Source organism: Podarcis bocagei (genome assembly GCF_964188305.1).
Source record: "Podarcis bocagei genome assembly, chromosome: 1".
Classification (NCBI taxonomy): domain Eukaryota; kingdom Metazoa; phylum Chordata; class Lepidosauria; order Squamata; family Lacertidae; genus Podarcis; species Podarcis bocagei.
Genome location: NC_138125.1, coordinates 22,385,611 through 22,528,991, shown reverse-complemented (window position 1 = coordinate 22,528,991; position 143,381 = coordinate 22,385,611). Strand labels below are relative to the sequence as shown.

At 43.4% G+C, this 143,381-nt stretch overlaps 4 protein-coding genes and 4 long non-coding RNA genes across 8 annotated transcripts; 4 read left to right on the top strand and 4 right to left on the bottom strand.

Annotated features, from left to right (window-relative positions):
* Positions 1-7,330: 7,330 nt before the first annotated feature.
* On the top strand, positions 7,331-15,934 carry LOC308575169 (cytochrome P450 2C19-like). The gene is made up of 9 exons (XM_081173740.1): positions 7,331-7,546; positions 8,932-9,094; positions 9,785-9,934; positions 10,704-10,864; positions 11,934-12,110; positions 12,468-12,609; positions 13,434-13,621; positions 15,164-15,305; positions 15,643-15,934. The coding sequence occupies exons 1-9, from the start codon at positions 7,364-7,366 to the stop codon at positions 15,822-15,824; spliced, it is 1,488 nt and encodes a 495-aa protein (XP_081029866.1). The 5' UTR covers positions 7,331-7,363; the 3' UTR covers positions 15,825-15,934.
* Positions 15,935-41,983: 26,049 nt separating this feature from the next.
* Positions 41,984-50,027, top strand: LOC308575164 (cytochrome P450 2C19-like). Its single transcript, XM_081173730.1, has 9 exons — positions 41,984-42,204; positions 43,824-43,986; positions 45,147-45,296; positions 46,287-46,447; positions 47,147-47,323; positions 47,682-47,823; positions 48,636-48,823; positions 49,283-49,424; positions 49,766-50,027. Exons 1-9 carry the CDS (start codon positions 42,022-42,024, stop codon positions 49,945-49,947), a joined length of 1,488 nt encoding a protein of 495 aa, XP_081029856.1. The 5' UTR covers positions 41,984-42,021; the 3' UTR covers positions 49,948-50,027.
* Positions 50,028-50,164: 137 nt separating this feature from the next.
* On the bottom strand, positions 50,165-138,269 carry LOC308575835. Its single transcript, XR_014002943.1, has 3 exons — positions 138,151-138,269; positions 90,152-91,946; positions 50,165-50,503 (listed from the first exon to the last, which is right to left on the bottom strand). It is a non-coding gene; the product is annotated as an uncharacterized lncRNA (long non-coding RNA).
* Positions 69,867-71,274, bottom strand: LOC308575964. The gene is made up of 2 exons (XR_014002987.1): positions 71,018-71,274; positions 69,867-70,328 (listed from the first exon to the last, which is right to left on the bottom strand). It is a non-coding gene; the product is annotated as an uncharacterized lncRNA (long non-coding RNA).
* Positions 72,009-72,818, bottom strand: LOC308576041. The gene is made up of 2 exons (XR_014003006.1): positions 72,431-72,818; positions 72,009-72,198 (listed from the first exon to the last, which is right to left on the bottom strand). It is a non-coding gene; the product is annotated as an uncharacterized lncRNA (long non-coding RNA).
* On the top strand, positions 76,798-88,549 carry LOC308575183 (cytochrome P450 2C19-like). Its single transcript, XM_081173765.1, has 9 exons — positions 76,798-77,026; positions 78,597-78,759; positions 80,074-80,223; positions 81,214-81,374; positions 82,698-82,874; positions 83,233-83,374; positions 86,239-86,426; positions 87,809-87,950; positions 88,288-88,549. The coding sequence occupies exons 1-9, from the start codon at positions 76,844-76,846 to the stop codon at positions 88,467-88,469; spliced, it is 1,488 nt and encodes a 495-aa protein (XP_081029891.1). The 5' UTR covers positions 76,798-76,843; the 3' UTR covers positions 88,470-88,549.
* Positions 120,677-131,427, bottom strand: LOC308575862. The gene is made up of 2 exons (XR_014002953.1): positions 130,711-131,427; positions 120,677-120,884 (listed from the first exon to the last, which is right to left on the bottom strand). It is a non-coding gene; the product is annotated as an uncharacterized lncRNA (long non-coding RNA).
* Positions 124,085-135,449, top strand: LOC308575176 (cytochrome P450 2C19-like). Its single transcript, XM_081173752.1, has 9 exons — positions 124,085-124,297; positions 126,516-126,678; positions 127,769-127,918; positions 128,566-128,726; positions 129,813-129,989; positions 130,348-130,489; positions 133,569-133,756; positions 134,216-134,357; positions 134,699-135,449. Exons 1-9 carry the CDS (start codon positions 124,115-124,117, stop codon positions 134,878-134,880), a joined length of 1,488 nt encoding a protein of 495 aa, XP_081029878.1. The 5' UTR covers positions 124,085-124,114; the 3' UTR covers positions 134,881-135,449.
* Positions 138,270-143,381: the final 5,112 nt, after the last annotated feature.

The following is a 143,381-nucleotide window of genomic DNA, read 5'->3' as shown; positions in this document are numbered from 1 at the left end:
GTTTCCCTTATAGACCCCCAAATCCTCCTTGGCCTCAGAATCACTACTGCCCTTTCCTGTCAGAGTATTCCCTCAGAGGACACCATGCAGGACTGTGTCTTTTCTATTTTACCCGTGTTCTGCAATTCAGAACCTTTGTCACAGTCTGGTTTACGGGCGGTTGAAGTCCTAGCAGAGGACATTGGGACCGGGGGCAAGATGGCGGTGTGGGAGCAGGAACGAGAGTCAGGAAGCCAAGGGTCCGAGGATCAGGAAGCAAGGAGTCAAGAAGCCAAACACAGCAAGGCAGGAAGCGTGTTGCTGTGGCAAAGAGCCAAAGAGAAATGCTGACCTTATATCCCTTCCCGGCTCGCCTCTTGAGAACAAACTTAGGAAAGCCCCAGTCCTGCGAAGCTCTACCGGTCACAGGGCCTGGCTCCTGCACGTACTCCTGACAGACAACCTTAGAGCATATACTGAGAGTTCTCGGCTCTCCTCAGCTCTACCACTGTCAGAACGAACTCTCCTGACAGAATCCGACTCCCAGACCCCATGAATCTGTCATGAGACAAAGGTTCTTGAGAGCAGAAGCAGTAAGGCCTACAAGGCCTACACAATCATTCAAGCCTGCTAACTGCTAACTATTAACAGCAAACTTCTAAGTCACTGTGATTCGTGACTCATCTTGAGTGATGACTCATTCTCCCTATAAAAGTAGCCAGTCTCTGTGCGTGTCTATGTGAGTGTGTATCTCAGCCAGTGTGTGTGTGTTGTGTTGTGCCAACAAAAATTGTGCCAGGACTCTAGTACAGTGGTACCTCAGGATGCGAACGGGATCCGTTCCGGAGCCCCGTTTGCATCCTGAATGGAACGTAAGACGTGACGGCACATCTGCGCATGCACGGGTCGCATTTTGCCGCTTCCATGCACGTGCGTGACGTCATTTTGAGCGTCTGCACATGTGTGAGCGGCGAAACCTGGAAGTAACACACTCTGTTACTTCCGTGTTGCCGCGGAGCGCACACGATTTCTGTTCTTATCCTGGGGCAAAGATCTTAACCTGGAGTGACCACTTCCTGTTTAGCGGAGTTTGTAACCTGTAACCCGAAGCATCTGTAACCCAAGGTACCACTGTAAATCAGTAACTAAGACTGTGCCTCTGGTCAAGAGTCAGATAGCTGCTATGAGCACTCTGTGTGTGCTCTTTAACTATGCGTTTCCGAGCACAATTCAAAGTGTTGGTGCTGACCTTTAAAGCCCTAAACTCGGTCCAGTATATCTGAAGGAGCATCTCCACCCCCATCATTTTGCCCAGACACTGAGGTCCAGTGCCGAGGGCCTTCTGGCGGTTCCCTCGCTGCAAAAAGCCAAGTTACAGGGAACCAGTACCTTCTCGGTAGTGGCACCCGCCCTGTGGAACACCCTCCCACCAGATGTCAAAGAGAACAACAATTACCAGACCTTTAGAAGATATCTGAAGGCAGCCCTGTTTAGGGAAGCTTTTAATGTTTAATAGACTATTGTATTTTAATATTTTGTTGGAAGCCACCCAGAGTGGCTGGGGAAGCCCAGCCAGATGGGCGGGGTATAAATAATTTGTTGTTGTTGTGCTGTTTATGAACAACTTTATTTTCTCAAGTAAGTTTTATTCTGTTTATGAAGAAGATTCTGCGTTGATTAATTTACTGCTGCACAACAGAATCTTGCGCACCTTCTCTCACTCCACTCCAACTGCCTCCCTTAGAACCGTGGCCTATCAGGAGCTGTTGCTAGTTTACTGTTTGCTGGCAGGGAGAAAAACACTTGGTGACTCAGCCTGCTCAGTAAACAAACTTTTCTGTCACACCCCTCTGGTCAAGGTGACAGCTGCAGTGGTGAGCCCCTAAAAAATTGTGCCTTGGGCAATTGCTCCGGTAGCCCCCGCTCTGAGGCTTCGCCTCTGGTGAGAGCTCGGAAGGTCCACCCATTTATGTGTGAGACAAGAGTTAAGAGTTACCAGTGAGAGAGGACTTTGCATTTTTCTTTTTTCTTTTTCTTTTGGTTTACATTAGTTTGTCTTTTATTGGAATGTATTATGAAAAGCCTTAATAAAATCTAATTTAAAAAAGAAAAAGAAAGTTTCTCAAGCATCTCTACCTAGAACTATCTGGAACAAGACAATGTGAGACGGTAAATAACGTTACTGGGTTCTTGTTACAGAGAAAGGGCAACTACCTTGAAAATGTAACATAAATGTCAGCCTGTACATGAAATTAAATAATGATCCAATACCATTTAGAATGCTAATAACTCTTATGCTTGGCCCTAATGCATCAGATTAAAAATAATGTCTGCTTTTAATCAATACCGCCTGAAAACTAACAGAACAGCTTTGCTAATGGAAGCATCAATACTATTTCGCAGCACTGGAAATGAAAGCAGGCTCCTGCAAGATTCTCAGGGTCAACGGCCCAAATGTCACAGAGAAAAATCACAGCCAGGGAGCTGATTACTCTGTTCTTATATAAAATGGCCTCTGACATGCCCCAAGGTGGCACACTTAATAAATTCACTCATTTATATCGCAGGAAGTGGTGGATAAATGACAAACCTAATGAACAGCAGTAGTAATATAAAGTAATCAATTTTGGAATTACTTTAAAAAAAAGAAATTGCAACATTTATTGTTTTAAGCCTTGGAGCAAGCTCATGAGATTGATCTTTTATAGTTTATACTTGGTGTGCAGTGTAGTGAGGTCATTTGTCCACCCAGATATAATCCCAAGGCAGCCATACAGATACATGCAGCACTTCCAATTTGTAAGAAGAATGGGATTATGAAGGGGTGCTGAATGTGGCAAAGTGGATGAAGGTAAGCTCCATGAACAATTGTCCCATAGACCCATTTCACTTGGGGAAAACTAAGACACACAGTATTGTAGAGTTTTTTAAAACCCATCTTGTTTTTATTCTATCATAAGGAGCATAAGTAATGTAAATTAAATGCACTTTTTTCCCATTTCCCAAATATTGCAGGGAAATATTGCTTGTCTGCAAACCTCCTGGATTGTAAATGCTTTATGTGTTTTAGCATTATATATTTGATTGTTGTAACCTGACCCGGGAGCTTGTGGTAATGGGTGAATAAGGAATCTAATAAATACTGGTACATACATGCATGCATGTATGCAAGGTAAGTAGGATAATGTTCATTTTATGCCACATTTTGAATCATAGCTGTCAAGTCGCTGACAAAGAACTGAAATATGGAAAAGCTAACCAAGATAAGTACAATTTTGATACAAAATGCTATCATTTATTTACAGTACTGCTATTTATTTATTTACATTGATGTAATTAAGAAAGTATTAGGTAAAGATTTACTTGATTTTTTTAGAGTAAAATGATATTTTAGGATGTACTTTTGGTGATAGAGTACATATGGAACAATAAGATTAGTATTTAGAAAGTTTATTTCTGTTTTTGTTGGTGCTGGACTTCACTCAACCTCAATATTTATTAACCATTTACTGTACAGGAATGCATTTAATACATATACCAGACTGGTGTGGTGGATGTAGGACCTGGGGGAGCAGTGCTCAGATCCCCACTCAACCACATAATTCACAAGTTGACCTTGCACCTAGTCACAGTATCTCAGCCTTGTGAGGATATAATGGGGAGACCATATGCCTCACCTTCAGCTCACTGTAAGAAGGTGGGATTTAAAAAGAGATGGGGGGAGGGAACTATATAATATGAAGGGAACAGTCCCAGACTGCAAAGAACAGGAGCTGGGAGGCCATTGGGTACTGCAGACCACTCCCTAGTTGGTTTTGGGGGCATTGTTCTCCTTTACTGTGAATAAGCCCTTTTTTGCTGGGCTTCTCTGCTCTGCCTTGGTTTCTGTTCTCCCCACCCCCCTCCCCAGTACAGCTTCTCCACAGTTAGGTTTCAATCACTGATAGCTGAAGTTGAAATGTCAGCATGCCGGATGAGGAGTTGTCTGGTGGAAGGGATGGGATGGTGTGCAACAATAGGATGGAATCTGTGGTACAAGAAACCCAGTCACTTCCTGGAGCAAAATCATTCTGTAACAGATTTGAGGTTTGGGGCCCTGGAAAAGTTGCAAACAGATCTTGTTAAGGAAATAAATGGAATACTTATGGAGGCTGAAGCCTATACCCTCCTGTTCTTCTTGGGTTTGTTTAGAGTTGAAGAATTTCTTCCTCTCTTGTAGGGTTTAAGATTTGGAGACATTCCCTTGGGCTTTTTTGCATTGTCGTGTTTTATAAGTTAAAAACCTTAATTTCTTATCACATATTAACAACACCCAGCCAGTGTAATGTGTTTTAATCAGTATTGCGTTTTGACCTTTGTACCATAATGGAACAGGAAAGTTTTCCATCTGGTCTGGTGAAAATTAGATTAACTGTATAAAAAAGCCAATGCAATTCTGGGCTGCATCAATAGGAGTATAGCAACTAGATCAAGGGAAGTAAGAGTGCCACTATATTAAGCTCTGGTCAGACCTCACCTGGAGTACTGTGTCCAGTTCTGGGCACCACAGTTCAAGAAGGACACTGACAAACTGGAACGTGTCCAGAGGAGGGCAACCAAAATGGTCAAAGGCCTGGAAACGATGCCTTATGAGGAACGGCTAAGGGAGCTGGGCATGGTTAGCCTGGAGAAGAGGAGGTTAAGGGGTGATATGATAGCCATGTTCAAATATATAAAAGGATGTCATATAGAGAAGGGAGAAAGGTTGTTTTCTGCTGCTCCAGAGAAGCGGACACGGAGCAATGGATCCAAACTACAAGAAAGAAGATTCCACCTAAACATTAGGAAGAACTTCCTGACAGTAAGAGCTGTTCGACAGTGGAATTTGCTGCCAAGGAGTGTGGTGGAGTCTCCTACTTTGGAGGTCTTTAAGCAGAGGCTTGACAACCTTATGTCAGGAGTGCTCTGATGGTGTTTCCTGCTTGGCAGGGGGTTGGACTCGATGGCCCTTGTGGTCTATTCCAACTCTATGATTCTATGATTCTATGTATTGTGGAACTTTGACAGCTATGAGTTACAATTCTCAGTATGCAAAGTAAGGATAATAGGCACATATTCAATTGGTGGGTGCAGGTTTAGAATAATTTGGATAATGTGGTTGGATGGAGTTAAGACTACTGGGTGGTGGGGAGCAGAAGTGAATTTATGGCTGGGTGCCAGTCAATCTGCTTCAGTCCATGTTGATTAGTGATTGGTGTCTGTGGTAGACAACCAGAAGAAGTGAAGACAACAGAAGAAGAGGATCTAGGAAGACAAAACAAAAACAAAACTGAAAGGCAGAGTGGTACAATCCTCCTTCAATCATCAGAGCACTATATCTGGAGCCTCAACCATCAGCTCTCCAAAGGCAAAGACATCCTCTTTTTTAAAGTTTAAGAATAACAGAGGAAGGCCAGGAGCCTACTTAATATGAATTGTTTTCCCATATAAAATATATGCATATATATATATATATTCTTGTTGATTGTTTGTTGTTGCTAAATTGCTTTGAGGTGTTTTAGGAAGTAGTTCATTAATGGAATTGATTGAATAAAAATAATTGGAGCCTCATGCTGGCTGACGCTAGATAGGTGCAGATGAATGGGTGCTAGAGAATAGGCCAATCTATGGGCTTCTCCTTCTGCAACAGGACAAGCCACGACCACACAGAGGCTGCTTGATGCCTAGCTATCCCGTGGTGTGGCTCCTGCACATGTGAGGACAACAAATAGAATCAAGCGGTGTAAATGGGGTACAACATTATACTGCTTAATATTGAAATTTTTGATTGCGTAACCTGCCATGGGACCTTATGGTGCTAACCCAGAAATATTACCTCGGGTTAAGAACTTTGCTTCAGGATGAGAACAGAAATCGTGCTCCGGCAGCAACAGGAGGCCCCATTAGCTAAAGTGGTGCTTCAGGTTAAGAACGGTTTCAGGTTAAGAACGGACCTCCGGAACAAATTACGGTAAGTACTTAACCCGGAGTACCACTGTACTGCCTTTATAATAATCAGATCATGGTGCCTTGCACTGACACAGGAATGTATGAAGCTGGCTTATCCTGAGTCACAGGGCTCTTCAGGACCCTACGGAGAGATAACGGGTCTTGAACCTGGGACCATGTGCTTGTAAGGCAGAGGCTTTACCACCTCACCAGTTGCTCTGGCAAAGAAACTGTTTATGCAATCTGAACTCTGGTGAACTGAGTAGGCCTCTCTATGCAGAGCAGCCATAAAGTGTCCCAGCTGTGGCTAGAATGGGCTGAACTTCTGTGATCTGCACTGACAGGAGATTGACTCAAAACACACAGAGCAGCAACAGTTGTTGGCAAGAACATCTGGTGCACTTTGGTTTATGAACTGAACCACGAGTTCAAATGAAAACAAGAAGTTAATGTTCTGTTTCAGCATGTGCACTAGTGACCATGGTTTTGTCCTCACTAGGGCACATTGTTTCGATGATGGTGTGTCTTGTCAATACACAAGCACTTCCAGGTTTATGTCTCCAAAATCTATCTTGGTGTGTCCTGTCCACATTAGTGGGTAGTGCTAGATGGGATTGTTGGGGGAAAACAAATAAACTTCCTTCTCCTGAACCTCTAGCTAATGCATGTATTACTTTAAACCACACAAGAGCAATGTTTGTGTAGCAAGCAAGCCAGCATTACTGCACCTGTAAAAGCTGAACCATTTTGTTGTTCTCTCCTGATAAGATGCCTGCTATTGGTCTCTCTTTTTATCTCTACTCATCCTGTAAATAGTTCTTGCCAAGATAATTTTGTTCCTGCATGAATAAAGCAGTAGAAATCCAGAAACTGTGTGTAAACTTCTCAGTCTAATTCACCCAAACTGCAAGGTCTCCTAACAGGGATGTATTTGTGCTACGGCTGAGCTCCATTATGGACCTGCCTTCAAGTTTATTTCAATTTTATTTAACATTTGTGTGCATCAGAGGTGCAAGAAACCTCCAGCCAAGCACTCAGAGTATACAAGAAGCTCTCCTGCAGGAACCTGGTCCTGAAAGCACCTTAGAAGCAGAACCATTTGCCTCAAGGCTACATTACAATGTTTGGCAGAAAAAAACCTGAACCCCTGGTTGTCTTACATCACAAACCTTGTGTGCAGTAATGCCATTATCATTGCCTTACTAATCAATGAAGAAAAAGGATACAGACTTAAGTTCAGAGAAGTTCATTTCTTCATTATACAACCTGATCTACTTAATGGCTAATCTCATTTACTCCGAGAAACCTAGAATTCCTATTGGTGAAAGTCCGTGTATATGTGACCTCCTCAGAGTATATAAAATTGGAAAGCAAATTAATTCATCTAGAGTCATTTCAGTCATTGTTAGCTGGTGCCATGGAGCCTCTAGGGACAGTGACCATTTTGATGATCATATGTATCTCTTGCCTTGTTTTCCTTGCAGTCAGGAGCAGGACGCCAGAGAATGCAAAGCAGCTGCCACCTGGCCCACCTCCACTGCCCATCGTAGGGAACGCATTGCAGCTGAAGACCAACAACCTGGCCCAGGTTCTCCAGGAGGTAAGCCAAAGATGAGCACCTTCCTCAACAGCTGTCTGTTGATGACCGTTACCTGTTTGCAAGCCTCTTTCCATGTGACTCTTTTGGAAGGGGACAATCCATTGTCAGTTTGTTTATTTAGAGATGGTACCATCTGTGTGCAGGGCACATTTGCAGAGTATAAGGCAACAGACTCTGCACTTTGACAGAGGAGAGGCAAAAGAGGGAGGGGAGGCATCCAGACCATAAGAAAAGAATAGCAGAATCGCTGTGATTTCAGTGGCATGGACTTGCGCTTGGCTACATCGGCAGGGATGGGGAGCAGGGACTTATCCCAAAGGCTCCACAGAAAAGAGGTGGACTTTGAGCAGGTCCCACAACTCCACAAAGGGGGTGATTTTATTGTCATTTTATTGTTTTATCCTTAAAATAAAAGCCATAAAGCCCCCTTCTGAATAAAGAACTTTAAAAAGCAATAGTGCAATTTTCATACTATATTAGAGACAGGGGGCGGGGAAGGGTCCAATTCTCCCTCCACACATGGATGGTTTGGGCATTTTTGCCCTCTGGACATTTTTAGCCTCTGCTGGACAGTGTGGAGTTCATAGTCTTCTTGTATTTTGAAAAGCTGCTCCTTTATTTTCCCCAGAATGTGCTTGGTTGGAAGGTACTTTAAGAATTCCCTTAGAAAAATAAGTGTGAGGGGGACATAACAGAGCAGTATAATCATATTCACGGTATAGAGAAAGTGGACGGGAAAACACTTTTACCCCCCTCTCATAATGCCATACCCTCCAACATTTCTCCAATGAAAATAGGGACAGCCTAAGGACATTCTGTGATCAAACTGGGATGGCTTCTCTAAATCAGGGATGACCCTGGAAAATAGGGACACATGAAGGGTCTGTAAAGCTAAAACTTGGAGCCTTCAGTTAGAGCTGAATGTTGGAAGATTTACAACACATGCAAGATAGTAGTTGTTCATACAGTGCATATTGAAACTGTGGAATTTACTCCCAAAGAAGTAGCGATGATAACCTCCAACTTGGATGATTTAAAAGAAATGTTAAGACAAAGTTCATTGAAGATAAAGCTACCCATAGCTGCTAGCGATGATGCTGAACCTCCACCAGTTCCAGGGACCTGCAGGAGGGGAGCGTGCTATTGCACTCAGGTCCTGTTTTTGAGCTTCCCAGAAGAACTGTGCTGGCCACTGTGATAACAGTCATGGACTAGTTGGCCTTTGGCCTGATCTAGCTGCAGAACTCTTCTGTATGTTATTAAGAGTCATGTGGTTCAGATGCCCATAGTGAGTCTGGGGGCAGCGGGGCTCTCCATCAGCTATATGACTCTCTTCTAATCCACAAACCCACCTAGATGTGTGTCCTTCTCTATCTTTTTTCCAGTTTGGTGAGAAGTATGGCTCTGTGTTCACAATGTATTTTGGAACAGAACGGGTTGTGGTGCTGCATGGCTATGATGCAGTGAAAGAAGCGCTGATCGACCGTGGAGATGAATTTGCTGCCAGGGGACACCTGCCATTAGCTGATGATGTCAACAAGGGATTAGGTATTTTATGCTGGTTGACCAGTGGAGGGGGGGACACAGGAAAATCCCTCTATTCATTAAAATAAAGCAACAGGTGGCGCCCCCCTGGGATGTGTGTTGCCGCGCGCACCCCCGGGACGCTCCCCGCTGCCGCACGCCGCCTTACACCCACGGGTGCTTACCCCTGCCCACGCAGGCCGCTCCAGGTGCCGGAGGAGCTAGCTCCGCCTCTGGACTAGAGCAAGCACCAAAAATTAAAGCAGGATTGAATGAGTCTCTAGCCTTTAAAAATAATGGTCTGGGGTAATTCTGGTGTGGGCAGTAAGTGTGAGAGTTATGTGAGCAGAATTCCCTGGCCTGGATCTTGTGAATCAATAAGCTCTCCACACCAAGAAAGAGTTTCAAAGTTACTCTAAGCTATCTTAAAAATTGTTACCAAGAAAATAAATAAATACAAATCAACACATTGCACTTAAACAACTAGCAATGTAGTCCAGTTTTCTTTAAGTTCTTTTTGGTTAATATAGTCCATGAACTATTGCTTCTTCATTATACTGGCAGCTTCAGAGAGAGACCCAGGCTCCAAGAGATGAATTACCAGTTAACATAAATATCAAAACATTGAGGCTCCTGCTCTTCCAACCTACTTCTTCTGCTCTCTCTTTCAGTCCATCCATCTCCTTCATGCCCATTTCCTCTTCTGCTTTCCAGGAATTATATTCAGCAATGGGGAGGCGTGGAAGCAGCTCCGACGTTTTGCCATTACCACCCTGCGCAACTTTGGCATGGGAAAGAAAAGTATTGAGGAGAGAATCCAGGAGGAAGCACAGTTCCTGCTAGAAAAGTTCCGGGACACTCAGGGTGGGTAGCCACTGCCCCTCATCCACATAGGCTTATCAAGCAGACCCCTTTGAACATCACAACAGATGCTGGGGTACATTACAACAGATTATTAACCACCAACTCATAAAGAAATAGCATGGTAGGTACAAGGAAACCATTAAAAAATTAAAATCGTAAAACACAGAACTAGTGACCAACACTGAATCAAATAAATTGCCTAAAAACACTTGTGAAATACAGTGGTACCTCAGGTTAAGTACTTAATTCATTCCGGAGGTCCGTACTTAACCTGAAACTTTTCTTAAGCACCACTTTAGCTAATGGGGCCCCCGCTGCCGCCGCACTGCCAGAGCACAATTTCTGTTCTTATCCTGAAGCGAAGTTCTTAACCTGAAGCAGAGTGCTCTGCAGATATTGTTGATTTCCAGCTGCTTTCAGCCCCAACAGTCATCAGTGGTCCAGAAGTTAGAGTCTAGCAGCATCTGAAGTGCTTTAGATTCCCTAGTTTCAGTCTAGAGTTCACCCAGGCCTGCACCACTGTGGTCACCCTTTCCTATCTAACGATATATTAGCTGAAGCTGGAAGAAAGCACTTTGGAAAGTCCTTGGAAGAAACCACTCGTAGCCATTGAAGATGCCCATGCCTTCAGAATTGTTGTGAGAAAGGCAGCTCCCTGTCTGACCACTGAGGCCAGGAGCCAGGAAATGGCAGCTCAGAAATTCCAGACTAGATTACTGCCTAAAACCTGTAGTGGGGTTGTATAATTATTTTTTTGTTGTCCTTCCAGAGAAGCCCTTGGATCCAACCTACTCGCTCAGTTGTGCTCTCTCCAATGTCATTTGTGCAATTGTCTTTGGGAAACGATACGATTATAATGACAAGAAGTTCCTATCCATGATGAGCTTAATGAATGAAAACTTTCAGGTTTTAAGCTCTTCTTGGGGACAGGTAGGTGCCATCTTTTTAAAGGCCCTTTCCCACAAAGTCTAAATTTTCCTGCTGTTTAAATGTCTTTCTTCCAGGCTTCTCATGGCCCATACTGCCTCTGCCTCTTAATATTTCTGTTAATGTCCTAGTTGCAGGCTTGCCATGAGTAACTGGTTAGCCACTGTGACAGCACGATGGGCCACTGGCCTGATTCAATAGGCTCTTCTTATGTTTTTAATTTGGGGAGCCAATACGAATACCTGGGTCTAATAACCAAGGCTTGACTTAACTCAACAGCAACCCAGTGGAATAGGAAGTAAAGCTTAACGAGTAAGACCCACAGGCTCAATACTGTAACAGGAACTAATCACTTGGGATGTATATACACTGCCATTGCCTCTGCATCCAATGTGCTTCCACTAATGGTTTGAGAAGGTGTGAATACATGATGTTAGTCACAATCGATATCTAACCTGCCATTTCTTATGAAATGTTGCACCTTGCTGAATTTTAAGCCAGGGATGTGTACACGGACTGGTTTCAGTAGGAGAAAAAGATGGGACTACATTTAGAGATATGTATGTAATCCCATAGCTCAGTTTTAGAGCATTTGGCTTGTTAATATAGGGTCCCAGAGTCAATCCCGAGTAGCATCCCTGGTTAGGGATGGGACTTCTGAATGAAACCCAGCAGAGCTGCTGCATAGGCACTACTGACCTTGAGAGACCAATGGTCTCATTCAGTATATACCTTTTAACATGTGGATTTTTTTTGGGGGGGGGGGTTAATTGGTTTGTTGTTTTTATTTTGATTATGCATTTTGTGGTTCTATATTTTGATTTTAGTCTGCGAACCACCCTGGGACCTGTGGGTATAAATTCAATAAACAATAATAAAAAAATAATGATACAAGACTGATGTGGAACATCTACATAGATTTGGGAAGCATTGGCAGTGAAAATGCTGGTGTGTGGACCACAGAGTTGACATGAACACAAGGCAACAGTGGCCAACATTATACTGAAGCCCGAGTGTGGACAAACCCTGACTGAGGTTGGTGCCAATGGGTCTCTTGTGGTGTTTCTTCTAGCTCTACAACCTCTTTCCCTCTTTGATGAAATGTATCCCTGGGCCCCACCACAAAGTGCTGAAAAACAACTTTGCAGCCAGAGCGTTTGTTTTGGAGGAGGTTGAAGAGCACAAGCCCACTCTGGACCCCAGCTCACCTCGGGATTTTATCGACTGCTTCCTTATGAAAATGGATCAGGTAATCATGAAAACTCACAGAACTCTCCACGTGGGTTCTCCTGCCACTCCTGAAGCTTCCCAACTAGCAGACATCCATCCAGCTTCTTGTGGGGAATGCCAAGGAAAGAGATTCCTGCCCACACCCCATTGGAGTAGATTCATTTCCCATTGCTGACTTGTTCCTACAGTAAGTGGGAAGTTCTTTCTAATGATTAGCCCTCTGGGCAAGGAACGTCCAGAGGAATGCGCTATAAAAAGACTTGAGATAAGATGTGTCTTGGGAAGGGAGCTAATCCCAGTGGGGCTGTTAAATTTTTTTATGTTGTACTCAGAACAATTGAGTTGACTCCACTGACTGTGTTGTGTGTTTCTGCAGGAAAAAGGTAATAGTGCATCCCATTTCACCATTGAACGCCTGGCCATAAGCACAGTTGACTTGTTTGTGGCTGGAACAGAGACCACCAGCACCACACTGCGATACGGTTTCATGATCCTCCTCAAATACCCAGAGATACAAGGTAAAACAGATGCGTTATTAGTACTTATTCTAGTTCTCTCCTAGATTTATGTGGCACAGGTCCAAGAGGTTGTTGTTCTGCCACTTTCCCCAGGAAAACCCACTGTTCATCGCTGAATGTTAATCATCGCTGACTGACATCAGGAGTAAACAGAAGGCTTTCCTGGAGACAACGGGGGGGGGGACCAAATGCTCAGACCCAAGCCTAGTAATCACAGACCTGTGCCTAGAAATCCCAGCAAAAACAGAAGTGTGTATGAGCTCTTATAGCTGACCATATTGCAAACCCTAGGATTTATATACAAACAGTAACAACTTGAACTTGGCCCAGTAGTATAGTGGCAGCCAGTGCAGATCCTTTAGACTAAGGCATCACATCCTGCACCAGCTGCACTTTCTGTGCCAGCCTGAAGGGTAGCCCACAAAGGCACAACCACAAGGGCCAGGGGTCAAAAGGCCCTCAGGTAGGATCAGAATCACTGCAGGACAGTGCCTCCAATAGGAATCCCTCTAAGCTGGACCATCACTTGCTCCTAAAACTTCCCTAAAGCGGAGGCTTTTGTCCCTCTGGGCTCCTTTTGGATAGAAATTGAATTAATATATAAATAATTGCAGTTATACTATGTTTCCCTGTTTACAGATGGATTACTGAAGGTGAGCTACAATAATTTGTCTGAGTTAATGTCATGAGTCAACAGAAAGTTGGCATCAGAAAACAATTGAAAGCTCCAAAATGTGCAGGGGCTGGCAGGCACTCCCATGGAATTTCAATTGCTTCTATGATGTTTCCTGCACTGGTGTTAAACCTCATTCTTCCCATTACAGACAAAGTGCATGAAGAAATTGACCGAGTTATTGGCCGATCACGAAGTCCTTGCATGGCAGATCGTGGGGAAATGCCTTACACAGATGCTGTCATCCATGAGATCCAGAGGTTCATCTCTCTCCTCCCACTGAGCGTCCCTCATGCAGTACTCAAAGATACACCGTTCAGACAATATGTCATTCCAAAGGTCAGCTCTTTTCAAGGCTCTAAGTAGTAATAGTAGGCTGCTAGCCATGATGGCTATATTCTACCTCCATGGTGAGAGGCAGCATGCTTCTGAATACCAGTGGGTGGAAACCACAGGAATTGAGAGTGCTGTCTTGTTTAGATTATGTTGATGGGCTTCCCATGGGCATTTGGTTGGACACCATGAAAACAGGATGCTGGACCAGATGGGGCCACTGGACTGATCCAGCAGAGCTTTTCTTCTCTTCTTATCTACAAGCAAGGGAAGTGTTGTTTTTTAGTCGTTTAGTTGTGTGTCCGACTCTTTGTGACCCCATGGACCACATCACGCCAGGCACTCCTGTCTTCCACTGCCTCCCGCAGTTTAGTCAGACTCATGTTTGTGGCTTCGAGAACACCATCCAACCATCTCGTCCTCTGTCATCCCCTTCTCTCTGTGCCCTCCATCTTTCCCAACATCAGGGTCTTTTTCAGGGAGTCTTCTCTTCTCATGAGGTGGCCAAAGTATTGGAGCCTTAGCTTCACAATCTGTCCTTCCAGTGACCACTCAGGGCTGATTTCCTTAAGAATGGATGCATTTGATCTTCTTGCAGTCCATGGGACTCTCAAGAGTCTCCTCCAGCACCATAATTCAAAAGCATCAATTCTTCGGCGATCAGCCTTCTTTATGGTCCAGCTCTCACTTCCATACATCAAGGCAAGGGAAGTAGTTTAGCCCAACTCCTAAAGTGTAGCTGGGCATCTTCAGGCCTGGACTTCAGCTAAAAAAGCCAATGCAATTCTGGGCTGCATCAATAGGAGTATAGCATCTAGATCAAGGGAAGTAATAGTGCCACTGTATTCTGCTCTGGTCAGACCTCACCTGGAGTACTGTGTCCAGTTCTGGGCACCACAGTTCAAGGAGGACACTGACAAAGTGGAACGTGTCCAGAGGAGGGCAACCAAAATGGTCAAAGGCCTGGAAACGATGCCTTATGAGGAACGGCTAAGGGAGCTGGGCATGTTTAGCCTGGAGAAGAGGAGGTTAAGGGGTGATATGATAGCCATGTTCAAATATATAAAAGGATGTCATAAAGAGGAGGGAGAAAGGTTGTTTTCTGCTGCTCCAGAGAAGCGGACACGGAGCAATGGATCCAAACTACAAGAAAGAAGATTCCACCTAAACATTAGGAAGAACTTCCTGACAGTAAGAGCTGTTCGACAGTGGAATTTGCTGCCAAGGAGTGTGGTGGAGTCTCCTACTTTGGAGGTCTTTAAGCAGAGGCTTGACAACCATATGTCAGGAGTGCTCTGATGGTGTTTCCTGCTTGGCAGGGGGTTGGACTCAATGGCCCTTGTGGTCTCTTCCAACTCTATGATTCTATAATTCTATGATTCATTTTAAACACCCTATTGTCTTCTAAAGCTGCCCCATTCTTCTCTGTATCAACAAAGTACCTTCCTTCCTGTTAGTGCCTTCCCACACCATTCCTTTGTGAGAGTCAATTTTATGCTTTTGTTGGGTGTCATGGCCATCCAGCCCATTTCTTTGCACTCTCTGCAGGGTACTACCATATATCCTAGTCTGATGTCTGTGCTACATGACAGCAAAGAATTTCCAAACCCCAAAGAATTTGACCCAGGACATTTCTTGCACAAAGATGGTACCTTCAGGAAGAGCGACTATTTCATGCCTTTCTCAGCAGGTAAGATCTCTACTTCCCCAGTAGGCTGAGGTCTTGGCCAGCTCAGGTCTTTCCCATCTCCCGAATCGGCTGGTGTCGGGGCATTGAGGGGGAACCTCCTTCCTCCTGCAGCCTAAACTGGAAGGGCTCCCAGTTTGTGAGGGAGGGGCAGAGGCTTCTGGGTCCATCAGAACTCCCTGTACCTTTCCTGTGGCCAGCTGAAGCAAAAGAAATGGTGGAGTGACTCTCCCAGGAGCTGTTCTGGAGCAGCACCTTTGCTCCTTTGGCATGATTGTTATTTTCTCCGTAACAGCCAAAGTGGTTGTTGTGCATCTTACACTTTGGGTTTCCTTTGCAGGGAAGCGGATATGTGTGGGGGAAGGTCTGGCCCGTATGGAGATCTTCTTGTTCTTGACCACCATATTACAGAACCTCACTCTGAAGTCCATCATTGACCCCAAGGACATCGATCTCACACCGGTGTTGAGCGGCATAAGCAACTGCCCTCGGCCCTATCAGCTCTGCATTGTCCCTCGCTGAAAAGCCTGCCTCAGGAGGACTGCACATGTGGAAAAGTTGCAGCCTGGCAAATCTTTGTTCAAAAAACCCATAACACAATATCTCCTCACGTGTGGAGCCCTATCTTCTTACCTGATTATTTGTTGAAATGTTACTTTGGGGATCCTGCTAAAGACTATTTCACGTTGAAGACATTATTGCAATGGACAAATAGGATTTAGAAATTAGTCACACACAAAAATCCCATTCTTATCTTTCTTGCCCCTTCATATGCATATGTGTGCAGCGGCGTAGCTAGCCGCTGGAGTGACTGGTGCGGGGGCATGTCCTGCAGCCAGGGGTGTGTTGAGCGACCCATGGGGATGGGGCAAGCCTCTCCAATGCTTGGAGCCTCTCTGCCGCCTCCTCCTCAGCTGTAGGGCGTCTGAGGGAGAGGCAGTAGGCAGGCACAAATCCCACGCTGCAGCGCGAAACTTGCAGGTGCCTAAGCCACCATGTCACTCCAAAAAATTTCATGAGCCCAATTTTTTAAAAACTCATTTTGTCACACACCCCTCAATGATGACATCCGGGGCAGACTGTACCCCCCACCCCCTTCCTCCGCCACTGTATATGTGTGATGGGCAAAATCTGCCAAGATGTAAGCTTTTTAGCCACTGAGTCTTGTTACTCTTGGGTTAAATGAAGCCAATCAGAGCGGAAGGAACTGAGTCAACCACTGAGGAACTGGTGACCCTCAATGGTGGTTGGAGTCTTGCGCCCATCACCCCAGATGTTGGCTGGGGCAGATGGGGGCTGGAGTCCAGGAATATCTGAAGGGCAGCAGGTTCCCCATTCTTGCCATGAGGGCTCAGTTGGGACAACTCCCATAATCCGAATTTCATTGGCTAGGTGGCTGGAGATAATGGGAGCTGCAGTCCAGCAGCAAAATCTCCAACCTTGACTTGGTGGGTTGAAGTGCTGCAGGCTGTAGAAGCTGGGTGGGTCAAGGCCCCTGTCTGAGATGACCTTTTGATTCCCTTGCATGTCCTACCCAAGATACAGCAAAGTTGTTTAACTGAGTGACAACATAAGCTTTTTTGGTAACCCTTCTATAGATCTGTACACTGAGATTGGCAGGTATGTCAATGCTAATAATAAAGCACAGGCAGACAATTTTATTTGGAAAGATATTCCAATAAACTCAGTTTGGAGTTTCCCGGTGCTAGAACAAAATGTCTTTCACTTTCAGCCTGAGCTAAGAAGGAAAGTCTTTGGAAGGTGCTGCAGAAATCAATAGCTTTTAAAATCTTTACCCCTTTCAACTAGTAGAACATCCTTGAGACTTGACATTTACAAATGTTTGCCAATAATTCCTTTAAGGGTAACCATGTTCTAAAGAACAGATAGCAATACTGGATGCAACTGAACTTCTGAGTAATTATGGGAAATGAACTAAGTTGGATCCAGAAATCTACTAGTCCTAGGAAGCATATCTTCAAGATAGGCACAGAGCATAGATGGGCAAGATCTCCCAAGCCTACCTTGGATGAACTTGGAAATCATCCAAGATCTTCCAGGATAAGAAAACTATTTTTTTTTTCTCCCGAGCCCAACTGAGGCTATCACTGTATTTAAAAATCTAGAACTGAGAAAATAGCCCTCCCTCAAATTCTCCACTGACTTTGTGGGTGGCAAAATAAGGAAGGTCATTGTGGCGTTTGCCCTCCTAGGTGTGTGACATCATACTGGGTTCATAAGGAAAGGGTTAACTAATTGTAAAATGACTAACCTATAGGAACACAAGGGGAGAAGTTAGAGTTAGTGTTAGAGTTGTTAAGAAGTCAGTTGAGAGTTAGAGAAGGGAGAGGGAGGATAAGTCTGTGGGTTGGGCTAGTTTGATGTGAGAACGTGAGAGAATCAGTTAAGAGGAGTCAGTTAAACAGTTGGGATAATCAGTTAGAAGGTACCGTATTTTTCGGACTATTGGACGCACCGGTCCATAGGACGCACCTAGATTTGGGGGGGGGGAATAAAGGCAAAAAAATTTTATCCCCCCCCCCGCCAGGCGCGGGGCTGGGGCGGGGAAGCCCGAGCTTCCCCCTCCCCCAGAACGGGACCCAGAGCCATGCCGAAGCTGCGCGCAGCTTTGGCATCGCTCTGGGAGCTCGCGGGGCTGGGGGAGGAGGAAGCCTTCCGCCAGCCTCCAAACCATGTCGGGAGACAGCGGGATGGCGCGCTGCGCCTCTCCTGCTGTCCCCCGAGTTTGCGGGGCTGGGCCAGCCTTCTAACCAAGTCGGGGGACAGCGGGAAGGGCGTGCTGCGCCCCTGCCGCTGTCTCCCGAGTTTGCGGGGTTGGCGACGGGGAGGAGCAGGCTTCTCCCCCCGCCAGCCTTCTAACCAAGTCGGGGGACAGCGGGAATGGCGCGCTGCGCCCCTGCCGCTGTCTCCCGAGTTTGCGGGGCTGGCGACGGGGAGGAGCAGGCTTCTCCCCCCGCCAGCCTTCTAGACAAGTCGGGGGACAGCGGCAAAGGCTCGCTGCGCCTCTCCCGCTGTCCCCCGAGTTTGCGGGGCTGGCAACGGGGAGGAGCAGGCTTCTCCCCCCGCCAGCCTTCTAGACAAGTCGGGGGACAGCGGCAAAGGCGCGGTGCGCCTCTCCCGCTGTCCCCCGAGTTTGCGGGGCTGGCGACGGGGAGGAGCAGGCTTCTCCCCCCCCCAGCCTTCTAGCCAAGTCGGGGGACAGCGGGAAAGGCGCGCTGCGCCTCTCCCGCTGTCCCCCGAGTTTGCGGGGCTGGCGACGGGGAGGAGCAGGCTTCTCCCCCCGCCAGCCTTCTAGCCAAGTCGGGGGACAGCGGGAAAGGCGCGCTGCGCCTCTCCCGCTGTCTCCCGAGTTTGCGGGGCTGGCGACGGGGAGGAGCAGGCTCCGCCCCCCGCCAGCCTTCTAACCAAGTCGGGGGACAGCGGGAAGGGCGCGCTGCGCCTCTCCCGCTGTTCCCCGAGCTTGTGGGGCTGACGGTGGGGCTCTCCTGAAGCCTGGAGGCTGTGGGGCTGGTGGGGGGGAGAAGCAGGCTTGCTTCTCCCACCCCCAGCCTCCAGATCAGGTCGGGGAATAGCGGGATGGCGGAGCGCCGCCATCCCGCTATTCCCTGACCTGATCTGGAGGCTGTGGGGCTGGTGGGGGGGAGAAGCAGGCTTGCTTCTCCCACCCCCAGCCTCCAGATCAGGTCGGGGAATAGCGGGATGGCGGAGCGCCGCCATCCCGCTATTCCCTGACCTGATCTGGAGGCTGTGGGGCTGGTGGGGGGGGAGAAGCAGGCTTGCTTCTCCCACCCCCAGCCTCCAGATCAGGTCGGGGAATAGCGGGATGGCGGAGCGCCGCCATCCCGCTATTCCCCGACCTGATCTGGAGGTTGTGGGGATGGTGGGGGGGGGGAGAAGCAGGCTTGCTTCTCCCACCCCCAGCCTCCAGATCAGGTCGGGGAATAGCGGGATGGCGGAGCGCCGCCATCCCGCTATTCCCCGACCTGATCTGGAGGTTGTGGGGATGGTGGGGGGGAGAAGCAGGCTTGCTTCTCCCACCCCCAGCCTCCAGATCAGGTCGGGGAATAGCGGGATGGCGGAGCGCTGCCATCCCGCTATTCCCCGACCTGATCTGGAGGTTGTGGGGATGGGGGGGAGAAGCAGGCTTGCTTCTCCCACCCCCAGCCTCCAGATCAGGTCGGGGAATAGCGGGATGGTGGCGCTTCGCCATCCCCCTATCCCTCGAGCTTGTGGGGCTGGGGGGGGAGAAGCAGGCTTGCTTCTCCCCCCGCCAGCCTCCAGATCAGGTCGGGGAATAGCGGGATGGTGGCGCTTCGCCATCCCCCTATCCCCCGAGCTTGTGGGGCTGGGGGGGGAGAAGCAGGCTTGCTTCTCACACCCCCAGCCTCCAGATCAGGTCGGGGAATAGCGGGATGGTGGAGCGCTGCCATCCCGCTATTCCCCGACCTGATCTGGAGGTTGTGGGGATGTGGGGGGGGGGAGAAGCAAGCTTGCTTCTCCCAGCCTCCAGATCAGGTCGGGGAATAGCGGGATGGCGGCGCTTCGCCATCCCCCTATCCCCCGAGCTTGTGGGGCTGGGGGGGGGAGAAGCAGGCTTGCTTCTCCCCCCGCCAGCCTCCAGATCAGGTCGGGGAATAGCGGGGTGGCGGCTCTGCGCCTCCCCGCTGTCCCCAGCTTTTGGGTGCAGGCTGCTGCCCGCAAGCCTTGCGAGCCCGCGGGACATCCCGCCGGGCTTGCAAGACTTGGGATAGCTTCCTGAAGCCTGGAGAGCGAGAGGGGTCGGTGCGCACGGACCCCTCTCGCTCTCCAGGCTTCAGCAAAAGCCTGCATTCGCACCATAGGACGCACACACATTTTCCCTTCATTTTTGGAGGGGAAAAAGTGCGTCCTATAGTGCGAAAAATACGGTATTAGAAAGGTATAGGCCGGTAAAGAAACTAAGATTAAGAAACTGACAAGAAAATTAACTGAGAAAACATATTTGTTAATGCTTACAAAATAAACTTGTTTATTTGATTTAATTTTAACAACTGTCTGGACTCAGTGTGTACCCGAGAGCAACGGGTTGGTGGGCGGGGAAGTGAGCACAGTGGTGGCGCAGGGATCAATAGATCGTCAAACGTCCGGGAACCCTGTGTGATTGCCACAGTCATTTCACTGAATATTCTCCAAGGGAGGACTGAAAATCTCCAGGAGGAATTGGAGAGGGAAAACTTTCAAAGAATTGTCAAAATTTCTTCCCTCTCAGCCTTCCTTCAACCCTGCTCCCATTCAGTGTAACAGAAAAATGTTTCCCTAGTACAAATTCAGAGGCAGCATGGGCAAAATTGGTGAGGGGAAGTCCACCTATGAAGTTAACCAAGGAAGAATGGTCTTCCTCTTCTGTCTTCAGAATTTTTGTTTTTGGTTCCTGCACCCTCTCAATTATGCTCCTATTCAAAGTAGTGAAGTAATGTTTCTCCATTGCACTGAATGAAGGGGCAAGAGGAATGAACTTGTCTCTGATTTGCATTTTAATTCAAGCTGGAGAAGAATTCGGGGCTTGAAATGCTTGTCCTCTGTCAGCTTTGAAACTCCTGAAGGTCTTCTCCAAACCACAGTTTGGAGAATTGTGATGGTTTCACTAGCATAGAAAACCACTGCTCCACTTCTTCTGGAGAATAAGAGCACATCCAGATGTATGTATATTTTTACCTGTTTGTGAAATGGAATCGCTTTATAGATGTCCTTCACCCTCCCAGAGCTAAATAAAGAATACTATGACAAAATGAATGCTGTCACTTGTAATGATTATGCAAGTATAGCAATTTTATTTTATTTGCAGATTTATAAACTGCTTCACAACCAAACATTCCTGCAGCTGTGTACAGTAAAATTCAAAGGATTCCTAATGCAGTAAACTACATTTGCTTTGCATAATTTATTCTGATTCTGCAAGGCTTCAGGAGGAAAGAGTTGCTTTGCAGACCACGGATACCTTCACCCCCTGAAATCCTAAGGTCCTTCTAGTTTCTACCAGGCATTGCTTATGCACTTCGGAGCTTAGCCTTTGTTTCTAATGTAACCCAAGCTACTGCCAGTCATTGTATTAGTAGCAATCCAGCACACCTTCATTTACTAGAGGAAGGTGTGGCAATTATTGTTCCCCCTTCTCTTCCAAGAGACAGCTGCAGGAGCATGCACAGTAGGTTGCTTTTTAGGGAGGTTTGAATGGCTGCTCTCAGAAGATTCTGGCAGTCTCACCTGGCCCTGGGAGAGAGAACTTAAGAGAACTCTGCTGGAGCAGGTCAGAGGCCTATCTAGTCCAGCATCCTGCTCTCCCTGTGGCCAACCAGATGCCTATGAGAAGCCCTCAAGGAGCAACTGAGCGCTACAGTGCTTGAAAGGGACTGCAGAAATACAGACCAGGAATGTAAAAACCAGGCAGCAAAGTTTCTTAAAGAAAAAGTTTTTTATTTGGTTTTGTCAGACAAAAGCAAATGTGGGTGCATTTAGGAAAATGAGAAAATGCCCACCTCTCCTTGGGGCAGTTAACTTATATACCTTTTTTGCAAAGCACAGTTCAGCCCCTTGGCATCCCTTTAGCCAATGATTGACAATTTCCTATGGTCATTGATGCATATTCATTAAAGCTCAACCAATGAATACATTTGGTGGTGGCCTTTCGGTTCCAAGTTGCCCATTCCACTAGGTGGCGCTACTGGCTTATAATCTACTTAACCTCTTTACTAGTTCCAGGAAGTGCCCCTGAACCCCCTGCTTCCAAGAAATGTACTTGTGGTTTAGCCACTTCACACCTAAGAGTTATATCTGGACCCTGGCGGTCAGCAAACATCCTGCTACTTGCCTTTGTCAGGGGTTGTTTCTCAGAAATGGCTTAACCTCAACTGGCAAACTTCCTGCAGGGGCAAGCTAGCTGCACCTCTACTTGCTGTTTGCAAAGCTTGCTGTTTGCAAGGCAAGAGAGAGAAAAATAGTTTTAGCAGCTTGCGTTTATGAAATGGCTTTTAGAGGTTAAACCTGGCTCTGGCCTGGCTCTCAACTGGTCATCCTGACCTTCACCCCTCCATTCCCCCCTTTCCATCACGAAAATGCTGACCGGTCACGGTTCTCCATTTTCGCTTGATGGACCTATAGGTACAATATCATAGAGAGCCAGGAAATGTACACTCCTGTGGATACACGGGCCTCCCTCTATGACCCTGTCAAGTCTTCAAATATGGTGCTGGGGAACCACGTAGGTGGTGTTCAGAATCTTGACCTCGCACGCATACCCAGCACTCAGACCTGTTCAGGCTCTTGGCCACAGCCGTGGTCATGTTCAGGAAGGTGTTCTCCCTCCACCCGGTGGCCATCTGAGAGGTGAGAACCATCAGGAGGCAGGTGTCAGGGGTTCAGGAGCAGAGGCAAGGGCAAGGGAGGAAACAGAGAGCGAGGGGGAGGAGGCAGAAGAAAAGATGAGTGATGACGACGACCCGAGATCTCCGAGTCTTTCCAGTGAATCAGAAGATTCACAGAAAGGAGCACCAGTGGTCAGGGCAAGGGGGGAGCCTAGGGGGACACCCCAGGAAGATAGAGCCAGAGGGGACTCAGAGGAGAGCAGTTGGAAATCGGGACCAGCGTCACAGCCAGAGAGCAGGGAAGAGGAGGAGCGCCAGAGATCAAGCGCTGGCAGCTCGCAACAGGGGGGAGGGCACGAGTCAGGAGTGGCCACACCTCCATCGGGGAGCGAAGAAACGGTCAGACGGAAAGTGGAAGGTTGGGCGCGCGCGCCAAGTTCAAATGCACAGGAAAGTGACGCAGTAGGCAGCCAGGAAAGGGAGCCAGGTCCTAAAGCCCGGCGCAAGGAGACAGGGAGTTCCGGGGGGTCGGCGTCAGAAGAATCCCGGAAGGAAGAGACCCCGGGGGGCAGAGGGACCCAGAGGAGAGCAGTCAGGCGGAAAAGGTGGAGCAGGGCTAGGATATTAAGTTGGTGCACAAGGGGCGGAGACTCAGACGGAGCTTCGCCGATCTAGCCATTAGACGTAGAGTTGCACGCAGCAGCTTGGGAATGGAAACTGTAACTCAATAAAGACTTTTACTTAATGACCGCTGGCTAGCGTGATCCTCTGTGAGCTAGGATCTTGAAGCAGCTCTGACAGTAAGCTCCGTCTCAGAAATTGTGGGCATCTACAACCTCGAGGAGAGGAGAGAAGCAGGTGCCTACTAGCTAGCTCATGAACGGCAGACAACATGACGGCTGAGCAGCAGATAGAGGAACTCCGAAAAGCAGTGTCACAACTGAATGCCGAGGCTCTCGCATCCAGGAAGAGAGAGGAGGAGGCAGCTGCCGCCTGCAGGGATCTCCAGGTCAGGTTGGACATGCTTACGAAGCACGGGCAACTGACACCCAGACAGGAGGGAATTGGGTTGGCGAGACGAACAGGCGGTCTGGTCTCTCACTTCGATGGGAACCTGCAGCAGTACCCCAACTTTAGAGCAGATGTAATGTGCGCACTGGAACTGCTGAAAAGAGACTTTAGAGATGAGCAAGAGAAAGTGGGGTTCATCATGTCCCATTTGCATGGGGAAGCTAAAGCATGGCTGCGCAATTTGTGGAGGGATAAGGATCCGGCGCTCCAAAATGCAGATGCCTTTATTAAAGCGATGGATGGGTGTTTCTTATCAAGCATTGACGTGGATCTTGCTCGGCAGCAGATACATGGACTGAAACAAGGGAGGGCCAGCGTAAGGCAGTATCATGCCCGCTTTTTCGCTTTGGTCAGTGCTCTGGAATGGGACAGGGATTCGGCTCCTGTAAGAAACCTGTTTTGGGAGGGATTGCACGGCTCTGTTAAAGATGAAATTGCGAGGGGGGAGAGACCCCGGACCACGCAGGAGATCGTTCAGAGGGCGCTAGCCGTGGGGGTGCGGCTGGAAGAACGTCCGTGGAGCAGGGACGAGGGGCGTGGAGGGCGCAAACCAGCCAGGGGCTCCTCCTTCCTTCCCAGAGAAGCAGCACGTGCGCAATCCACGCCTCCGCCAGGAGGAGGAGTGGAACCTATGGAGGTTGGAAGTGCAAGGGCTCAATCAGCAGCCAGAGCCCTAGCACCGACAACAGTGAAAGCGAAGCCTCCTAGAGGGAACAGGAAGTGTTACATCTGCGAGGATCCAGGGCATATGGCGAAAGAGTGTCCCCGGAGGCTCCACAAGCACACTGCAGCCTCAGCAATGGTAACTGCAGCAACGCAACAAGGAGGACCACAGCAGGGAAACGACGATGTCTGGCTGGAGGAAGAGGCAATGGGGCCCAGCCAGACGTGTCAGTGAAGAAGTCCCCGGAGATTTCACAGCCCATGGACCCCCTCCCGCCCAAACCAGTAGTGAGGCTCACCGCATCGCTCCAGCTGCCCAATGGAATCACCATGGACGTGCCGCTCACCATTGACTCGGGAAGCAATGCGGACTTTATAGGGCAAGACTTTGTAGACCGGCACGCTATACAGTTGCTGCCGGCCACGCTGCCCCTGCAGGTGGTCACGGTGGATGGCAGGGAGCTGCTAGGGGGGCAAGTGGTGAAGCAGACGCCACCAATGGTGATGCGCCTTGGGAATCACAAGGAAATCATCAGCTTCAACGTCACTCAACTATCGGACACGCCCATTGTATTGGGCATGAGTTGGCTGGACAAGCACAGCCCAACGCTGGCTTGGTACCAGAGGCAGATGACCTTCGGCTCTTCCTTTTGTGCTGAACACTGCATCGTCCCCCGGCAGGAAGGAGAGGAAGAGGAGACACAGCTGCTGCTAGGCACGCTGCAAGCGATTCCCCACAAGTACGCAGAATTTTTGGAGGTTTTCTGCGAGAAGGAGGCAGACAGGCTACCCCCCACAGACCATATGACTGCAAAATTGACCTGCTGCCGGGGGCGGCGCTGCCTAAAGGGAAGCTGTATTCCATGTCTGAGGACGAACTGCAGGAACTCAAAGAGTTCATAGATCATAATTTGGAGCGCGGTTTCATCCGGGAGTCCAAGGCAGCGGGGGGCAGTCCTGTATTCTTTGTTAAGAAGCGGGACACGCCCCAAAAAAGACTTGTGGTGGACTATCGCATCTTAAACAGTGTGACCAAGCCATCGGACTTCCCCATGCCCCGAATCGACGACCTCCTCGCAAAGGTACGGAAGGGCAGCGTGTTCACCAAGTTAGACCTGCGAGGGGCGTACAACCTCATTCGCATGCGGGAAGGGGATGAGTGGAAGACAGCCATGTTCACGCCGCTGGGCACCTACGAATATAGAGTTATGCCTTTTGGATTGCAAAATGGCTCCCACGTTTTTCAAGCGTTCATGCATCACGTGTTGGCGGGGCTCCTCTACAAGACGTGCGTCTGTTTCTTAGATGACATCCTGATCTTTTCGGAATCGCAGCAGGAGGATGACAGACACGTCAAAGAAGTGCTAAGCAGGCTACAGCAGCATAGGCTCTACGCCAAGCTGGAGAAGTGCCAATTCGACGTGACGGAGGTGGATTTTCTGGGCTACAAGTTGTCTGACAAGGGGCTCGCCATGGACAGCGCCAAGGTTCGAGCGGTGTTGGACTGGAAGAGCCCACGCAACCGGAAGGAGGTCCAACGGTTTGTCGGCTTCGCGAACTTCTATCGCAAGTTTATCAAAGGCTTCGCTATGCAGACAGCGGCCATCACGGACACGCTTAGCTCCAAAAAAAAGAAGTTCATCTGGACAGAGCAGGCGGAGCAGTCCTTTCAGGCACTCAAGCGTCTCTTCGCGTCGGAAGAGCAGCTGCTGCATGTCGACCCCAGCAGGCCGATGAGGGTGGAGACAGACGCCTCGGACAGAGCCGTGGGAGCAGTCCTGCTGCAGAAAGACCCGCAGGGGGTTTGGCGGCCGGGAGCGTTTTACTCCAGGAAGCTCAGCAAGTCCGAACAGAACTACACCATCTGGGACAGGGAGTTGCTGGCCATTCATGCAGCATTCAAAGCATGGAGGCACTTCCTGATCGGCGCCAAGCACACGGTGCAGGTCTGCACGGACCACAAGAATCTGGAGCACTGGCGCACGGCACAGTTCCTGAACCAAAGGCAGATACGTTGGGCTGAGTTCTTTGCGGACTTTAACTTCCGAATAGAGTATGTCCCGGGGGACACCAACATCATGGCGGACGCTCTCTCTCGTAAGCCACAATATCTGGAGGACGCCAAGCCAGCGGCCGCCATGCACATCTTCGCACCAACAGTGTGGGCGTGCGCTGCGGCAACAGTGGACCTGGAGGCGGTGCGGCGAGCGTTGCAGGATGACTCCTTCGCGCAAGCGAAGATGGCAGAGGTGCACAGGGGCACGGCAGCGACCGACGAGTTCCAGCTGCAAGATGGATTGCTCATCCGTAAAGGAGCCATCTACGTGCCGGGAGACGAACTTCGCGCCAAGGTACTGCAGCAGCTGCACGACGCGCCCACTGCCGGGCACTTTGGCAAGGAGAAGACGGTGGAATTAGTCGCCAGGGACTTCTGGTGGCCCGGAATGAGAGGGGAGGTCGCGGACTACGTGGCGAGGTGTGACACCTGCCAGAGGGCCAAACCGGTGCACAAACCACTGGCCGGACTGTTGGAACCGCTGCAAACTCCGGTCGAACCATGGGAGAGGGTGGCCCTGGACTTTGTCACGGATCTGCCCAGCTCGAGGGGCAAGACGGCCGTGCTGGTGGTGGTGGACTTGTTCTCCAAGATGGCACATTTCATTCCGTGTGCCAAGGTGGCCACGGCGGAGCAAACCGCCAAACTGTTCATAGACCACGTGTTCAAGGTTCACGGTCTGCCACGGTCTATTCTGTCCGACCGGGGGCGGCAGTTCATCTCGAATTTCTGGCAGAAGCTGATGGGCTTCCTGAACGTCAAGATCAACCTGGCGTCGGCGAGACACCCGCAGACCAACGGGCAGGCGGAGCGGGTCAATGCCATCATGCAGCAGTACCTGAGATGTTATGCGAATCAACAGCCTGCGACGTGGGTGGATTACCTGCCGCTCGCCGAGTTCGCCTACAACAACACGAAGCACGTGTCCACGGGGGTCACGCCGTTCTTCGCTAACAACGGGAGGCACCCCAGAACCTTCCCGGGACTGGAAAGGATGGGGGAGGGGGAGCCGCAGACAGCAGATGCGTTCGCGTCGGAGTTGCAGGAGGTCCACGATCAGCTGCGGCGACACCTGGAGCTGGCCAAACATGCATACAAGGTGCAAGCGGACAAACACAGAAGGGTTGGCGAAGAGATCCATGTGGGAGACTGGGTCTGGTTAGCAGCCCACGCAGTGCCAGCCAGGTCGTTGGCCAAGAAGAAGCTGGGGCATAAGCAACTGGGGCCCTACCAAGTCGAAGAGCAGGTCAACCCGGTGGCTTTCAGGCTGGCGCTTCCGGAGGGTTCCAGAATGCATCCGGTGTTCCACAGATCGGTGCTCACCCCCTACAAGGCACCGCACAGGTTTCAGGAACCCGGAACGGCACCGAGTCCGCTCAGAGAAGGAACCGGGCACGCGGGAGTGGCACAGAAGGAACGCATCAACGAAGTCACGGAGATTTTGGACTCCAGATGGGGGGAAGAAGGGGTAGAATACCTTCTCGCCAAGGAGGGCACCCCGGCCAGTGCGAACAGCTGGGTGCCGGGCTACGCCTTGGACGAACCTCTGCTCAAAGACGAGTTTCATGCCCTCTTCCCACATAGACCAATGCCAGCAGAATTTTTCGACGACTGGCTTTTCACGCCAACGCTTTCTGCCAGCACGTTCCGGGGGTTCGACTCGGACGAGGACCCGATACGAGACGCCCGTTCCCCAGAGGGGTCACCCTCGGGATCTGCCTCAGAACCCTCGTATTGGTGGGACGATAGACCAGAGGAGCAGTGGCGCAGGAAGTGGCAGGAAGGTCCAGGACGAGCAACGCCGCCAGGAGGAAGTGAGGGAGAGACGGACATGGACGTTTTCGGGGACGACCCTGGTTTCGAGCACGGCGGCACAGAGATGGAAGCGGAGGTGACCGTCGTCGACGAGAGCAGGGAGGCAGAACCGGGAGACTTCAGATGGAGGCCCGCCACGGGAAGCGAACTGTATCCGACGTTCGTCCCTCTGACACAGCAGCACCCAGTTCCCGCACCGGAAGGAGGGGAGGGGGGAACGGGGGGCTTCGAGGGGGGGATGGATGTCAGGGGTTCAGGAGCAGAGGCAAGGGCAAGGGAGGAAACAGAGAGCGAGGGGGAGGAGGCAGAAGAAAAGATGAGTGATGACGACGACCCGAGATCTCCGAGTCTTTCCAGTGAATCAGAAGATTCACAGAAAGGAGCACCAGTGGTCAGGGCAAGGGGGGAGCCTAGGGGGACACCCCAGGAAGATAGAGCCAGAGGGGACTCAGAGGAGAGCAGTTGGAAATCGGGACCAGCGTCACAGCCAGAGAGCAGGGAAGAGGAGGAGCGCCAGAGATCAAGCGCTGGCAGCTCGCAACAGGGGGGAGGGCATGAGTCAGGAGTGGCCACACCTCCATCAGGGAGCGAAGAAACGGTCAGACGGAAAGTGGAAGGTTGGGCGCGCGCGCCAAGTTCAAATGCACAGGAAAGTGACGCAGTAGGCAGCCAGGAAAGGGAGCCAGGTCCTAAAGCCCGGCGCAAGGAGACAGGGAGTTCCGGGGGGTCGGCGTCAGAAGAATCCCGGAAGGAAGAGACCCCAGGGGGCAGAGGGACCCAGAGGAGAGCAGTCAGGCGGAAAAGGTGGAGCAGAGCTAGGATATTAAGTTGGTGCACAAGGGGCGGAGACTCAGACGGAGCTTCGCCGATCTAGCCATTAGACGTAGAGTTGCACGCAGCAGCTTGGGAATGGAAACTGTAACTCAATAAAGACTTTTACTTAATGACCGCTGGCTAGCGTGATCCTCTGTGAGCTAGGATCTTGAAGCAGCTCTGACAGCAGGGTATGATCCACATCCTGATTCGAGGGATGTTCGGTGCCCCAGAACAAAGAACTGTACCACCAACACAGAAATACCACAAAAAGGGTAATACCGCAGGCCAAAGGGATGGGGGCCCACGAAGGCCAGGTCATGTGGGCCTCTAACTCCTGGCCCTACTGAGGCGTGAACAGCGTCTACACACAAAACGTTCCCACTCTACACAGGGAAAAGTGGCCGCCTGGCACTGATACACTGCTAGGCCTCGGGAGCTGTAGGGATGGCAATAGACTCTATAAACTTCAAAGGCGGGACCTACTCCCCGGAGTAGGACAAAGGGTCTATGAACCCACTCCTGAGCGTCCGAAGCTCTGTAGATCAGCCACAAGGGAAGGCGGGGTGTTGAAGTAGGGTAAATGTATAGTGGCCACACCTTAATGTCCCTGCTTGTAAAAAGAAGCCTCTGCGGGCAACTGGTCGGGCAAACCACTTGTAACACTGCTGCTCCGACCAGTCCTCTTGATATGGGTCTAGGGGGGAGGGGCGCCTTTGCATACGAGGAGGTCCCTGCCTCTAATTGCCTAGATACCACCGGCGGAGTCCTGCCTGGGCCTGAAGGTATGCAATGTCCAGGATCTCCGCTATCTCACGGCCGTCAGCATTCCAGGGTCTGTACCAAGGTCTGGATTCTTCTGGACTAGGTGCCCTGTCTGCCTACCTGTCGGTCCCACTGGGTGGCGGTCACCTACGTGGTCTCTGACCAGGGCAAATGGAGGCTGGAACCCTGGGGTGGCAACCCTTATGCAGCCACAAGAATACCCTACCACATTCAAGGGTATTAGGTGTGGAGTTACCAGGCCCAGTAGTTCAGGCAGTATTCTGGGATTTTGGGAGGCTCGAGCCACCACGACAACCACAGGTGGGGCTGCAGGATTTACTGGCACTTGTTCAGCAATTTCAATGTGCACCTGGTTCAGGCTCCCTCCCCTGCAATATTTGCATTAAGATAGGCTCCGTCCCATGCAACACCTGGATTAAGATTAGGACCTGGTCTACCAGATGGGGTTGGTACAGTGCTCTACCCCCCGAGTGACAGTTGGTTACCCCCCCCCCACAACAGCAAGAGCGGTCCAGAACTCGATAGATTTCGACTGTCTCTGCAACTTCCCGTAGGAGCAGTACCCATGTGCGCTGGACAGTGGTGTGGAAGAGAAGCCACAGTGGGGTAGTGGGATGTTTCAATACGGCAACCTCATCAAAGACCTGTTCCCAATAGCCAATGAGAACGCCGTTTCTTACCACTGGCAAGACGAACCAGTCGTAGCAGAGGTCCGCAGGCCAATAGGGTCGGTATGGCTCGGTGGGGTCAGGGCAATAGGACATAGAGCAAAAAGGGCAGTAGGACATAGAGCAAATCAATACAGAACATAATAGAGAAAAGGGGAAAGTCCTTGTGAAAGTCCTTGTGATGATCAGTCGCAGGATCTCGTTGCCCGTGGCCCAACGCGTTTCCGGTAGCGTCAGACACAAGGTGATGATCAGACGCGCGTGATGCGCCCAGGGAATCACGTCGGCTACTCTCACCGCAGTTGGGATGGAGAGGAGGACGGTATATGGGCCTCGCCACTTAGGGATGAGGGGGTTGCGCTTCCACGCTGTCACCTGGCTGGAACTGGTGGACCGGCTCAGCGAGACTGCATGGTGTAGGCTCGAGGTAGTACCTGGAAAGGGAAGCAAACACACACGGGGACAGGAATTGCACTTGTTCCTGAGTGATGTGATCTCCCACCCGCCCCAAACTGGCGGGGATGTCTCGGACGAAAGGGGGTGGCCTGCCATACAAAAGTTCAAAGGGTGATAGTCTTAGTCTCTTGGTTGGAGCGCTCCGAATCCGAAACAAGGCAATGGGCAGGACATCTATCCAGTGTAGTCCCGACTCCTGGGTCAGCTTGGCCAAGTGGGTCTTCAAGGTGCAATTCATACGCTCAGGTTTTCCCGAACTCTGGGGTCTGTAGGCTGCGTGTAGCCTCCAGTTGGGTATGACTTCATTCAGCAGTTTCTTGGCCACCTCACAAGCCTTCTCTATCCTAGTGGGGTACGCCTCTGTCCAGCCCGTCAGCGTGAAGACAAACACAAGCAGGTATTTGATACCCCTAGCTGGAGGCAATTCAGTGAAGTCCACAATCAGGCTTTCCATAGGGGTAAAGCCCACGTGTTGTACACCTGGTGGAGGGAGGTGGCCTTGTCTGGGGGTGTTCTTGGCACACAGGACACACCTCTGGGATATAGCAGCAACTAGTTGAGAAAGGTTAGTGATATAGAAAAGTCTCCCAAGGTGTGCTCTGGCAGCTGGACCCCCTAGATGAGTGGACTCGTGGTAATTCTTCACAATCACGGTAGCCAGATGTTGGGGCACAAAAACACGGTTTTCTGGTAGACGGAACCATCCCTCCTGGAGTGTTGCTCCTTCCTGGCGTGCCCACTGTTGCTCCTCCGGTGTGTAGCGTGGTTCCACATCGTCTGGAGTGAGTTGTGGGATGAGGGCTGCGTTGAGTGCTGGTGGAGGTTTCAAAGCTGCTTCACGAGCTGCGTTGTCTGCCTTCCGGTTGCCCCTAGTGACCATGTCCCGGCCTCTCCCATGGCCTTTGCAGTGCATCACAGCAATCTCTTCAGGACCCCATACTGCTTCCAGTAATGTCTCAACTTCTGGACATTAGCCTTGCATCCAGCTGCCAATTGCAGGGCAATGCCTTTTGCTGTTGGACTTTGCCTCAGAGCACAAACAACTCTTGGAGACTTTGGCTTTCTTAGAGCTCTTGGAACGGCTTGCCTGGCTTGCACCCCCACTTCTGGGTGCTCTGCTGCCTGAGGAACAACTTGTAACTGCCTTCCTCTTCCCAGGTCTCAGCCTCTCTCCAGCCCACAGTCCATCACACAGATTTATTGAAGCGTAGAAACAGCTTCCCAAAACAGCCTCAGCCCCCTCTGGACTTGGTACTTTTTCTGGGCATCCTCTAGCCCCCTCTGGGCTTTCTGGGCGTCCCACAGCCCCTTCTGGGCTTCCAGCCCCCTCTGGTCTGGCTGCCACTGTGGCCTGACATGCTGTCTTCAGCCACGTTACCCAGGGCTTCCTCCCTTGGAGTATTGGCAACAGCCAAGAATCAAGGCTGGCCCTTAAAATGGCTAGGACCCTTTGGTCTCTCTAGAGCATCAGGCACGTCTGCTTCACAAGCTTCCACTGCGCCTGCAGACTTCTCAATGGGTTGGGCAAAGCCTGTTTCAGCCTGTGTACCCCTTATATTCCATAAGGGTGAGAACCGAATGGGGCACATTCACATGCATCTCCTGGCCAAACATGAACTTGCCTGCTTCTTCCACTAGTGTGGCGGTGGCAGTGACAGCCCACAGACAGGGTGGCCAGTCTTTCACTGTGGAATCTAATTGCTTGATAGTCTCAAAGGCTTCTTGTTGGGCCGGTCCCCACTCAAAGGGGTCTCTTTCCCTTCCTCTGGTAACTTCATTTAGAGGTTTTGCTAAAATACTGAAGCCTGGGATCAGGATTCTGCAAAAGCCTGCTGCTCCACAACTTTAAGTTTGTCTTTTAGGGATATCACAATCTCTGCCTTTTCTTGCAGTGACCTTTTGACAATTTCTAGATGGTCAGTATGTTCAGCAAGTTGTCTGGATAAATTAGCTAAATCTTCATCTTTTTTTGCATTTTGTAAAGTGAGCTGGTTGTGTGAATCTTTCACTGATTTCAGTTCATACACAAAACTTTGTTCTTTGTTTTTCTTTTAATTTTAGTAACTTGTTCAATTTCTCCTTTACAGAGATATGTTCATCGACCTGGGATTTAAGATGGTCTGTTCCTCCTTACATTCTATTTCTGTTTCTTGCAATTTTTAGCTGATTTACTTATTTGTTCTTTAAGCAATTTAATTTGTGAGTCACACTCCATGAGTTTGTTGTTGTAAGTAACATCACAAGTCTTAATTGCAGAATGAAGATCTTTAACTGTTTGGCTAGTCTCTTTGTTTTGCCTAACAAATTCTTCATTCTCTTTTGTTTTACTAACGTTTTCAATTTCTCCCTCAGCCAGTTCTGATTTTTATTGCACTTAACTGGTCAGAAAGTTCTGAAAGCTTTCTGCCTCCACTGTTCACATCTTCGGTCTGTACATCTTTCAGCAACTGGACTTCCCTTTCAGCCTTAGACAACACTTCTTCCCTGTCTTGCATTTCATCCTCTTTGCACTTGATCTGACATTTCAGAATATTAATCTGCTCAGAATACACATTTATATTTGAAATAATAGCAGAAATTTCTTTGTCTTTCTCAACTAAAACCTCTCTGAGGTTGTCAAATTCTCTTCCATACCTCTGGAGGTCTTGAATTAGTTGAGACCTCTCTTCTAAATGACTTGTGTTTAATCTATTAAGTCCTTCATTTGTCTGTTCAAGATCCTGTTACATTAATTCTATAGCAGTATCCTGTTTCATGCTCTTTTCTTTTATTTTCCTCTGTTAATGCAGTAATAACTGCTTACTGTTCTGTACACTCTTCTCCATAAACACTGTACTTCTTCTGGACGTCTTCCCTCTCCAAAAGCTGACATGAGGGAGCTGTCCCTGTCCTCCCAAGGGGGGGCCACCACGGCCTGTGGAACATATGGGGCTGGGGCCAGGACTTCTGCCTCGGGTCCCTGATAAATGGGCTTCTTGAGACATCTTCCTGCCTGCCCTATTTCTTCAGCCAGGGGGGGGTGTCATCTACCACCTTCAGTCAGCTGTCTATATAGGGGATCTGGTCAGAATGTCCCCCCTGGTCTATGCCATAGTCTCCGCTGAATCCTTTCTTGAAGTTGTTTAACATGCATTGAAGGGGAATTACTGGACCTTTCAAGGCTTTCGAGCCCCCCTCTCCCATTTTCAGTATGGCCCTGTACAGCGTCCCCACACCAAACACTCACACATTCACTTCGCAAGGAGTACTTATTACTACGACCCCAGGGGAATGCCCCGGGGTAACACACATACATGCACAAAATGCCTCTCTCGCCAGACGTTGTACCATACGCTAACCACCCTGTGCCCCCCCTTTCTCTCCTTCCTAATACTAAAGTGTGGGTGGTTGTCAGGGGTCAACCCTTCTACTTAATGCCACTATCCACGCTGGAGATGTGATCAGTATCTCCCTTCTCCTTAATTAAAAGGAGGATTTCCTATCCCCTCAGGGCTTGTTGCCATGTACTCACCCCAGCCGGCTGTTCTCTGCCCTGTCCTCCCAACCTCGGCTCTTCAAATCCGTTGTCCTCTGTCCCAGGATACAGCAAGAGGGTCAAGTTGCCTTCTGTCCCCCTCCGAAGAAAAGGTTCGGTGTGCACTTGGAAGCCAGGAGGTCCGTTGGCCCTCCGCCGTCTCTGCCCAGAGGGCAAGGGAGCTGCCTCCTGGTCTCTGAGGACACTTAAAGTCCTTCTGATCCGAGTCACTTTGGCACCAAATGAAAGGGACTTCGGTATGCAGACCAGGAATGTAAAAACCAGGCAGCAAAGTTTCTTAAAGAAAAAGTTTTTTATTTGGTTTTGTCAGACAAAAGCAAATGTGGGTGCATTTAGGAAAATGAGAAAATGCCCACCTCTCCTTGGGGCAGTTAACTTATATACCTTTTTTGCAAAGCACAGTTCAGCCCCTTGGCATCCCTTTAGCCAATGATTGACAATTTCCTATGGTCATTGATGCATATTCATTAAAGCTCAACCAATGAATACATTTGGTGGTGGCCTTTCGGTTCCAAGTTGCCCATTCCACTAGGTGGCGCTACTGGCTTATAATCTACTTAACCTCTTTACTAGTTCCAGGAAGTGCCCCTGAACCCCCTGCTTCCAAGAAATGTACTTGTGGTTTAGCCACTTCACACCTAAGAGTTATATCTGGACCCTGGCGGTCAGCAAACATCCTGCTACTTGCCTTTGTCAGGGGTTGTTTCTCAGAAATGGCTTAACCTCAACTGGCAAACTTCCTGCAGGGGCAAGCTAGCTGCACCTCTACTTGCTGTTTGCAAAGCTTGCTGTTTGCAAGGCAAGAGAGAGAAAAATAGTTTTAGCAGCTTGCGTTTATGAAATGGCTTTTAGAGGTTAAACCTGGCTCTGGCCTGGCTCTCAACTGGTCATCCTGACCTTCACCCCTCCATGCTCTCCTCCTCATTTGCAGTTCCCAGCAACATTTGAGGCAATTCCTAACTGTGTAGTGCATCAATGACAGCTCCATAATGAAATCCAGAGTCAGGCCACCGGGATTTAAATATCTTGCTTTTCTAACACATTGCTTTAAAAAAATCCCTCCACCTTAAAAACACAGACATTCACAACAAATTACTAATAAAATCTCATGATTAAATTTATGGCACATGACTGCAGTTCTGTGCATGGTTGGGAGTAAGCACCATTGAACACAGTGGTGCGTATTTCTGCTGTATAGGTTCAATTTTTAAAACACATTTGGTTTTAGCAAATGACATCCAGACAGCAGAAACACAACCTTTTAATTAGCAATGCAAACAACTTTTTGTTATTTATTTTTGGGATTTTACAACAAAATCCAACAGCCCCCTGTCTCCCCACCTCCCCTATGCACCCTCCCCCTTCCTCACATGCCCCCAAACCTCTGTATTCCTCCTAGCCCCAATTGCCCTTAATCCCCCCCATCCCACAGCATTTGTATTTGTTTGTATGATCAGTGGCAAACCTGTACTTTCACTACTGATTCCCCTGACACATCTAATCTAAGGATGACCTGCTGCTTATGATGTAACAATGCAAGCAATCCAGAATTTACAGACATTTATAGACCACATCCACACAGGATTAAAGTGTAGTATTTTGTCTCAAACTGCCCCACTGAACAAGCTTATATTAGCTGGCGAAAACCCTCTCCCATGCCCACACTTTTAAGCAGTCTGCCATTGCTTCTTTTTATCTAAGTTGTATATAAAAATAGGAGGAGGTCTGTGGCAATTTAAAGACTTAACTGTATTTGTAAAGGGAGTAAGATTTGCTAGGGCATACTTCCTCAGATGCAGAATGGGTGGCAACAACAACAACATAGAATTAATATTATTAATAATGTACAGTGGTACCTCAGGTTAAGTACTTAATTCGTTCTGGAGGTCCGTTCTTAACCTGAAACTTCCTAACCTGAAGCATCACTTTAGCTAATGGGACCTCCTACTGTTGCCGGGTCGTCGGAGCACAATTTCTGTTCTCATCCTGAAGCAAAGTTCTTAACCCGAGGTAATATTTCTGGGTTAGCGGAGTCTGTAACCTGAAGCGTCTGTAACCCAAGGTACCACTGTACTGTGCTTTTTTCTGGAGGGACGCAGGGGTAGGCATACCCCTAAACATTTTGTGAATCTAACAGGAGAAGAAACTAAAAAAATTAAAATATTTAATTTCTTCTCAGCGTAGTGAAGTGGCAGTTCCGTTGCTACCCCTGATGGCAGCCTTTGGTCCATTTACTGCATTTATTTTTCCCGATTTGAACTATAAAATGGTATTTTCTTGAGTAAAAATGAGAGTACACCTACACTATACTGCTTAATATTGATATTTTAGATTGCTGTAACTTGCCATGGGAACTTATGGTGCAAAGCAGGGAAGAATTCAATATACAGTGGTACCTCGGGTTAAGTACTTAATTCGTTCTGGAGGTCCGTTCTTTTTTTTTTTAAAAAATATAATTTTTATTCATTTTCCAAACCAATTTTATACAGTCAACAAATTATTTTGCACTCATTCTTCAATTTATGACTTCCCTCAGTTTCTCTGTCAATCTTTCGTAAAATTTCTATTTGTTAACGCATTTCTAAACATAATATTGCCTTTCCCAACCCCTTTTCCTCTTACTCTCTTTTTTGCAGTATTTCTTACTATCTCACAGAGTCTCTTCAAAACCAACAAGCGTTGTCTGTACATCACATATATTTTTCAGATATTCTGTAAATTTCCCCCAGTCCTTGATAAACTTTTGGTCTTTCTGATATCGAATCTTCCCAGTCAATTTGTCCAATTCTGCATATTCAGTCAATTTCCTTCTCCATTCTTCCACTGTTGGAATTTCTTCCTGTTTCCATCTTTGGGCCAGAAGTATCCTTGCAGCAGTCACTGCATATTGAAACAGTTTACAGTCTCTCTTATTAATTTCGTTTCCTACCATTCCTAATAGAAAGGCCTCTGGTTTTTTAACAAACGTATACTTCAACATCTTTTTCAATTCATTGTATATCATTTCCCAGAAGTCTTTCACCCTTTTACACTCCCGCCACATATGATAGAAAGTACCTTCTTTTTCTTTACATTTCCAACACTTATTGCATGTTTTATACATTTTAGCCAGTTTAACTGGCGTTATATACCATCTGTAAACCATTTTCATTACATTTTCTTTCAACGCAGTACATGCCGTGAATTTTAACCTTTCATTCCATAATTTCATCCAATCATCATACTGTATATTATAACCAAAGTCTCTTGCCCAATGTATCATTACTGCTTTTACTTCTTCATCTTTTGTATGCCACTCCAGCAACATTTTATACATTTTAGACAGATTTTTATACTCATTATTCAATACCTCCACTTGGAATTTTGATTCTTTACCTTCATACCCACACATTTTACAATGACCGCTCCCCGCTTAAAACGGGGGGCGCCCTTTGCGTGGACGCGCGCAGCCCTGGATCTGGAGCGGCCCCATCAGCATAGGCTTGGCTGGAGGTCCCCGCCTACCTCAGCCAGTTGTCCAATCCCACCTGGGGGAAGCGTTGCCAAGGAGACCAGGCCAGGTAGGGGAGGGATTACCTGCCCACACAATAGAGGGAGGATCTTACCTGGGAATCCTCACTTGGCTCCAGAGCTTCTCCCACCCTACCCACCCTCAGTTAATGTCTTCCTTTGCAGGTTAACTTTTCTTCATAGGTTTTGCAGGTTAACTTTTCTTCACAGGTATGCGGGCGCTGCTACGATAAGGTCGCTGTTAAAGGGCCGGAAAGGAATTTCCCTGCATTGGCAGGTTTCGCCTTTCCCATAGCAAAACGTCACAACTTTGGCGGTATCAGGCCTTGGGCGGAATCCATTAGTCCATCTTCCTTTTTCGGCGGCGATACCAGGGTTCCCCGTTAAAGGGGTTTCTGAAGGGAGGCTTTGACCGTACGCCGAAAGGTCGTCATTGCTCTCCCCTGCGGCGGCGTAACGGGGGCGGCTATCTCTGCTTGAACATATGTTCTCCAAAGCCGGCCCATCCCCCCCCCCACACTGGATAACCCTGAAGCTCCCTAGGTCCCCAGCTGGGGACTGGGGAGGGAGAACGCCCAATGCCTGAGCCAAGGTCTACCCACATTTGAAATTTAATAAAGTTGTGGCCAATTTAATCCCATAGCACGTTGTCTTGAGTCGTTATTACACATGACGGGAGGGGGGACCGCTCGGGATCTGGGGACTCCGCCTGTCCACACAATCTTTTTTAAACATTTCATTGATCTGAAAGTAATGTAACCAGTCGTAAACAGATTCTTTCACCTCTTCATACGTCGTTCTGGAGGTCCGTTCTTAACCTGAAACTGTTCTTAACCTGAGGTACCACTTTACCTAATGGGGCCTCTCGCCACCGCCGTGCGATTTCTGTTCAGTATAGTGTAGGTGTACTCTCATTTTGACTCAAGAAAATCACCATTTTATGGTTCAAATTGGGAAAAATAAATGCAGTAAATGGACCAAAGGCTGCCATCAGGGGTAGCAACAGAACTGCCGATTCACCATGCTGAGAAGAAATTAAATATTATTTTTTTTTAGTTTCTTCTCCCGTTAGATTCACAAAATGTTTAGGGGTATGTGTACCCCTGCGTCCCTACAGGTTAAGAACGGACCTCCAGAACGAATTACGTACTTAACCCGAGGTACCCCTGTACTGCCTTTATAATAATCAGATCATGGTGCGTTGCCCTGACACAGGAATGTAAGAAGCTGGCTTATCCCGAGTCACAGGGCTCTTCAGGCTCCTACCGAGAGATAACGGGTCTTGAACCTGGGACCATGTGCTTGTAAGGCAGAAGCTTTACTGCCTCACCAGTTGCTCTGGCAAAGAAACTGTTTATGCAATCTGAACTCTGGTGAACTGAGTAGGCCTCTCTATGCAGAGCAGCCATAAAGTGTCCTAGCCGTGGCTAGAATGGGCTGAACTTCTGTGATCTGCACTGACAGGAGATTGACTCAAAACACACAGAGCAGCAACAGTTGTTGGCAAGAACACCTGGTGCACTTTGGTTTGTGAACTGAACCATGAGTTCAAATAAGTTTATGCAAACTGAACTGACAAGTCAGTTTGAAAGAGAATTTAACATTGGTATAACGGAGATATTATCCCAGCTAATTACAGTAATTTTATGGATGTCTATAACTTGTTCCAGGAGTATGTTTAAGCTGTGAATCAGTGTAAAAAGGCCAGCTACTATACACAACGGGATATTTACTCTCTTCTTTTTGACATCGTTTTTTTGAAATGCTTGAGGATATGATCACTCTTGTTTTAGGAACTGCCCCTTAAAAGGGGACTGCTCAATACAGTGGTACCCCGCAAGACGAACGCCTCGCAATACGGAAAACCCGCTAGACGAAAGGGTTTTCTGTTTTGGAGGCGCTTCGCAAAACGAATTTCCCTATGGGCTTGCCTCGCAAGACGACAGCCCATAGGGAAATCTCCGGGACAGCGGGGAAGCGCAGCGCATCTTCCCCACTGTCCTCGGACCTCCTCCCGCCGCGCGGCATCGGAACGAAGCTCCGATGCCGGGCGGGGGGGGACCGCCTCCTCCCGCCGCGCGGCATCGGAACGAAGCTCCGATGCCGGGCGGGGGGGAACGCCTCCTCCCGCCGCGCAGCATCGGAACGAAGCTCCGATGCCGGGCGGGGGGGAACGCCTCCTCCCGCCGCGCGGCATCGGAACGAAGCTCCGATGCCGGGCGGGGGGGGGAACGCCTCCTCCCGCCGCGCGGCATCGGATGGCTTTCCTGAAGACTTGGGGTGGGAGGAGGGTTTTCCTTCCCACCGCCAACATTCAGAATGCTGTTCTGAATGTTGGCGGCGGGGAGGAAAAACCCTCCTCCCACGCAAGCCCCGGGAACAGAGGGAAAGCGCTGCGCACCTTCCCCTCTGTTCCCGTACCTGTCCTGAAGGCTTGCAGTGCGGAGAAAAGCCCTTCTCCGCACCGCCAGCCTGGCAAGCGGTTTCCCTAGGAACGCATTAATTGATTTTCAATGCATTCCTATGGGAAACCGTGCTTCGCAAGACGAAAAACTCGCAAGAAGAAAAAACTTGCGGAACCAATTAATTTCGTCTTGCGAGGCACCACTGTACTTTAAATAAATAACTTTGCAGGCTTCCATCATCTGCATGCTCCCCTCTTGTACTAAATACTTGTACATCGTTCTACCCGGACACTGAGGTCCAGCACCGAGGGCCTTCTGGCGGTTCCATCACTGCGAGAAGCCAAGTTACAGGGAACCAGGCAGAGGGCCTTCTCGGTAGTGGCGCCTTCCCTGTGGAACACCCTCCCACCAGATGTCAAAGAGAGCAACAACTACCAGGCTTTTAGAAGACATCTGAAGGCAGCCCTGTTTAGGGAAGCTTTTAATGTTTGATGTATCACAGTATTTTAATATGCTTTTGGAAGCTGCCCAGAGGTGGATGGAAGAACTGGACTAAATGAAAACAAGAAGTTAATGTTCTGTGTCACCATGTACACTAGTGACCATGGTTTTGTCCGCACTAGGGCACATGTGAGTCACTGTATTGATGAGCACATTAGTTTGTCTCATCAATACAAAACCACTTCCAGATTTATGTCTCCAAAATCTATCTTGGTGTGTCCTGTCCACATTAGTGGGTAGTGCTAGATGGGATTGTTGGGGGAAAACAAATAAACTTCCTTCTCCTGAACCTCTAGCTAATGCATGTATTACTTCAAACCACACAAGAGCACTGTTTGTGTAGCAAGCAAGCCAGCATTTGCTCGTAGTCTTTTTCTAAGTTAGCTCCACCTGTAAAAGCTGAACCATTTTGTTGTTCTCTCCTGATAAGATGCCTGCTATTGCTCTCTCTTTTTATCTCTACTCATCCTGTAAATAGTTCTTGCCAAGATAATTTTGTTCCTGCATGAATAAAGCAGTAGAATTCCAGAAACTGTGTGTAAACTTCTCAGTCTAATTCACCCAAACTGCAAGGTCTCCTAACAGGGATGTATTTGTGCTACGGCTGAGCTCCATTATGGACCTGCATTCAAGTTTATTTCAATTTTATTTAACATTTGTGGACATCAGAGGTGCAAGAAACCTCCAGCCAAGCACTCAAAGTATACAAGAAGCTCTCCTGCAGGAACCTGGTCCTGAAAGCACCTTAGAAGCAGAACCATTTGCCTCAAGGCTACATTACAATGTATGGCAGAAAAAACCCTGAACCCCTGGTTGTCTTACATCACAGACCTTGTGCGCAGTAATGCCATTATCATTGCCTTACTAATCAATGAAGAAAAAGGATACAGACTTAAGTTCAGAAAAGTTCATTTCTTGATTATACAACCTGATCTACTTAATGGCTAATCTCATTTACTCAGAGAAACCTAGAATTCCTATTGGTGAAAATCCATGTATATGTGACCTCCTCAGAGTATATAAAATTGGAAAGCAAATTAATTCGTCTAGAGTCATTTCAGTCACTGTTAACTGGTGCCATGGAGCCTCTAGGGACAGTGACCATTTTGATGATCATATGTATCTCTTGCCTTGTTTTCCTTGCAGTCAGGAGCAGGACGCCAGAGAATGCAAAGCAGCTGCCACCTGGCCCACCTCCACTGCCCATCGTAGGGAACGCATTGCAGCTGAAGACCAACAACCTGTCCCAGGTTCTCCAGGAGGTAAGCCAAAGATGAGCACCTTCCTCAACAGCTGTCTGTTGATGACCGTTACCTGTTTGCAAGCCTCTTTCCATCTGACTCTTTTGGAAGGGGACAATCCATTGTCAGTTTGTTTATTTATAGATGGTACCATCTGTGTGCAGGGCACATTTGCAGAGTATAAGGCAACAGACTCTGCACATTGACAGAGGAGAGGCAAGAGAGGGAGGGGAGGCATCCAGACCAGAGGAAAAGAATAGCAGAATCGCTGTGATTTCAGTGGCATGGACTTGCGCTTGGCTACATCGGCAGGGATGGGGAGCAGGGACTTGTCCCAAAGGCTCCACAGAAAAGAGGTGGACATTGAGCAGGTCCCACAACTCCACAAAGGGGATGATTTTATTGTCATTTTATTGTTTTATCCTTAAAATAAAAGCCATAAAGCCCCTTTCTGAGTAACGAACTTTAAAAAGCAATAGTGCAATTTTCATACTATTTTAGAGACAGGGGGCGGGGGCGAGGGCGGGGACGGGTCCAATTCTCCCTCCACACATGGATGGTTTGGGCATTTTTGCCCTCTGAACATTTTTAGCCTCTGCTGGACAGTGGGGGGTTCATAGTCTTCTTGTATTTTGAAAAGCTGCTCCTTTATTTTCCCCAGAATTTGCTCGGTGGGAAGATACTGTAAGAATTCCCTTAGAAAAATGAGTGTGAGGGGACATAACAGAGCAGTATAATCATATTCATGGTATAGAGAAAGCAGACGGGAAAACACTTTTACCCCCCTCTCATAATGCCATACCCTCCAACATTTCTCCAATGAAAATAGGGACATCCCATTCCATAATGATAATTTTACTATAGCCCACACACCTTACTGGGTTGCCCCAGCCACTCTGAACAGCTTCCAACATATATAAAAACATAATAAAACATTGAAAATTAAACAAAAAAACACTTCCCTATTCAGGATTGCCTTCAGAGTGGGGTCAGATAACTCTATACCCTCCAACATTTCTCCAGTAAAAATAAGGACATCCTAAGGAAAAGGGGGGGCATTCTGTGATCAGACTGGGATGGCTTCTCTAAATCAGGGATGTCCCTGTAAAATAGGGACACATGAAGGGTCTGTAAAGCTAAAACTTGGAGCCTTCAGTTAGAGCTGAATGTTGGAAGATTTACAACACACGCAAGATAGTAGTTCTTCATACAGTGCATATTGAAACTGTGGAATTCACTCCCAAAGAAGTAGCCATGATAGCCTCCAACTTGGATGATTTAAAAGAAATGTTAAGACAAAGTTCATTGAAGATAAAGCTACCCATAGCTGCTAGTGATGATGCTGAACCTCCACCAGTTACAGGGACCTGCAGGAGGGGAGCGTGCTATTGCACTCAGGTCTTTTTTTTTTTTTTTTTTTTTTGAGCTTCCCAGAAGAACTGTGTTGGCCACTGTGATAACAGTCATGGACTAGTTGGCCTTTGGCCTGATCTAGCTGCAGAACTCTTCTGTATGTTATTAAGAGTCATGTGGTTCAGATGCCCATAGTGAGTCTGGGGGCAGCGGGGCTCTCCATCAGCTATATGACTCTCTCCTAATTCACAAACCCACCTAGATGTGTGTCTTTATCTTTTTTCCAGTTTAGTGAGAAGTATGGCTCTGTGTTCACAATGTATTTTGGAGCAGAACGTATTGTGGTGCTGCATGGCTATGATGCAGTGAAAGAAGCGCTGATTGACCGTGGAGATGAATTTGCTGCCAGGGGACACCTGCCATTAGCTGATGATGTCAACAAGGGATTAGGTATTTTATGCTGGTTGACCAGTGGAGGGGGGGGGACACAGGAAAATCCCTCTATTCATTAAAATAAAGCAAAAAAGGTTGCAAAAACAAATCATTGCATCTTGAGATAAACTTTGCTAATTAATGTTCCCACTGGATTGTAGCAATAGATAATTATCAGCCTTTTAATGGCAGAGCTATATATTGGCCATTGCCATTTAAGAGAGAAATGAGCCATCTCATAAAAGTACTTAAGCAATATCTAGGGCTGTAGCGGACAAAGGTGGGTGTGCTGGGTGCTGGCCGCCCTGGGTGCAATCCCTGAGGGGTGTGATATCGCCACAGGTGGCGCCCCCCTGGGATGTGCATTGCCGCTGGCACCCGCCGGAAGCTCCCCTCCGCCGCGCGCCGCCTTACACCCAAGGGTGCTTACCCCTGCCCACGCAGGCCGCTCCAGGTGCCGAAGCAGCTAGCTCCACCTCTGGTTTAGAACAAGCACCAAAAATTAAAGCAGGATTGAATGAGTCTCTAGCCTTTAAATATAATGGTCTGGGGTAATTCTGGTGTGGGCAGTAAGTGTGAGAGTTATGTGAGCAGAATTCCCTGGCCTGGATCTTGTGAATCAATAAGCTCTCCACACCAAGAAAGAGTTTCAAAGTTACTGCAAGCTATCTTTAAATTTGTTACCAAATAAATAAATAAATACAAATCAACACATTGCACTTAAACAACTAGCAATGTAGTGCAGTTTTCTTTAAGTTCTTTCTGGTTAATATAGTCCAAGAACTATTGCTTCTTCATTATACTGGCAGCTTCAGAGAGAGACCCAGGCTCCAAGAGATGAATTATCAGTTAACATAAATATCGAAACATTGAAACCTCTTTTTAAGTTTTAGCTTCAAAAAATGGACATTCTGCAAATGCAAACCTCCACTAAGTTTCACACACAACACACACAAACATAGCATTTTATGCACATTAAACACATATATTTTACAGTAAGGGCATGTATCAGAAGACTGGCCAGCTACTGATTATGGACTAAGGAGGCACCAAAGTACCAAGTCTCCAGGTGGTCTGGAGTCAAGAATAAGAGCCTCCTGCTCTTCCAACCTGCTTCTTCTGCTCTCTCTTTCAGTCCATCCATCTCCTTTATGCCCATTTCCTCTTCTGCCTTCCAGGAATTGTATTCAGCAATGGGGAGGTGTGGAAGCAGCTCCGACGCTTTGCCCTTACCACCCTGCGCAACTTTGGCATGGGAAAGAAAAGTATTGAGGAGAGGATCCAGGAGGAAGCACAGTTCCTGATAGAAAAGTTCCAGGACACTCAGGGTGGGTAGCCACTGCCCCTCATCCACATAGGCTTATCAAGCAGACCCCCTTGAACATCACAACAGATGCTGGGGTACATTACAACAGATTATTAACCACCGACTCATAAAGAAATATCATGGTGGATACAAGGAAATTATTAAAAAAATTAAAATCGTAAAACACAGAACTAGTGACCATTACTGAATCAAATAAATTGCCTAAAAACGTGAAATACAAACATTTTCATCAGGTGATGAAATGCCAAAATTCTAGCTGGTTTCAATAGGAACCACATTCCAAAGCACAGGTGCCATTGTGCTCAAAGTTTTAATAGATATAATAGATATCTGCATTGATATGAAACAAACATGTGATGAGTGTGTGGCAATTTGGAAGGCTTCTCCTGATGGTCATACTGATCTGAGCAGTGTGTATGGGACAAGGTGGTCCTTAAGTCACCTGGTCCTAGGTCACTGAGAGCTTCATACACACCAGTAATGCACTGAACTTACCTTGTCAATGTACTGGCAAACAATGCATAGCTTTCAGCAGGGGTGTAATATGCTGACACAGACCAGTTCCAACTAAAGCCCGGCTGCTGCTTCTCTATCAACTGCAAGAGTGCTCCGCAGATATTGTTGAATTCCAGCAGCTTGCAGCCCCAACAGTCATCAGTGGTTCAGAAGTTAGAGTCTAGCAGCATCTGAAGTGCTTTAGATTCCCTAGTTTTAGTCTACACTTCACCAAGGCCTGCACCACTGTGGTCACTCTTTCCTATCTAAGGATATATTGCCTGAAGCTGGAAGAAAGCACCTTGGAAAGTCCTTGGAAGAAACCACTCATAGCCACTGAAGATGCCCATGCCTCCAGAATTGTTGTGAGAAAGGCAGCTCCCTGTTTGACCACTGAGGCCAGGAGCCAGGAAATGGCAGCTCAGAAATTCCAGACTAGATTATTGCCTAAAACCTGTAGTGGGGTTGTATAATTATTTTTTTGTTATCCTTTCAGAGAAGCCCTTGGATCCAACCTACTCGCTCAGTTGTGCTCTCTCCAATGTCATTTGTGCAATTGTCTTTGGGAAACGATACGATTATAATGACAAGAAGTTCCTATCCATGATGAGCTTAATGAATGAAAACTTTCAGGTTTTTAGCTCTTCTTGGGGACAGGTAGGTGCCATCTTTTTAAAGGCCCTTTCCCACAAAGTCTAAATTTTCCTGCTGTTTAAATGTCTTGCTTCCAGGCTTCTCATGACCCATACCTCCTCTGCCTCTTAATATTTCTGTTAATGTCCTAGTTGCAGGCTTGCCATGGGTAACTGGTTAGCCACTGTGACAGCAGGATGGGCCACTGGCCTGATTCAATAGTCTCTTCATACGTTCTTATGTTTTTAATTTGGAGTTCCAGTCAAGGTCGGTGCATACAATGCCAATACCTGGGTCTAGTAACCAAGGTTTGACTTAACAGCAGCCCAGTGGAGCAGGAAGTAAAGCTTAAGCAGTTTTGGCAGCGCAGGTGGGGGATTGTTGCATGATTTCTCAGATATTTGTAAAGGTACACATAGGTGAAATTAAAAAATTAAAATCTGCATATGACCTCTACAACCATTAGGCAGAGGGTGGGAAAGCACTAATTGAGGGGAACGGAAGATAATACAATGCAGTACAATCAATGAAGCACCACCCAGTAATGTAGATGGGGAACATCTACATAGATTTGGGAGGCATTGGTAGTGAAAATGCTGTTGTGTGGACCACAGAGTTGAAATGCACACAAGGCAACAGTGGCCAACATTATACTGAAGCCCGAGTGTGGACAAACCCTGACTGAGGTTGGTGCCAATGGGTGTCTTGTGGTGTTTCTTCTAGCTCTACAACATCTTTCCTTCTTTGATGAAATGCATCCCTGGGCCCCACCGCAAAGTGCTGAAAAACAACTTGGCACTCAGAGAGTTTGTTTTGGAGGAGGTTGAAGAGCACAAGCCTGCTCTGGACCCCAGCTCACCTCGGGACTTTATCGACTGCTTCCTTATGAAAATGGATCAGGTAATCATGAAAACTCACAGACCTCTCCACGTGGGTTCTTCTGCCACTCCTGAAGCTTCCCAACCAGCAGACTTCCATCCAGCTTCTTGTGGGGAATGCCAAGGAAAGAGATTCCTGCCCACACCCCATTGAAGTAGATTCATTTCCCATTGCTGACCTGTTCTTGCAGTAAGTGGGAAGTTCTTTCTAATGATTAGCCCTCTGGGCAAGGAATGTCCAGAGGAATTCACTATAAAAAGACTTGAGATAAGATGTGTCTTGGGAAGGGAGCTGGTCCCAGTGGTGCTGCTAAATTCTTGTTATGCTGTACTCAGAACAATTGAATTGACTCCACTGACTGTGTTGTGTGTTTCTGCAGGAAAAAGGTAATAGTGCATCCCATTTCACCATTGAAAACCTGGCCATAAGCACTGTTGACTTGTTTGCGGCTGGAACAGAGACCACCAGCACCACACTGCGATACGGGTTCATGATCCTCCTCAAATACCCAGAGATACAAGGTAAAACAGATGCGTTATTAGTACTTATTATTCTAGTTCTTTCCCAGATTTATGTGTCACAGGTCCAAGAGGTGGTTTTTCTGCCACTTTCCCCAGGAAAACCCACTGTTCATCACTGAATGTTAATCATCGCTGACTGACATCAGGAGTAAACAGAAAGCTTTCCTGGAGACAACAGTGGGGGGGGGGGGTGGACAAAATGTTCAGACTCATGCCTAGAAATGCCAGCAAAAACAGAAGTGTGGATGAGCTCTTATAGCTGACCATATTGCATACCCCAGGATTTTATATACAAACAGTAACAACTTGAATTTGGCTCAGTAGTATAGTGGCAGCCAGTGCAGATCCTTTAGACAAAGGCATCACATCCTGCACCAGCTGCATTTTCTGTGCCAGCCTGAAGGGTAGCCCACAAAGGCACAACCACAAGGGCCAGGGGTCAAAAGGCCCTCAGGTAGGATCAGAATCACTGCAGGACAGTGCCTCCAATAGGAATCTCTCTAAGCTGGACCATCACTTGCTCCTAAAACTTCCCTAAAGAGGAGGCTTTTGTCCCTCTGGGCTCCTTTTGGATAGAAATTGAATTAATATATAAATAATTGCAGTTATACTATGTTTCCCTGTTTACGAATGGATTACTGAAGGTGAGCTACGATAATTTGTCTGAGTTAATGTGATGAGTCAAGAGAAAGTTGGCATCAGAAAACATTGAAAGCTCCCAAAATGTGCAGGGGCTGGCAGGCACTCCCATGGAATTTCAATTGCTTCTATGTTTCCTGCACTGGTGTTAAACCTCATTCTTCCCATTACAGACAAAGTGCATGAAGAAATTGACCGAGTTATTGGCCGATCACGAAGTCCTTGCATGGCAGATCGTGGGGAAATGCCTTACACAGATGCTGTCATCCATGAGATCCAGAGGTTCATCTCTCTCCTCCCACTGAGCGTCCCTCATGCAGTACTCAAAGATACACCGTTCAGACAATATGTCATTCCAAAGGTCAGCTCTTTTCAAGGCTCTAAGTAGTAATAGTAGGCTGCTAGCCATGATGGCTATATTCTACCTCCATGGCGAGAGGCAGCATGCTTCTGAATACCAGTGGGTGGAAACCACAGGATTTGAGAGTGCTGTCTTGTTTAGATTATGTTGATGGGCTTCCCATGGGCATTTGGTTGGACACCATGAAAACAGGATGCTGGACCAGATGGGGCCACTGGACTGATCCAGCAGAGCTTTTCTTCTCTTCTTATCTACAAGCAAGAGAAATAATTTTGCCCAACTCCTAAAGCGTAGCTGGGCATCTTGAATCCTGGACTTCATTTTAAACACCCTATTGCCTTCTGAAGCTGCTCCATTCTTCTTCTGTATCAACAACGTACCTTCCTTCTTGTTAGTGTCTTCCCACACCATTAGTTGGGTATCATGGCCATCCAGCCCATTTCTTTGCACTCTCTGCAGGGCACTACCATATATCCTATTCTGACGTCTGTGCTACATGACAGCAAAGAATTTCCAAACCCCAAAGAATTTGACCCAGGACATTTCTTGCACAAAGATGGCACCTTCAGGAAGAGCGACTATTTCATGCCTTTCTCAGCAGGTAAGATCTCTGCTTCCCCGGTAGGCTGCAGTCTTGGCCAGTTCAGGTCTTTCCCATCTCACGAATCGGCTGGTGTCGGGGCAATGAGGGGGAACCTCCTTCCTCCTGCAGCCTAAACTGGAAGGGCTCCCAGTTTGTGAGAGAGGGGCAGAGGCTTCTGGGTCCATCAGAACTCCTTGCTCCTTTCCTGTGGCCAGCTGAAACAAAAGAAATGGTGGAAAGAGTGACTCTCCCAGGAGCTGTTCTGGAGCAGCACCTTTGCTCCTTTGGCATGATTGTTATTTTCTCCGTAACAGCCAAAGTGGTTGTTCTGTATCTTACACTTTGGGTTTCCTTTGCAGGGAAGCGGATATGTGTGGGGGAAGGTCTGGCCCGTATGGAGATCTTCTTGTTCTTGACCACCATATTACAGAACTTCACTCTGAAGTCCATCATTGACCCCAAGGACATCGATCTCACACCGGTGTTGAGCAGCATAGGCAACTTCCCTCGGCCCTATCAGCTCTGCATTGTCCCTCGCTGAAAAGCCTGCCTCAGGAGGACTGCACATGTGGAAAAGTTGCAGCCTGGCAAATCTTTGTTCCAAAAACCCATAACACAATATCTCCTCACGTGTGGAGCCCTATCTTCTTACCTGACTGTTGAACTGTTACTTTGAGGATCGTGCTAGAGACTATTTCACGTTGAAGACATTATTGCAAATGACAAATAGCAGGATTTAGAAATTAGTCACAGACAAAAATCCCATTCTTATCTTTCTTGCCCCTTCATATGCATATGTGTGCAGCGGCGTAGCTAGCCGCTGGAGTGACTGGTGCGGGGGCATGTCCTGCAGCCAGGGGTGTGTTGAGCGACCCATGGGGGTGGGGCAAGCCTCTCCAATGCTTGGAGCCTCTCTGCCGCCTCCTCCTCAGCTGTAGGGCGTCTGAGGGAGAGGCAGTAGGCAGACACAAATACCACACTGCAGCGCGAAACTTGCAGGTGCCTAAGCCGCCATGTCACTTCAAAAAATTTTGTGAGCCCAATTTTTAAAAAACTCATTTTGTCACACACCCCTCAGTGATGACATCCAGGGCAGACTGCCCCCCCCCCCACGCCCTTCTTCCACCACTGTATGAGTGTGATGGGAAGCCACTGAGAAGAAGTCCTGTTACTCTTTGTGTCTTTGGAGGGTGCTGCAGAAATCAATAGCTTTTGAAATCTTTGCCCCTTTCACCTAGTAGAACATCCTTGAGACTTGACATTTACAAATGTTTGCCAAAAATCCCTTTAAGGGTAACCATATTCTAAAGAACAGATAGCAATACTGGATGCAACTGAACTTCTCAGTAAGTATGGGAAATGAACTAAGTTGGATCCAGTAATCTGCTAGTCCTAGGAAGCATATCTTCAAGAAAGGCACAGAGCATAGATGGGCAAGATCTCTCAAGCCCACCTTGGATGAACTTGGATGAGAAAACTATCTTTTTCTCTCCTGAGTCCAACTGAGGCTCTCACTGTCCTTAAAAATCTAGAACAGAGTGAAAATGGCCCTCCCTCAAATTCTCCACTTACTTTGTGGGTGGCAAAATAAGGAAGGTCGTTTCACTGAATATTCCCCAAGGGAGGACTGAAAATCTCCAAGAGGAGTTGGAGAGGGAAAACTTTCAAAAAATTGTCAAGATTTCTTTCCTCTCAGCCTTCCTTCAACCCTTCTCCCATTCAGTGTAAAAGAAAAATGTTTCCCTAGTACAAATTCAGAGGCAGCATGGGCAAAATTGGTGAGGGGAAGTCCACCTATGAAGTTAACCAAGGAAGAATGGTCTTCCTCTTCTGTCTTCAGAATTTTTGTTTTTGGTTCCTGCACCCTCTCAATTATGCTCCTATTCAAAGTAGTGAAGTAATGTTTCTCCATTGCACTGAATGGAAGGGGCAAGAGGAAGGAACTTGTCTCTGATTTGCATTTTAATTCAAGCTGGAGAAGAATTCGGGGCTTGAAATGCTTGTCCTCTGTCAGCTTTGAAACTCCTGAAGGTCTTCTCCAAACCACAGTTTGGAGAATTGTGATGGTTTCACTAGCATAGAAAACCACTGCTCCACTTCTTCTGGAGAATAAGAGCACTTAAGGAACTTTAATATGGAGGATATTTGGATAATCTGATACCTATATAAAACGAATTACGACTCTATATTTTGAAGAAACAATTACCGTGGAAGAATCTAGTGGGATTGAGCTGGCAAGTGGCGGAAGACATCAGAACTATCTAGAACTATTTTGGACCGGCCAGGACTATTTAATAACTATTCTTTTTTCATAGGAACACTTGATAACTATTTCTTCTCTATAAGAACATTACCTTCCCCTACTTTTTTGTTCTCTTTTTTCATATATATTCGAAAAAATCACGCAAATAGGGCTCTACTCTCAAGAATCAAAACTTTTGGGTTTTCTTTAGGGGAAAAATTAAGTCCTATTAGAGGACTTAGTTTGGGGTTCTTTCTTTCTTTTTTCTTTCTTTTGTTTTGTTGTTCTTTTTGGGAAAGATCTTTAACGTATATCTTAAAGTTTCTAATGTTGTGTGGCGGGTCTAAAATATAATTTATATAAGGTGATCTAAGGTAATAGATATTTCAGCGTTAGCAAATATTTTGTGGACTCAGAGAAGAAATTTCGGCACATTCTATGGTTATATAATGTTTATTATTTAGATTTGATGAGGTTGGGTCCAATTCTTGGGGATAAAGACTCCACTCAGGTTTGAATACTGGGGGGATTATATTGGAAGGTGTAGGAGCTAAAAGGAATAAGAGAGAGAGATTGTGTGCCCTCTAAGGGAGAGAATAGGAAATAAAATTGATAATCTGGGAAAATAACGTAAAATGTTGGGGGGAAACGGGAAAAAGGTAGCAGGGACCCCTGGGGAAAGGAAAGCATCCAGACAAGAGGAAATCAAAGATTTAGATATCTTGTGGTTAAAGATCAAAGAGGAATTTAAACAAAGTGAGGTGCATATGGAAAATAAATTAGGAGAGGTGCAGGAGATGATAGACAAGAAAATAGAAGGGGCCGTAGGAGAGCTTTCTAGCAAAATTCAAGATCTGACAGTCAGGTCAAAATCAATGGAAGAAACAAATAGGAAAATTTAAAAGGAGATGAAGGAACAAAAGAAAGAGACAGAAAAAATAAAGGAGGAAATAAGAGAATGGAACAACAGACAAGACCAACTGTCAGACAGCTTAGCCATGGTAGAAATGCGGCAGAAACAGTTTAACTTAAAATTTAGAGGAGTTGGTGAAGAAGCAAATGAGAATGTGAAAGGAAAATGATTAGAGAGCTCTCTAAATGGTTAGAAGTAGAAGAGGAAGAAGTGGCCGACACGATAGATAAGGCATTCAGAATTAGAGGGAAAACGCAGCAAGCAAAAGAAAAAAAAACTTGCCGGCGATTGCTTAGTGGTCTTCAATTCAATTGAGATGAAAAATACAATTTTAAGATTGAGCTATAAAAAAAACCTAATAATTGAAGGAAGACCTATTGTTATATATAAAGAAATTCCAATCAGGCTCTTACGCAAAAGGGACGGATACAGACAAATAGCAAGTGTCCTGAAAAGGAATGCCATACCTTATAGATGGTAATTTCCAGAAGGGGTCACCTTCTATTATAAGGATAAGAGATTTAGATTGATGAATACCCAAGAAGCTGATAAATTCCTGAGAAGATATGAGAAGGAACTTGGGAAGATGGAAGAAAGGTTGGAAGAGGGAGAGAGATTCACAGAGGAGAGAGAGAAGCAGAAAAGGAAGGAGAAGGGGAAAGAGAAAGGAGAGAAAGGGAAAGAAGAGGAGGAAGAAGTGGAAGAAAAAGAGGAGGAGGGGCTGTGGGAGGAGAAGAAGAGGAAGAAAACGAGGAAGAAATTACAAAGAACAGGAAAATTAGATTATAAGCTTGTGCACACGTGCAATACGAATTAAAAAATAAACGCATACGATCATGACTCTTAAAGTCCTATCTTGGAATGTGAACGGATTAAATGACAAATCTAAAAGGAATAAAATTCTGAAGGTTTTGATGAAAAAGAATGTTGATGTGATATGCTGTCAGGAAACACACGTGGCCAAAAAACACAAACATATTTTGATAAACAAAAGGTTGGGGGTTGAATTTATTAATTCAGCTATAAAGAAAAAAAGAGGAGTGGTGATATATGCAAAAGAAAAAGGAGACCCCAAATTAATATGTAAAGATGAGGAAGGGAGAATCGTGGGGATACAGATTAACCATCAGGGAGAAAAATTAAATGTGGTAAATGTTTATGCCCCAAACACGAATAAAGCAGAATTTTTCAAAAAAACTGGAACAAATGTTACTGGATTTAGAGCCTCATAAATTGATCCTACTAGGTGACTTAAATGGAGTTCCAATACCAGAGTTAGATAGAAGTGCAAAAAAGAAAAAAAATGAGTCAAGGGAAACTACCAAGATCATTTAAAACCCTGGAAGAAAACTTAGACTTGACGGATATTTGGAGACATAAAAACCCACTGACAAAACAATTTACATACTTTTCAGAGCCGCACCAGAGCTGGGGTAGAATAGACCAGATTTAGGTATCAAGAGAATTAGTAACAAGAGTCGAAAAATGTGAGATACAACCCAGAACTCTTTCTGATCATAACTCAATATTCTTGGAAATTAAGTGTGGAGTTCAGGGTGTGTACAGATGGAGAATGAACGAATATTTATTTGGAAATGAGGAGGTAATTGAGAAAGCAAAAATAAACCTAAAAGACTTCTTTGACTTAAACCTTAATAAAGAGACAAATATCGACATAGTTTGGGACGCCAGTAAGGCGGTGCTAAGAGGCTTTTTAATCCAACAAAATAGTCATAGGAAAAAAATAAGAGAACAAAAGAAAGATGAAATCCTGACCCAATTAAGAGAATGTGAGAAAAAATTAATAATAAACCCTAATGATGATCAGATCAAACAAACATCCAAATTGTTACAATTACAATATTCAGTGCTAATTAACCAAGAAGTTGAATGGAGAATCAAATCAATGAGGCAAAAATTCTTCGAATCAGCAAACAAAACAGAGAAATTCTTGGCCTGGCAACTACGAAAAAGGAAAAAGCAAAATGTGATTAATAAGATTAAAATAGAAGAAAGGCTTGTGGAAGATCCAAATGAAATAAAGAAAAATTTCCTAATTTTTTTTGGAAAACTTTACCAGAAAGAAGAAGACATAACAGAAGTAGGAAAATATCTAGAAAATAACAGAATAACATCTATAACGGAGGAAGAGAAAACCCAACTGAATAAGTGCATAACAGCAGATGAAGTTCAGGAAGCAATAAAGAAAATGAAATTAGGGAAAGCACCAGGCCCAGATGGATTATCGACCAAATATTATAAAGGTCTCAAAGAATATTTAGCCCCGGTGTTATGTGAGGTAATGAATAATATTCTACAAGGAGGGAAGATACCGGACTCCTGGAAAGATGCTCACATAACGCTGATACCTAAAGCGGACTCAGACAAATTAAATATAAAAAATTACAGACCGATATCACTTCTTAACAACGATTATAAAATTTTTGCTGAGATAATGGCAAACAGATTTAAGAGTTATCTAAAAAATGTAATAAATACGGACCAAGCTGGATTCCTTCCTAATAGACAACTAAAAGACAATGTTAGGCATATAATAAACATCATCGAATACTTGGAAAAGAAGAATGAAATTCCTGCAGCATTAATTTTTATCGATGCAGAAAACGCATTCGATAATGTATCTTGGCGATTCCTATTAAATGGAGACTGCAGGAATAAAAGGTGCTTTCATGGAGGGAATCAAAGCAATTTATTCAAATCAAAGAGCTAAATTGATTATTAACAACAATTTATCTGACACATTCGAAATTTCAAAGGGTACGAGACAAGGCTGCCCCCTGTCACCGCTTCTTTTCATAATGGTGTTGGAAGTAATTGCAAACAAGATAAGGAATTCATCGGAGATACAAGGAATTAGAATCGGGGTGAAAGAATTCAAATTGAAAGCATATGCAGATGACCTGGTAATATCAGTTGAGGACCCTATACAGAGCATGGACAAAGTTCTGGTACTTCTAGAGGAATTTGGGAAAGTGGTGGGCTTCAAGTTAAATAAAAATAAAACTAAAATGATGGTTAAGAATATGGGAGAAGATCTAAGGAGGCAGCTAGAACTCCCATCGGGAATCAAAGAAGCAAAAAAGATAAAATACCTAGGAGTGTGGCTGACGGTGAAAAATATAAACTTAATGGCTGATAACTATACGAATACCTGGAAGGAAATCCAAAAGGAACTAGACATTTGGAATAGGATTAAACTCTCCTGGTCAGGCAGAATGGCTGCAATCAAGATGTGTATACTACCGAAACTTTTATTTTTATTCCAAAATGTCCCAGTGATTAGAGGAAGTGCAATATTTAAAAATTGGCAAAAAAATCTCTCTAAATTTATATGGCAAGGTAAAAGACCGAGAATTAGATTTAAATTGTTAACGGACAGAAAGATAGAGGAGGATTCTTGGTCCCAAATCTGAGACTGTATTATGAAGCCTCGTGCCTTTGTTGGCTTAGAGAATGGGTCACTTTAAAAAACAGAGATCTGCTAGACTTAGAAGGCTTCGATCTAAGATTTGGTTGGCATGCTTATCTCTGGCAGAATAAAGAAAAGGTGCATAAAGGCTTCTCAAACCACATCATCAGAGGAACACTGCTAGAAGTGTGGGGAAAGAATAAAAAACTATTGGGGGAAAAATACCCCCTGGTGTCTATCGCCTATTGACATATTAACTACTAAAAAAACAAACATGGAAGGGGAGAGATTCACCTATGAAGATCTCCTGGAAAGATCGGAAAGAGGATGGAAAATTAGACCTTATGAAGAGTTAAAAAGTAAATTAGCAGGTTGGCTGTAGTATCATCAAATTAATGCTTTATGGAAGGAAGATAAAAAGATTGGAATGAATGAGAAAAAATCTAAGTTCCAGGTAGCGATAATAGAAAGCAAAACTAAACTGTTATTCTTTGGGGAAGGGAGTCCTTTAAGAGGATCTGACCAGTTGACTTCCGGCAAACCGCAGCCACAGGAAGGAGCGCGAGGCTGCCCTCCGGTGGGGTCTCGAACAACGCGGGGGTCTAGAGTTGTCACGAAGGCTCCGTGGACCTCAAAATTCCAAGAGGATTATCTTGGGGGACAGGTACCTGGCGGTGCTGCCGGTGCTCTCCTGTTTCGGACATTTTAAATCGAGTTTGAGAACAGGATTGGAGCTGCAGCATGAAAGGGAAGCAACAGACCCCGTGTTGTGAAGCCTCAGGCTCCGAGTGAAAGCGGCAAGCCTCCAACAACAATTAAGAAGCTGGGCCATAAATAAAACAATAACGGATTGAATTTAGTTAAAGAAACCAGCGTAACAAAGATATTATGATATGAAAGAAGAAGGAATTTGCTTTAGCGGTAAGAGTAATGGGCGTGTAATGGAAGACTGGGAGAGGAGAGGGAGTAAGACTGTAACTGCGAGTGGGCGTTGCGGAGAGACCTCAGATACAAAGTGCAAAACTCTGAGGCAAGGGACTGATTGAAAATAGCTGTATATTAGAAAAGCGGACAGAAACATTTCTGTTCTACCCTGGTCGGAGTGCGCTACGCCAGCGACTGAAAGGGATGGAATTTTTTCACCCAGTCTAGGATATTTAAATGAGACTTTATATCGAGTTACGGTATTTTGTATATACCCCCCACCGTATAATGTGCTCAAGCTGAAACTGTTTCCCTTTGTTACTTGGTGCTTAATTGACTGAAAGCTGAGTTTGCTATTGAGAGGGGCGGACACAGCGTGAGGTTTGGGAGTAGAAAGTGAATTGCAAGAGCAGAAATTTGGAAAAGAGTGGTACCTCCCCATGCCATTGTGTGATCCACTTCCCGTTTCCCTCTTAAAGTGGTACACAGCTGAAATCATCCAGGAGAAGATAACCTGGGCGCCTTAAATATTTAACCTATTGCTACAGAAAACGGGGAGTAAACAGTTAAGTGGAAAGAAAAGGAAAGAAAGAAGACTTAAACACAGTATGGTGGCAAGACTTGACGCTCCTGCTGGATCCTGCTGCTTCTCCGTGATAATCTTTTGGTTTGCCTTTGACTCCCACCTGTTCTGCCCGGTTTTGAACCCGCCTCGCATATTATCCCCATTTCCGGATCTAAACCTTGAGAATTTTCTACTTCCCTTATTTGTTTTTTGTTCCCTTATTTGTTTTTTTGTGTGACTGTAAATGACTTACCAAATTGACCCCCTAGTGGTGAGCGGAAAGAGACTGCATATTGAAGAACTAAAAGAGTGAATGCAAGTAAAGCGCCACTGTGTGGGGCCAGAAAGGTATTATATTGGTAAAACAAAGAAATTTCCTAAATTACAGTTGAGTGACTCCTAGGGGTGGGAAAGAACTTTTTCTTTCTTTGCTTCTTTTTCCCCCTTTCTTTTATTTTTCTCCTTTTTCCTCCCCCCCCCCTCTTCTTTCTCTTTCTCTTAGTTAATTAAGACCAACAAAAATACAAAATGAAGAAGGGGGTGGGAACGCCTGTTGAAAGGAGACCATCCAGACAAGAAAATGGGAAAGAGGGGAAGGAAATTAAGGACTATGATAATTTGATGGCTGAAATAAGGAAAGAGTTTAAACATAATGAACAATATATTGAGAAAAAACTACTGGAAGTACAAGACTCATTGAATAAGAGATTAGAGGGGGTGGTGGGAGAGTTAACAGGAAAAGTAAAAGATTTATCTCTAAGATCTAAAGTACTTGAAGACTCAATGAAAAGGGTTCAAAAAGATACTAAAGAAAATAAGAAAGATATGGACAGGATTAAGACAGAGGTGAAGGAGATAAACAAAATACAGGAAGAGTTACTGGATAGTGTTGCGATGACTCAAATGAGACAGAAACAATCAAACCTGGAATTTAGGGGGATCCCTGAGGAACCTAATGAAAACATACGATCTAAACTGGTTAGAGAATTGGCAGTATGGTTAGATATGAAGGAAGAAGACATTGGATATTCAGTTGCAAATATTTTTCGGATAAAAACAAAATCAGCCAAAGCCAGAGGGAAGAAACTGCCAGGAGATGTCCTGGTTATGTTTAACTCTATGGATATGAGAAATGAAATACTAAAGTTAAACTATAATCAAAAATTATGTATTGAGGGAAGGCCAATTATTATATTTAAAGAGATTCCTTCGAGATTTCTTCGTAAGAGAGATGTTTATAAAAAACTAACTAACCAATTGAAGAAGAACGGGATCCAATATAGATGGGAGTTCCCGGAAGGGATTTCATTCTATTTCAAGGAAAAAAGATTCAAACTATCCAGCTCACTAGAACTGGACAAATTCGCAAGAAGATATGAGAAGGAACTGGGAAGGTTGGGAGGGGGGGATCCAGAAGGGCTGTAAATGGGGGAAGAAAGGGGTGGAGGTGAAGAAAGTGGAGAGGGAGAAGAGGAGGAAAACCTAGACCAAGAAAAAGAAGAGGAAGAGACAGATAACAAGGAACAGTAGACCTAACTTAGGTTTGACCACTTACTGATTGTACATTAAAAATGACTTTAAAAATAACCCCGTGGAATGTGAACGGGCTCAATAATAAAAATAAAAGAAACCAAATTGCTCATGTATTGCTTAAAAAGAACCTAGACATAATCTGTCTACAAGAAACTCACGTAACAAAAAAACATAAAAGAATTTTAAGTAATAAGAGATTGGGGTTGGACTTTGTAGCATCGGATAATGTCAAAAAAAGAGGAGTGGTGATATATATAAAAGAAAAATTGGATCCCAACTAATACATAAAGATGAAGAGGGGAGAACGATAGTAGTACAGATTACCCACCAAGGAGAAAAGATAACCGTGGTTGGGATATATGCTCCCAATGACAAAAAATCAGCATTTTATTCTGAATTAGGTAATAAATTGCTAGAATGGATGGACCAACAAATTATATTGATGGGGGACTTTAATGGAGTGGTTCTCCCAAATCTGGATAGATCAGTAAGAAAACAGGAAATGAAGGAGGGCAAATTACCGAAAACCTTCTTCGAATTAGTGGGAAATTTGGGATTAATTGACGCATGGAGATTTAAAAATCCCACGATAAAACAATTCACTTTCTTTTCAAACCCAAATCAAAGCTGGGGGAGAATAGACTATATGTGGGTCTCAAAGGAATTGACGCAGAGTAATTAAGACCGAAATCCTCCCACAAACTTTATCTGATCACAATCCAGTATATATGGAGGTAAAAGGAAAAGATTTCAGAACATTAAGATGGAGAATGAATGAAAATCTATTCAATGACCAAAAGATAGTAAATAAAGCAAAAGAGACAATTGAGGAATATTTTAAGTGGAATTTGAATAAAGAAACATCTCTAGAAACGGTGTGGGACGCTGGGAAGGCTGTTATGAGGGGTTCCTTATTGAGAAAAATAGCATCTCAAAAAAGATAAAAGAGAAAAGGAAAGAAGAAATCTTACTATATCTCATGGAGAATGAAAGACAATTAACTATTAAACCAGGAGATGAAACACTGAAACAAAACATAAAGATGTTACAAGCCCAATTCTCTATGATAGTGAACCAGGAGATTGAATGGAGGATTAAAATGATGAAACAAAAGAACTTTGAATCAGCAAATAAGATAGGAAAATATCTGGCGTGGCAACTAAGAGAGGAAAAAACAAAACACGATATGTAAGATAAGGGATGGAGAAAGGATAGTGGAGGACCCAAAAGAGATAAAGAAGATATTTCAGAAATACTATAAGGAATTATATAAAAGAGAAAAAGAGACAGATAATGAGATAGAAGATTACTTGAAAAAATACCAATTGCAACAGATCACGACTGAGGAAAGGGAATATCTAAACCAGACAATTACAGAGGAAGAAATTAGGAAAGCAATAAAAAAAATGAGAATAGGGAAAGCGCCGGGGCCAGATGGTATCTCAGCTAAATATTATAAAATATTAAGTGATCAAATTTCCCCAATGCTATGTGAAGCCATGACTAATGTACTAAAAGAAGGGAGAATTCCAAACACCTGGAAAGAAGCGTATATCACCTTAATCCCTAAAAAAGATACAGATGGTTTAGAGGTAAAAAATTATAGACCTATTTCGTTATTAAATAACGACTATAAATTATTCGCAGATGTACTGGCGGAAAGGTTAAAAAAAGTCTTAAATAAAAGAATCCATAAAGACCAAACGGGTTTCCTCCCGGGGAGACACTTGAAAGACAACGTAAGAAACGTGATAGACATTATTGAATATTTGGATAGTAGAATAGATAAACAGGCGGCACTGATTTTCATTGACGCCAAGAAGGCATTTGACAACGTCTCCTGGCGTTTCATGAAGGAAAATTTAAAAATGATGGGAATTGGTGAAGGATTTAGAAAAGGTATTGACGCTATTTACCAAGAGCAGAATGCCAAACTTATAATAAACAACAATATATCGGAGGCCTTTGATATTGCCAAAGGGACTAGGCAGGGCTGTCCCTTATCTCCTCTGTTATTTATAACAGTGTTGGAAGTGTTTAATAAAAGGTTAAGGGAAACACCGGAAATTAAAGGAATTAAGGTAGGAAATAAGGAATTCAAAATAAAAGCATTTGCAGATGACTTGATATTAACATTGGAGGATCCTAAGAACAGTCTACAAGAAGCCTTACAGAAATTAGAGGAATTTGGAAAAGTAGCAGGTTTTAAGCTTAACAGGAATAAGACCAAAATGAAAACAAAAAATATAACCAAGGAAGATATAGCAGAGTTAGAACAAAGGACAGGAATTACGGTTATTAAGAAGGTAAAATATTTAGGAGTGTGGATCACAGCAAAAAATATAAACTTATATAAAGATAATTACGAGGCTACTTGGAAGGGTGTCAAGAAAGACTTAGAAATCTGGGAGAGACTGAAACTTTCCTTCTTAGGGAGGATCTCAGTTATTAAAATGAATGTCCTGCCCAGAATGTTATTTCTGTTCCAAACTATACCAGTAATGAAAGGACTAAAGCAGTGTAAAGATTGGCAAAGGATCCTAGCGAGATTTGTTTGGCAGGGGAAAAGATCAAGAATAAAAATGAAAATACTGGTAGATAAAAAAGAAAGAGGGGGTTTTTCTTTACCAGATTTGAGTCTATATTATGAAGCGGCCTGTTTAACGTGGGTGAAAGACTGGATAAAGCTAGAGAATACTGATATCCTGGATTTAGAGGGCTTTGATAACAGGTACGGGTGGCACTCGTACCTGTGGTATGAAAAGGTGAAAATTCATAGAGGCTTTCTAAATCATATAATTAGAGGATCATTATTTCAAGTATGGGAAAGAAATAAGAACCTGCTGGAAAGGAAGACTCCATGGTGGATCTCACCAATAGATGTCCTAACTGTGAAAAAAACTAATATGGAGGGGGGGAAAGCCACCTATGAAGAACTTATCAATAAAACTGATAAGGGCATAAAACTTAAGCCCTATGAGGAGGTAAAGAACGTACTCACGGGATGGCTGCAATACCATCAAGTGAATGATCTGTTAAAAGATGATAAAAAGAAACTGGGATTTGAAGATAAAAAATCTAAATTTAATGTGGAAATCATTGAAGGCAAAAACAAAACATTATCTAGGATGTATGACCTCTTACTGGAGTGGTATACAAAAGACGAAGAGGTGAAGGAGGCTATGATAAAATGGGCCATAGACATTGGTTATAATATTGACTTTGTAAAGTGGCAAGAATTGTGGAATGTAAATGTGATGGGATGATGAGCTGCTTGTACGTAAAATCGTAGTCCCTCAGAGTTTGTGCAAACCCACAAACCTCTGTCTGTGACAGAGCTCCTCAGACATGTCTGCTCTAGTCACTTGCAGTTTCCGACAGTGGTTGCTTTCGGAATCGTTTCCAGCATAAAAGCTCCTTAACGGAAACACGTCTTCTGGACTCACGGCGTGACAGCTTCCGGCGAGGAATGGGTCTCCCTATGGGAGCTTCAGACACCCCCCCACTGTTCTCGCTGGACGTGTCCCTGAGCCCTCCCTCTTGCTCGCTTTCCCTCAGAGTTCCACCTCTTTCCCTGCTGGTTCCTGCTTTAGCTGCTGAGTCTCTCTCAGCCTCCATGAGACTTTCCACCAGAGACTCACCTCTCCCCCTGCTGGTCCCTGCTTCAGCTGCTGAGTCCCTCCCAGCCTCCGTGAGCCCTTTCCCCACCTGTTCCTCCGATGGCAGTTCCCTGACATCCACCTCCCCTCCAGGGCCCCCTTCACCCCCTCCCGTTCCCTCTCCTCTGGGTGGTGAGGAGGTAAAACCCTGAAAAGAATCCTCTTCATCTTCACATGTCTCGAACATTTCCCTCCATCGGTCGCCGTTCCGGCTCGCTGAATCCTCCTCCTCCTCGGAATCTGTGAACCCCTCCAACTCCTCTTCTTCGTCGGTGGTGGCAAAGTATTCCCTCCGGAACCTCGCCACAGGCTGAGGTTTACGTGGGAACCTCTGATGAAAAGCTTCTATTAAAACCTCGGCATTGACATCCTCTGCCATGACCCAGGTGTTTTCCGACTCCGGTTCCCCTTCCCACATTACCAAATACTCTACTTGATCTCCCTTCCACCTGGAATCGAGGATCTCCGCTACATGGTAGCTGTGTTCCCTTTCCTCCATTGCTGGTCCCCGAGTGACCCTCCCTTCTCTGTCCCCTTTATACGGTGACAGCAACGACCTGTGGAAAACTGGGTGCAGCTTCATGTGGTTCGGTAACCGGAGTCTGAAAGCCACTGGGTTGACCTGTTGCGTGACTTCAAAGGGACCCAATCTTTTGGGTCTTAACTTCTTACAACCCCCTTTGAATGGTAACCCTTGGGTTGACAGCCACACCTGGTCCCCCACCCTAATGGTTTCACCTTCTCTTCTGTTTTTGTCTGCCTGCCTCTTATATTCCTCCTTGGCCCTGTCTAAGTTAAGTTGGAGCTGGCGATGGATCGCTTCCATTTCTTCTACGAACTGTTCGGCAGCTGGAACGCTCCAGTTCTCCCCTTCCCCCCCTGGGAAAGCCCGGGGATGGCACCCGTAATTAGCCAAAAAGGGGCTCATCCCCGTGGACACGTTCTCCGCATTGTTGTAGGCAAATTCTGCCAACGCCAGCTTCTCCACCCAATCATTCTCTCTGTCATTCACATAACACCTCAAATATTGCTGGAGGATGCCATTGGCTCTTTCCGCCTGCCCGTTGGTTTCAGGATGCCGGGCAGTCGAAAAATTGACCTCTACATGCAGTAAGCTCATGAGCTTCCTCCAGAACCGGGAAGTAAATTGTTTCCCTCGGTCTGAAACCACCCTCAAGGGGGCGCCATGCAACCTAAACACATTTTCTACAAACAATTTAGCTGTTTCTTCTGCCGTGACAGCGTGTGAGCAGGCTATAAAGTGGGCCATTTTGGTCAACAGGTCTACCACAACCATGATGGCTGTTTTCCCTCTGGATTTTGGCAAATCAGTCATGAAATCTATTGCCACTGCTTCCCATGGTCTTTCAGGTGTGGGTAGCGGTTCTAATAACCCTGCCGGTGCCCGCCTCTCCCCCTTGGCTCGCTGGCATTGGTCACACCCTCTCACATACTCCCGCACATCTTCCCTGACCTTGGGCCACCAAAATTCCCTGGTAACCAGCCACATGGTTTTGTGTTGCCCAAAATGCCCTGCTGTGGGGCTATCGTGCAGCTGCTTGAGTACCTTCTCCCTCAAATCACCTTCAGGTATATATAATGCTCCCTTGTAATACAACGCCCCGTTTCTCTCCTCAAAACCTCCGGGTTTATCTCCCTCCCTCCTGAGATCCCTGAGTTTGTCCTGGGCGTATTCATCATTCTCCGTTCCCTGTACCAGTTCCCTTTGCCCCACCAATGCCGCCCCACACACCCAGCGGTCCTCTGGAATGACATGTCTTTCTTCGGGTGCTCCCTCCCCCTCCAAATATTCAGGTTTGCGTGAGAGAGCGTCCTCCCTAACGTTCTCTGGGCCTGGCACATAACAAATCTCAAAGTTAAATTTGGAGAACTCCTGGGCCCATCTCAACTGCCGTTGGTTGAGCACTCGTGCCGTTCTCCAGTACTCTAGGTTCTTGTGGTCAGTGCACACTTGCACCTTATGTTGTGCGCCAATTAGCAGGTGCCTCCATCTCCGGAAAGCCTCATGAATAGCCAGAAGTTCTCGGTCGTACACCGTGTAGTTCCTCTCGGATTTGTTCAGCTTTCGCGAAAAAAAGGCACACGGTCTCCACCCTGACTCCTCCTTCCCTGGCTGCAGAAGAAGCACCGCCCCTATGGCTCTGTCTGATGCGTCTGTTTCGACTCTCATCTTTTTTTGTAAATCCACATGCAGAAGTTGTTCTTCAGAGGCGAAGGCCCTTTTCAGTTCCTCAAAAGCTCGCTCCGCCTCCTCAGTCCAAACGAATTTCTTCTTACTGCTGAGACAGTCCGTTATGGGCGCCGTCAAGTGGGCAAAGTTTCGGATGAACTTACGATAAAAGTTCCCAAACCCTAGGAACCTCTGCACATCCTTCTTGGTTTTGGGTGTTTTCCATTCCAGCACTGCCTGGACCTTGCCGGGATCCATGGCCAATCCCTTGTCTGACAGGCGGTACCCCAGGAACTCCACCTCCTTGGTATGAAACTGACACTTCTCCAGTTTCACCCACAGCCGGTTGGCTTGCAGCCTGCTCAACACTTCTCTGACGTCTCTCACATGCTGCTCCTCATTCTCAGAATACACCAACACGTCATCTAGGAAGGCCACACAATTCTTGTAAAGCAAAGGCCCCAGTACGTGGTTCATAAACGATTGGAAGCACGCCGAGCCTGCTTGTAAGCCAAATGGCATAACGAGATATTCAAATGCCCCCAAAGGGGTGAACATGGTGGTTTTCCATTCATCCCCTTTCCTTATACGTATCAGGTTGTACGCCCCCCTTAGGTCCAGCTTTGTAAAAATCTTTCCCTTCCGCACCCTGGTCAAAATGTCGTCAATCCTGGGCATAGGGAAGGCCAATGGTTCTGACACTGCGTTTAACCCCCTAAAGTCACACACAAGTCTCGGCTTGTCCGTGTGTTTTTTATCCACAAAAAACACTGGGCTACCTCCCACCGCTCTGGACTCTCTGATGAAACCTCTCTTCAGGTTCTTGTCAATGAACTCTCTTAGCTCCTGCATTTCTCTGTCTGACATGGCATACAACTTGCCTACCGGAAGCTGTGCCCCAGGGAGTAAATTGATTTGACAGTCAAAGGGTCTATGCGGGGGTAGTTGGTCAGCTTCCTTCTCGCTGAACACGTCGCTGAGATCTGCGTATTGTGGTGGTACCTTCACTTTCTCCATTACTTCCGTCCCTGCTAGGGTGGCTTGGGCCCCTGCTGAACCCTTTCCCCCTTTGCAGTGTTCTAAGCAATGTGCTGAACCAAAGGAAACCACTCTCTGATGCCAGCCCACCAGCGGATCATGTAACGCTAGCCAGCTCATCCCCAAAATAATAGGAGCTCCTCCCAAGGTGGCCACATTAAACGCTATCAGTTCTGTGTGCCTTGCCACCTTCATTATCATTGGGACGGTCTGCAAGCTGACTTCTCCTCCCAACAACTCCCTGCCATCGATCGTGGTCACCTGCAGGGGGTTGCTTAAAGGGATAGTCTGTATCTGGTGTTCAGCTGCAAACTCTTTGCTCATGAAATTGCAGGAGCTGCCTGAGTCCAACAGCACCTTTATCTTTAGGGGGTGTCCATTTTGCAGCTCTAGCGACACTTCTATCACTAGGGCAGGTTTAGGAGGTTCTGGCGTGGGCACTTTCACTGCTCTTTGGCCTGGCTGCTGTGCCCCGACGGTGGCAACCAGGCGTTGGCTTTTACTTGCTCCGGTTTTTACTCCTCTCTTCCCTCAACAGCTCCCACCATCCCTTGCCATTCCTTCCTCTGGGGGCAGACTCTGGCAAAGTGACCTGGCTGTTGGCAGAGATAGCATTTCCGGGCGCCTTTTCCCTCCTTCTTTCCCCCCTCACTGGGCTTTGAAACTGCGCGCGCGCGCGCTGTTCCGATTTCCATCGGCTCTGCCGGCGGGAAAGTTGTCTCTGGAATGTCTGGAATGCGGAACTCCTTCCACCGTTCCCCTTTCCCTTCCCGCCTCTCCAAGGCTCTCGCCTCCTGGCACGCACCTATGGTCAGCGCAGATTTGGTCAGCTGATCCATAGAAACCGCCCTGGGACTCCGGGAAAGTTCATCTTTCACAGCCGAAGCAAGACCTTCTTCAAATAGCATTTGAATGGGTTCCGCCGATAAGTCCCACCCCAATCTATGAACCAGCATGGTGAACTCAGTCCAATACTCACGGACAGATCGGCTTCCCTGTTTGCAAGCCATTAGCTGTCTGTGGACCACTCCCTGCTCAATATCGCTGGAAAACATCAAATCCATCGCACGAAAGAACTTCATTGTGTCCTTTAGGACGTCATTATTCGTTGCCATCAGGGGTCTAACCCAGTCCCTCGCCCCCCCTTTCAAGATGCCCAATCACGAAAGCCACTCGTGATTCCTCATCAGGGAATTCATCAAACTGCACATTGAGGGCATATTGCATCTCTGTCCTAAAGGCATGGTAGTCCTTGGGGTCCCCCCCAAACTTCTGCACTAATCCTGGTACCTTTCTGGTGAACTGGGTGGCTTTCCCCTTCTTGTCTGCATCCTGAGCCCTTCTCTCCTCAAGCCTCGCCGTCTGCAGTGCCAGTTGGATTTCCAACGCTCGGTACCTTTCTTCCAAGCTTGGACCCGCTCCAACTCCTGCTTCTCCGGTTCCAGCTGGGTCGCTCATGATACCTTCTCCTGCACAGGCAGCTTACAAAGACTGTCGGAATGCTGTGATGGGATGATGAGCTGCTTGTGCGTAAAATCGTAGTTCCTCAGAGTTTGTGCAAACCCACAAACCTCTGTCTGTGACAGAGCTCCTCAGACATGTCTGCTCTAGTCACTTGCAGTTTCCGACAGTGGTTGCTTTCGGAATCGTTTCCAGCATAAAAGCTCCTTAACGGAAACACGTCTTCTGGACTCACGGCGTGACAGCTTCCGGCGAGGAATGGGTCTCCCTATGGGAGCTTCAGACCCCCCCCCACTGTTCTCGCTGGACGTGTCCCTGAGCCCTCCCTCTTGCTCGCTTTCCCTCAGAGTTCCACCTCTTTCCCTGCTGGTTCCTGCTTTAGCTGCTGAGTCTCTCTCAGCCTCCGTGAGACTTTCCACCAGAGACTCACCTCTCCCCCTGCTGGTCCCTGCTTCAGCTGCTGAGTCCCTCCCAGCCTCCGTGAGCCCTTTCCCCACCTGTTCCTCCGATGGCAGTTCCCTGACAGTAAATATGAAATTCACGGCGAGTACGGCATTAAGGGAGAATCTCTGGAAGATGATTTATAGGTGGTATCTCACACCAGTTAAATTGGCCAAAATTTACAAGCTGAAGAATAAGAAATGCTGGAAATGTGGAGAGGGGGATGGGATGGTGAGTTCTATCATATGTGGTGGACATGCAGGAAAGTAAAAGGCTTTTAGGAACTGATCTACAATGAGCTTAAAAGGATTTTTAAATATACTTTTCCCAAAAAGCCTGAAGCTTTCCTGCTAGGAATAGTTGGCAAGGAAATTAAAAAAGAGGACAAAAAATCTGTTTCTATATGCCACAAAGGCAGCTAGAACTATGTTGGCCCAAAGCTGGAAATCAGAATTAGTACCTACTATGGACGACTAGCAGAACAAGATGATAAATTATGCTGAACTAGCTAGAATAACAGTAAGACTAAGAGACCAGGATGACCGGAAGTTTCATGAAAATTGGAATAAATATCTGACGTATATAAGAGATAAGTATAGAACTTTGATGACTCTGGCAGGGATAGAATAACTCTAACAGTGTTTGGCAAATATGTAAAGGAGATAAAACACGTAACTTTAGAAATTATCTGATACTTACCAATAAAGTCTGAGGCTCGGTGGAGCCTAAAATAACTGTGTACCATATATATGACTCTTGTAACAGCTATGTTATATGCAATTTATGTAATCTAGATTGTATTTATGTATAATCAATGAAAATTAATAAAAATGTATAAGCAAAAAAAAAAAAAAACAACAACAACAACCAAAAACTAAACTGTTATCTAAAATGTATAATCAACTATTAGATTGGGACACCAAGGATGAAGAGGTTATGGTAAAATGGGCCATAGATATTGGGTATAATTTGGATTTTGAAAAATGGACGAAGTTGTGGACTAAAGGAATGAAATTTACAGCCTGTACTGCCCTCAGAGAAAATATGGAAAAGATGATGTATCGTTGGTACATCACCCCTGTGAAATTGCAAAAAAATGTATAAGACCGGCGACAAAAGGTGTTGGAAGTGTAAATCTAAAGAGGGAAGCTTCTACCACATGTGGTGGAAATGTGAAGTTAAAAATTTTTGGGATTCTATCTATAATGAACTAAAAAAAAAAAACTTAAATACACCTTTGTCAAAAAGCCCAAGGCCTTCCTTCTGGGAATGATCGGAGAGCAGTTTAAGAAAGAAGATTATGTAATGTTTCAGTATTCAGCTGTAGCTGCCAGGATTCTATTAGCACAAAATTGGAAAACCCCAAATATCCCGACCATTAAAGATTGGCAAATTAAATTATTTGAGTATATGGATTTGGCAAAAATGACGCAGAACATTAGACAGCAAAAAGGTAGAAAGTTTACTGACGATTGGTCTAAATTTATAACATATATGGAAACAAATTCTAGAGATATAAAAATCACAGTAGGTTCAATATAACTCTTGCGATGTGTAGACGCTATAAAATGAAAAACTGCAGAATGGATTTAATATTCACATAACCCAAAACCGAGATGGAGGGAAGTCAATCGTTATTTGTTGTAAATTAATGTTTGTTTTTTGGTTAGTTTAGGTGTTGTGTTCTGGTTGATGTTTTCTTTTTTCTTTGGTATGTGTTCGCTAGTCTTCTTTTTCACTTTTTGTTGTTGTTTGGTAATAGAAAATGAATAAAAAGAAGTTGAAAAAAAATAAACAGCATAAGCTACTATCTGAACGCCAAAAAAAAAAAAAGAAAAAAAGAAAGAAACTCCTGAAGGTCTTCTCCAAACCAAAGTTTGGAGAATTGTGCTGGTTTCACTTGCATAGAAAACCACTGCTCCACTTCTTCTGGAGAATAAGAGCACATCCAGATGTATGTATTTTTTTACCTGTTTGTGAAATGCAATAGCTTTATAGATGTACTTCACCCTCCCAGAGCTAAATAAAGAATACTATGACAAAGTGAATGCTGTCACTTGTAATGATTATGCAAGTATAGCAATTTTATTTTATTTGCAGATTTATAAACTGCTTCACAACCAAACATTCCTGCAGCTGTGTACAGTAAAATTCAAAGGATTCCTAATGCAGTAAACTACATTTGCTTTGCACAATTTATTCTGACTCTGCAAGGCTTCAGGAGGAAAGAGTTGCTTTGCAGACCACGGATACCTTCACCCCCTGAAATCCTAAGCTCCTTCTAGTTTCTACCAGGCATTGCTTATGCACTTCGGAGCTTAGCCTTTGTTTCTAATGTAACCCAAGCTACTGCCAGTCATTGTATTAGTAGCAATCCAGCACACCTTCATTTACTAGAGGAAGGTGTGGCAATTATTGTTCCCCCTTCTCTTCCAAGAGACAGCTGCAGGAGCATGCACAGTAGGTTGCTCTTTAGGGAGGTTTGAATGGCTGCTCTCAGAAGATTCTGGCAGTCTCACCTGGCCCTGGGAGAGAGAACATAAGAGAACTCTGCTGGAGCAGGTCAGAGGCCTATCTAGTCCAGCATCCTGCTCTCCCTGTGGCCAACCAGATGCCTATGAGAAGCCCTCAAGGAGCAACTGAGCGCTACAGTGCTCTCCTCCTCATTTGCAGTTCCCAGCAACATTTGAAGGCTATTCCTAACTGTGTAGTGCATCAATGACAGCTCCATAATGAAATCCAGAGTCAGGCCACCGGGATTTAAATATCTTGCTTTTCTAACACATTGCTTTAAAAAATCCCTCTACCTTAAAAACACAGACATTCACAACAAATTACTAATAAAATCTCATGATTAAATTTATGGCACATGACTGCAGTTCTGTGCATGGTTGGGAGTAAGCACCATTGAACACAGTGGTGCGTATTTCTGCTGTATAGGTTCAATTTTTAAAACACATTTGGTTTTAGCAAATTACATCCAGACAGCAGAAACGCAACCTTTTAATTAGCAATGCAAACAACTTTTTGTTATTTATTTTTGGAATTTTACAACAAAATCCAACAGCCCCGTCTCCCCACCTCCCCTATGCACCCTCCCCCTTCCTCACATGCCCCCAAACCTCTGTATTCCTCCCTAGCCCCAATTGCCCTTAATCCTCTTCCCCTCCCCATCCCATAGCATTTGTATTTGTTTGTATGATCAGTGGCAAACCTGTACTTTCACTACTGATTCCCCTGACACATCTAATCTAAGGATGACCTGCTGCTTATGATGTAACAATGCAAGCAATCCAGAATTTACAGACATTTATAGACCACGTCCACACAGGATTAAAGTGTAGTATTTTGTCTCAAACTGCCCCACTGAACAAGCTTATATTACGTAGCTGGCGAAAACCCTCTCCCATGCCCACACTTTTAAGCAGTCTGCCATTGCTTCTTTTTATCTAAGTTGTATATAAAAATAGGAGGAGGTCTGTGGCAATTTAAAGACTTAACTGTATTTGTAAAGGGAGTAAGATTTGCTAGGGCATACTTCCTCAGATGCAGAATGGGTGGCAACAACAACAACATAGAATTAATATTATTAATAATGTACAGTGGTACCTCAGGTTAAGTACTTAATTCGTTCTGGAGGTCCGTTCTTAACCTGAAACTTCCTAACCTGAAGCATCACTTTAGCTAATGGGACCTCCTACTGTTGCCGGGTCGTCGGAGCACAATTTCTGTTCTCATCCTGAAGCAAAGTTGTTAACCCGAGGTAATATTTCTGGGTTAGCGGAGTCTGTAACCTGAAGCGTCTGTAACCCAAGGTACCACTGTACAGTGCTTTTTTTCTGGAGGGACGCAGGGCTACACATACCCCTAAACATTTTGTGAATCTAACGGGAGAAGGAACTAAAAAAATTAAAATATGTAATTTCTTCTCAGCGTAGTGAAGTGGGTTCCGTTGCTACCCCTGATGGCAGCCTTTGGTCCATTTACTGCATTTATTTTCCCCGATTTGAACTATAAAATGGTGATTTTCTTGAGTAAAAATGAGAGTACACCTACACTATACTGCTTAATATTGATATTTTAGATTGCTGTAACCTGCCATGGGACCTTATGGTGCAAAGCAGGGAAGAATTCAATATACAGTGGTACCTCGGGTTAAGTACTTAATTCGTTCTGGAGGTCCGTTCTTTTTTTTTTTTAAAAAAAATAATTTTTATTCATTTTCCAAACAAATTTTATACAGTCAACAAATTATTTTGCACTCCTTCTTCAATTTTTGACTTCCCTCAGTTTCTCTGTCAATCTTTCGTAAAATTTCTATTTGTTAACGCATTTCTAAACATAATATTGCCTTTCCCAACTCCTTTTCCTCTTACTCTCTTTTTTGCAGTATTTCTTACTACAGTGGTGCCCCGCAAGACGAAATTAATTCGTTCCGCAATTTTTGCCGTCTAGTGAATTTTCTGTCTTGCGAAGCACGGTTTAAACGGCTTAACAAAGTCGCAAGACGTTTTCATCTTGCGAAGCAAGCCCATAGGGAAATTCGTCTTGCGAGGCAAATCGCGGACGAAAAAACCTTTCGTCTAGCGAGTTTTTTGTCTTGCGAGGCATTCGTCTTGCGAGGTACCACTGTATCTCACAGAGTCTCTTCAAAACCAACAAGCGTCGTCTGTACATCACATATATTTTTCAGATATTCTGTAAATTTCCCCCAGTCCTCGATAAACTTTTGGTCTTTCTGATATCGAATCTTCCCAGTCAATTTGTCCAATTCTGCATATTCAGTCAATTTCCTTCTCCATTCTTCCACTGTTGGAATTTCTTCCTGTTTCCATCTTTGGGCCAGAAGTATCCTTGCGGCAGTCACTGCATATTGAAACAGTTTACAGTCTCTCTTATTAATTTCGTTTCCTACCATTCCTAATAGAAAGGCCTCTGGTTTTTTAACAAACGTATATTTCAACATCTTTTTCAATTCATTGTATATCATTTCCCAGAAGTCTTTCACCCTTTTACACTCCTGCCACATATGATAGAATGTACCTTCTTTTTCTTTACATTTCCAACACTTACTGCATGTTTTATACATTTTAGCCAGTTTAACTGGCATTATATACCATTTGTAAACCATTTTCATTACATTTTCTTTCAACGCAGTACATGCCGTGAATTTTAACCTTTCATTCCATAATTTCATCCAATCATCATACTGTATATTATAACCAAAGTCTCTTGCCCAATGTATCATTACTGCTTTTACTTCTTCATCTTTTGTATGCCACTCCAGCAACATTTTATACATTTTAGACAGATTTTTATACTCATTATTCAATACCTCCACTTGGAATTTTGATTCTTTACCTTCATACCCACACATTTTACAATGACCGCTCCCCGCTTAAAACAGGGGGCGCCCTTTGCGTGGACGCGCGCAGCCCTGGATCTGGAGCGGCCCCATCAGCATAGGCTTGGCTTTGCCTTCCCTCAGGTGGGATACCTGGAGGTCCCCGCCTACCTCAGTCAGTTGTCCAATCCCACCTGGGGGAAGCGTTGCCAAGGAGACCAGGCCAGGTAGGGGAGGGATTACCTGCCCACACAATAGAGGGAGGATCTTACCTGGGAATCCTCACTTGGCTCCAGAGCTTCTCCCACCCTACCCACCCTCAGTTAATGTCTTCCTTTGCAGGTTAACTTTTCTTCATAGGTTTTGCAGGTTAACTTTTCTTCACAGGTATGCGGGCGCTGCTACGATAAGGTCGCTGTTAAAGGGCCGGAAAGGAATTTCCCTGCATTGGCAGGTTTCGCCTTTCCCGTAGCAAAACGTCACAACTTTGGCGGTATTAGGCCTTGGGCGGAATCCTTTAGTCCATCTTCCTCTTTGCGGCGGCGATACCAGGGTTCCCCGTTAAAGGGGTTTCTGAAGGGAGGCTTTGACCGTACGCCGAAAGGTCGTCATTGCTCTCCCCTGCGGCGGCGTAATGGGGGCGGCTATCTCTGCTTGAACATATGTTCTCCAAAGCCGGCCCATCCCCCCCACACACACACTGGATAACCCTGAAGCTCCCTAGGTCCCCAGCTGGGGACTGGAGAGGGAGAACGCCCAATGCCTGAGCCAAGGTCTACCCACATTTGAAATTTAATAAAGTTGTGGCCAATTTAATCCCATAGCACGTTGTCTTGAGTCGTTATTACACATGACGGGGGGGGCCGCTCGGGATCTGGGGACTCCGCCTGTCCACGCAATCTTTTTTAAACATTTCATTGATCTGAAAGTAATGTAACCAGTCGTAAACAGATTCTTTCACCTCTTCATACGTCGTTCTGGAGGTCCGTTCTTAACCTGAAACTGTTCTTAACCTGAGGTACCACTTTACCTAATGGGGCCTCTCGCCACCGCCGTGCGATTTCTGTTCAGTATAGTGTAGGTGTACTCTCATTTTGACTCAAGAAAATCACATTTTATGGTTCAAATTGGGAAAAATAAATGCAGTAAATGGACCAAAGGCTGCCATCAGGGGTAGCAACAGAACTGCCGATTCACCATGCTGGGAAGAAATTAAATATTTATTTATTTTAGTTTCTTCTCCCGTTAGATTCACAAAATGTTTAGGGGTATGTGTACCCCTGCGTCCCTACAGGTTAAGAACGGACCTCCAGAACGAATTACGTACTTAACCCGAGGTACCCCTGTACTGCCTTTATAATAATCAGATCATGGTGCCTTGCCCTGACACAGGAATGTAAGAAGCTGGCTTATCCCGAGTCACAGGGCTCTTCAGGCTCCTACCGAGAGATAACGGGTCTTGAACCTGGGACCATGTGCTTGTAAGGCAGAAGCTTTACTGCCTCACCAGTTGCTCTGGCAAAGAAGCTGTTTATGCAATCTGAACTCTGGTGAACTGAGTAGGCCTCTCTATGCAGAGCAGCCATAAAGTGTCCTAGCCGTGGCTAGAATGGGCTGAACTTCTGTGATCTGCACTGACAGGAGAATGACTCAAAACACACAGAGCAGCAACAGTTGTTGGCAAGAACACCTGGTGCACTTTGGTTTGTGAACTGAACCATGAGTTCAAATAAGTTTATGCAAACTGAACTGACAAGTCAGTTTGAAAGAGAATTTAATATTGGTATAACGGAGATGTTATCCCAGCTAATTACAGTAATTTTATGGATGTCTATAACTTGTTCCAGGAGTATGTTTAAGCTGTGAATCAGTGTAAAAAGGCCAGCTACTATACACAACGGGATATTTACTCTCTTCTTTTTGACATCGTTTTTTTGAAATGCTTGAGGATATGATCACTCCTGTTTTAGGAACTGCCCCTTAAAAGGGGACCGCTCAATACTTTAAATAAATAACTTTGCAGGCTTCCATCATCTGCATGCTTCCCTCTTGTACTAAATACTTGTACATCGTTCTACCCGGACACTGAGGTCCAGCACCGAGGGCCTTCTGGCGGTTCCATCACTGCGAGAAGCCAAGTTACAGGGAACCAGGCAGAGGGCCTTCTCGGTAGTGGCGCCTTCCCTGTGGAACACCCTCCCACCAGATGTCAAAGAGAACAACAACTACCAGGCTTTTAGAAGACATCTGAAGGCAGCCCTGTTTAGGGAAACTTTTAATGTTTGATGTATTTTAATATTCTTTTGTAAGCCACCCAGAGTGGCTTTGGAAGCCCAGCCAGATGGGCGGGGTATAAATAATATATTATTATTATTATTATTACAGTGGTACCTCGCAAGACGAATGCCTCGCAAGACAAAAAACTCGCTAGACGAAAGCTTTTTTTGTTTTCGATTTGCCTCGCAAGACGAATTTCCCTATGGGCTTGCTTCGCAAGACGAAAACGTCTCGCGACTTTGTTAAACCGTTAAAACCGTGCTTCGCAAGACGAAAAATTCGCTAGACGGCAAAACTTGCGGAACGAATTAATTTCGTCTTGCGAGGCACCACTGTATTATTATTATTATTATTATTATTATTATTATTATTATTATTATTATTATTATTATTTCCAGAGGTGGATGGAAGAACTGGACTAAATGAAAACAAGAAGTTAATGTTCTGTGTCACCATGGACACTAGTGACCATGGTTTTGTCCCCACTAGGGCACATGTGAGTCACAGTTTTGATGAGCACATTAGTGTGTCTCATCAATACAAAAGCACTTCCAGGTTTATGTCTCCAAAATCTATCTTGGTGTGTCCTGTCCACATTAGTGGGTAGTGCTAGATGGGATTGTTGGGGGAAAGCAAATAAAGTTCCTTCTCCTGAACCTCTAGCTAATGCATGTATTACTTTAAACCACACAAGAGCAATGTTTGTGTAGCAAGCAAGCCAGCATTTGCTCGTAGTCTTTTTCTAAGTTAACTCCACCTGTAAAAGCTGAACCTTTTGTTGTTCTCTCCTAATAAGATGCCTACTATTGCTCTCTCTTTTTGTCTCTACTCATCCTGTAAATCGTTCTTGCCAAGATAATTCTGTTCCTGCATGAATAAAGCTGTAGAAATCCAGAAACTGTGTGTAAACGTCTCAGTCTAATTCACCCAAACTGCAAGGTCTCCTAACAGGGATGTATTTGTGCTACGGCTGAGCTCCATTATGGACCTGCCTTCAAGTTTATTTCAATTTTATTTAACATTTGTGGGCATCAGAGGTGCAAGAAACCTCCAACCAAGCACTCGGAGTATACAAGAAGCTTTCCTGCAGGAACCTGGTCCTGAAAGCACCTTAGAAGCAGAACCATTTGCCTCAAGGCTACATTACAGTGTTTGGCAGGAAAAAACCTGAAACCCTGGTTGTCTTACATTGCAGGCTTCTGCTTAATGATTGAAAAGAATACAGACTGAAGTTCAGAGAAGCTCATTTCTTGATTCTGCAATCTTATCTACTTAATGGCTAATCTCATTTACCGTACTCAGAGAAACCTAGAATTCCTATTGGTGAAAGTCCGTGTATATGTGACCTCCTCAGATTATATAAAATTGGAAAGCAAATTAATTCGTCTAGAGTCATTTCAGTCACTGTTAGCTGGTGCCATGGAGCCTCTAGGGACAGTGACCATTTTGATGATCATATGTATCTCTTGCCTTGTTTTCCTTGCAGTCAGGAGCAGGACGCCAGAGAATGCAAAGCAGCTGCCACCTGGCCCACCTCCACTGCCCATCGTAGGGAACGCTCTGCAGCTGAAGACCAACAACCTGGCCCAGGTTCTCCAGGAGGTAAGCCAAAGATGAGCACCTTCCTCAACAGCTGTCTGTTGATGACCGTTACCTGTTTGCAAGCCTCTTTCCATGTGACTCTTTTGGAAGGGGACAATCCATTGTCAGTTTGTTTATTTAGAGATGGTACCATCTGTGTGCAGGGCACATTTGCAGAGTATAAGGCAACAGACTCTGCACTTTGACAGAGGAGAGGCAAAAGAGGGAGGGGAGGCATCCAGACCATAAGAAAAGAATAGCAGAATCGCTGTGATTTCAGTGGCATGGACTTGCGCTTGGCTACATCAGCAGGGATGGGGAGCAGGGACTTGTCGCAAAGGCTCCACAGAAAAGAGGTGGACTTTGAGCAGGTCCCACAACTCCACAAAGGGGGTTGTTTAATTGTCATTTTATTATTTTATCCTTAAAATAAAAGCCATAAAGCCCCCTTCTGAGTAAAGAATTTTAAAAAGCAATAGTGCAATTTTCATACTATATTAGAGACAGGGGGCGGGGACGGGGACGGGGACGGGTCCAATTCTCCCTCCACATATGGATGGTTTGGGCATTTTTGCCCTTGAACATTTTTAGCCTCTGCTGGACAGTGGGGAGTTCATAGTCTTCTTGTATTTTGAAAAGCTGCTCCTTTATTTTCCCCAGAATGTGCTTGGTTGGAAGGTACTTTAAGAATTCCCTTAGAAAAATGAGTATGAGGGGGACATAACAGAGCAGTATAATCATATTCATGGTATAGAGAAAGCAGACAGGAAAACACTTTTACCCCCCTCTCATAATGCCATACCCTCCAACATTTCTCCAATGAAAATAGGGACATCCCATTCCATAATGATAATTTTACTATAGCCCACACACCTTACTGGGTTGCCCCAGCCACTCTGGACAGCTTCCAACATATATAAAAACATAATGAAAACATTAAAAATTAAACAAAAAAACACTCCCCTAATCAGGATTGCCTTCAGAGGGGGTCGGATAACTCTATACCCTCCAACATTTTGCCAGTAAAAATAAGGACATCCTAAGGAAAAGGGGGGACATTCTGTGATCAGACTGGGATGGCTTCTCTAAATCAGGGGTGTCCCTGGAAAATAGGGACACATGAAGGGTCTGTAAAGCTAAAACTTGGAGTCTTCAATTAAAACTGAATGTTGGAAGATTTACAACGCACGCAAGATAGTAGTTCTTCATACAGTGCATATTGAAACTGTGGAATTCACTGTGGAATTTTGTTAAGACAAAATTCATTGAAGATAAAGCTACCCATAGCTGGTAGCGATGATGCTGAACCTCTACTAGTTCCAGGGACCTGCAGGGAGGGGAGCGTGCTATTGCACTCTGGTCTTGTTTTTGAGCTTCCCAGAAGAACTGTGTTGGCCACTGTGATAACAGTCGTGGACTAGTTGGCCTTTGGTCTGATCTAGCTGCAGAACTCTTCTGTATGTTATTAAGAGTCATGTGGTTCAGATGCCCATAGTGAGTCTGGGGGCAGCGGGGCTCTCCATCAGCTCTATGACTCTCTCCTAATCCACAAACCCACCTAGATGTGTGTCCTTCTCTATCTTTTTTCCAGTTTGGTGAGAAGTATGGCTCTGTGTTCACAATGTATTTTGGAACAGAACGGGTTGTGGTGCTGCATGGCTATGATGCAGTGAAAGAAGCGCTGATCGACCGTGGAGATGAATTTGCTGCCAGGGGACGCCTGCCATTAGCTGATGATGCCAACAAGGGATTAGGTATTTTATGCTGGTTGACCAGTGGGGGGGGGGGCACAGGAAAATCCCTCTATTCATGAAAATAAAGTAAAAAAGGTTGCAAAGACAAAGCATTGCATCTTGAGATAAACTTTCCTAATTAATGTTCCCACTGGACAGTATAAATAGATAATTAGCAGCCTTTTAATGGCATAGCTATATATTGGGCATTGCCATTTAAGAGAGAAATGAGCCATCTCATAAAAGTACTTAAGCAATATCTAGGGCAGTAGCGGAGAAAGGTGGGTGTGGTGGGTGCTGGCCGCCCTGGGAGCAATCCCTGAGGGGAGTGATATCGCCACAGGTGGCGCCCCCCTGGGATGTGCATTGCCGCTGGCACCCGTCGGAAGGTCCCCGCCGCCGCACGTCGCCTTACACCCAAGGGTGCTTACCCCTGCCCACGCAGGCCACTCCAGGTGCCGGAGCAGCTAGCTCCGCCTCTGGTCTAGAGCAAGCACCAAAAATTAAAGCAGGATTGAATGAGTCTCTAGCCTTTAAAAATAATGGTCTGGGGTAATTCTGGTGTGGGCAGTAAGTGCTTCAAAGTTACTGCAAACTATCTATAAATTTGTTGCCAAGAAAACAAATAAATACAAATCAACACATTTCACTTAAACAACTAGCAATGAATAATAGCCTTTAAAATAGCCTTTAAAAATAATGGTCTGGAGTAATTCTGGTGTGGGCAGTAAGTGTGAGAGTTATGTGAGCAGAATTCTCTGGCCTGGATTTTGTGAATCAAGAAGCTCTCCACACCAAGAAAGAGTTTCAAAGTTACTGCAAACTATCTATGAATTTGTTACCAAGAAAATAAATAAATACAAATCAACACTTTGCACTTATACAACTAGCAATGTAGTCCAGTTTTCTTTAAGTTCTTTCTGGTTAATATAGTCCAAGAACTATTGCTTCTTCATTATACTGGCAGCTTCAGAGAGAGACCCAGGCTCCAAGAGATGAATTACCAGTTAACATAAATATCGAAACATTGAAACCTCTTTTTAAGTTTTAGCTGCAAAAATGGACATTCTGCAAATGCAAACCTCCACTACGTTTCATACACAACACACACAAACATAGCATTTTATGCACATTAAACACATATATTTTACAGTAAGGGCATGTATCAGAAGACTGGCCAGCTACTGATTATGGAATAAGGAGGCACCAAAGTACCAAGTCTCCAGGTGGTCTGGAGTCAAGAATAAGAGCCTCCTGCTCTTCCAACCTGCTTCTTCTGCTCTCTCTTTCAGTCCATCCATCTCCTTTATACCCATTTCCTCTTCTGCTTTCCAGGAATTATATTCAGCAATGGGGAGGCGTGGAAGCAGCTCCGACATTTTGCCCTTACCACCCTGCGCAACTTTGGCATGGGAAAGAAAAGTATTGAGGAGAGGATAAAGGAGGAAGCACAGTTCCTGCTAGAAAAGTTCCGGGACACACAGGGTGGGTAGCCACTGCCCTTCATCGACATAGGCTTATCAAGCAGACCCCCTTAAACATCACAACAGATTCTGGGGTACATTACAACAGATTATTAACCACCACCTGGTCCTAGGTCACTAAGGGCTTCATACACCCCAGTAATGCACTGAACTTACCTTGTCAATGTACTGGCAAACAATGCATAGCTTTCAGCAGGGGTGTAATATGCTGACACAGACCAGTTCCATCTAAAGCCTGGCTGCTGCTTCTCTATGTGTTAGGATATTTCCGTTCCACCTTGAAAGGGAGCAGGATGTTTATGTTAGCTATTGCTTTCGTTTCTCTCTCTCTGTCGGAGACACTGAAGCAGGCAGGCAGTCATGTCTTTCTTTGTTCTGATCAATGCTGAATAAAGCTTGTAAATAATGCTCTCCTGCGTGCAACTTTCGCTGTGCATTATCTGCTGATAAGAGTGTGCATGAGCTCTGGAATGTGGCAACTAGAAACTCATGTCGCTAATCGATGATACTGCGTGCCTACGGGAGATCGATGGATCGTCCGGCACACGGCTTGGGGCCATGATGGACTTTATCTCCCTGGCAGTATCCCAACACTATCAACTGCAAGAGTGCTCCGCAGATATTGTTGAATTCCAGCTGCTTTCAGCCCCAACAGTCAACAGTGGTCCAGAAGTTAGAGTCTAGCAGCATCTGAAGTGCTTTAGATTCCCTAGTTTTAGTCTAGACTTCACCAAGGCCTGCACCACTGTGGTCACTCTTTCCTATCTAAGGATATATTGGCTGAAGCTGGAAGAAAGCACCTTGGAATGTCCTTGGAAGAAACCACTCATAGCCACTGAAGATGCCCATGCCTCCAGAATTGTTGTGAGAAAGGCAGCTCCCTGTCTGACCACTGAGGCCAGGAGCCAGGAAATGGCAGCTCAGAAATTCCAGACTAGATTATTGCCTAAAACCTGTAATGGGTTTAATTATTTTTTTCTTGTTCTTCCAGAGAAGCCCTTGGATCCAACCTTCTCACTCAGTTGCGCCATCTCCAATGTCATTTGTGCAATTATCTTTGGGAAACGATATGATTATAATGACAAGAAGTTGCTATCCATTCTAAGCTTAATAAGTGAAAACTTTCAGGTTTTTAGCTCTCCTTGGGGACAGGTAGGTGCCATCTGGTTAAATGCATTCTTTTTCACAAAGTCCAGTTTACTTGCATGTGGAATATTTATTTTATGTAGATACTGCCTCTGGCTGTAGCCATTTTCCTGCTGTTTAAATGTCTTTCTTCCAGGCTTCTCATAGCCCATACTGCCTCTGCCTCTTAATATTTCTGTTAATGTCCTAGTTGCAGGTTTGCCATGGGTAACTGGTTAGCAACTGTGACAGCACGATGGGCCACTGGCCTGATTCAATAGGCTCTTCTTATGTTCTTAATGTGGAGATCCAGTCAAGGCACACAATGCACCTGGGTCTAGTAACCAAGGTTTGACTTAACAGCCCAGTGGAGCAGGAAGTAAAGCTTAACCAGTAAAACCCACAGGCTCAAGTTTATAACTGGAACTAATCACTTGGGGTGTATATACACTGCCATTGCCTCTGCATCCAGTGTGCTTCCACTACTGGTTTGAGAAGGTGTGAATACATGACGTTAGCCGCAATCCATATCTATCCTGCCTTGCTACATTTTAAGCCAGCGATGTGTACACAGCCTGGTTTCAACAGGAGGAGCAGATGGGACTAAATTTAGAGATATGTATGTAACCCCATAGTTCAGCTTTACACCATTTGGCTTATTTATATAGGGTCCCAGAGTCAATTCCTAGTAGCATCCCTAGTTAGGAATGGGACTCCTGAATGATACCCAGCAGAGCAGCTCCATAGGCGGTACTGACCTTGAGAGAACAATGGTCTCATTCAGTATATACCTTTTAACATGTGGAGTTTTTTTTGGGGGGGGGTAATTGGGTTGTTGATCTTATTTTAATTATGCATTTTGTGGTTTTATATTTTGATTTTAGTCTGTGAACCGCCCTGAGAACTGTGGGTATAAATTCAATAAATGATAATAATAAAAATTAATAATAATATAAGACAGCTTCCTACCCAGCTGTTGAGGTTTTAGCAGCGGGGGTGGGGGGAATGTTGCATGATTTTTCAGATTTTTCTAAAGGTACACATAGGTGAAATTAAAAAATAAAAATCTGCATATGACCTCTACAAACATTAGGTAGAGGGTAGGAAAGCACTAATTGAGGGGAAGGGAAGATAATACAATGCAGTACAATCAATGAAGCACCACCCAGTAATGCAGATGGGGAACATCTACATAGATTTGGGAGGCATTGGTAGTGAAAATGCTGTTGTGTGGACCACAGAGTTGAAATGCACACAAGGCAACAGTAGCCAACGTTATACTGAAGCCTGAGTGTGGACAAACCCTGACTGAGGTTGGTGCCAAAGGGTCTCTTGTGGTGTTTCTTCTAGCTCTACAACGTATTCCCTTTTTTGATGAAATGGATCCCTGGACCCCACCACAAAGTGCTGAAAAACATCTTGGCAATCAGAGAGTTTGTTTTGGAGGAGGTTGAAGAACACAAGCCCACTCTGGACCCCAACTCACCTCGGGATTTTATTGACTGCTTCCTTATGAAAATGGATCAGGTAATCATGAAAACTCACAGAACTCTCCAAGTGGGTTCTCCTGCCACTCCTGAAGCTTCCCAACCAGCAGACCACCGTCCAGCTTCTTGTGGGGAATGCCAAGGAAAGAGATTCCTGCCCACACCCCATTGGAGTAGATTCATTTCCCATTGCTGACTTGTTCCTACAGTAAGTGGGAAGTTCTTTTTAATGATTAGCCCTCTGGGCAAGGAATGCCTAGAGGAACGAGCTATAAAAAGACTTGAGATAAGATGTGTCTTGGGAAGGGAGCTGGTCCCAGTGGCGCTGCTAAATTCTTGTTATGCTGTACTCAGAACAATTGAGTTGACTCCACTGACTGTGTTGTGTGTTTCTGCAGGAAAAAGGTAATAGTGCATCCTATTTCACCATTGAAAACCTGGCCATAAGCACAGTTGACTTGTTTGCGGCTGGAACAGAGACCACCAGCACCACATTACGATACGGGTTCATGATCCTCCTCAAATACCCAGAGATACAAGGTAAAACAGATGCGTTATTAGTACTTATTATTCTAGTTCTTTCCCAGATTTATGTATCACAGGTCCAAGAGGTGGTTGTTCTGCCACTTTCCCCAGGAAAACCCACTGTTCATCGCTGAATGTTAATCATCGCTGACTGACATCAGCAGTAGACAGAAGGCTTTCTTGGAGACAACAGTGGGGTGGGGGGCGGACAAAATGCTCAGATCCATGCCTAGTAACCACAGACCCGTGCCTAGAAATCCCAGCAAAAACAGAAATGTGTATGAGCTCTTATCGCTGACCATATTGCAAAACCTAGGATTTATATGCAAACAGTAACAACTTGAATTTGGCTCAGTAGTGTACTGGCAGCCAGTGCAGATCCTTTAGATCAAGCATGTCCAAAGTCCATTTTGGGGACCTAATCAGGCCTGCTGGTCGGTTTAATCCGGCCCCAGCAGCAGGTTATTTCCTGGGGGTAAAATACTAAAAAAAAGGTCACCAACTTTGGTTTACTTCATTTTTTTAAAAAAATAGATATTTATTGAGAATTTTCCATTAAGAAAAAACCAAAAGAAAAAACAAAAGAAAAAGAAAACATATACAGTTTATGATCCTTATTTTCTGTAACATATTTCCCTGACTTCCCCACACCTCCCCTTCTTGTATTCCAATTCAAATTGTTAATTCAGCAAGTTCTTATCCCCAATTTTTTAACCTTTTTATATTTAGTTCAATTAAAAAAACCAATTTTACAACGTCAAAATTTATACATCAGTGCTCATTCTTAAATCCTTTCCCTAAAGTCGACCCAGATTCCCTTCCACAAATTCCCCACTTTTCATATTAATGACAAAACAGAATAAAAAGAAAAAAGACGGGTTATAATTATACCCTTTGGATCCCCAAACCCCACCCCGTCCCCTTTCCCAGTTTCAATCCCCAACAAATGTCCATCAGTCTTAATCTACTATCAGCCTGGAGATCTCACGTCCGAAGCTCTTAATTCTCTCTCAGTTCCTCTCTGCCGGTTTTTTTGATAGTCCTTAGTGTTAAACGCCAGATCTCGGAGACGCTCTGGCCCAATAGGGACAGTGTTTCTTCCAGCCAGACCTCCATACTTAAAAGTGGAACTCAAATCTTGTTTCTTACTCCTTTCAAGTCCAAATGTCCCCAAAGTTCCAACTTTCACCTTGATCAAATTTGTAATCCTTGGGTCTTCAGATCTCCACATAAGGAGATCTCTCCATTCTTCAATCTCCAGCTCGAGCCAGATTTTCCTCATCAAATTCTTATTTTCCTTTATAACTATCATGTCAGGCCTCTGTCTCTCCTTTGTCATCTGCAAAATTACGTCTCCTCCTTCCTTTTCCTCAAAAACAACATGTATCTCTTTCTCCACACTCTCAAAGTTCTCAAATTTCTCCTCTTGTCCAGCTGCATGAACTTCCTGGATCAAATCCTTATCAATTTCCATGTATTTGTTTACTGTTAAGTCCAGAGTTGCAACGTTGGTAGCCAAAACATCAATTTGGCCTTGTAACTTTCCCAAGAGAAAGAAAGCTCTGTCCAATTTGTCTTGAAATTTCCCTCCTTCAGCCATTCTTGTAATGTCCCAAAACCCCCTTAGTATTACTTAGTATTCCTTCCAGTTCAACTCCAAAAATCAAGTTAGTTTGTAATCAGTTTTTCCTTGTTTTCAACAAAATATAGCCAAATTGTAACGGATATAACCAGCAGAGACAATAAAAAACAGATTTCTCTTTTCCTGTCTTGACAGCTAATTTGACAGCTGTCAAGCTCTTCAATATCTCTTCAACAGGCTCTCTCACGGATCACTCCCGGGTCCAGGGGGGGTGTGGCACTTCAGCTCCAAAATTAGCTCTTATCCTCCAGTAAGATTACTTAAACTGCCAAATCGTGAAATTAAAGTCTTTACCCAGTAAAAAGAAAAAAGTCCTCTCGACCTTAGTTAGCTGGTCCTTGCTTTAGATTATATACAAGAAGGGGAGACGGACTTCCTATTTGCGCCTTCCCCGATCGTGCCTAATTCAAAGAAGAAATTTTCTTTACAAGTCCAATTTTCGTACTACTCACGGGTTGCTGCTTTAAAATCCAATTGTTCATAAGAAGAAGTCAGCGCTCTCTGACCATGGCATGCTGCTTCACTCTGCAGGAGAAGCAGCCAACTCTCATCACCACCCCACTCACCCCGTCCCCCGTTCTGAAGCCTTTAAAAAGGCTCCTTCGCGGGTCGGGGGGCGCGAATGGTGCCCGCCAAGTCACCAGGTTCACAGGCTTCACCGCCTGTGATTTTTAAGGGTCCCCGCGTCGCCGCAGCGGCTAGACTCAAATCCTGCGGAGCCGATTCCCTCCGGAGCTCGGAGGGAATCCGCCATTAGCCGATGGCGCTAATCCGGAAGTACAACTTTGGTTTACTTCATCCTTTCTGGCCCGCTTTGAAAAAAGTTTGGACACCACTGTTTTAGACAAAGGCACAACCACAAGGGCCAGGGGCCAAAGGGCCCTCAGGTAGTATCAGAATCACTGCTGGACAGTGCCTCCAATAGGAATCTCTCTAAGCTGGACTATCACTTGCTCCTATAACATCCCTAAAGCTTTTGTCCCGCTGGGCTCCTTTTGGATAGAAATTAAATTAATATATAAATAATTGCAGTTATACTATGTTTCCCTGTTTACAGATGGATCGCTGAAGGTAAGCTACAATAAATTGCCTGTGGTGACGAGTTAGTAGAAAGTTGGCACCAGAAAACAATAGAAAGCTCCAAAGTGTGCAGAGCCTTGCAACCATTCCCACTGAGTTTCAGTTTCTTCTGTAATGTTTCCTGCACTGGCGTTAAACCTCATTCTTCCCATCACAGAGAAAGTGCATGAAGAAATTGACCGAGTTATTGGCCGATCACGAAGTCCTTGCATGGCAGATCGTGGGGAAATGCCTTACACAGATGCTGTCATCCATGAGATCCAGAGGTTCATCTCTATTGCCCCACTGAGCGGCCCTCATGCAGTACTCAAAGATACACCGTTCAGACAATATGTCATTCCAAAGGTCAGCTCTTTTCAAGGCTCTAAGTATTAATAGTAGGCTGCTAGCCATGATGGCTATATTCTACCTCCATGGTGAGAGGCAGCATGCTTCTGAATACCAGTGGGTGGAAACCACAGGAATTGAGAGTGCTGTCTTGTTTAGATTATGTTGATGGGCTTCCCATGGGCATTTGGTTGGACACCATGAAAACAGGATGCTGGACCAGATGGGGCCACTGGACTGATCCAGCAGAGCTTTTCTTCTCTTCTTATGTACAAGCAAGGGAAGTAGTTTAGCCCAACTCCTAAAGCGTAGCTGGGCATCTTGAATCCTGGACTTCGTTTTAAACACCCTATTGCCTTCTGAAGCTGCTTCATTCTTCTTCTGTATCAACAAAGTACCTTCCTTCCTGTTAGTGCCTCCCCATACCATTCCTTTGGGTGTCATGGCCACCCAGCCCATTTCTTTGCACTCTCTGCAGGGCACTACCATAAATCCTAGTCTGATATCTGTGCTACATGACAGCAAAGAATTTCCAAACCCCAAAGAATTTGACCCACAACAGCAAAAATCTATCATCTGCCCGATAATAAATGTTGGAAATGTAAAGAAACTGAAGGTACATTCTTTCACCTTTGGTGGACGTGCCCAAAGATTAAGGCTTTCTGGGAGACGATATCTAATGAATTGAAAAAGGTATTTAAATATACATTCTTGAAGAAACCAGAGGCCTTTCTTCTAGGCATAGTCGGCCAATTGGTGCCAAAGAAGGACAGAACTTTTTTATGTATGCCACAACAGCAGCAAGAATACTCATTGCAAAGTATTGGAAGACACATGGAAGAATGGCAGATGAAGGTGATGGACTACGTGGAACTGGCGGAAATGACTGGCAGAATCCGAGGGAGAAGAGTCGGTGGAAGAAGATTGGAAGAAATTTAAAGACTATCTACAGAAATATTGTAAAATTAATGAATGTTAGAATGATGTTGGATAGAAATTAAGTGGTTTTCAGCTGTAATATTATAAGGGAATATGAAAAATGGATTATTCATAGGTAAAAATTTAACGTTACAATAGCTTAAGATTAAAGACTAGGATAAACAAAGAGTGTAAGGATTTGCTGAACCAACAAACTGAACTGGAATACAAAAAAGGGAGGCGTGAGGAGGTCCGGGAAATAAGCTAATGAAAAATAAGTAATGGAAAGAATGAGTTGTTTTTAACCATTTTTATTTTGTATTTTCTTACTTTTTTATTTTTATTTTGTAATATTTTGAAAATCTTAATAAATATCTTATAAAAAAAATAACAACAAAGTACCTTCCTTCCTGTTAGTGTCTTCCCACACCATTCCTTTGGGTGTCATTGCCATCCAGCCCATTTCTTTGCACTCTCTGCAGGGCACTACCATATATCCTAGTCTGATGTCTGTGCTACATGACAGCAAAGAATTTCCAAACCCCAAAGAATTTGACCCAGGACATTTCTTGCACAAAGATGGCACCTTCAGGAAGAGCGACTACTTCATGCCTTTCTCAGCAGGTAAGAGCTCTGCTTCCTCAGTAGGCTGCGGTCTTGGCCAGCTCAGGTCTTTCCCGTCTCCCTAATCGGCTGGTGTCAGGGCAAAGAGGGGGAACCTTCTTCCTCCTGCAGCCTAAACTGGTATAGCTGCCAGTTTGTGAGAGAGGGGCAGAGGCTTCTGGGTCCATCAGAACTCCTTGTACCTTTCCTGTGGCCAGCTGAAACAAAAGAAATGGTGGAGTGACTCTCCCAGGAGCTGTTCTGGAGCAGCACCTTTGCTCCTTTGGCATGATTGTTATTTTCTCCGTAACAGCCAAAGTGGTTGTTGTGCATCTTACACTTTGGGTTTCCTTTGCAGGGAAGCGGATATGTGTGGGGGAAGGTCTGGCCCGTATGGAGATCTTCTTGTTCTTCACCACCATATTGCAGAACTTCACTCTGAAGTCCATCATTGACCCCAAGGACATCGATCTCACACCGGTGTTGAGCGGCATAAGCAACTTCCCTCGGCCCTATCAGCTCTGCATTGTCCCTCGCTGAAAAGCCTGCCTCAGGAGGGCTGCACATGTGGAAAAGTTGCAGCCTGGCAAATCTTTGTTCAAAAAATCCGTAACACAATATCTCCTCATGTGTGGAGTCTTATCTTTTTACCTGACTAGTTGTGGAACTGTTACTTTGGGGATCTTGCTAGAGACTATTGCGCATTGAAGACATTTTTTAAAAAAAATTATCTCCTTATTGATTATAAAAATTGCATGTCTATACAGACATTATGTCCTATCTCTTAACAGGTAAAAAAAGAAAATTATATAAAATAGAAAATTTATAAAGAAATAAAAAATAAAAAAATGAAGTAACAAAGATAAGAAACAAAGAAATCAAAAATAGAAGAAGACAAAGTTATTTACATAGTAAAAGTAATCATCGGCACGATCCTTCCCATCCTTCTCATTATATTGTTTGGTATAACATTCTTTCTTACACAGGTTTAATATTATATAATATCATTTCTTTCTGTTTTGTATATATTCCTTTGATTTTTTTTCTTTACAAATATCACTCAATTTCTGCTAATATGGAATTATTTGTACAATAAAGTTTTACATAATTCTTAAATATTATCCGTTCTCTAGTTGTTTTTTGTTTCGATATTCCTCTAACTGATCCCATCAGTTTTGCTAATTGTAGATATTCTAACATGAGCATCTGCCAATCTGTAATCTCTGGGAGCATTTCATTTTTCCAATTCCTTGCTATAAGGGTCCTAGCTGCTGTTATACCATACATAAACAATGATCTTATATCTTTTTTAATTTCTGATGGTAATATACCAAGTAGGAAAATCTCTGGGGTTTGTTTTTTTTTAAAGTAATTTTTAATAGTTTCTTAAACTCATTATAAATATCATTCCAGTATCTGCCAATGGCTATACAGGTCCACCACATATGAGAGTATGATCCCTCCTCTTTTTTACATCTCCAACAGGTTGATGTTTTTCCTTTATACATTTTAGCAAGCTTTTTGCGGGTAAGATGCCATCTATATACCATTTTATGGTATATTCCCTGAGATTATAGCATGCTGTGAATTCAATGTCTGCCGTCCATAATCTCACCCATTGTTCCATAAGTATATTATGCCCAAAGTCCTGTGCCCATTTAACCATGACTGTTCTTCTTTTGTTTCCCATTCCAGAAGATAATCATACACTCGTGAAATAATTTTCTTTTTGTTAAGTATTGATTCTCTTTCAAATCTAGATGTTTCCTTTGCAATTCCTTGTTTTGAATCTATAGCTAGTCTTTGGTGTAGCTGGAAATATTGTAGCCAGTCTGTTAGCAAGTTTTTAATTTCCTCATATTGCTTCAATGTTGGCTTATCCTTATCTACTTCTAAGACTGATGTTGGCCATTCCCCTTTCATATTTCTTTTTTAACTGCCATGGCTTCTGTGGGTGACGAGCACAGGGGTATCTTGGGCTCCAATATTCCTTTATATTTAATCCAAATTTTGTATAACGATTTCCACGTTGAAGACATTATTGCAATGGACAAATAGCAGGATTTAGAAATTAGTCACACACACAAAAAACCCCATTCTTTTCTTTCTTGCCTCTTCATGTGCATATGTGTGCAGCGGAGTAGCTAGCCGCTTGAGTGCCTGGTGCGGGTGCGTGTCCTGCAGCTGTTACATACCCCTCAGTGATGACATCTGAGGCAAACTGCACGCCTGCACCCCCTTCCTCCGCCACTGTTTGAGAGTGATGGGTAAAATCTGCCAAGATGGAAGCTTTTTAGCCACTGAGAAGAAGTCTTGTTACTCTTTGTGCTAAATGAAGCCAACCAGAGTGGAAGGAGTTGAGTCAGCCACTGAGGAACTGGTGACCCTCAACGGTGGTTGGACTCTTGCGCCCATCACCCCTGATGTTGGCTGTGGCAGATGGGGGCTGGAGTCCAGGAATACCTGAAAGCTGCAGGTTCCCCATTCTTGCCATGAGGGCTCAGTTGGGACAACTCCCATAATCCCATTTCATTGGCTAGGTGGCTGGAGACGATGGGAGCTGCAGTCCAGCAGCAAGATCTCCAACCCTGACTTGGTGGGTTGAAGTGCTGCAGGACGTAGAAGCTGGGTGGGTTGAGACCCCTGTCTGAGATGACCTTTTGATTCCCTTGCATGTCCTACCCGAGATACAGCAAAGTTGTTTAACTGAGTGACAACATAAGCTTTTTTGGTAACCCTTCTATAGATCTGTACACTGAGATTGGCAGATGTGTCAATGCTAAAAATAAAGCACAGGCAGACAACTGTATTTGGAAAAATATTCCAATAAACTCAGTTTGGAGTCTCCCGGTGCTAGAACAAACTGTCTAAAAATAACTTTCACTTTTTGCCTGAGCTAAGAAGGAAAGTCTTTGGAGGGTGCTGTAGAAATCAATAGCTTTTGAAATCTTTGCCCCTTTCACCTAATAGAACAACCTTGAGACTTGACATTTACAAATGTCTGCCAATAATCCCTTTAAGGGTAACCATGTTCTAAAGAACAGATAGCAATAATGGATGCAACTGAACTTCTGAGTAAGTATGGGAAATGAACTAAGTTGGATCCAGTAAACTACAAGTCCTGGGAAGCATATCTTCAAGAAAGGCACAGAGCATAGATGGGCAAGATCTCCCAAGCCCACCTTGGATGAACTTGGATGAGAAAACTTTCCCCCCCCCCCCCGAGCCCAACCGAGGCTCTCACTGTCTTTAAAAATCTAGAACAGAGTGAAAATGGCCCTCCCTCAAATTCTCCACTTACTTTGTGGGTGGCAAAATAAGGAAGGTCATTTCACTGACTATTCTCTAAGGGAGGACTGAAAACCTCCAGGAGGAGTTTGAGAGGAAAAACTTTCAAAGAATTGTCAGAATTTCTTTCCTCTCAGCCTTCCTTCAACCCTGCTCCCATTCAGTGTAACAGAAAAATGTTTCCCTAGTACAAATTCAGAGGCAGCATGGGCAAAATTGGTGAGGGGAAGTCCACCTATGAAGTTAACCAAGGAAGAATGGTCTTCCTCTTCTGTATTCAGATTTTTTGTTTTGGGTTCCTCCACCCTCTCCATTATGCTCCTATTCAAAGTAATGTTTCTCCATTGCACTGAATGGAAGGGGCAAGCGGAAGGAACTTGTCTCTGATTTGCATTTTAATTCAAACTGGAGAAGAATTCGGGGCTTGAAATGCTTGTCCTTTGCATGCCACTGATACCTTCACCCCCTGACATCCTAAGCTCCTTCTAGTTTCTACCAGGCATTGCTTATGCACTTCGGAGCTTAGCCTTTGTTTCTAATGTAACCCAAGCTACTGCCAGTCATTGTATTAGTAGCAATCCAGCAAACCTTCACTTACTAGAATAAGGTGTGGCAATTATTGTTCCCCCTTCTCTTCCAAGAAATAGCTGCAGGAGCATGCACAGTAGGTTGCTTTTTAGGGAGGTTTGAATGGCTGCTCTCAGAAGATTCTGGCAGTCTCACCTGGCCCTGGGAGAGAGAACATAAGAGAACTCTGCTGGAGCAGGTCAGAGGCCTATCTAGTCCAGCATCCTGCTCTCCCTGTGGCCAACCAGATGCCTATGAGAAGCTCTCAAGGAGAAACTGAGCGCTACAGTGCTCTCCTCCCCATTTGCAGTTCCCAGCAACATTTGAGGCAATTCCTAACTGTGTAGTGCATTAGTGACAGCTCCACAATAAAATCCAGAGTCAGGTCACCGGGATTAAAATATCTTGCTTTTCTAACACATTGCTTTAAAAAAATCCCTCCACCTTAAAAAGACAGACATTCACAACAAATTACTAATAAAATCTCATGATTAAATTTATGGCACATGACTGCAGTTCTGTGCATGGTTGGGAGTAAGCACCATTGAACACAGTGGTGCGTATTTCTGCTGTATAGGTTCAATTTTTAAAACACATTTGGTTTTAGCAAATTACATCCAGACAGCAGAAACGCAACCTTTTACTTTTAATTAGCAATGCAAACAACTTTTTGTTATTTATTTTTGGAATTTTACAACAAAATCCAACAGCCCCCTGTCTCCCCACCTCCCCTATGCATCCTCCCCCCTTCCTCACATGCCTGAAGCACCACTTTAGCTAATGGGGTCTCCTGCTGCCACACCGCTGGAGCACGATTTCTGTTCTCATCCTGAAGCAAAGTTCTTAACCCGAGGTAATATTTCTGCGTTAGCGGAGTCTGTAACCTGAAGTGTCAGTAACCCAAGGTACCACAGTACAGTGCTTTTTTCTGCAGGGACGCAGGGGTACGCATACCCCTAAACATTTTGTGAATCTAACGGGAGACGAAAAATAAAATATTTAATTTCTTCTCAGCGTGGTGAAGCGGCAGTTCTGTTGCTACCGCCGATGGCAGTCTTTGGTCCATTTACTGCATTTATTTTTCCCGATTTGAACTATAAAATGGGAGTACACCTAAACTATACTGCTTAATATTGATATTTTAGATTGCTGTAGCCTGCCATGGGACCTTATGGTGCAAAGCATACATACATTTCAGGTTACATACGCTTTAGGTTATAGACTCCGGAAACCCAGAAATAGTATCTCAGGTTAAGAAGTTTGCTTCAGGATGAGAACAGAAATCATGCTCCAGCGGCAGCAGGAGGCCCCATTAGCTAAAGTGGTGCTTCAGGTTAAGAACAGTTTCAGGTTAGGGGGGCCACTAGGGGGCGCATCAGAAGATGGCTGACAATAACATCTCTCCGACCCACACGAGGTAATTTGGAGGCTATGATGGGAGTAATTAGCCTCCCTACCCCCCCCCCAGGATGTGGGGGGGGGGACTGCCTTTGCCTGCTGTGCCCTATACAACCTCCGAATTTGTGGGGATGGGGGCACTAGGCACAAAGCCCTCCTGTGGGATTTCGGCGCTCCTGGATGCCGTCCCTGATCCATGCCACTAGCTGCAAGAACTTCAAAAGAAACAATTTGGATGAAGGAATGCACATATTTCAAGGAAGGAGGGGGAGTAAAGACTGCTAACAGAAGAGATCTCTGATAAAACAAGATGAGTCGGAGAAACGAGAATAAATCATGAGGAGATACGCCAAGACTCGGTATGGCAAATGACTGATGGGGGAGGGGGAAAAAACTTTCCTTTCTTTTCTTATGTGATTAAACAAGAATCCCCTCCCCTTACAAGTCAGAAATGTCGTATTAAGTACTTAAGCTGTGGATTTAAGGCTGTGCGGAGATAAACTTTCGAACCAAAGCATGTTTTAAGAAGAGCGTGGAATGTATAAGAGCTTTGGAATGACGCAGTTAAAAATGCCGTCGCCATATTGGGAAGTTCTGTCAGAGGTCTTGAGTCTGGGAGGAGAAATAGAGAAATAGAGCTGTTTTTATATTGTGGGTGAAACTCCTCAGAGGGACTTAAGAGCGACAGTTTTGCGAGATGAATGATGGAAAGAGCGATGTTATCTATGAAGGCAATGATATATGGAAACCATCTCGATTTGAGGATTGGAAGAACGGAAAAATTCACACAGGATTATTATTGGTGTTTATCGGCTTAAGGAGACTATCAGAAGAGATCATAAAGAAAAAAGAGAAAATATATGAACAAGATGTGATGTGGAAACAGCAAGAAAAGACTGGATAGAATTTTGAACTTTGTTTGGATTGATTTGGACTGATTTGGACATTAACGCAGTAGCAAAAAATGATCAGAATCCCCCTTCGGATCTTGAAATATGGGTCCCCCCAACAAAAAATTTAAAATTTGGCTTTAATTTATGTGATGTGATTTAATTTGATTTGATTGGTCGGTTAATAAAAAAAAATATTTTTTTTAAAAAAGAACAGTTTCAGGTTAAGAACGGACCTCCAGAATGAATTAAGTACTTAACCCGAGGTACCACTGTACTGCCTTTATAATAATCAGATCATGGTGCCTTACCCTGACACAGGAATGTATGAAGCTGGCTTATCCCGAGTCACAGGGCTCTTCAGGCCCCTACCGAGAGATGACAGGTCTTGAACCTGGGACCATGTGCTTGTAAGGCAGAGGCTTTACCACCTCACCAGTTGCTCTGGCAAAGAAACTCAGGTTATGCAATCTGAACTCTGGTGAACTGAGTTGGCCTCTCTCTGCAGAGCAGCCATAAAGTGTCCCAGCTGCGGCTAGAATGGGCTGAACCTCTGTGATCTGCACTGACAGGAGATTGACTCAACACACAGGGACTTCCGGTCTAGCACGGACATCAAAGAGAAGTGCGGAACGACCGCTCTGGTAATTCCGAGCAGCGCGGGGTTTTTTTAGGGGTCCGTAAAGACTCTACGGGCCTCAAAACCTCAAGGAGGATACCTTGGGGGACGGAGCACCCAGCGGCGCCCAGGTGTGCTCTCCTGTTTCTCGGGTTTTAAATAAAAATCCGGGGACAGGATAAAGCTGCGGGCGCGAAAGGGGAAGCACCTCAGACCCCGTGCTGTGCAGTCTCAAACTTCTGATGGAAAGTGCTAAACTTCCAGGAGAAAACTGAATTCCTAGAAATACGACACGTTTAAAAACTGACTACCGTAAGGAATTCAAGGAATTTGGTCAGCTGAGGGATGTAAAAAGGGAGTCCGTCCCGGCTGCAGTGTCAAAGATGGAGCAGAGAACAAATACATGAGAACAAGGTGGAAGTGAAAGTTTCCTGCTGAGTAAGTGTAAGCTGAAAGATCTCAGAAGTAACGCGCTGAGAACTTTGTATCTCCTTCTTCTCTGAGAAGACTTGATGACTTGGTCGGAGAAACAGTAACGTGTTCAAACCTCAATCCAGAGACTTTGTTACTTTATATAGACCCCTGTATAAAGCTAAGGGGGGAGGTCTGCAACAGCGTAAGGGACTGACAAAGGGAAACTGGAGCAGTTAGAAGTATCTTTGTTCCTTATTTTCCTTATTTCCCCTGGATTTAATGGATATAGAAGAGGCTTGAAATTAAACTGTGACTATCCTCATCCCCCCTGGAGTACGAAAGGAGGAAAGAAGACTAACTGGGGGAATATCCTGTATTTATATTTATATTTTTTGAGGATTAAACCTCCAAGTGGCTAGAAGTTTATGTTCCAACTCCCTGAGCTGATTACAGTTATATTTGGATTTATGGACTTATATGGACTTGCTTGGACTTTTATTTGGACTTTTAAGTTGGACTGAGTTTATAAGAGGTGGAAGAAAAGAAGAGGACAGAAGAGGACCCTCAAACTGAACAGTATTTGAGTTATTGTTAGATGGGCTTTTTATGATGAACTATGGGGAAATTAATCCTGCCGTCCAGTCAGCGCTTCCCCTGCGCAGCACTGCTTTGAAGCTGGAAGCTGACCCGGGCAGGAATAGCAGAGTTGCAGCGGTCCTGCATCCGTGTGAGATGAGGGATAAATCAAGTCCAAAGACAGATCGGTTCTTATCTCTAGAAGCGTTTATTTACAAAGCAATAAATCCATCAGAGCTTTCCGGCATCTTTCTCCCGTGCTCTCCAAAAGCACACGCTGTCTCTCTGCAGCCTTAGCAGTGTCTCTCTCTCAGTCTCAGTCAGAATCGAAAACAAGTCTCTGAACACACACAGACTCTGACGCACTTCCCTGCGTCAAGCTCCTCCCAGGTACAGGACACCACTGAGTTTTAACCCTGTCAGTTCCAAACTCCACATTGTTAGATGGGCTTTTTATGATGAACTAAACATTTTGGACTGAGTTGGGAAGGTGACATTTAAACTGTGACAATTTGGGACAATGTTTATATATCTTTGATGTGTACTATTCCCTATCTCTCTCCCCCTCTCTTCAGAATAATATTTGATGTATAGCTGTCATACAGTTGATATAGGTGCAAAGGGGTGAATTTCAAAGTGCTTGGTTAAGATAAGAATTTTAAGTCAATGTGAGGAAAAGGGAAAGAAAGACCCCTAGAGGCCATTATCTAAATCACAATTTCTGACAAACACGACTTCCAGCTCTCTGGTGTAACTACCCCCCCTCCAGTGGTGAAAGCAGTTCATATTGATTTATTTGTATAAAAATGTCATGAAAAAATGGGGGGGGATTGAAGGAACTCAGGTGACCGAAGACAGTCAAAACAGGATGAAATTAAAAATTTAGATATTCTTTGGTTGAAAATAAAGGAAGAATTCAAACAAAATGAACAATACATGGAGAAAAAATTGGTGGAAGTGCAAGAAACCCTGGATAAAAAAATAGAGGGAGTGGTGGGGGGAATTGTCAAGTAAAATCAAAGACTTAACAGTTAGATCTAAAACGACAGAAGAGCTAGCGAAACAAACTCAGAAGGAAGTTAAGGAAAATAGAAAAGAGTCAGATAGAATAAAAGAGGACTTGGTTGAGGTCAGCAAAATACAAGAGCAGATCTGGGGCAATATGGCTCTGATGGAGATGAGGCAGAAACAGAAAAACCTAAAATTCAGAGGGGTAGTAGAAGAGCCAAATGAAGATATTAAAACAAAAATGATTAAAGAACTGGCAAGATGGATGGATATGAAGGAAGAAGAAATTGAGTACACAATTGAGAATGTGTTTAGAATTAAGGTGAGATATGTAAAAGCTAAAACTAAAAAACTACCTGGAGATTGTTTGATGATCTTTAATTTACTAGAGATGTGAAATGCAATTCTGAGAATGAGTTATAATAACAGGTTATTAATTGATGGAAGACCAATTATCATATCTAAAGAGATTCCTATTAGATTCCTACGAAAAAGAGATGGGTACAAACAACTGGTGACGTTACTGAAGAAAAACGGAATCCAACATAGGTGGGAGTTCTCTGAAGGAATCTCTTTTTATTACAAGGATAAAAGATTTAGATTAACAGATCTACAAGAGGTAAAGAAATTCTCCAGAAGATATGAGAAAGAATTAGGCAAGATAGAAGGAAGCCTTACTGGACCCAGAACCATCGGAGCAGACCTCTATGGGGAAGAGGAAAACAAAAAGATGAAAAAGAAAGATCAAAACAAAGAAGAAGAGGAAGAAGAGGAAGAGGGAGAAGAAGGGGAAGCAGAAGGAGAAGAAGAGGAAGAAGAAGAGGACGAAGAAGACATTAGCAAAACCACCCGAATTTAATTTCCCCTCTCTGTAACAAATGATTAAAGAAATGACGTTGAAATTGATAACTTGGAATATTCATGGGCTTAATGAAAAAGCTAAACAAAATAAAGTTGAACATGGACTTCCGGGTTGGCGCCATCGCCGAATGGCGGATTCCCTCCGAGCTCCGGAGGGAGTCTGCTCGACAGGGGCCGGGTTTTACCGCGCCGGCGACGCAGGGACCCTTAAAAACCATGGGAACGGATGCCCGTGGACATGGTGACTCGGCGGGCACCGTTAGCGCCCTCCCGCCCCCGCGAAGGAGCCTTTTTAAAGGCTCCGGAGCGGGGGACGGGGAGCGGCGCGGTGCTGTGCTGTGAGTCTACTGCTTCCCCTGCCGAGCAAAGCCGCATGCCATTCGTCGGACTAAAATTATTCTTTTTTTGTGGATTCAGCACGAGCGGGGGAGGTGCAAAGAGGAAGTCCGTCTCCCCCCATTGTAAACATTTTAAAGCAAGGATTTGCCAACTAAGGTTGAGAGAAGAGCTGTTTTTCCCCCTGATTGGATAAAAGTTATTAATTCCACGGATTTAAAAGTTTAAGTTATTGTGCTGGAGGATAAGAGTTTATTTTTTCTTAGATTAAGTGCCACTCTTCCCGAGACCGGGAGTAACCCGCGAAAGGAGCCTGCTGAGGAGTTACAGAAGATTTTGACAGCTGTCAAATTAGCTGTCAAAGTCGGAAAAAACTGAAAGTTTTGGTTTAGCCGGTTATATCGTTACAAGGTATTGAAAATAAAGAAAGATTGATACAAATTAATTTGACTTTTGGACTGGAAGTGAAAGGAATACTAAGTAACCAGAATCCCTCTAGAGGGGATTCACGGACATTACAAGAATGGAAATAGGTTGGAAAATACTGGCTGATCTGGATGAGGTCGTTTTTCTCATGGGAAAGCTGCGAAAGATGTACGAGCAAGGCCATGTTTTGTCTACAAGTCCTACAAAACCGAAGTCAACAGCAAATATATCTACTGAGTTGGAAAAGGACTTGATGTTCAAAACACAGGCAGCTGGACAAGAAAAGAAACCAGAGACTGAAGAGGAGGAAGAGATATTTGCTGAACAGGAGGAGCAGAAAGGAGGGGCGGCCGAAATGTCACAGAAGGTAAATGAGAGCCGGAGGCCTGCCAAGATGGTTATAAATCTGATTAAGGTGGAAGCTGGAGCTTTTGGGGTATTTGGACTTAAGAAACAGAACTTGAGCTCCACCTTTAAACAAGGAGGCCTGGCTGGAAGGAACATGGACATTATAGAGAGAGTGCCCCTTCGAGATTGGGTGTTAAACATAAGGGACTCTCAAAGAAGCCGTCAGAAAGGGACTGAGAGAGATTCAAGAGCCTCGGACATGAGGTCACCAGGCTAAATAGATGGACTAATGGACTATGGTTTGGGATTGAAACCGGGGAGAGAAGGGTGGGGTTTGGAAATCCAAAGGGGGCCTGATCTTTTTTACTCTGTGTTAAATTTTATGTTGTTATCACTATAAGAATGGGGAATTCGTGGAAGGGAAATGGGGTCAACCTTAGAAAAAGTTTTTTTTTATAAATGATTAAGGTATATAAATTAAAAGTTGACATACAAATTGAACTAAATATAATAATGAATTAAGGGTTAAAATTTAACATAAATAAACATAATAACAAATTAAGGTTAAGAAATTAGAGATAAGAACTTGTTGGATAAATATTCGGATTTGGAATACAAGAAGGGGAGGTGAGGGGAAGTCGTGGAAAGAAGTTATTGAAAATGAGACTCTAAAGGTTGAATTCTTTTGTGTTTTCTTTTTTCTTTTTGCTTTTTTGTATCTTTTGAAACTCTAATAAATATTACTTTAAAAAAAATTAAAAAAACAAAATAAAGTTGAACATGTTTTGAAGAAAAAGAATGTTGATGTAATCTGTTTACAGGAAACTCACATTGCTAAAAAACATAGACATGTACTCATCAATAAAAGACTGGGAAAAGAGTTTGTAACGTCCGATGTTAACAAAAAAAGAGGGGGGGTGCTATATATAAAGGAGAGATTAGAGCCTAAATTGATTACCAAAGATGATGAGAGGAGAGTGATTGTGGTACAAATTTCATTGCAGGGTGAGAAGATAATCCTTGTGGGAATATATGCCCCTAATGATAATAAGGCGGAATTTTTTGGAAGATTAGAGGAAAGATTGGTGAAATTTATGGACCAGAGGATAATTCTGATGGGAGATTGTAATGGAGTGGTAATGCCAGAAATGGATAGAATGTCAAAGAGAAAAAACATAAATGAGAGTAAACTCCCCAGGAATTTCTTTGAATTGGTTGAGAATTTTGGTCTAATAGATATTTGGAGGTGGAAATACCCAATTACAAAACAGTTCACTTTTTTCCCGGAGCCCCACCAAAGCTCGAGTCGGATAGACTATGTTTGGGCCACCAAATAATTGTTCTCCAGAGTACATAAAATTGAGATCACTCCATGAACTCTATCGGACCATAATTCGATCTATTTGGAATTAAAAGGTAAAGAACAATCCTCATTTAGATGGAGGATGAATGACACTTCGTTTGAAAATCCAAAAATAGTAGAGAAAGCGAAAGAGACAATAAAGGATTATTTTGATTGGAATTTACACAAAGAAACTAGTTTGGACACTGTGTGGGATGCGAGTAAAGCTGTCATGAGAGGTTTTCTAATTCAGCAAAACAGTCATAAAAAAAGAAAGAGAAAGGAAAAAAGAGGAAATCCTGGTTCAACTCATGGAAAATGAGAAAAAAAATGACAATAAGACCAAAAGATGAACAAACTAAACAGACTATTAAAATGTTACAAACTCAGTATTCTTTTTTTTTTTTAAGATTTTTATTTAAGAAAGATACACACTTTACATCATTATTCAAATATATACACACATAAAAATTTCCAGCATAAAGAAAAGTAAGAAAAAGAGAAAAGAAAATGAAAAAACAGAAAATAAGAGAAAAGAAAAGAAAAGAAAAGAAACGAACAACATACAATAATACAGATAACAAAACTTCCGTCCGACTCGGTTTTGGAATTACATAAACTTACATTAATTCTGCAGTATTGCTAAAACGTTATACATCAATGATTTTAATTATCGTCGATTGATAAGTTATTTATTCCCTGGCTGCTCTCAAAATAAATTAGAAATTTATTCCATTCATCTTTAAGTTTAACTGTGTTATTTTGTCTTAATTTTTGGGTTAGTCTCGCTAGTTCGATATATTGGTATAACCTCATTTGCCACTCTCCGACCGTGGGTAAATCAGGGGTTTTCCATTTTTGTGCGATTTGGATCCTCGCCGCTGCCATGGCATATTGAACGAAGGTTTGATCTATTTTCTTTATTTCATTACCAATCATACCTAAAAGAAACAACTCAGGGGTTTTGGGGAAATTATATTTCAAAATTTTTTTCAGTTCGTCATGTATTCGCTTCCAGAATTCCTTCACCACTTCACAGGTCCACCAGATATGGAAGAAGGTCCCAACCTTGTCCCTACATCTCCAGCAGGTGTTATCAACAGTATTATACATCTTTCCTAACTTTACTGGAGTCAGGTACCAGCGATATATCATTTTCTCTAGATTTTCACGAAGGGCTACGCATGCAGTAAATTTTACACCTTTCGTCCACAGTATCTGCCATTTATTATACTCTATATTGCGACCAAGATCTTTTTCCCACTTTACCATCGCTCCCTTCACCAAATCTTCTTTAGTGTCCCATTCCAACAATTGTTTGTACATTTTTGAGAGAAGTTTATCATTACTCTCCAAAATTTCCACCTGAAACCTTGACTTTTTTTCACTCAGTCCCACTCTCTTATGCTCGCCCCATAAAGCATTGATCTGGTGGAAATGCAGCCACTCTTTTATTCTATCTTTCAACTGCTCATAAGGCTTCACCTTCCATCCCGCTTCTGTCTTCACTAAAAGGTCCTCATATGTACATCTTTCATCAGACATGTTTATTTTTTTAATTTTAATAATATCAGTTGGTGACAGCCACCATGGGATGCCTTTTTCGATCAATTTTTTATACCTCTTCCACACCTCTAGTAATGGGCCTCTAATTATATGATTGGAGAAGCCTCTGTGAACTTCCCCTTTCTCTTGCCAGAGGTAGGCATGCCACCCAAATCTAATATTAAAGCCCTCCAAATCCAATAGATCTGTATTTTTGAGGGTGGCCCACTCCTTTAGCCAACATAAGCAGGATGCTTCATAATAGAGCCTGATATTCGGGGCTGCAAAACCACACCTCTCTCTTGAATCTGTAAAAATAAAAAAATTCCTTCCAGTAGCACCTTAAAGACCAACTAAGTTAGTTCTTGGTATGAGCTTTCGTGTGCATGCACACTTCTTCAGATACACATGTGTGTATCTGAAGAAGTGTGCATGCACACGAAAGCTCATACCAAGAACTAACTTAGTTGGTCTTTAAGGTGCTACTGGAAGGAATTTTTTTATTTTGACTATGGCAGACCAACACGGCTACCTATCTACTCTTGAATCTGTAAGGTATTTAAACTTTATTCTGGCTCTCTTTCCCTGCCAGATAAACTTGGTCAGGGTTTTTTGCCAGTTCTTAAGGAGGGAGGTACCTTTAATGATCGGAATGTTTTGAAACAGGAATAATAGTCTCGGGAGGATGCACATCTTAATTGCAGACATCCTCCCTGTCCATGATAGTTTCAGTCTGTGCCAGGTGTCTATATCTTTTTTGATATCCTGCCAGGCCTTACTATAATTGTCTTCAACCAAATTTATGTTTTTTGGTGAGAGCCAAATTCCCAAATATTTGACTTTGTTCGCGATTTTAATACCAATCTTTTCTTCTAGTTGGGTTTTGTCCTGTTCAGTCATATTCTTTGTTAAAATTTTTGTTTTTTTCCTGTTTAATCTAAAGCCCGACAGTCTGCCAAAATCCTCTAGAAGTTCTATAACCCTGCTTGCACTGTCCACTGGGTTCTCCACGGACAGGACCAGGTCATCGGCGTAGGCCTTAAGCTTAAATTCTTTCTTTCCAATTTTTATCCCCCTCACGTTTACTGCCTCTCTTATTCTATTTGCAATTACCTCCAATATCATTATAAATAACAAGGGGGACAGAGGGCAGCCCTGCCTTGTACCTTTCCTGATCTTAAAGGGTTTAGTCAAATTATCATTTATAATCAGCCTGGCCTGTTGTTCTGAATATATTGCCCTGATACCTTTCATGTAGGGACCTTCAATACCTGCCGTTTCCAAACATTGTAATAAGAATTCCCATGAGACATTATCAAAAGCCTTTTCGGCGTCTATAAAGATTAATGCTGCGGGGACGTCTATTCTCATATCTAGATATTCGATGATGTTTAATATGTGACGGACATTTTTTTTCTGGTGTCTGTTAGGGAGAAATCCTGCTTGGTCTTTGTGTATATGCTTTGTTAAGAGCTTCTTGAGTCTACCAGCCATGATGTCAGTAAAGATCTTATAATCGTTATTGAGCAAAGAGATCGGTCTGTAATTTTTTATATCTGTTTTTTCTTTCTCTGATTTTGGGATCAGGGTTATATAAGCCATTTTCCACGAATCCGGGATCTTTCCTCCCTGGAGGATATTATTAATCACGTCTTTAAGGACTGGGGCTAAGTACTCCCCTAACGTTTTATAATATTTTGCAGACAAGCCGTCTGGACCGGGGGCTTTCCCCATCTTCATCCTGCCAATGGCTTCCTTAATCTCATTTACTGTGATCTCCTTATTCAGATGTATCCTATCCTCCTCTGTTATATATCTCCCCTCATTTTGATCCAAGTAATTCTTAATTTCAACACTATCTTCTCTTCCTCTTTCATACAACTTTTCAAAAAATTGAGTAAACCTATTTTCTATCTCCTCTGGGTCTTCTATGGTGTTTTCCTCTATTATTATTTTATTTATCACATTTTGTTTCTTTCTTTTTCTTAACTGCCAAGCAAGTAGCTTCCCCATTTTATTTGCTGATTCGAAATATCTTTGTTTTGTAAATTTGATTTTCCATTCTATCTCCTGATTTAATATTGCCGAATATTGAGATTGAAGCACCTTAGAGGCTCGGATGGCATCATCATCTGTTGGGTTTATGACCAGTTTTCTCTCGTAATTTCTCAATTGAGAGAGGATATCCTCTTTCTTACGTTCCCTTGCCTTTCTTCTGTAGCTGTTTTGTTGTATTAGGAGACCCCTCAGAACCGCCTTACTGGCGTCCCAGACCACATCTATGGGGGTTTCTTTATTCCAGTTTAGATCTAAATATTCTTTTAGGATACCTTTAATTCTTTCCCTCACCTCTTCATTATCAAATAGGTTCTTACACATCCTCCACTTGTATTGTCCCTTCACTTCATTTTTTATTTCCATATCTAAGGCACAATGGTCAGATATTGTCCTGGGATAAATTTTACAACTCTTCACCCTCAACGAGAGTATTCTTGTCGTCCAGATCTGGTCGATTCTACCCCAGCTCTGATGGGGTTCAGAGTAGTGAGTAAACTGTTTAAAAGAGGGGTTTTTATGCCTCCAAATGTCGATTAGGTCTAAATTTCCTTCCATATCGCTAAAGGATTTCGGCAATTTCCCCCTAGCCAATTTCCCCTTCTTTTCGCTCCTATCCAGATCTGGCACCGGGACACCATTCATATCCCCAAGCAGGACTAATTTATGGGCTTCCAACTCTAATAACAAACTCAGTATTCCATGTTGGTGAATCAAGAAGTGGAATGGAAATTAAAACTAATGAGACACATTTTTTTTTAATCAGCAAATAAAACCGGGAAACTTTTGGCATGGCAGCTGGGAAAGCATCAAAGTCAAAACATAATCAACAAAATCAGGATATGGGAACAGTTAACGGAAGACCCAAAAGAAATAAGAAGAGCTTTTCAAGGATTTTATAAGGAGCTTTACTGGAAAGAAAAAGAAGACATAAAAAAGATAGAAAGATATCTGGAAATTCATAAAGGGAAGCAGATATCATTAGAGGAAAGAGAACTATTAAAGCCCCAATAACAAACCAAGAAATCCAAAGGTCAATAAAGAGAATGAAACAAGGCAAAGCCCCAGGACCAGATGGTTTAACTGCTAAGTATTACAAATCACTTGGTGAGCAGCTGATACCGGTCCTAGGGGAACTAATGAATGCTATTTTACAAGGAAAAGGGAAAATACCAAACTCCTGGAAGGAGGCGCATATAACGCTGATCCCCAAACAGGGCACAGACCACCAGAGTGTCAAAAATTTCAGACCAATATCATTGTTAAACAATGATTATACACTTTTTGCGAATATCTTTTTTTTTAATAATTTTTTTATTGGTTTTACAACATTTTTTAAACAATACAAACAAATAAAAAGACAAACAAACATGTATAATTTCATAACCTTTTTTTCATAACCCTCATTTCTCGGACTCCCCCATACCTCCCCTTTCTGCATCCCAATTTACTAAATTATTTCAGCAGCTTCTAAGCAATTTTATCAAATATATGTCCTTTTAGTCCTTTCTTTAGCTTAATCTTATGTCACTGTATCCCTTTTTCTCTGAACACCTCGGCATTTTAGCATTCATCAATTTTATAATAGTTCTTAAGGTAAATTTTTAATTTCTTCCAGTCCTCTTCCGCCGTCTCTTTCCTCTGATCACGGATTCTGCCAGTCATCTCAGCCAGTGTCATATAGTCCATCGCTTTCATCTGCCATTCTTCCACGGTGGGTAGATCTTGTGTTTTCCAATACTTTGCGATGAGTATTCTTGCTGCTGTCGTAGCATACATAAAGAAGATTCTATCTTTCTTTGACACCAATTGGCCGACAATGCCCAAGAGAAAGGCCTCTGGTTTCTTAGGGAAAGTACATTTAAGTACCTTTTTCATTTCATTATATATCATTTCCCAGAAAGCCTTAATCTTCGGGCACGTCCACCAAAGGTGGTAGAAAGTATCTTCAGTTTCTTTACACTTCCAACACTTATTGTCAGGCAAGTGATAGATTTTTGCTAGCTTGACTGGGGTCATGTACCACCTGTAGATCATTTTCATAATATTTTCCTTTAAGGCATTACATGCCGTAAATTTTATACCGGTGTTCCACAACCATTCCCAGTCAGCAAACATAATGTTATGACCAATGTCCTGTGCCCACTTAATCATAGCCGATTTAACTGTTTCATCTTGTGTATTCCATTTCAACACTTTTTGCGAATATCATGGCCAACAGATTGAAGACAATATTAAATGATTTAATTCATAAAGACCAAGGAGGATTCTTACCAGGCAGGCAATTAAAAGATAATGTGAGACATATTATTAATGTATTGGAATACCTAGAGGTAAGAAACGATAAGCCAGCCGTATTGATGTTCACTGATGTAAAAAATGCTGAAAAAGCATTCGATAACGTTTCTTGGTCATTTATGAAGAAAAGTATGGAAAACATGGGGATCTGTGGCACCTTTTTAAGAGGTATCGAGGCAATCTATTCAGAACAGAAGGTGAAATTAATTGTGAATAACACCTTGACAGACTCATTTGATATTACAAAGGGTACCAGACAAGAGTGCCCTTTGTCCCCGTTACTGTTTATCATAGTATTAGAAGTATTAATAAATTGCCTGAGAGGAATGACAGAGATAAAAGGGGTCAGAATAGGTGCCAAGGAATTCAAGCTCAAGGCCTATGTGGATGATCTGGTACTAACCTTAGAAGAACCTCGAGAAAGTGTTAAAATAGCATTGGAAGAAATGGAAAAATTTGGGCAACTGGGAGGATTTAAATTAAATAAGAGAAAGACAAAAATCTTAGGCAAAAACATAGAAAAGAGTGAGGTAGAAAGATTGGAACAAGAAAGTGAAATTAAGGTGGTCAAAAAAGTAAAATATTTGGGAATTTTGATGACAGCAAAAACCATAAATCTATTTAATGACAACCATCAACCAGTATGGCAGGAGGTTAAAAGAGATTTAGAAATATGGGATAGATTAAAGCTGTCAATGATTGGAAGAATGTCAGCAATAAAAATGAATTTATTACCGAAAATGCTATTTTTGTTCCAGACAATCCCAATAATTAAAGGTCTAAGACAATTCAAAGAGTGGCAAAAAAACTCTCTCGCGCTTTATATGGCAAGGGAGAAGACCAAGAATTAAATTCAAAATATTGACGGCTAAGAAGGAAAGAGGGGGATTCTCTGTACCTGACCTAAAACTCTATTACGAAGCGGCGTGTTTGTGTTGGACAAAGGATTGGATAACCCAGGAGAACCCAGACTTGTTAGATCTGGAGGGATACAACAATAGATTTGGATGGCACTCCTACCTCTGGTATGGTAAGGCAAAAGTGCATAAAGGGTTTACAAACCATGTGCTAAGGGGTGCTTTATTTGAAGTCTGGGATAGAAATAAGATTTTGTTGGAAAGGAAAACACCGTGGTGGGTGTCACCAATTGATATGTTAACAGTCAAAAAATTGAACACAGAAGGGAGAGGTGCCACTTATGAGGAGATTCTAATGAAATCAGAGAAAGGTTGGAAATTGAAGCCCTATAACTGCATTGCCGGAAAATTTTAAGTATATGTTTAAGTATAGTTTTCCCAAAAAGCCAGAAGAATTTTTGCTAGGTTTGGTGGGAGAAGGTATTAAGAAGATAGACCAAAGATTATATCTGTTTCACTCAAAACACACAGAGCAGCAATAGATGTTGGCAAAAACACCTGGTGCACTTTGGTTTATGAACTGAACCACGAGTTCAAATAAGGTTATGCAAACTGAACTGACAAGTCAGTTTGAAAGAGAATTTAACACTGGTATAAGGAAGATATTATCTCCGCTAATTACAATAATTTTATGGATGTCTATAACCTGTTCCAGGAATATGTTTAAGCTGTGAATCAGTGTAAAAAGGCCAGCTAATATACACAACGGGATATTTACTCTCTTCTTTTTGACATCGTTTTTTGAAATGATTGAGGGTATGATCACTCCTGTTTTAGGAGCTACCCCTTAAAAGGGGACCGCTCAATACTTTAAATAAATAACTTGGCAGGCTTCCATCATCTGCATGCTCCCCTCTTGTACTAAATATGATTTCCAGATGTGGATGGAAGAATTGGGCTAAATGAAAACAAGAAGTTAATGTTCTGTGTCACCATGGACACTAGTGACCATGGTTTTGTCCCCACTAGGGCACATGTGAGTCACAGTTTTGATGAGCACATTAGTGTGTCTTATCAATACAAAAGCACTTCCAGGTTTATGTCTCCAAAATCTATCTTGGTGTGTCCTGTCCACATTAGTGGGTAGTGCTAGATGGGATTGTTGGGGGAAAGCAAATAAACTTCCTTCTCCTGAACCTCTAGGTAATGCACGTACTACTTTAAACCACACAAGAGCACTGTTTGTGTAGCAAGCAAGCCAGCATTTGCTCGTAGTCTTTTTCTAAGTTAACTCCACCTGTAAAAGCTGAACCTTTTGTTGTTCTCTCCTGAAAAGATGCCTGCTATTTCTCTCTCTTTTTATCTCTACTCATCCTGTAAATCGTTTTTGCCATGATAATTCTGTTCCTGCATGAATAAAGCTGTAGAAATAAAGAAACTGTACATACACTTCTCAGTTTACTTCATCAAAGCTTCAAGGTCTGCTAACAGGGATGTATTTTGCTGAAGCTGAGCTCCATTATGGACCTGACTTCAAGCTTTTTTCAAATATGTGTGTTCCAATAGTCCAGACTTGTCCAAAATTGCAGTAATTTATTTTAAATGTGTGTTGCTCCAAGCCATGAAATCTGTTGTCTTTTTTTTTTGTTTGTTTACCTGTCTGGCATACATTGTTTGTTGTTGTTGTTGTTTAGTCACTTAGTCGTGTCCGACTCTTCGTGACCCCATTGACCAGAGCACGCCAGGCACCCCTGTCTTCCACTGCCTCCCGCAGTTTAGTTAAACTCATGCTGGTAGCTTCGAGAACACTATCCAACCATCTCGTCCTCTGTCGTCCCCTTCTCTTTGTGCCCTCCATCTTTCCCAACATCAGGGTCTTTTCTAGGGAGTCTTCTCTTCTCATGAGGTGGCCAAAGTATTGGAGCCTCAGCTTCACGATCTGTCTTTCCAGTGAGCACTCAGGGCTGATTTCCTTAAGAATGGATCAGTTTGATCTTCTTGCAGTCCACTGGACTCTCAAGAGTCTCCTCCAGCACCATAATTCAAAAGCATCAATTCTTCGGCGATCAGCTTTCTTTATGGTCCAGCTCTCACTTCCATACATCACTACTGGGAAAACCATAGCTTTAACTATATGGACCTTTGTTGGCAAGGTGATGTCTCTGCTTTTTAAGATGCTGTCTAGGTTTGTCATTTCTTTTCTCCCAAGAAGCAGGCGTCTTTTAATTTCGTGGCTGCTGTCAGGCAGTGAGAGATTTTACTTTCTTGGGCTCCATGATCACTGCAGCTGGCATACATACCTTTGATTTTTTAAAATAAAAATTAACACAAGTTTTCTCTACATTTCTGACACAATTTGTCACATTTCTGGGCATCTAAGGTGCAAGAAACGTCCAACCAAGCACTCAGAGTGTAGAAGAAGCTCTCCTGCAGGAACCTTAAAAGCAGAACCATTTGCCACAAGGCTACATTACAATGTTTAATAAGTTGGAGAGTTGGAGTTCTTGTTATGAAATATACTAGCTGATGAATGTGAATACATCGAAACAGGGCCCTGTAAGAATTTAAATGTATTTTCATGTAATATTTGATACTTCCAGCTGATGAAGGTGAATACATCAAAACAGGGCCCTGTCCTGGTCTCCAATCCATAACTGACTTCTGCTTAATGGTTGAAACTGAGTATCCATCTGCAATCTGATAAATTATAAGGATCAACATTATTGTCGAGTGAAAAGGAGAAACTCTTTGTAACGAATTATTGTTTTATACATATCTCTTTGAGTTTGAGTTTGTAATCTCTGTTAGAGTTTGTAATCTCTATTTGAGTTTGTAATCTTTATTAGAATACATACTTTTGAATGGATTAGTTTTGGTTTCTATTGACTAATGAATTGTGAGTAGGGACCACCCCCACTATTAAAACTTATATTGATCTGAATTCTTGGTTTGCTTCTTTCTTGGCACATTACAATGTTTGGCAGAAAAAACTGAACCCCTGGTTGTCTTACATCACAGACCTTGTGTACAGTAATGCCGTTATTATTGCCTTAATAATCAATGAAGAAAAAGAAGTTCAGAGAAGTTCATTTCTTGATTCTGCAATCTTATCTACTTAATGGCTAATCTCATTTACTCAGAGAAACCTAGAATTTCTATTGGTGAAGGCCATGTCTATGTGACCTCCTCAGAGTATTTAAAATTGGAAAGCAAATTAATTCATCTAGAGTCATTTCAGTCACTGTTAGCTGGTGCCATGGAGCCTCTAGGGACATTGACCTCTAGGGACCTTGGGGACAGGTAGGTGCCATCTGGTTAAATGCATTCTTTTCCACAAACTCTAAAGTTTACTAGCATGTGGAATATTTATTTTATGTAAATACTGCATCTGGATGTGGCCATTTTCCTGCTGTTTAAATGTCTTGCTTCCAGGCTTCTCATGGCCCATACTGCCTCTGCTTCTTAATATTTCTGTTAATGTCCTAGTTGCAGGCTTGCCATGGGTAACTGGTTAGCCACTGTGACAGCAGGATTGGCCATTGGCCTGATTCAATAGTCTCTGAATACGTTCTTATGTTTTTAATTTGGAGATCCAGTCAAGGCCGGTGCATACAATGCCAATGCTTGGGTCTAGTAACCAAGGTTTGACTTAACAGCAGCCCAGTGGAACAGGAAGTAAAGCTTAACCAGTAAAACCCACAGGCTCAAGTTTATAACTGGAACTAATCACTTGGGATGTATATACACTGCCATTGCCTCTGCATCCAGTGTGCTTCCACTACTGGTTTAAGAAAGTGTGAATACATGACGTTAGCCACAATCCATATCTATTCTGCCTTGCTGCCTTGCTGTACACAGCCTGGTTTCAACAGGAGGAGCAGATGGGACTAAATTTAGAGATATGTATGTAACCCCATAGTACAGCTTTACACCATTTGGCTTATTTATATAGGGTCCCAGAGTCAATTCCTAGTAGCATCCCTAGTTAGGAATGATTTTTGGCAATTGAAATTCAAGTTCAAGGTGAAAATTTTTTGATATTAGGGATTTATGCACCTAATGAAGGGAAGTCGGAATTTTTTAAGAAGTTGCATGAGATCTTACTGGACTATTTGGACTATAATTTAATCATGATGGGAGATATGAATGGAGTAGTATCTACAAATATGGACAAATCACAAAGACAGGTAGTCTCCAAAGATGGGAGACTACGAAAGACTTTTTTTGAAATGACTGAAAACATGGACCTGATTGACATTTGGAGAACAAAGAACCCTCTCGAGAGAGAGGGAACTTTCTTTTCTGAATCTATGATGACCTGGACTAGAATTGACCAAATATGGATTACTAGTGGGATGGCCCCAAAGATTAAGAAAGTGGAAATCTGCCCAAAGACTTGCTCCGACCATAATGCCATAAAGATGGAGATGAAATTAACAACAGCTGGCTCTTTCAGATGGAGGATGAATGACACCTTATTTAGAGATGAGGTCTATAAAAAGGCCCAAAAAACATTGAAGGACTATTTTGAAATAAACTTAAAAACAGACGTGGAAAAAAGAGTAATCTGGGACGCAAGTAAAGCTGTGATGCGAGGATTTTTAATACAACAAAATTCAATAAAAAAGAGAAACCAAAATGAAAAGAAGGATAAGATCTTGGAAAAGATAAAAGAAGGAGAGAAGAAATTGAGATCTAAACCAAAGTCCCAGGAGATCCTGAGAGAAATTAAGTTATATCAGACACAATATATGGAATTGATGAACCAAGAAATAGAATGGAAGATCAAACAAATGAGGCAAAAGACATTTGAATCTGCAGATAAATGTGGTAAACTTCTGGCTTGGCAATTGAAGAAAAGACAGAAATTGAATACGGTTACAAGCCTAGAAGTTGAAGGAAAGAATATTTATAAGCCAAATGAGATTTGAAACTGCTTCCAGAGTTATTTTAAAAAACTATACTCACAAGGGCCGCAGAAGGAAGAGGACATAGATGAGTTTCTTAAGAAACATGGACTACAAAAAATCTCTCAGCAAAGTAAAATAGACCTGAATCAGAAAATAACTGAACAAGAGATAGAAGGTGCCATTCAAAACATGCAATTGGGCAAATCTCCAGGACCAGATGGGTTGACTTCCAGATATTATAAAGCTTTGAAGGAGTGGTTGTTACAACCTTTGAAGGAAGTCTGTAATGAAATATTGGAGGGGAAGAAGGCACCAGAATCGTGGAAAGAAGTGTATATCACACTCATACCAAAAACAGAGACTGAAAAGATTCAGCTTAAGAACTACCGCCCTATATCACTACTTAATGTGGATTACAAAATCTTTGAAGACATTTTGGCAAAAAGATTGAAAAAAGTATTGGCGGAAGAGATTCATAAGGACCAAGCAGGCTTTCTCCCAAGAAGACATTTGTCAGATAATGTGAGGAATATAATAGACATTTTGGAATTATTAGAGGTGAATATAAACACTAAAGCAGTTTTGATATTTGTGGATGCGGAGAAAGCCTTTGACAATATTTCTTGGAGTTTTATGAAGAAGAATCTACATGGGATGGGGGTAGGCCAAAGATTTGAGAATAGTATGGGTGCAATATACTCTGAACAAAAGGCTAAGTTAATTGTAAATAATGTGATAACTGAAGAATTTAAAATAGAAAAAGGGACACGACAGGGCTGCCCAATCTCCCCATTACTTTTTATATCAGTCCTGGAGGTTTTGCTAAATATGATTAGAAGTGACCAGCTGGTTAAAGGGGTTCAGGTCGGAGCTAAACAGTATAAGTTAAGGGCTTTTGCAGATGACTTAGTACTTACTTTACAAGAGCCAGACACTAGTACGAAAAGGGTTTTAGAGTTAATTCAAGAATTTGGTCAAGTTGCCAGATTTAAACTGAACAAACAAAAAACTAAAGTTTTGGAGAAAAACTTAACAGTCATGGAAAGGGAGAAGTTCCAGAATGAAACAGGCTTGACAGTGGTTAAGAAGCTGAAATACTTAGGGGTTAATATGACATCCAAGAATGTGAATCTATTTAAAGATAATTATGAGAAATGTTGGACAGAAGTCAAAAAGGATCTAGAAATATGGTCAAATCTGAAGCTTTCCTTGTTAGGCCGAATTGCAGTTATAAAGATGAATGTATTGCCTAGAATGTTATTTTTGTTTCAAGCATTGCAAATCCTTGACAAGATGGACTGTTTCAAGAGGTGGCAGAAGGACATTTCGAAATTTGTCTGGCAGGGCAAAAAACCCAGAATAAAATTTAAAATTTTAACGGATGCAAAGGAAAGAGGGGGATTTGCCCTGCCGGACCTAAAACTTTACTATGAATCAGCAGCTTTCTGCTGGTTGAAAGAGTGGATGCTCCTCGAGAATACAGATATCTTGGACTTGGAAGGTTTTAATAATGTATTCGGATGGCATGCATATTTATGGTATGATAAGGTTAAAGCGCATAAAGCCTTTAAAAATCACATTGTTAGGAAAGCATTATATAAGGTCTGGACCAGATATAAAGATTTGTTGGAAAATAAAACTCCAAGATGGCTATCACCAATGGAGGCTAAAGCTGTGAAAAAACTCAATATGGAGGCTAAATGGCCAAAATATTGGGAAATTTTGGAACAAGAGGGTGATAAATTGAAACTACAGAGCCACGAGAAATTGAAGACCAAAGTACGAGATTGGCTCCATTATTATAAAATAATGGAGGTGTATAAACAAGACAGGAAAATTGGCTTCCAGGTGGAGAAATCAAAATTAGAAACAGAATTGTTAGAACCCAATGTTAAGAATCTGTCTAGAATGTATAACTTGTTGCTGAAATGGAATACACAAGATGAAACGGTTAAATCAGCTATGATTAAGTGGGCACAGGACATTGGTCATAATATTATGTTTGCTGATTGGGAACAGTTGTGGACCACCGGTTTGAAATTTACGGCATGTAATGCCTTAAAGGAAAATATTATGAAAATGATTTATAGGTGGTACATGACCCCAGTCAAGCTAGCAAAAATTTACCATTTGCCTGATAATAAGTGTTGGAAATGTAAAGAAACTGAAGGTACTTTCTATCACCTTTGGTGGACGTGCCCGAAGATTAAGGCTTTCTGGGAAATGATATATAATGAAATGAAAAAGGTACTTAAATGTACTTTCCCTAAGAAACCAGAGGCCTTTCTCTTGGGCATTGTCGGCCAAATGGTGCCAAAGAAAGATAGAACTTTTTTTATGTACGCCACCACAGCAGCAAGAGTACTCATCGCAAAGCATTGGAAAACTCAAGATCTACCCTCTCTGGAAGAATGGCAGATGAAGGTGATAGACTGTATGGGACTGGCTGAAATGACTGGCAGAATCCGTGACTAGGGGAAAGAGATGGCGGAAGAAGATTGGAAGAAATTCAAAGTTTATTTTAAGAAGCATTGTAAAATTAACGAGTGCTAAAATGTCAAGGTTTTAGGGGAAAAAAGGGATTACAGCTGTAAAAGATTAAGTAAAAAAAAAGAATGAGGGTAAAATTTGATAAAACCAAGTGTTAGGATTTGCTGAAATAATTTTGGAAATTGGGATGTAGAAAGAGGAGGTATGGGGAAGTCGGCGAAGTAAGGTTTAAGAAAAAGGGATACAAAATTATACATGTTTGTGTGTTTGTTTGTATTGTGTATTGTTTGTGTTTATAAAAACTGTGAAAAACCAATAAAAATTTTATTAAAAAAATAATATATATATTGATCTGAATTCTTGGTTTGCTTCTTTCTTGGCACATTACAATGTTTGGCAGAAAAAAACTGAACCCCTGGTTGTCTTACATCACAGACTTTGTGTACAGTAATGCCGTTATCATTGCCTTAATAATCAATGAAGAAAAAGAAGTTCAGAGAAGATCATTTCTTGATTCTGCAATCTTATCTACTTAATGGCTAATCTCATTTACTCAGAGAAACCTAGAATTTCTATTGGTGAAGGCCATGTCTATGTGACCTCCTCAGAGTATTTAAAATTGGAAAGCAAATTAATTCATCTAGAGTCATTTCAGTCACTGTTAGCTGGTGCCATGGAGCCTCTAGGGACATTGACCTCTAGGGACCTTGGGGACAGGTAGGTGCCATCTGGTTAAATGCATTCTTTTCCACAAACTCTAAAGTTTACTAGCATGTAGAATATTTATTTTATGTAAATACTGCCTCTGGATGTGGCCATTTTCCTGCTGTTTAAATGTCTTGCTTCCAGGCTTCTCATGGCCCATACTGCCTCTGCTTCTTAATATTTCTGTTAATGTCCTAGTTGCAGGCTTGCCATGGGTAACTGGTTAGCCACTGTGACAGCAGGATTGGCCATTGGCCTGATTCAATAGTCTCTGAATACGTTCTTATGTTTTTAATTTGGAGATCTAGTCAAGGCCGGTGCATACAATGCCAATGCCTGGGTCTAGTAACCAAGGTTTGACTTAACAGCAGCCCAGTGGAACAGGAAGTAAAGCTTAACCAGTAAAACCCACAGGCTCAAGTTTATAACTGGAACTAATCACTTGGGATGTACATACACTGCCATTGCCTCTGCATCCAGTGTGCTTCCATTACTGGTTTAAGAAAGTGTGAATACATGACGTTAGCCACAATCCATATCTATTCTGCCTTGCTGCCTTGCTGTACACAGCCTGGTTTCAACAGGAGGAGCAGATGGGACTAAATTTAGAGATATGTATGTAACCCCATAGTTCAGCTTTACACCATTTGGCTTATTTATATAGGGTCCCAGAGTCAATTCCTAGTAGCATCCCTAGTTAGGAATGGGACTCCTGACTGATACCCAGCAGAGCAGCTCCATAGGCAGTACTGACCTTGAGAGAACAATGGTCTCATTCAGTATATACCTTTTAACATGTGGAGTTGGGGGGGGGGGTAATCGGGTTGTTGTTCTTATTTTGATTATGCATTTTGTGGTTTTATATTTTGATTTTAGTCTGTGAACCGCCCTGAGACCTGTGGGTATAAATTCAAAAAATGATAATAATAATAAAATAATAATATAAGACAGCTTCCTACCCAGCTGTTGCGGTTTTGGCAGCGGGGGTGGGGGGAATGTTGCATGATTTCTCAGATTTTTCTAAAGGTACACATAGGTGAAATTAAAAAATCTGCATATGACCTCTACAAACATTAGGTAGAGGGTAGGAAAGCACTAATTGAGGGGAAGGGAAGATAATACAATGCAGTACAATCAATGAAGCACCACCCAGTAATGCAGATGGGGAACATCTACATAGATATTCGAGACATTGGCAGTGAAAATGCTGGTGTGTGGACCACAGAGTTGAAATGCACACAAGGCAACCGTGGCCAACATTATACTGAAGCCCGAGTGTGGACATACCCTGACTGAGGTTGGTGCCAATGGGTCTTTTGTGGTGTTTCTTCTAGCTCTACAACCTCTTTCCTTCTTTGATGAAATGCATCCCTGGGCCCCACCACAAAGTGCTGAAAAACAACTTGGCACTCAGAGACTTTGTTTTGGTGGAAATTGAAGAGCACAGGCCCACTCTGGACCCCAGCTCACCTCGGGATTTTATCTTTTTTTAAAAAATATATTTTATTTTATTTTATTTATACAACAAGGAAAAAAACCCACAAATACCAAATAACACACAAATTACAAAAATAACCATAGACACATCATTTTCTTAGCAAACAATAAAACATCTATTGGTCTTAACACTAAAGACCCAACCTTCCGACTATTCCATATTTCAAATTCATATTACTTATTGCCAATACACATTTTTTTACTAATTAAACTTATTCTCAATAAATCTAATTTCTTATATCTACCTTACAACTATTACTGAAGTTCCTCGAATGCTGCAACAGAATTTAAACTACTATATTTATTTTTCAGATATTCTTTGAAAACCTCCCATTTAGAAACAAATTCCTGTTTTGATTTATTCTTTATTTTTTCTGATAAACCATCTAATTCGGCATATTCTGTCCGCTTTTGGATCCAATCTTGTATAGAGTGGATTTCATTACTCTTCCATTTTGCTGCGATCAAAACTCTTGCTGCCGCCATCGTGTATAAAAAGATACCCTTCCTCTTTTGCGGAATATCCAAATCTGTTATTCCCAGGAGGTAGGCCTCTGGTTTTTTATTGAAAAAGGTCTTTAGCATTTTTTGCAGTTCTGCATTGATACTCTCCCAGAATACCTGTATTTTCCTACATATCCACCACATATGAACATATGTTCATGAGTCTCCGCATCTCCAACAATTACTTGACACATTTTTATACATTTTTGAAAGTTTCCATCGTGTTAAATACCATTGATGTTGCATTTTTTGAAAGTTCTCTCTAATCGTATAACAATTTGTGAATTTCCAATTGATCTTCCATAAATTTTCCCTTTGGGCCATGGTTATTGAATGGCTAAAATCCTGGGACCACCTCACCATTGCAACTGTCACCTCCTCCTACTTGACTGTCCAGTCAAGGAGGAGTCGGTAAGTTTTGGAAAGAGTTTTTCTTTTAGAATTTACAAGATCAGATTCGAATCGAGAAGTTTCTGTTGAGAACCCCTTTTGTTTGTCAGATTTAAATTTTTCAAATAGCTGATGGTATTGGAACCAGTCTGAAATGTGTTCTCTTATTTCCTCAAAGTTTTTTAATTTTATTTGGTTATCTTCGTTTTTTAAAAGTATTTTATATGTTGGCCAGCTTTCCTTAGTATTTTTCCGTTTTACTGCTATGGCTTCTACTGGAGAAGTCCACCATGGGACTTTAGGCTCCATCAGGTCTTTATATTTTTCCCATACAGCAAAGAGTGACTTTCTTATTATATGGTTGGTAAATTTTTTATGGATTTTCGCTTTTCCATATATTAGGTAGGCGTGCCATCCCCAACGGTTGTCAAAACCTTCCAGGTCCAGGAGGTCCGGATCCTGCAACGTGCACCAATTTTTTAGGCAGGTGGAACAGGCTGCCTCATAGTAAAGTTTTAGGTCGAGTAGGGAAAAGCCTCCTCTCTCTTTTATGTCTATTAAGATCAGGTGTTTAATTCTAGGTTTCTTCCCTTCCCACAGGAATTTGGAAATTTCTCTTTGCCATATCTTGAGACAACCTGCTTCACCCAATATTGGAATAATTTGAAATAAAAAGATTAATTTTGGAAGCACATTCATCTTTATAATGGAAATCCTACCCAGAAATGTTAATTTTAGTTTACTCCAGGTTACAAAGTTTTTTCTAATCTCTAACCAAGTTTTGGTGTAATTATCCTGAAATAAGTTTATGTTCTTGGGGGTGATCCAAATACCCAAGTATTTCGCTTTTGAAGAGATTTTCAGTCCCAATATTTTTTCTAAGTCATCCTTTTCTTCTGTGGTTACATTTTTAACAAGCATTTTTGTTTTTGTTGTATTCATCTTAAAGCCTGCCACTTCTCCAAATTCTTTAATCAATTCCAGCACTCTTTTCAGACTTTCTTTAGGGTTTTCAGTCATAACAAGTAAATCGTCCGCAAAAGCTTAAATTTTATATGTTTTGTTTCCCAGAGTGATGCCTTTAACAAGCTGATCCTTTCTTATCTGATTGTTCAAGACTTCCATCACCAAGATAAATATCAGTGGTGACAATGGGCAGCCCTGTCTGGTTCCCTTGTTTATTTTGCACTCCTCAGTAATTCTTCCGTTGATGATCAATTTTGCATATTGTTCCGAATAGATGGCATTTATTCCTTTACAAATATTTTCTCCCAGTCCGATTTCTTCCATTAATTTTTTCATAAACTTCAGGACACGTTGTCAAAAGCCTTTTCAGCATCCACCAACATAATAGCTGCTGCTTTATCAATTTTAATATCCAAATATTCTAATACATTAATCACACATCTAATATTGGATTACATAAATCATCCGGGAAGAAATCCAGTTTGATCTTTATGAATTATCTCTTTCAGCACCATTTTTAATCTATTTGCAAGAATGTCTGCGAATATCTTGTAATCATTATTTAGCAGTGCAATGGGTCTGTAATTGGCCATGTTTGAGGCATCTGTTCCCTGTTTGTGGATAAGAGTAATAAAGCTGTCCTCCCAGGTTTTCGGTAGCTTTCCATTTGCCAGAATATTATTCATTAGGTCTTTCATGGGAAGAAATAATGCTTGTTCTAACTTTTTATAGTAATTAGCTGGGAGACCATCTGGGCCCGGTGTCTTTCCTAATTTTGATCTCTGTATAGCTTGTTGCACCTCCATAGCTGTTATTGGTGAGTTCAAGATTTCAGTTTTTTCCTTAGGTATTATTGGTAGTTTATTTTTGCCCAAATAATCAATTATTTTTTCTAGAGTCTCTGGACCTTCTTTATATAGTTTTCCGAAAAAAACTAGCAAAGTTTTTACTAATTTCCTTTGGTTCTTGAATCCATTTGTCTTCAATTTTAATTTTATTGATAATTCTATCTTCCTTTTTCTTCTTTAATTGCCAGGCCAGAAGTTTGCCAGGTTTATTTGCAAACTCAAAATTTCTATGTCTCAACCATTTTATCTTCCATTCTATCCCTTCGTTTATTATCATGGAGAATTGCGTCTGTAAAATTTTTATACTTTGCTTAATTAGTTAATCATCTGGTTTTTGGAAAAGGATACTTTCCTTTTTTCTAATTTCCTCCCAGATCTCCATTTTCTTCTTCTCCTTTATTTTCCTTTGGAATGCGTTTTGTTGGATAAAGAAGCCTCTTATGACGGCTTTGCCCGCGTCACAAAACTGTCTCTAGATCTACTCCTTGATTTAAATTAAACTTAAAATATTCTTCTAAGATTTGCTTGGCCTTCTGTACAGTTTTTTCATCGTTTAGCATACTCTCATTAAGTTGCCACCTTTTAACCTTTTCTTCTTTTCCTTTAAAGTTAACCCAGACCGCGCTGTGATCTGAAATTGTCCTTGGATGGATTTCTGCTTTTGTAAAATTATTTAATAAATCTTTTGTTGTCCAGATCGCGTCGATTCGTCCCGCCAATTTATGTGGCTCTGTATAATGTGTAAATTCTTTCTCTGTTGGATTCTTAAACCTCCAAGCGTCAAACAAATTCAGGAGTTCTATTAATTGGAAAAATGTAGTTGGGAGTTTGTTTTGTCTCTTTTCTTTCTTCTTTATTGTTCTGTCCATGTTTGGATTGACTACTCCATTAAAATCTCCTAATAATATAATTCCCCCCCCTAAATATTCTATGACTTTCTTCCAGGAATTGATAGAATTCGGATTTTTTCCCCTTTTTTTGATGAAATGCATCCCTGGGACGCACCACAAAGTGCTGAAAAACAACTTGGCACTCAGAGAGTTTGTTTTGGAGGAGGTTGAAGAGCACAAGGCCACTCTGGACCCCAACTCACCTCGGGATTTTATCGACTGCTTCCTTATGAAAATGGATCACGTAATCATGAAAACTCACAGAACTCCCCAAGTGGGTTCTCCTGCCACTCCTGAAGCTTCCCAGCCAGCAGACTTCCATCCAGCTTCTTGTGGGGAATGCCAAGGAAAGAGATTCCTGCCCACACTCCATTGGAGTAGATTCATTTCCCATTGCTGACCTGTTCTTGCAGTAAGTGGGAAGTTCAAGGGCAAGGAATGTCCAGAGGAATGAGCTATAAAAAGACTTGAAATAAGATGTGTCTTCGGAAGGGAGCTAGTCCCAGTGGCGCTGTTAAATTTTTTTATGTTGTACTCAGAACAATTGAGTTGACTCCACTGACTGTGTTGTGTGTTTCTGCAGGAAAAAGGTAATAGTGCATCCCATTTCACCATTGAAAACTTGGCCATAAGCACAGTTGACTTGTTTGGGGCTGGAACAAAGACCACCAGCACCACACTGCGATACGGGTTCATGATCCTCCTCAAATACCCAGAGATACAAGGTAAAACAGATGCGTTATTAGTACTTATTATTCTAGTTCTCTCCTAGATTTATGTATCACAGGTCCAAGAGGTTGTTGTTCTGCCACTTTCCCCAGGAAAACCCACTGTTCATCGCTGAATGTTAATCATCGCTGACTGACATCAGGAGTAAACAGAAGGCTTTCCTGGAGACAACAGTGGGGTGTGTGTGTGGACAAAATGCTCAGACCCATGCCTAGTAACCACAGACCTGTGCCTAGAAATCCCAGCGAAAACAGAAGTGTGGATGAGCTCTTATAGCTGACCATATTGCAAACCCTAGGATTTATATGCAAACAGTAACAACTCGAATTTGGCTCAGTAGTGTACTGGCAGCGAGTGTAGATCCTATAGACCAGGCATGTCCGAAGCCCATTTTGGGGACCTAATCCGGCCTGCTGGTCGGTTTAATCGGGCCCCAGGGGCAGTTTATTTCCTGGGGTAAAATCCTTAAAAAAAGGTCCATGACCTTGGTTGGCCCTTTGGTCAACCAATCAGGCCCTCTTTGAAAAACCACAAGGGCCAGGGGCACAACCACAAGGGCCAGGGGCCAAAGGGCCCTCAGGTACGATCAGAATGACTGCAGGACAGTGCCTCCAATAGGAATCTCTCTAAGATGGACCATCACTTGCTCCTATAACATCCCTAAAGCTTTTGTCCCGCTGGGATCCTTTGGGACAGAAATTAAATTAATATATAAATAATTGCAGTTATTATGTTTCCTGTTTACAAATGGATTGTTGAAGGTGAGCTACTATAAGTTACCTGTGGTGACGAGTTAGTAGAAAGTTGGCATCAGAAAACAATTGAAAGCTCCAAAATGTGCAGGGGCTGGCAACCACTCCCACTGAGTTTCAGTTTCTTCTGAGTTATTGGCCAATCACGAAGTCCTTGCATGGCAGATCGTGGGGCAATGCCTTATAGAAATTGGTATAGAAATTGATTAAAAAGTGAAATATTTAGGAATTTGGTTAACTTCTAAAAATATTGATCTATTTCAAAATAATTATACGCCAATGTGGAATAGTGTCAAAAGAGATCTAGAGATATGGAGGAGGTTGAAGTTATCATTTTGGAGTAGGATTTCAGCGATAAAGATGAATGTGCTACCAAAGATGTTATTTTTGTTTCAGACAATTCCTGTAATTAAAGGGGCTGCAATATTGAAAGATTGGCAAAAGACAATTTCAAGATATAACTGGCAGGGTAAGAAGCCGAGAATTCAATTTAAGTTATTAACAGATGCTAAAGAAAGAGGAGGCTTCGCCCTGCCATTGTATTATGTATTATGAAATTGTATTAGGAAGCAGTATACCTCTGTTGGTTGAAGAAATGGATGAAACTACAAAATACCGAATTGCTGGACTTGGAAGGTTATGACAATAGATTTGGTTGGCACGCTTATTTATGGTATAATAAGACGAAAGTCCATAAAGGATTTGGAAACCATATTTTTTGAAGATCTCTATAGAGGTTTGGGATAGGTATAAAAACCTATAGGAACAAAAAACACTGCATTGGCTATCTCCATTAGAAGCGATGAATGTGAAAAAGGTCATTATGAGTGGGAAATGGATAACATATGTGAAACTAATAAGTAAGGAAGATGGTAAATGGAAAATGAAACCATATGGAGAAATTAAAGATTATGTTTATGATTGGTTACATTATTACCAGGTCAATGAAAGGTTTAGGCAAGATTTTAAAGAAAGAGGATTTGAGGAAAAGGAATGTTAAATATTGATTTTAACATTTTGTCCAAAATGTATAAATTGCTGCTGGAATGGCATTTGAAAGATGAGGAGGTTAAGTCGGTTATGATTCATTGGGCTAAAGATTTTGGATATAACATACAACTGAGAGACTGGGTGAAATTATGGAAAGAAGGACCAAAGCATTCCAGGCACTTCTGTCTTCCACTGCCTCCCGCTGTTTAGTCAAACTCATGCTTCTAGCTTCGAGAACACTATCCAACTATCTCGTCCTCTGTCGTCCCCTTCTCCTTGTGCCCTCCATCTTTCCCAAAATCAGGGTCTTTTCCAGGGAGTCTTCTCTTCTCATGAGGTGGCCAATGTATTGGAGCCTCAGCTTCAGGATCTGTCCTTCCAGTGAGAACTCAGGGCTGATTTCCTTAAGAATGGATCAGTTTGATCTTCTTGCAGTCCATTGGACTCTCAAGAGTCTCCTCCAGCACCATAATTCAAAAGCATCAATTCTTCGGCGATCAGCTTTCTTTATGGTCCAGCTCTCACTTCCATACATCACTACTGGGAAAACCATAGCTTTAACTATACAGACCTTTGTTGGCAAGGTGATGTCTCTGCTTTTTAAGATGCTGTCTAGGTTTGTCATTGCTTTTCTCCCAAGAAGCAGGCGTGTTTTAATTTCGTGGCTGCTGTCAGGCAGTGAGAGATTTTACTTTCTTGGGCTCCATGATCACTGCAGCTGGCATACATACCTTTGATTTTTTAAAATAAAAATTAACACAAGTTTTCTCTACACTTCTGACACAATTTGTCACATTTCTGGGCATCTAAGGTGCAAGAAACGTCCAACCAAGCACTCAGAGTGTAGAAGAAGCTCTCCTGCAGGAACCTTAAAAGCAGAACCATTTGCCACAAGGCTACATTACAATGTTTAATAAGTTGGAGTTCTTGTTATTAAATATACTAGCTGATGAATGTGAATACATCGAAACAGGGCCCTGTAAGAATTTAAATGTATTTTCATCTAATATTTGATACATGCAGCTGATGAAGGTTAATACATCGAAACAGGGCCCTGTCCTGGTCTCCAATCCATAACTGACTTCTGCTTAACGATTGAAACTGAGTTTCCATCTGCAAGCTTATAAAGTATAAGGATCAATATTATTGTCGAGTGAAAAGGAGAAAATCTTTGTAACGAATTATTGTTTTATACATAAATCTTTGAGTTTGGGTTTGTTATCTCTCTTAGAGTTTGTAATCTCTATTTGAGTTTGTAATTTTTATTAGAATACATACTTTTGAATGAATTGGCTTTGGTTTCTATTGACTATTGAATTGTGAGTAGGGACCACCCCCACTATTAAAACTTACAGTATATTGATCTGAATTCTTGGTTTGCTTCTTTCTTGGCACATTACAATGTTTGGCAAAAAAAAACTGAACCCCTGGTTGTCTTACATCACAGACCTTGTGTACACTAATGCCGTTATCATTGCCTTAAAAATCAATGAAGAAAAAGAAGTTCAGAGAAGTTCATTTCTTCATTATACAACCTGATCTACTTAATGGCTAATCTCATTTACTCAGAGAAACCTAGAATTTCTATTGGTGAAAATTCATGTATATGTGACCTCCTCAGAGTATATAAAATTGGAAAGCAAATTAATTCATCTAGAGTCATTTCAGTCACTGTTAGCTGGTGCCATGGAGCCTCTAGGGACAGTGACCATTTTGACGATCATATGTATCTCTTGCCTTGTTTTCCTTGCAGTCAGGAGCAGGACGCCAGAGAATGCAAAGCAGCTGCCACCTGGCCCACCTCCACTGCCCATCGTAGGGAACGCATTGCAGCTGAAGACCAACAACCTGCCCCAGGTTCTCCAGGAGGTAAGCCAAAGATGAGCACCTTCCTCAACAGCTGTCTGTTGATGACCGTTACCTGTTTGCAAGCCTCTTTCCATCTGACTCTTTTGGAAGGGGACAATCCATTGTCAGTTTGTTTATTTATAGATGGTACATCTGTGTGCAGGGCACATTTGCAGAGTATAAGGCAACAGACTCTGCACTTTGACAGAGGAGAGGCAAGGGAGGGAAGGGAGGCATCCAGACTGAGGCAAGGAAGGAAGGGCTACCCCTATACTATTCATATAACCAGTTATCAATAATCAATATATTCAATATATATGCTTACACGAATTAAGGATTACAGTATTTTATAAATCCACTTGAATCAAAAAGGGAAGCTGTGCCTTAGCTAAAATGCAAACTGCTTGAAACAGCAAAGTTAGGAGCCGACCTTTCCCCTAGAAACATCTGTGTACCCCGGACAAGACATGAATCAGAGATTCTGGTACAAATTCCCCATCAGGAACAGGCTAAAATTAATCCACAGAACAGGAAGAGCAAAACCACAAAATGTCCAAGCTCCCTGTCCTGTCATAACTAGGGGAAAGGTTAGACTGAGCGTCACTGGAAGCATTGGAAAGCGGAACTTGAACCCTGTGCTGGACCAGTGCTATACCAGTAGCTAGGAGCGTGACAACTGCTTGCTGATTGGCTGATATTTTGCTGACCAAGTTATGAGTCCTTCATGATTGTCTTATGATCTATGATTTGCTGTGATTTGCTCAGGTATAAAGACCCCTGTATTTCTGTCAATCGGGGTCCCAGTTCTTTGGAAGAGATTCCAACTGGGTCCTTATTGCCTGGCAATAAACTTCACCTTCTTATTCTCCATTGCTGCGTCTGGCTGATCCTTATCCTTGCAACAAGACCATAAGAAAAGAATAGCAGAATCGCTGTGATGTCAGTGGCATGGACTTGTGCTTGGCTACATCGGCAGGGATGGGGAGCAGGGACTTGTCGCAAAGGCTCCACAGAAAAGAGGTGGACTTTGAGCAGGCCCCACAACTCCACAAAAGGGGTGATTTTATTGTCATTTTATTGTTTTATCCTTAAAATAAAAGCCATAAAGCCCCTTTCTGAGTAAAGAATGTTAAAAAGAAATAGTGCAATTTTCATACTATATTAGAGACAGGGGGCGGGGGCAGGGACGGGTCCAATTCTCCCTCCACACATGGATGGTTTGGGCATTTTTGCCCTCTGAACATTTTTAGCTTCTGCTGGACAGTGGGGAGTTCATAGTCTTCTTGTATTTTGAAAAGCTGCTCCTTTATTTTCCCCAGAATGTGCTTGGTTGGAAGGTACTTTAAGAATTCCCTTAGAAAAATGAGTGTGAAGGGGACATAACAGAGCAGTATAATCATATTCACGGTATAGAGAAAGTGGGCGGGAAAACACTTTTACCCCCCTCTCATAATGCCATACCCTCCAACATTTCTCCAATGAAAATAGGGACATCCCATTCCATAAAGATAATTTTACTATAGCCCACAAAGCTTACTGGGTTGCCCCAGCAACTCTGGACAGCTTCTAACATATATAAAAACATAATGAAAACATTAGAAATTAAACAGAAAAACACTTCCCTATTCAGGATTGCCTTCAGAGGGGGTCGGATATCTCTATACCCTCCAACATTTCTCCAATGAAAATAGGGACAGCCTAAGGACATTCTGTGATCAAACTGGGATGGCTTCTCTAAATCAGGGATGTCCCTGGAAAATAGGGACACTTGAAGGGTCTGTAATGCTAAAACTTGGAGTCTTCAATTAAAGCTGAGTGTTAGAAGATTTACAACACACGCAAGATAGTAGTTCTTCATACAGTGCATATTGAAACTGTGGAATTCACTGTGGAATTTTGTTAAGACAAAATTCATTGAAGATAAAGCTACCCATAGCTGGTAGCGATGATGCTGAACCTCCACCAGTTCCAGGGACCTGCAGGAGGGGAGCGTGCTATTGCACTCTGGTCTTGTTTTTGAGCTTCCCAGAAGAACTGTGTTGGCCACTGTGATAACAGTCATGGACTAGTTGGCCTTCGGCCTGATCTAGCTGCAGAACTCTTCTGTATGTTATTAAGAGTCATGTGGTTCAGATGCCCATAGTGAGTCTGGGGGCAGCGGGGCTCTCCATCAGCTATATGACTCTCTCCTAATCCGTAAACCCACCTAGATGTGTGTCCTTCTCTATCTTTTTTCCAGTTTGGTGAGAAGTATGGCTCTGTGTTCACAATGTATTTTGGAACAGAACGGGTTGTGGTGCTGCATGGCTATGATGCAGTGAAAGAAGCGCTGATCGACCGTGGAGATGAATTTGCTGCCAGGGGACGCCTGCCATTAGCTGATGATGTCAACAAGGGATTAGGTATTTTATGCTGGTTGACCAGTGGAGGGGGGGGGGACGCAGGAAAATCCCTCTATTCATGAAAATAAAGCAAAAAAGGTTGCAAAGACAAGTCATTGCATCTTGAGACAAACTTTCCTAATTAATGTTCCCACTGGACAGTAGAAATAGATAATTATCAGCCTTTTAATGGCAGAGCTATATATTGGGCATTGCCATTTAAGAGAGAAATGAGCCATCTCATAAAAGTACTTAAGCAATATCTAGGGCAGTAGCGGAGAAAGGTGGGTGTGGTGGGTGCTGGCCGCCCTGGGTGCAATCCCTGAGGGGAGTGATATTACCACAGGTGGCGCCCCCCCTGGGATGTGCGTTGCTGCTGGCACCCGCTGGAAGGTCCCCGCCGCCGCGCGACGCCTTACACCCAAGGGTGCTTACCCCTGCCCACGCAGGCCACTCCAGGTGCCGGAGCAGCTAGCTCCGCCTCTGGTCTAGAGCAAGCACCAAAAATTAAAGCAGGACTGAATGAGTCTCTAGCCTTTAAAAATAATGGTTTGGGGTAATTCTGGTGTGGGCAGTAAGTGCTTCAAAGTTACTGCAAACTATCTATAAATTTGTTACCAAGAAAATAAATAAATACAAATCAACACATTGCACTTATACAACTAGCAATGTAGACCAGTTTTCTTTAAGTTCTTTCTGGTTAATATAGTCCAAGAACTATTGCTTCTTCATTATACTGGCAGCTTCAGAGAGAGACCCAGGCTCCAAGAGATGAATTACCAGTTAACATAAATATCGAAACATTGAAACCTATTTTTATGTTTTAGCTGCAAAAATGGACATTCTGCAAATGCAAACCTCCACTATGTTTCATACACAACACACACAAACATAGCATTTTATGCACATTAAACACATATATTTTACAGTAAGGGCATGTATCAGAAGACTGGCCAGCTACTGATTATGGACTAAGGAGGCACCAAAGTACCAAGTCTCCAGGTGGTCTGGAGCCAAGAATAAGAGCCTCCTGCTCTTCCAACCTGCTTCTTCTGCTCTCTCTTTCAGCCCATCCATCTCCTTTATGCCCATTTCCTCTTCTGCTTTCCAGGAATTATATTCAGCAATGGGGAGGCGTGGAAGCAGCTCCGACATTTTGCCCTTACCACCCTGCGCAACTTTGGCATGGGAAAGAAAAGTATTGAGGAGAGGATCCAGGAGGAAGCACAGTTCCTGCTAGAAAAGTTCCGGGACACACAGGGTGGGTAGCCACTGCCCTTCATCGACATAGGCTTATCAAGCAGACCCCCTTAAACATCACAACAGATTCTGGGGTACATTACAACAGATTATTAACCACCACCTGGTCCTAGGTCACTGAGGGCTTCATACACACCAGTAATGAACTGAACTTACCTTGTCAATGTACTGGCAAACAATGCATAGCTTTCAGCAGGGGTGTAATATGCTGACACAGACCAGTTCCATCTAAAGCCCGGCTGCTGCTTCTCTATCAACTGCAAGAGTGCTCCGCAGATATTGTTGAATTCCAGCTGCTTTCAGCCCCAACAGTCAACAGTGGTCCAGAAGTTAGAGTCTAGCAGCATCTGAAGTGCTTTAGATTCCCTAGTTTTAGTCTAGACTTCACCAAGGCCTGCACCACTGTGGTCACTCTTTCCTATCTAAGGATATATTGGCTGAAGCTGGAAGAAAGCACCTTGGAAAGTCCTTGGAAGAAACCACTCATAGCCACTGAAGATGCCCATGCCTCCAGAATTGTTGTGAGAAAGGCAGCTCCCTGTCTGACCACTGAGGCCAGGAGCCAGGAAATGGCAGCTCAGAAATTCCAGACTAGATTATTGCCTAAAACCTGTAATGGGTTTAATTATTTTTTTCTTGTTCTTCCAGAGAAGCCCTTGGATCCAACCTTATCACTCAGTTGCGCCATCTCCAATGTCATTTGTGCAATTATCTTTGGGAAACGATACGGTTATAATGACAAGAAGTTGCTATCCATGCTAACCCTAATAAGTGAACTCTTTCAGGTTTTTAGCTCTCCTTGGGGACAGGTAGGTGCCATCTGGTTAAATGCATTCTTTTCCACAAAGCCTAAGTTTTCTTGCATGTGGAGTATTTATTTTATGTAGATACTGCCTCTGGCTGTAGCCATTTTCCTGCTGTTTAAATGTCTTTCTTCCAGGCTTCTCATAGCCCATACTGCCTCTGCCTCTTAATATTTCTGTTAATGTCCTAGTTGCAGGCTTGCCATGAGTAACTGGTTAGCCACTGTGACAGCACGATGGGCCACTGGCCTGATTCAGTAGGCTCTTCTTATGTTTTTAATTTGGAGAGCCAATACCAATACCTGGGTCTAGTAACCAAGGTTTGACTTAACTCAACAGCAGCCCAGTGGAATACGAAGTAAAGCTTAACGAATAAAACCCACAGGCTCAATACTGTAACTGGAACTAATCACTTGGGATGTATGCACACTGCCATTGCCTCTGCATCCAGTGTGCTTCCACTAATGGTTTGAGAAGGTGTGAATACATGATGTTAGTCACAATCCATATCTAACCTGCCATTTCTTATGAAATGTTGCGCCTTGCTGATTTTTAAGCCAGGGATGTGTACACGGACTGGTTTCAGTAGGAGAAAAAGATGGGACTAGATTTAGAGATATATATGTAATCCCATAGCTCCGTTTTAGAGCATTTGGCTTGTTTATATAGGGTCCCAGAGTCAATCCCTAGTAGCATCCCTGGTTAGGGATGGGACTTCTGAATGAAACCCAGCAGAGCTGCTGCATAGGCAGTACTGACCTTGGGAGAACAATGGTTTCATTCAGTACATACCTTTTAGCATGTGGAGTTTGGCGGGGTATCTGGGTTGTTGTTTTTATTTTGATTATGAATTTTGTGGTTTTATATTTTGATTTTAGTCTACAAACCGCAGATATAAAATAATAATATAAGACAGCTGATGGGGAACATCTATATAGATTTGGGAGGCATTGGTAGTGAAAATGCTGGTGTGTGGACCACAGAGTTGAAATGCACACAAGGCAACAGTGGCCAACATTATACTGAAGCCCAAGTGTGGACAAACCCTGACTGAGGTTGGTGCCAATGGGTCTCTTGTGGTGTTTCTTCTAGCTCTACAACATCTTTCCTTCTTTGATGAAATGTATCCCTGGGCCCCACCGCAAAGTGCTGAAAAACAACTTGGCACTCAGAGAGTTTGTTTTGGAGGAAGTTGAAGAGCACAAGCCCACTCTGGACCCCAGCTCACCTCGGGATTTTATCGACTGCTTCCTTATGAAAATGGATCAGGTAATCATGAAAACTCACAGAACTCTCCACGTGGGTTCTCCTGCCACTCCTGAAGCTTCCCAACCAGCAGACATCCATCCAGCTTCTTGTGGGGAATGCCAAGGAAAGAGATTCCTGCCCACACCCCATTGGAGTAGATTCATTTCCCATTGCTGACTTGTTCCTACAGTAAGTGGGAAGTTCTTTCTAATGATTAGCCCTCTGGGCAAGGAATGTCCAGAGGAACGACCTATAAAAAGACTTGAGATAAGATGTGTCTTGGGAAGAGAGCTGGTCCCAGTGGCGCAATTAAATTCTTGTTATGTTGTACTCAGAACAATTGAGTTGACTCCACTGACTGTGTTGTGTGTTTCTGCAGGAAAAAGGTAATAGTGCATCCCATTTCACCATTGAAAACCTGGCCATAAGCACTGTTGACTTGTTTGGGGCTGGAACAGAGAACACCAGCATCACACTGCGATACGGGTTCATGATCCTCCTCAAATACCCAGAGATACAAGGTAAAACAGATGCGTTATTAGTACTTATTCTAGTTCTCTCCTAGATTTATGTGGCACAGGTCCAAGAGGTTGTTGTTCTGCCACTTTCCCCAGGAAAACCCACTGTTCATCGCTGAATGTTAATCATCGCTGACTGAAATCAGCAGTAGACAGAAGGCTTTCCTGGAGACAACAGTGGTGGTGGGGGGGTGGACAAAATGCTCAGTTCCATGCCTAGTAACCACAGACCCGTGCCTAGAAATCCCAGCAAAAACAGAGGTGTGGATGAGCTCTTATAGCTGACCATATTGCAAACCCCAGGATTTTATATGCAAACAGTAACAACTTGAATTTGACTCCCTAGTGTTCTGGCAGCCAGTGAAGATCCTTTAGATCAAGCATGTCCAAAGTCCATTTTGGGGACCTAATTGGGCCTGCTGGTCGGTTTAATCCGGCCCCAGCAGCAGGTTATTTCCTGGGGGTAAAATACTAAAAAAAAGGTCACCAACTTTGGTTTACTTCATCCTTTCTGGCCCTCTTTGAAAAAAGTTTGGACACCACTGCTTTAGACAAAGGCACAACCACAAGGGCCAGGGGCCAAAGGGCCCTCAGGTAGTATCAGAATCACTGCAGGACAGTGCCTCCAATAGGAATCTCTCTAAGCTGGACCATCACTTGCTCCTATAACATCCCTAAAGCTTTTGTCCCGCTGGGCTCCTTTGGGATAGAAATTAAATTAATATATAAATAATTGCAGTTATACTATGTTTCCCTGATTACAGATGGATTGCTGAAGGTAAGCTACAATAAATTGCCTGTGGTGACTAGTTAGTAGAAAGTTGGCATCAGAAAACAATTGAAAGCTCCAAAATGTGCAGGGGCTGGCAACCACTCCCACTGAGTTTCAGTTTCTTCTGAGTTATTGGCCGATCACGAAGTCCTTGCATGGCAGATCGTGGGGCAATGCCTTATAGAAATTGGTATAGAAATTGTTAAAAAAGTTGTCGTTGGAAGATCCAAAAAAAAAAGTGTCAGTAAAGTGATAGATCTGTTAGAAGAATTTCGAAAGCTATCCGGCTTCAAATTAAGTAGAACAAAAACTAAAATGATGACTAAAAATATGAAAGAAGAGCTATAAAACCATCTTGAATCACAGACTGTGATTAAAGTAACTAAAAAAGTAAAATACCTGGGAATTTGGCTAACGATGAAGAATATAAATTTAATGGAAGACAATTATACAAACACGTGGAAAGAAATAAAGAAGGAGCTGGATACCTGGAACAGAATAAAACTCTCTTGGTCGGGAAGAATGGCGGCAATTAAGATGAGTCTATTACCGAAATTGCTGTTTTTATTTCAAAATATACCGATAATCAGGGGAACTTCAGTATTTAAAGATTGGCAGAAAGTACTCTCTAAATTTATTTGGCAAGGAAAAAGGCCAAGAATTAGATTCAAATTACTTACGGATCAAAGAGACAGGGGAGGATTTGCGGTCCCAAATTGGAAGTTGTATTATGAAGCCTCGTGCCTTTGCTGGGTTAAAGATTGGATTACCATTAAAAACACAGACTTGTTAGATTTAGAAGGCTTCAATATAAGATTTGGCTGGCACGCTTACCTGTGGCGTAATAAAGAAAAGGTCCACAAAGGATTTTCTGATCATATTATTAGAGGGCCACTGCTGGAAGTATGGGAGAGAAACAAAAACTATTGGAAAGAAACACCCCCTGGTGGTTATCACCAATCAACATCCTAACAATAAAAAAATAAACATTGAAGGAGAAAGATGGACTTATGAAGATTTGCTTGTAAAAACATAAAATGGATGGAAGATTAGGCCATATGAAGAGATAAAGAATAAACTGACAGGCTGGATCCAATTTCATCAAATCAATGCTTTATGGGCTGAGGATAAAAAGATTGGGATGAACGGGGAAAAAATCCAGATTCCAGGTAGAAATATTAGAAAATAAATCAAAACTCCTATCAAAAATGTACAGCCAACTGCTTGAATGGGAAACCAAAGATGAAGAAATAAAAGAAGTAATGGTGAAATGGGCGATAGACTTTGGATACAACATAGAGTTTGATAAGTGGAAGAAACTCTGGAATGAAGGTATGAGGTTCTCGGCATGTACAACACTTAGAGAGAACATGGAAAAAATGATGTACAGGTGGTACATCGCGCCTGTAAAATTAGAAAAAATGTACAAAACCGGAGACAAATTATGCTGGAAATGTAGGATCAAGGAGGGCAATTTCTACCACATGTGGTGGTCTTGTGAAGTAATTAGAAAGTTTTGGGAAATAATCTACAATGAATTAAAAAAAATATTCAAATATACCTTCACAAAAAAACCCGAGGCCTTCCTTCTAGGGATAACTGGAGAAGAAATTAAAAAGGAAGATCAAACACTTTTCCAATATGCAACAGTGGCTGCTAGAACACTAATTGCACAAAACTGGAAGACATCAAAAATCCCAACTATAAATGAGTGGCAATCTAAATTATTTGATTATATAGAATTGGCAAAAATGACACAGAAAATAAGAAACCAAAAAGGTACAAAGTTTAATAATGAGTGGAATAAATTTATGACATATACTGAAACAGATGTAAAAAATATAAAAATCACAGTAGGCTTGACATAACGCAAGCGACGTAAAGAGTTTTAAGAAAATGAAACTGCAGATAGAAAACCCTTCGTAACATATGCCGAAACCGAGTTGAGGGGAAGTCAATTATTGTTGTGTTATTTAGTTATTGTAAGTTTAATTTGTTGGTGTTTTATGTTATGCAATGTTTCTTTTTTCTTTGTTGTTTTTCCCCCTCATTTTTTGTTCTGTCTTTTCTGTTGTCTTAATGTTTGGTTTTGTATAATGAATTGAAACTAATAAAAATTATATATATATATATATATATATATATATATATATATATATATATATATATATATATAAAAGTAGAAAGTTGGCATCAGAAAACAATTGAAAGCTCCAAAATGTGCAGAGCCTTGCAACCATTCCCACTGAGTTTCAGTTTCTTCTGTAATGTTTCCTGCACTGGCGTTAAACCTCATTCTTCCCATTGCAGAGAAAGTGCATGAAGAAATTGACCGAGTTATTGGCCGATCACGAAGTCCTTGCATAGCAGATCGTGGGGAAATGCCTTACACAGATGCTGTCATCCATGAGATCCAGAGGTTCATCTCTATTGCCCCACTGAGCGGCCCTCATGCAGTACTCAAAGATACACTGTTCAGACAATATGTCATTCCAAAGGTCAGCTCTTTTCAAGGCTCTAAGTATTAATAGTAGGCTGCTAGCCATGATGGCTATATTCTACCTCCATGGCGAGAGGCAGCATGCTTCTGAATACCAGTGGGTGGAAACCACAGGAATTGAGAGTGCTGTCTTGTTTAGATTATGTTGATGGGCTTCCCATGGGCATTTGGTTGGACACCATGAAAACAGGATGCTGGACCAGATGGGGCCACTGGACTGATCCAGCAGAGCTTTTCTTCTCTTCTTATGTACAAGCAAGGGAAGTAGTTTAGCCCAACTCCTAAAGCGTAGCTGGGCATCTTGAAGCCTGGACTTCATTTGAAACACCCTATTGCCTTCTGAAGCTGCTCCATTATTCTTCTGTATCAACAAAGTACCTTCCTTCTTGTTAGTGTCTTCCCACACCATTAGTTGGGTGTCATGGCCATCCAGCCCATTTCTTTGCACTCTCTGCAGGGCACTACCATATATCCAAGTCTGATATCTGTGCTACATGACAGCAAAGAATTTCCAAACCCCAAAGAATTTGACCCAGGACATTTCTTGCACAAAGATGGCACCTTCAGGAACAGCGACTATTTCATGCCTTTCTCAGCAGGTAAGATCTCTGCTTCCTCAGTCGGCTGCAGTCTTGGCCAGCTCAGGTCTTTCCCGTCTCCCTAATCGGCTGGTGTCGGGGCAATGAGGGGGAACCTTCTTCCTCCTGCAGCCTAAACTGGAAGGGCTCTCAGATTGTGAGAGACGGGCAGAGGCTTCTGGGTCCATCAGAACTCCTTGTACCTTTCCTGTGGCCAGCTGAAACAAAAATAATGGTGGAAAGAGTGACTCTCCCAGGAGCTGTTCTGGAGCAGCACCTTTGCTCCTTTGGCATGATTGTTATTTTCTCCGTAACAGCCAAAGTGGCTGTTATGCATCTTACACTTTGGGTTTCCTTTGCAGGGAAGCGGATATGTGTGGGGGAAGGACTGGCCCGTATGGAGATCTTCTTGTTCTTGACCACCATATTACAGAACTTCACTCTGAAGTCCATCATTGACCCAAAAGACATCGATCTCACACCGGTGTTGAGCGGCGTAACCAACTGCCCTCGGCCCTATCAGCTCTGCATTGTCCCTCGCTGAAAAGCCTGCCTCAGGAGGGCTGCACATGTGGAAAAGTTTCAGCCTGGCAAATCCTTGTTCAAAAAATCCGTAACACAATATCTCCTCATGTGTGGAGTCTTATCTTTTTACCTGACTAGTTGTGGTACTCTTACTTTGGGGATCTTGCTAGAGAGTATTGCACATTGAAGACATTTTGTAAAAAAAAATCATCTCTTTATTGATTAAAAAAATTGCAGGTCTATACAGACATTATGTACTATCTCTTAACAGGTAAAAAAGAGAAAATTATATAAAATTTATAAAGAAATAAAAAATAAAGAAGTAACAAAGATAAGAAATAAAGAAATCAAAAAAAGAAGAAGACAGAGTTATTTACATAGTAAAAGTACTCATCGGCACGATCCTTCCCATCCTTCTCATTATACTGTTTGGTATAACATTCTTTCTTACACAGGTTTACATTATATAATATCATTTCTTTCTGTTTTGTATACATTCCTTTGATTTTTTTCTTTACAAATATCACTCAATTTCTGCTAATATGGAATTATTTGTACAATAAAGTTTTACATAATTCTTAAATATTATCCGTTCTCTAGTTGTTTTTTGTTTCGATATTCCTCTAACTGATCCTGTCAGTTTTGCTAATTGTAGATATTCTAACATGAGCATCTGCCAATCGGTAATCTCTGGGAGCATTTCATTTTTCCAATTCCTTGCTATAAGGGTCCTAGCTGCTGTTATACCATACATAAACAATGATCTTATATATTTTTAAATTTCTGATGGTAAAATACAAAGTAGGAAAATCTCTGGGGTTTGTTTTTTTTAAAAGTAATTTTAAATAGTTTCTTAAACTCATTATAAATATCATTCCAGTATCTGCCAATGGCTATACAGGTCCACCACATATGAGAGTATGATCCCTCCTCTTTTTTACATCTCCAACAGGTTGATGTTTTTCCTTTATACATTTTAGCAAGCTTTTTGCGGGTAAGATGCCATCTATATACCATTTTATGGTATATTCCCTGAGATTATAGCATGCTGTGAATTCAATGTCTGCCGTCCATAATCTCACCCATTGTTCCATAAGTATATTATGCCCAAAGTCCTGTGCCCATTTAACCATGACTGTTCTTCTTTTGTTTCCCATTCCAGAAGATAATCATACACTCGTGAAATAATTTTCTTTTTGTTAAGTATTTATTTTTAAAATGAATTTTAAAAAATTGTTACCCCCCCCCGCCCTGGCTGCCGCCCGAAGCCTTGCGCTCACCTGCCCGAAGCACGGGGCACCCTCCGGAGGGCTCCCCGTGCTTCGGGCGACAGGCTGCCGCCCCAAGCCTCGCACGCTCGGCGGGACCGCTTGCCGGGCACGCAAGGCTTGCGGACACTCGCAGGGGCTGCAGGCTGCTGCCCGCAAGCCTTGTGAGCCTGCGGGAACTCCCACCGGGCTTGCGGATAGCTTCCTGAAGCCTGGAGAGCGAGAGGGGTCGGTGCGCACCGATGCCTCTCGCTCTCCAGGCTTCAGCGAAAGCCTGCATTCGCCCCATAGGACGCACACGCATTTCCCCTTCATTTTTGGAGGGGAAAAAGTGTGTCCTATGGGGCGAAAAATACGGTAATACTATGACAAACTGAATACTGTCACTTGTAATGATTATGCAAGTACAGCAATTTTATTATTTTATCCAACATCCTGTTCTCACTGTGGCCAACCAGATGCCTATGAGAAGCCCTCAAGGAGAAACTGAGCGCTACAGTGCTCTCCTCCTCATTTGCAGTTCCCAGCAACATTTGAAGGCTATTCCTAACTGTGTAGTGCATCAATGACAGCTCCATAATGAAATCCAGAGTCAGGCCAACGGGATTTAAATATCTTGCTTTTCTAACACATTGCTTTAAAAAATACCTCCACCTTAAAAAGACAGACATTCACAACAAATTACTAATAAAATCTCATGATTAAATTTATGGTACATGACTGCAGTTCTGTGCATGGTTGGGAGTAAGCACCATTGAACACAGTGGTGCGTATTTCTGCTGTATAGGTTCACTTTTTAAAACACATTTGGTTTTAGCAAATGACATCCAGACAGCAGAAACGCAACCTTTTAATTAGCAATGCAAACAACTTTTTGATATTTATTTTTGGAATTTTACAACAAAATCCAACAGCCCCCTGTCTCCCCACCTCCCCTATGCACCCTCCCCCTTCCTCACATGCCCCCAAACCTCTGTATTCCTCCCTCGCCCCAATTGCCCCCCATCCCACAGCATTTGTATTTGTTTGTATGATCAGTGGCAAACCTGTACTTTCACTACTGATTCCCCTGACACATCTAATCTAAGGATGACCTGCTGCTTATGATGTAACAATGCAAGCAATCCAGAATTTACAGACATTTATAGACCGCATCCACACAGGATTAAAGTGTAGTATTTTGTCTCAAACTGCCCCACTGAACAAGCTTATATTAGCTGGCGAAAACCCTCTCCCATGCCCACACTTTTAAGCAGTTTGCCATTGCTTCTTTTTATCTAAGTTGTATATAAAAATATGAGAAGGTCTGTGGCAATTTAAAGACTTAACTGTATTTATTTGTAAAGGGAGTAAGATTTGCTAGGGCATACTTCCTCTGATGGGAAAGGGGTGGCTACAACAACAACATAGTATTAATATTAATAATAATATACAGTGCTTTTTTCTGGGGGGAACGCAGGGTAGGCATACTCCTAAACATTTTGTGAATCTAATGGGAGAAGAACTAAAAAAAATAAAATATTTAATTTCTTCTCTAGCACAATGAATCGGCAGTTCCGTTGCTACCTCCGATGGTGACCTTTTTGTCCATTTACTGCTTTTATTTTTCCGGATTTGAACTATAAAATGGTGATTTTCTTGAGTCAAAATGAGAGTACCCCAAAACATTTCTTTAGAAAAAAATCACTGATAATATGTAGTCAACTCAACTTCGTGGCCATTCAATTTAAGGTTACAGATAGTGATTACGTTCAAAAATACAAGAAGCATGGTGTATGGCCCCATTTAGACTAAAATGAGTAACAATTGATGGTTTGATTCTTTGATTGTTGTAAAACTGTTATTATTTAAATTATCTGATCTGAAGTCTCCGGCCTACAAACGCTTACGCTTTATATAAAGGCAGTCCTTAAAATTCCCTCAGACTCGTTGTTTTTCATGGTGACAGACAGACACCCCCAACTTTGGGCGGGGGGATGGTTTTTGTCCCTGTTAAATGCATTGAAAGGCTGTCAGCTTACCTGGCTCAGTTTCCTTCACGGCTTTGCAATCCGTTGGGCCCAGCCTGAGGCCTTGCAGCCTGTCACTCCCAAGGAAGTTTGTAGAGCCAGCCGGGTTATCGGCCCTTCATGGCAGGGTATAAATTCTTTATAAACACAAAGAAGTGCCGGCAAACAGGAATAAAGTCCCAAAGAAGCATGGAAAGTGTGGTGCGACACAACAGAGAGATGGGACGGCCCTGTGCTGCAGCTGCGAACCTGCAAACTTGTCAATTTCCTGGCCCTGCCTGCTACCTGAGGGGAGCTCAGCCAACTCCAGAGGAATATGGAGTGGGCTTAAGCCCCACAGCCCTCCCTCCAAAGTTAATACCTATGGTATCACTACCACCTCTGGGAGCAAATCCCACAGTTATTGTTTTGTTAAATAATTTTGATAAAAGATGTTCCCTTGCTACAAAACTAACAAAAATGGGGGGGTTACATTTTTCATCTCCACTTTCAATTCATAAGAGTCTTTTTCAGTTCGTTTGCATGTACTTTTGTCGGGGGTGGGGATAGCATAGCTGTCAATGTTTCCCTTTTTTTCAGGAAAATTCCCTTATTCCGAATAGGATTCCTCACAAGAAAAGGGAAAAGTTGACAGCTATGGGAGAGAGTTATGTGTCCCTATTTTCCAGGAACTGTCCCAGATTTACCAAAGCCACCCTGGTTTCTTATTTGATCCCAGAATGTCCCCCTTTTCCTTTGTACGTCCCTATTTCTTCAGAGAAATGTTGGAGGGAATGCTGTTGTCCGACACACACACACCCCAGCCGTCTGAAGGCAGCTCTGTATAGGGAAGTTTTTGGATGTTTAATGTTTTGTTACATTTTTATAGATGTTGGAAGCCGCCCAGAGTGGCTGAGGCCAACCAGTCAGGTGGGCAGGGTATAAATAGTAAAATAGTCCCTATTTTCACAGGAGAAATATTGGCGGGTATGCAACACACAGCTTCAATGGATGTGCACAAGTTCTAGTGTTATGAAAGAGAAAAGCTTTTACCTATTCCCTTTCTACACACCATGTATAATTTTATACGCCTCTTACTTGTCTTTTCTGTGAACGAAAGTCTCACATGCTACAACCTTTCCTCAGTTAACTTGCTAATAGCCTCAAATCATTTTGGTTGCCCTTTTCTGAAGATTTTTCAGCTCTGCAAGATCCTTTCTTAGGGTTGGCTTAGCCTGGAGCCATGAAACCCTACAACCCTGTGTCCTAAAAACCCCCACTATTAGCCTAAAGTAGGACTCTTTAAGAAATCTAAGCCGTTATCTCCTCTCATACAGAAACTTGACCCCAAGAGAGTGAGCAAGAGAGTTATAGCCATGAAGCCACAAAGACCTGCAATTTAATTTTTAAATGCTGTTTTATAATTTTTAAGAGATTCTGATGACCGGTTTTACAAATGCAGCCGAGGTCTTAAATGTGTTGACCTAATCTCATTAATTACTTGATGACAGTGGCAGTTAATATTCGTGTTTGAGTGATAAATAGAAGAGGTCGGTGAAGCTTATTATCAGTGTCATAAATCTCACACCCAATTACATTAGCAGTCAGTGGTTTTTTCCCCCCTGTGAGGAGGAAATTACAGTAACTCATAAAAACAGGATATATGGTGTAGCGGTTTGTGTGCTGGATTAGGACTGGGAGGATTTGAGTTGCCCATTCAGCCCTGGAGAAAACCACTTGGGAAAACCACTTTTTGTTAGCCTAACCTGCTTCACAAGGCTGTTGAGGGAATAAAACAGGTTCCTTGGAAGAAAAGATGGATATAAATGTAACAAAACATCAATTAATCCCAGCTCTTCCTGTAGGGAGAAGCTTTCTCTTCATAACCATAAATAAATTTGACAACATGCAACCCCTCCTTTGCTTTAAACGTTTGTTCAGTCAATTATTTAAACTGAGATAGACAAGCCATTGGACATATTATGCAGAGGTAAGCTCAGGTTTATCACAAAATGAAATCTCAGCAAGCAGCTGCAGCTAATCATATGCATAGTGAAAATAGGTCCCGAAAGCTGGGAGCAGGTTGGCTTCTCAGGTTCTACAAATGCCGGAAACGTAAAAAAGAATAAAGAAAATACTAAGAATATCATATAGTAAAAGGCCAGAGGCATTCCTTTTAGGAATTTTAAACGATATTCCAAAAGACAAAACTATTTTTTTCTTATATGCGACGTCTGCAGCAAGAATCCTGGTGGCTAAGTATTGGAAAGGGAATCAGTTATCCCTTAGGGGAGAATGGTTATGTAAGCTTTCAGAATATTTAGAATTAGCCAAATTGACAGATATAATAAGATAAAAAACAAAAAAGTGAAGTGAAAAAGGAATTGGAGTGCCTAAATGTTTTTTTATAATCATATTTATTAGCATTTCCAATAATAACAGAATAAGAAAAATAGAGAAGATAAAGAAAAGAAAGAAAAGGAAAGACAAATTTAAATTCTTACTTTCATAACCTTCTTTCCAGGACTCCCTCCTTCCCCTCCCGACTGTATTCCCCTTTCCCTAAGTTGGTTCCACAAGCTCTCATTCCCAATTAAAATCTAATATGTTTAACCCATTAGCCAATTTAAATTTATACAATCTTACCATCACTCCTCATCTTTAACAGAAATAGAAAAAAGATTTTCCCCCAAGATCTGCCCCAATTTCCTTCCACGAATTCCCCCTTTTTTTTAAAGAAAACATGTTAAATCAAGATACCAAAGTTATATAAAGAAAAAGAAGATAAAAGATATAAGAAGATTCGAAAAGTTGGTTACATAGCCTTTGGATTCCAAGATTCCCCCTCCCTTCCCCGGTTTGAATTCCCCATGTCCATCAGTCTGTGTGTTATCGGCCTGGAGGTCTCAAGTCCACAGCCAAATTTTTCTCATTCCACCTTGCCGGTTTTCTTTAAATTTATTTGTTTTGTTGATGTTTAGCTTCAGAAATCCAGTCTAATAGAGGCCTTTAGTTTCCTTGGTCTTTGTTACTCCTCCCATTGTTCTTTCCGTGTCGTAGTTGGTCCTTTGTTCTTTTTATTCCTTACTTTCTCAGGTTTCTTGTCTTGTTCAGCTGCAAAACGTTCTTATTCCAAAATCTAGTATCTCTGCAGAGGTTTGTTATTCAGGAACAAAAACTTACGTCCAGTCCCTTCCTTTCTTCAATAGAAAATTCTATTGTCTCCTTTTAATATAAACACCTTTGTAGACGAAATAGTATTTCAGTTTTGCAGCTTTCCCAGAAGATAAGACCTGTGTACATCCCAGAGTAGTTTTCCACATACGACCGCTTGTAATGTCCCGAAACCCCTCTAGGGGGATTGCAGTAACTTTGTATCCTCTAATCCAAAAGTCAAATTGTTGTTTCTTTTCCCCCCCAACAGTTTGTATCCATATTATATCAAATTATAACAGAATTAACCAGCAAAATACTTGTAACAAAGTCCTCTTTATATTCTCAAGATTTGACAGCTACTTTGACAGCTGTCAAATTCTCCGTCTCTCTTCGCCAGGTTCTACGAATCGCCCCGGTTCCCGGGGGGGGGGGGTTGCCTTTTCCTCTCACCCTCCACTTTTCTCCTCCAGCACAATTCTTGTAATTTCGCATCGTGGAATTAATAATTTTTATCAGCAGTAAACTTCTGGATCGATCTTGGTTACCCAGTCCTTGTTTTAGCATGTTTACAATCAGGGGGGGACTGACTTCCTTTTTAGATCGCCCCCGCTCGTGCCGAATCTGAAAAAATTTCTTTTTTTCTCCTTTTATACCCGGTTACCCAATTACTCACGGGTTGTTGTTAAAAGTCCGAATTTCCAATGGAAGAAGCCAGCGCTCTCCGTCGAATGGCATGCGGCTGCGCTCGGCAGGGGAAGCGGAGGACTCACAGCACCACGCCGCTCCCCGGCACCCGATCGGAAGCCTTTAAAAAGGCTCCTTCACGAGTCGGGAGGGCGCTAGCGGTGCCAGCCAAGTCACCATGTCCACGGGCTCCGTGCCCGTGGTTTTTAAGGGTCCCCGCGTCGCCGGCGCGGTAGGACCCAGCCCCTGCCGAGCAGACTCCCTCCGGAGCTCGGAGGGAGTCCGCCATTCGGCGATGGTGCCAACCCGGAAGTGTGGAGTGCCTAAATGAATACCTTAAAAGCCAAGGTTCGAGGACAGAAATCTGGCTGAGTTTGGAATAACCTTGTGAAGTGAAAGGATAAGAAAGAGGGATTTATATCTAGATGCTATGATAGAGATAAGGAAAACAGGAAGATACAATGAGAGGTAAAGGAGGTGCTGTGGGATTGGTGGAAGTCAATGTTTGTTTTCCTTTTTAGTGTTTATATTATTAATTTGTAAGATTTGGATTTGTTTTTTTATATGCTTTTTGTGTTTTTTGTTGTTATTTTTCTTTTGTTGCTGTTGTGTGGAAAATACTAATAAAATTTACTATTTAAAAAAGAAGAAAGGAAAGCATTTACTGGCTGAGGGAACACAAGGGGGTGTCAGGGGTGTGACTACAGCCATGGAACTTTTCTAAATTCAACCTCAACTTGCTATTGGTGTGGAAAGGAAAACCTCGCATTGACTCTCTAATAATAATGACACGTGAGGTGATGACAGTCAGCTACACATTCACTCCTAAAAAATATCGGATCAAAACAGCAACTATTCCACTATGATTGGTATGTGAGGAAAAGTCCCAAGTCTTCAGATAACAGCAATATTAGATACTGAGCCATATGCATTGCTTCAGCACTTTCTCTTCAAATCCTTAAAGAACCACCTTGCAAGGTGGTCAGTATTATGATTATCTCCATTTTCTCCCTGTTTCCTGAGGTAAAGTGGCCACTGTTTTCATGAAAGAAAGAGGAATTGGGTTAAGGAGCAGGCTATGTTCGGCGTTCCTCTCTCCCCTGACCTTATTCAGGGAGTTCCAAATAAAAATACTAACTAATAAAATAGGGATAACACAAAGCCTGACCATCTAGGATGCTGCTTTGAAGTTACCAATAGAAATGTGGTGCTTTACCACCACCTAGTGTTGGTTTATGAGACCTATCAAAATACCATTTCGTGAAATAATTTCCCTTGTTTATTTTTGGATGGCATCCCCGTTTCCGCTGTATTATTGGATAAGGTGAATGGGGAATGTGCATAGGCTCTCCCAGTGTGATTCACATGACACCTCTCCCTCCAGTTGCTTAAAAAGCATGTGAGGGAGATGTTTAATAATGGGT

Bases quoted from the DNA above. Each gene is read 5' to 3' on its own strand.
- LOC308575169 (XM_081173740.1), top strand. From the start codon at position 7,364: ATGGAGCCTCTAGGGACAGTGACCATTTTGATGATCATATGTATCTCT. The intron at 7,547-8,931 runs GTAAGCCAAAGA...TCTTTTTTCCAG, and splicing joins TGGCCCAGGTTCTCCAGGAG to TTTGGTGAGAAGTATGGCTC. The intron at 13,622-15,163 runs GTCAGCTCTTTT...CACTCTCTGCAG, and splicing joins GACAATATGTCATTCCAAAG to GGTACTACCATATATCCTAG.
- LOC308575164 (XM_081173730.1), top strand. From the start codon at position 42,022: ATGGAGCCTCTAGGGACAGTGACCATTTTGATGATCATATGTATCTCT. The intron at 43,987-45,146 runs GTATTTTATGCT...TCTGCCTTCCAG, and splicing joins TGATGTCAACAAGGGATTAG to GAATTGTATTCAGCAATGGG. The intron at 48,824-49,282 runs GTCAGCTCTTTT...CACTCTCTGCAG, and splicing joins GACAATATGTCATTCCAAAG to GGCACTACCATATATCCTAT.
- LOC308575183 (XM_081173765.1), top strand. From the start codon at position 76,844: ATGGAGCCTCTAGGGACAGTGACCATTTTGATGATCATATGTATCTCT. The intron at 78,760-80,073 runs GTATTTTATGCT...TCTGCTTTCCAG, and splicing joins TGATGCCAACAAGGGATTAG to GAATTATATTCAGCAATGGG. The intron at 86,427-87,808 runs GTCAGCTCTTTT...CACTCTCTGCAG, and splicing joins GACAATATGTCATTCCAAAG to GGCACTACCATATATCCTAG.
- LOC308575176 (XM_081173752.1), top strand. From the start codon at position 124,115: ATGGAGCCTCTAGGGACAGTGACCATTTTGACGATCATATGTATCTCT. The intron at 126,679-127,768 runs GTATTTTATGCT...TCTGCTTTCCAG, and splicing joins TGATGTCAACAAGGGATTAG to GAATTATATTCAGCAATGGG. The intron at 134,358-134,698 runs GTAAGATCTCTG...TTTCCTTTGCAG, and splicing joins TTTCATGCCTTTCTCAGCAG to GGAAGCGGATATGTGTGGGG.